At 41.3% G+C, this 136405-nt stretch overlaps 30 protein-coding genes across 30 annotated transcripts in view; 13 read left to right on the top strand and 17 right to left on the bottom strand.

Moving 5' to 3' along the window:
- The window catches only part of K444DRAFT_648976 (P-loop containing nucleoside triphosphate hydrolase protein), a gene marked incomplete at both ends in the record, with an annotated part of 2177 nt that extends 708 nt beyond the window's left edge, over nt 1-1469 (bottom strand). The window contains 4 exons of the mRNA XM_024885526.1: nt 1-71; nt 406-1245; nt 1294-1377; nt 1434-1469. The exon at nt 1-71 is cut by the window's left edge and continues 20 nt beyond it. Coding sequence (XP_024726242.1) covers nt 1-71; nt 406-1245; nt 1294-1377; nt 1434-1469 — 1031 coding nt within the window. The remainder of the gene's footprint in view (nt 72-405; nt 1246-1293; nt 1378-1433) is intronic.
- Nucleotides 1470-2007: 538 nt separating this feature from the next.
- Nucleotides 2008-4314, top strand: K444DRAFT_670978 (uncharacterized protein). The gene is made up of 2 exons (XM_024887696.1): nt 2008-3262; nt 3311-4314. Exons 1-2 carry the CDS (start codon nt 2426-2428, stop codon nt 4247-4249), a joined length of 1776 nt encoding a protein of 591 aa, XP_024726241.1. The 5' UTR covers nt 2008-2425; the 3' UTR covers nt 4250-4314.
- A 4307-nt stretch (nt 4315-8621) lies between these two features.
- K444DRAFT_648975 (RabGAP/TBC) lies at nt 8622-11426 on the bottom strand (the record flags this gene model as incomplete). The annotated part of the gene is made up of 4 exons (XM_024885525.1): nt 8622-9067; nt 9127-9708; nt 9788-11198; nt 11283-11426. 4 exons carry the CDS (start codon nt 11424-11426, stop codon nt 8622-8624), a joined length of 2583 nt encoding a protein of 860 aa, XP_024726240.1.
- A 254-nt stretch (nt 11427-11680) lies between these two features.
- On the bottom strand, nt 11681-16758 carry K444DRAFT_297818 (uncharacterized protein). The gene is made up of 8 exons (XM_024871697.1): nt 16531-16758; nt 16074-16472; nt 15593-15929; nt 14389-15471; nt 12939-14296; nt 12540-12846; nt 12373-12487; nt 11681-12167 (listed from the first exon to the last, which is right to left on the bottom strand). Exons 1-8 carry the CDS (start codon nt 16614-16616, stop codon nt 11935-11937), a joined length of 3918 nt encoding a protein of 1305 aa, XP_024726239.1. The 5' UTR covers nt 16617-16758; the 3' UTR covers nt 11681-11934.
- Nucleotides 16759-18205: 1447 nt separating this feature from the next.
- On the top strand, nt 18206-19257 carry K444DRAFT_657959 (Aldo/keto reductase; the record flags this gene model as incomplete). The annotated part of the gene is made up of 3 exons (XM_024886204.1): nt 18206-18237; nt 18272-18338; nt 18379-19257. 3 exons carry the CDS (start codon nt 18206-18208, stop codon nt 19141-19143), a joined length of 864 nt encoding a protein of 287 aa, XP_024726238.1. The 3' UTR covers nt 19144-19257.
- A 1684-nt stretch (nt 19258-20941) lies between these two features.
- K444DRAFT_297765 (HET-domain-containing protein) lies at nt 20942-23575 on the top strand. The gene is made up of 2 exons (XM_024871696.1): nt 20942-21436; nt 21511-23575. The coding sequence occupies exons 1-2, from the start codon at nt 20995-20997 to the stop codon at nt 23304-23306; spliced, it is 2238 nt and encodes a 745-aa protein (XP_024726237.1). The 5' UTR covers nt 20942-20994; the 3' UTR covers nt 23307-23575.
- Nucleotides 23576-30114: 6539 nt separating this feature from the next.
- Nucleotides 30115-32173, bottom strand: K444DRAFT_605433 (HET-domain-containing protein). The gene is made up of 2 exons (XM_024878854.1): nt 31601-32173; nt 30115-31545 (listed from the first exon to the last, which is right to left on the bottom strand). The coding sequence occupies exons 1-2, from the start codon at nt 32141-32143 to the stop codon at nt 30280-30282; spliced, it is 1809 nt and encodes a 602-aa protein (XP_024726236.1). The 5' UTR covers nt 32144-32173; the 3' UTR covers nt 30115-30279.
- Nucleotides 32174-33052: 879 nt separating this feature from the next.
- K444DRAFT_549550 (uncharacterized protein) lies at nt 33053-34841 on the top strand (the record flags this gene model as incomplete). The annotated part of the gene is made up of 7 exons (XM_024876467.1): nt 33053-33234; nt 33322-33448; nt 33505-33689; nt 33787-33941; nt 34008-34243; nt 34313-34492; nt 34554-34841. 7 exons carry the CDS (start codon nt 33053-33055, stop codon nt 34839-34841), a joined length of 1353 nt encoding a protein of 450 aa, XP_024726235.1.
- Nucleotides 34842-35178: 337 nt separating this feature from the next.
- K444DRAFT_670972 (uncharacterized protein) lies at nt 35179-35945 on the bottom strand (the record flags this gene model as incomplete). Its single annotated transcript, XM_024887695.1, has 2 exons — nt 35179-35776; nt 35896-35945. The coding sequence occupies 2 exons, from the start codon at nt 35943-35945 to the stop codon at nt 35179-35181; spliced, it is 648 nt and encodes a 215-aa protein (XP_024726234.1).
- A 20047-nt stretch (nt 35946-55992) lies between these two features.
- Nucleotides 55993-59778, bottom strand: K444DRAFT_577691 (uncharacterized protein). Its single transcript, XM_024877583.1, has 7 exons — nt 59282-59778; nt 58963-59155; nt 58481-58912; nt 57843-58424; nt 57679-57790; nt 57267-57530; nt 55993-57214 (listed from the first exon to the last, which is right to left on the bottom strand). Exons 1-7 carry the CDS (start codon nt 59561-59563, stop codon nt 56251-56253), a joined length of 2829 nt encoding a protein of 942 aa, XP_024726233.1. The 5' UTR covers nt 59564-59778; the 3' UTR covers nt 55993-56250.
- A 13664-nt stretch (nt 59779-73442) lies between these two features.
- Nucleotides 73443-76769, top strand: K444DRAFT_622885 (uncharacterized protein). Its single transcript, XM_024882191.1, has 10 exons — nt 73443-73610; nt 73686-74299; nt 74422-74523; nt 74582-74808; nt 74872-74905; nt 74962-75134; nt 75186-76047; nt 76102-76287; nt 76344-76494; nt 76543-76769. Exons 1-10 carry the CDS (start codon nt 73509-73511, stop codon nt 76633-76635), a joined length of 2544 nt encoding a protein of 847 aa, XP_024726232.1. The 5' UTR covers nt 73443-73508; the 3' UTR covers nt 76636-76769.
- A 168-nt stretch (nt 76770-76937) lies between these two features.
- On the bottom strand, nt 76938-78891 carry K444DRAFT_549406 (general substrate transporter; the record flags this gene model as incomplete). Its single annotated transcript, XM_024876455.1, has 8 exons — nt 76938-77138; nt 77188-77371; nt 77415-77702; nt 77758-77845; nt 77898-78323; nt 78374-78583; nt 78632-78675; nt 78725-78891. The coding sequence occupies 8 exons, from the start codon at nt 78889-78891 to the stop codon at nt 76938-76940; spliced, it is 1608 nt and encodes a 535-aa protein (XP_024726231.1).
- Nucleotides 78892-81449: 2558 nt separating this feature from the next.
- Nucleotides 81450-82547, bottom strand: K444DRAFT_713029 (NAD(P)-binding protein; the record flags this gene model as incomplete). Its single annotated transcript, XM_024888290.1, has 4 exons — nt 81450-82067; nt 82126-82165; nt 82221-82409; nt 82456-82547. The coding sequence occupies 4 exons, from the start codon at nt 82545-82547 to the stop codon at nt 81450-81452; spliced, it is 939 nt and encodes a 312-aa protein (XP_024726230.1).
- Nucleotides 82548-85468: 2921 nt separating this feature from the next.
- K444DRAFT_622883 (WSC-domain-containing protein) lies at nt 85469-86599 on the top strand. Its single transcript, XM_024882190.1, has 2 exons — nt 85469-85862; nt 85972-86599. Exons 1-2 carry the CDS (start codon nt 85566-85568, stop codon nt 86158-86160), a joined length of 486 nt encoding a protein of 161 aa, XP_024726229.1. The 5' UTR covers nt 85469-85565; the 3' UTR covers nt 86161-86599.
- On the bottom strand, nt 86243-87808 carry K444DRAFT_713027 (uncharacterized protein; the record flags this gene model as incomplete). Its single annotated transcript, XM_024888289.1, has 5 exons — nt 86243-86830; nt 86885-87331; nt 87424-87542; nt 87627-87674; nt 87726-87808. 5 exons carry the CDS (start codon nt 87806-87808, stop codon nt 86574-86576), a joined length of 954 nt encoding a protein of 317 aa, XP_024726228.1. The 3' UTR covers nt 86243-86573.
- Nucleotides 87809-88873: 1065 nt separating this feature from the next.
- On the bottom strand, nt 88874-89675 carry K444DRAFT_622882 (uncharacterized protein). Its single transcript, XM_024882189.1, has 2 exons — nt 89188-89675; nt 88874-89129 (listed from the first exon to the last, which is right to left on the bottom strand). Exon 1 carries the CDS (start codon nt 89448-89450, stop codon nt 89202-89204), a length of 249 nt encoding a protein of 82 aa, XP_024726227.1. The 5' UTR covers nt 89451-89675; the 3' UTR covers nt 88874-89129; nt 89188-89201.
- A 5017-nt stretch (nt 89676-94692) lies between these two features.
- Nucleotides 94693-95855, top strand: K444DRAFT_670969 (uncharacterized protein; the record flags this gene model as incomplete). Its single annotated transcript, XM_024887694.1, has 3 exons — nt 94693-94737; nt 94786-95192; nt 95251-95855. The coding sequence occupies 3 exons, from the start codon at nt 94693-94695 to the stop codon at nt 95693-95695; spliced, it is 897 nt and encodes a 298-aa protein (XP_024726226.1). The 3' UTR covers nt 95696-95855.
- Nucleotides 95856-96355: 500 nt separating this feature from the next.
- Nucleotides 96356-96820, top strand: K444DRAFT_713024 (uncharacterized protein; the record flags this gene model as incomplete). Its single annotated transcript, XM_024888288.1, has 1 exon — nt 96356-96820. The coding sequence occupies one exon, from the start codon at nt 96356-96358 to the stop codon at nt 96818-96820; it is 465 nt and encodes a 154-aa protein (XP_024726225.1).
- An 890-nt stretch (nt 96821-97710) lies between these two features.
- Nucleotides 97711-98175, top strand: K444DRAFT_638822 (uncharacterized protein; the record flags this gene model as incomplete). The annotated part of the gene is made up of 2 exons (XM_024884310.1): nt 97711-97721; nt 97752-98175. The coding sequence occupies 2 exons, from the start codon at nt 97711-97713 to the stop codon at nt 98173-98175; spliced, it is 435 nt and encodes a 144-aa protein (XP_024726224.1).
- A 1837-nt stretch (nt 98176-100012) lies between these two features.
- K444DRAFT_713022 (uncharacterized protein) lies at nt 100013-101581 on the top strand. The gene is made up of 2 exons (XM_024888287.1): nt 100013-100532; nt 100651-101581. Exons 1-2 carry the CDS (start codon nt 100186-100188, stop codon nt 101150-101152), a joined length of 849 nt encoding a protein of 282 aa, XP_024726223.1. The 5' UTR covers nt 100013-100185; the 3' UTR covers nt 101153-101581.
- A 115-nt stretch (nt 101582-101696) lies between these two features.
- On the bottom strand, nt 101697-103157 carry K444DRAFT_648969 (uncharacterized protein; the record flags this gene model as incomplete). The annotated part of the gene is made up of 8 exons (XM_024885524.1): nt 101697-101749; nt 101814-101872; nt 101930-101983; nt 102023-102093; nt 102197-102441; nt 102595-102712; nt 102799-102900; nt 103104-103157. The coding sequence occupies 8 exons, from the start codon at nt 103155-103157 to the stop codon at nt 101697-101699; spliced, it is 756 nt and encodes a 251-aa protein (XP_024726222.1).
- A 2460-nt stretch (nt 103158-105617) lies between these two features.
- Nucleotides 105618-106829, bottom strand: K444DRAFT_638817 (alpha/beta-hydrolase; the record flags this gene model as incomplete). Its single annotated transcript, XM_024884309.1, has 3 exons — nt 105618-105946; nt 106012-106357; nt 106410-106829. The coding sequence occupies 3 exons, from the start codon at nt 106827-106829 to the stop codon at nt 105618-105620; spliced, it is 1095 nt and encodes a 364-aa protein (XP_024726221.1).
- A 254-nt stretch (nt 106830-107083) lies between these two features.
- On the bottom strand, nt 107084-108044 carry K444DRAFT_297431 (uncharacterized protein). Its single transcript, XM_024871694.1, has one exon. The coding sequence runs from the start codon at nt 107898-107900 to the stop codon at nt 107337-107339; it is 564 nt and encodes a 187-aa protein (XP_024726220.1). The 5' UTR covers nt 107901-108044; the 3' UTR covers nt 107084-107336.
- A 708-nt stretch (nt 108045-108752) lies between these two features.
- K444DRAFT_622879 (uncharacterized protein) lies at nt 108753-110011 on the bottom strand. The gene has a single exon (XM_024882188.1). It carries the CDS (start codon nt 109823-109825, stop codon nt 108956-108958), a length of 870 nt encoding a protein of 289 aa, XP_024726219.1. The 5' UTR covers nt 109826-110011; the 3' UTR covers nt 108753-108955.
- Nucleotides 110012-110065: 54 nt separating this feature from the next.
- Nucleotides 110066-111379, bottom strand: K444DRAFT_577688 (Mak16 protein). Its single transcript, XM_024877582.1, has 2 exons — nt 111228-111379; nt 110066-111180 (listed from the first exon to the last, which is right to left on the bottom strand). The coding sequence occupies exons 1-2, from the start codon at nt 111287-111289 to the stop codon at nt 110268-110270; spliced, it is 975 nt and encodes a 324-aa protein (XP_024726218.1). The 5' UTR covers nt 111290-111379; the 3' UTR covers nt 110066-110267.
- A 3729-nt stretch (nt 111380-115108) lies between these two features.
- Nucleotides 115109-117806, top strand: K444DRAFT_605419 (HET-domain-containing protein). Its single transcript, XM_024878853.1, has 2 exons — nt 115109-116593; nt 116743-117806. Exons 1-2 carry the CDS (start codon nt 115233-115235, stop codon nt 117620-117622), a joined length of 2241 nt encoding a protein of 746 aa, XP_024726217.1. The 5' UTR covers nt 115109-115232; the 3' UTR covers nt 117623-117806.
- A 3334-nt stretch (nt 117807-121140) lies between these two features.
- On the top strand, nt 121141-122529 carry K444DRAFT_648966 (glycoside hydrolase family 76 protein; the record flags this gene model as incomplete). The annotated part of the gene is made up of 1 exon (XM_024885523.1): nt 121141-122529. The coding sequence occupies one exon, from the start codon at nt 121141-121143 to the stop codon at nt 122527-122529; it is 1389 nt and encodes a 462-aa protein (XP_024726216.1).
- A 332-nt stretch (nt 122530-122861) lies between these two features.
- On the top strand, nt 122862-123642 carry K444DRAFT_622875 (uncharacterized protein). Its single transcript, XM_024882187.1, has one exon. It carries the CDS (start codon nt 122889-122891, stop codon nt 123336-123338), a length of 450 nt encoding a protein of 149 aa, XP_024726215.1. The 5' UTR covers nt 122862-122888; the 3' UTR covers nt 123339-123642.
- Nucleotides 123643-125181: 1539 nt separating this feature from the next.
- On the bottom strand, nt 125182-128665 carry K444DRAFT_670964 (ankyrin). The gene is made up of 3 exons (XM_024887693.1): nt 128145-128665; nt 128023-128093; nt 125182-127955 (listed from the first exon to the last, which is right to left on the bottom strand). The coding sequence occupies exons 1-3, from the start codon at nt 128350-128352 to the stop codon at nt 125247-125249; spliced, it is 2988 nt and encodes a 995-aa protein (XP_024726214.1). The 5' UTR covers nt 128353-128665; the 3' UTR covers nt 125182-125246.
- A 2572-nt stretch (nt 128666-131237) lies between these two features.
- On the bottom strand, nt 131238-132158 carry K444DRAFT_549261 (putative carboxylesterase; the record flags this gene model as incomplete). The annotated part of the gene is made up of 1 exon (XM_024876440.1): nt 131238-132158. One exon carries the CDS (start codon nt 132156-132158, stop codon nt 131238-131240), a length of 921 nt encoding a protein of 306 aa, XP_024726213.1.
- Between the last annotated feature and the right edge of the window lie 4247 nt (nt 132159-136405).

Genomic DNA, 136405 nt, shown 5'->3' with positions numbered 1-136405 from the left:
TGTCCTGACGCAAGTTGGTAGATTGACGAGTTTGAAGAGTCCGACGGTTCAACGGATGCAAGAACTATGACCTAGAAAATAGTTAGTATTCCTTCTTTCCAAAAGTCCCAGAACTCTCGAGACAATCAAATACAAAGGGACTGAATGTGTCACGATTTGAGGAACAGTAACAAGCCAATGGCTGCCATAAAACGTTCCCCAGGTGTTAGACATCCGGGAGAAGAATTTGGATATCCCTCAATTTGGGAGACATTCAAATTGGATTAGCTTTTGATGTACTTCATCTCGCTCTACATTTTGGCTCGAGAGGACTTTAATTGTGCCAAAATCTAGGACATTCGGATGTCGAGAACAATGAATGTACCACGACTGGTGAAGACGGTTTGACAAGGGGAATAAACGTACCAAGTCCGAGTCTTTCGCCTTCGCCTTCGCACGCCGTATGCCCTCCTGCTCGACACCACCGATAGAGCTCGACGACCGTAACCCAGCCGTATCGGCAAAAACACACAAATAGCCCCCAATATCAACACTAACCTCCACAATATCCCTCGTCGTACCAGCCTCCTCACTAACAATCGAAGCCTCCCGATCAACAATAATATTCAACAACGAGCTCTTCCCCGCATTCGGAGGCCCAAGCAACGAAATCCGAATACCCCTCTTCAACAGCTCTCCATACCTGCTTCCCTTCTGATGCCGCCTGATCGCCTCAAGGATAGGTCCAATCTGGCTCGTAACATTCCTCACCAACTCCGCCGGCGACTCGTCAAAATGCTGATCCTCGGAGAAATCGATCAGCGCCTCCAGCTCCCCACGCGCCGCAAGGAGAAGCTGTCTCCATTCCTCATATATTCTCCCCAGCTTTCCAGAATTCCCTCGCATGGCTGCGCGTCGTTGTTGTTCGGTTTCTGCGGAGAGAGCATCGCCCAGTGCTTCGACTTGTCCCAAGTCCAATCTGTCATTCTGGAATGCTCGCCGTGTAAACTCGCCGGCGTCTGCATAGCGGATGGTGTGTTTTGATCGGCATTGGCCAATTGCTGCCAAAACAGCCTTCACAGTTGCGTGACCGCCGTGTATATGTAGTTCCAAGATGTCTTCTCCCGTCACAGTTTTTGGGGCTGGGAAGTGGAAGACGAGAGCTGAGTCGAGGATGTTGTTCGTGTCAGACGGATCCAAGAGGTCTCGTAGAGTCGCCTTTCGAGGTGTGGGAGGAGGCCGATTGGGGCATAATGCTTGGTATATCTGAATATGCTTTTAGCATTGTGTAGTTGGGACAGAGGTGCTGCTTACATCCCACCAGCCAGCTCCAGAAATCCGGATGATAGCAATTGCTGCTCGCCCAGGTGCTGTTGACAGCGCGTAGATAGTATCATACTCGTGATCAAAAGAGGTATGGCCAGTCGTCTGAAAGCTACTTTGCGAAAATGTACGTGTCCTAGGGGGAGGATTGAGCTTGGAGGCCGCATAATGAATCGGGTTCAAAGCGGTTCTGGATATGAGAGGGGCAACCAATGGAGGCCTGCGCGCGAAAGAGAGACGACCACCATATTTAGCTTTCGTGAGAGCATTCTGAATCATTTACACGAGGCGGTTGGCGCTGTTCGGCATGGAGTTCGAGGTGTAGAAGTAGGATGTGGGAATTTCAAAGTTTGGAGCACGTGAAGATGTGAAGCAGCGGTTCGGGTTTTGTCGGCTCACCGTAGGGTACCTCTCTGATCTCCCCCTTCTTCCCTCTTGATCCCCTCTTCTAAATTTTCTTCTTTAAGACGTCCTAGCAACGGCGAGTGCCATCATTGCAATGTTCTACAAGTTTGTTAGACATTCGCAATCTCGGAACACGTTCCCGGTCTTGCATTGTCCCAGGGAATGAATGTACCTTCCGATGATGCTCTCTTTTGCATCAAAACTCATCAGAGACTCTACCCATTTGCCTCCTTGGTGCTTGGCCAATCATTCTTCATTCTTCCTATCCTCAGATGCGTTTTCTTGTCGGTTTACTATCTCCAGCGATATGTACGGGTCTCAAGCTCTCCCTCTACCTTCGAGATACCATATCACAGTCCTAATAATATACTTAAATGTACCGGATTTTCCAGGCCTTCAAGGTTTCTGCCTCGTTATCGCATTGGCAGATTTCCTCCAACGCGGCTGGGCATTCTGATGTTCAAATCTGCCTCGAATAGTCACGTGTTATGCACCTCTCACACAGCCCCCAAACTGCGTGGGCTGGCCTTGGTCAGCCTTTTAAACCTTCGCAACTTCATCTCTTTTCTTTTCTCGCAATCGCCCCAAGATCGTGCCCAAGTAGTAAATAATACGTCCAACTAGTTGTCCTCGAGCTATTCTCGTCCAGTTTTGATTCCATAGAAAGACGGCATTGCAACTTTTTCTGATCTAGATCAGGCTATTATAAGCTTCCATTATGTCACCTAACAAGAGCAAACACCGCCGGCGCGGTCGCAGCAAACATCACAGCACCGACCGTCATGGCAGCAGCACCAGTCAACGTGAAGGCAAGCCGCAAGAGACATCCCAGTGGTTCTGGTTCTGCCATATATGTGGTGACGGCCCCATGTCCACCGAAATCGTTCCCGCCTGCCCACAGGCCAACTGTGCCCACTGGCGCTGCGAAGACTGCCCCAAGGAGTTGCATAAACCCCTTCCCGAAGGAAGGCGTCGGCCGTCGACACCGGCGGGGCCAGACATCCCATTGAACTCCGCAGCCCCCGATTCGAAAGACCAGCCTGTTGTCGTTGAATTGAACCAGGATACAAGGCCACCGCTAGAACGGAAGGCTAATGGGTCACAACAACGACCAGATGTGCTGCCTATTGACGGAGATGATCATATCGACAGTGGCAGCAACTTCACTGAGGCTCAAGGAAAGGATGCAGAGTCGCAACCACCCTTGGACAATGAGGAAGAGAAGCGAAAAGTACGGCCCGAAGCTGAACTGCCTCTTCATGAGCGGACTCGACAGCAAGACGACGAAATCCGTGATCCGCTGGATGTTCCGACTGTATCGGACAGGAAACGTTGGGCTGGTTTCGATATTGAAGAGGGTCATGGGAATGACGAGGACGAGGACGAGGACGGTGGCCAAGTCGATAATTCGAATGAACCCATCTTCTACGAACAATTTCCATCTTCAGATGTACTAAATGGGTGGCTTCTACCTAGCTTCAGCCAAAAGATTCGAGATTTGCTTCTACCAGAGCCAACGATACCCGCCGGTATGTCGCGGGTAAGGTGGAAATGTGTAAGTTTGGCAAAAGTTGAGGATAAATGGGATGCTAACTCTACATAGCCGTGCGGAGAAATTTTGTATGATGACTATCAAGAACTCAAACCTGGCGGAGCGAAACGGATGGAAGAATATCTGAGACGTTCCTCTTACGAAAAGTGTGCTGGAGGCGGCAGAAATTTAACGCAGAGAATTTCAAACGCAGGGAGCAGCTTGAAAGGCCTCATCACTTCCATCAGTCAGCGTGTCCAAACTTTGAAGAGCAGAGAACCGCGAGAACTTGTGAGCACTGAGCTTCGATACTACTCCGATGCGCGGACCACCCGAACTCCCGCTCACACATCAGGAGAAGTGTTCTACCTGCTCCTCTGCCATAATTCAGGGATTGGGGCAGAGATGGTCAAGCTCCGACAACCCGACATCTGCGAGATCAACAACGACCATAAGTTCTTCTCCTTTCTGCACGAAGAATACATCACAGTTCGAAAGCGCTGGTGGACCTGGATATCGCTCTGGACACTGCAAAGCATCAAGTTTATCAGGTTTGAGCTATATGAGAATGAGCTGGTAGATGTCAAGAAGCTGGATGAAGTCCCACCACCATCGAGAGACAATGAATACAGGCATGGACCCCCAAATCCACCCGAGGTCATCCCACCCCTTGGCTCCAATCTCCTTATGCATCTCTTCAAACACCCGGAACTAGCAGGAACAAGGAAACACTGCCTGAAAAAGATTCCACGAAAACTTCGAAGTCGACTCGCTGTCATCGATGAAGAGGGCGATGCGATCGGGTGGGGTCTCCAGTTCATCGAAGGCTGGAGCAAGAAGCGGTTGATGTATATGACTGCTCTGACGTTCGGGTTGAGCAGTTTCGTTGTCATGGTTTTGGTGTCGATTTTGGGCCATAATATCCAAAACGCGGCAGCGATTGCGAGTTTTATGTTGAGCTTTGTGACGATTGGGATTGCTACGGCGCAAGCTGCGTTGCATATGTCTTGAACGTATGATCCATGAGATGAATATAAAACGTAGATGAGGCCGGGGAAAATGCATATACATCCACCTAATCTGAAGGTTGCTATTGAGTACCTTTCTATCCGCCGCCTCTTAACTTCCACTCCTACTCCATCGTTTGTTTCAGGAGGCATTTTGCATTCCTTTAGAAGCTTTGCGACTAACTTCAGCCTCTTTTCACTGTGTCAGCACTTCCAACTGATGCTGATACACCAGGAAACGCACTTCGCCAACTGCCTCCCATTGCACCCTATCACCTAACCGCGAAAACTATTGAACTTGCCCGAACTTCCGGATTTTCCAAGATCTTAGTATTGCAAGGCCTTAAAGCTCTCTGATCTTTCTACGCATATAGCGGCAAGTACGACCTTTCCTGGCACACATCCTCTGCAAGGCTATACGAAGGTTTGGCAAGCGTGCTCAAAATAATATTGATCTTCTCCTGCCTCGTCTGCGGGCTAATGACTGTGGCTTCTGTGCTTCTTGACAAATAGTTCTAATGAGGGAGACTGAGGATTTTGACGGAGATGGCTAATCTTTCTGAGTTAACCTTTACGGTAAGAGCATTTGAGTTCTTGATTACCTGGATATCTGTTAATATAATAATAATACATCTGCCGTAGTCAAGACGCCCATATCGCGCAGACTCAGTATATTATCGGGAGATAGTGCTCTTGAGCTAGATACTGATACTGATTTTGGTACAGGTACCTAAGCCTTCTTTTTACTAGAAATCTTCTCTGCAAACCGCTTTCCTATAGACAAGAAAGTTTCGTAGTTTTAGATGGCTAAGACGATAGGAAATTCATTATTCCCGTCCGTAAAAACGAGTTCTTTACCCGACCTGGAGAATGCCAGACTCTTGACTTAATATTCCATGTCTTCTTCCCTATATACTAATATTATTTTGAAACCTGTAAAGCTTTTATTAAAATAATGATTGGCCACGTGAGCTGGGAAGCTGCCTACCATGTGTGAAACCCTACGATTGGATAGGGGACTCGCTAAGGAATACTAGTAATGGCAGGTTACGGTATAAGTAATAGATTTTGTGGAAGACAGGATAAGGAAGGTAGGAGAGGATAGAGACAGAGCACCGTTCTTCCTTCCGCAAGACCTAGAGCATATCTAGTGCCGCATAGTTACGAAAGTATATATATCGACCTCCGCAGCTGAAATCTGATCTTATAGTAAGGGGCCCAGTCATTGTCTGCATAAAAGTATTTTCTAACTGCGTGGTGGTGTTGCCTGGGAATATTTTCTGGCTATAGTGGATCGTTATTGGGAGCCTTAATGGGCCTATCTCGTAAGGATTCTTGAATATACGTTGGACTTGGATTAATACCTTGGGTTTATCGAGGAGTATATTAAAGTGACCTGTAGGATAACGGATATTGCGAAGATTCCAAATTTCATATATCGCCACCTATCCGGAATAAGCGCGCTTAATAATGTGCTTTGGCATGGAATATTCGGGTCCAGGTATATCCATTTTTTCCCCTTTCCCTGTAAAAATCATTCATTATTATATATCTCTTATCTATTGCCCTATAAACTTAAAGTTAATTCTGGGTCTTTGGCAAGGGTCGACGACTTACTTTAAAGGTCATATAATTAATACCCGAGCTCAACCCTACTTGATAACAACTGGGTTACAGTAAAAGGAGGGCTGCTGTCGACAAAGTGCTTAAGAGGGCCGACCGCTGCCGAGTTATAGATCTCAGTAGCCTTTATAGCTTGCCAGAAACTACACTTCGTAAATGCCGTTATATTATCCCAGATCTCAGTCGGTATCTTCGTGAGGACATTATGCCATGTAGTGTCTAGAGCTTCGAGATATTGCTTTCTTGGAAAGACGAACAAGGTCTGATTTCTTATACCTGGAAATCTCTTTGCTACCGTATCTGGACCAAAAGCGTAAGTTTTTGATGCGTTTTTTAGACGATTTGAGAACATAGATGCCTTCGATCCATGCCATTATCTTTAATTTGGAGTCGAGAAAGCTGTCCATGGTAGATAGTAGGCTATATAAGGGGTCTAACTCTGGGATACAATTATACTGAGACTCAATATTATATAATATTGCATAGTATACGTGCTCTAGCCAATAACTCGAGGTATAGAGGAGAAAGGGAAATTTCTTATCTCTTTCTTTGCCGAACTTGCTATTCCAAGAGTTCCAGAAAGCGGTCCTTGAGGAGTCTTAATAGTCAGGTATTTTAATCAAGCTATAGCTATCTCTAGCATAGACTGTGTAACTTTCTGCGTGAAATCCACTATACAAGGGTGGTTCGACTACAGAAACTCCTTAACAGATAGATATATGAAACGGTAATACTTTAACAAGACCTCGACTAAACTACCACAGGACTAAATGATTCCACTTTCGTACTTTGTCAATGCTCCAGGCTCGGCAAAGACGTCAGTAGCAGTTGAAAATACGTTATGTAGTTAGTCGATTGTAAGCGTTTCTCTCACATAAATAAGCCACAGGAAGATTCGTCTAGCGAGGTTCTTTTCTGGTTTGTATGCTCTTTACAGGAGATAAAATATCCGCTCATACATGACGTCGAGATCTTCTGGCAGCTGAATCTTCCAAATGGTATCGAGTAGTTCTGCGGGTATCAGAGCCGGACTTGAAAGATACTTGATAGTGAGCTGTGCCCACATGAACATGCCGTTGCAGACACGAATGAGATGCTCGATTATAGCGGCTCGGTCACTGCTTGATGGTATTTTGCCTTTGTCTGAAGGAAGGTTCCAGACGTGTCGTAAAGTAGAGCCGGATATTGCTTTTTGATAATGTTCTAGAGATGCAAATATTATCGTTTTCAAGCATAGAATCTTGCAGGACGGCAATATCTGGTCGATTGAATATCAGGATCTTTGTTGCTGTGTCTGCTGTGCTAGCATATATATAAAACAGAGTTGATCTCAAGTATGCACAAAATTACTACTTTCGGCGGACAAACCTGGGTTGGGAATGCTACGCGGGCTTACGCGAGCTGAACAGGGAATTTGGCAGGGGCACACTCCTCTTGAATCCGGCTTATCGGGACTTAATTTTCCGAATCTCCAGGGGAGGGATCGTTAGTGCATTGGAAACTCCTCACTCCCTGAGTCTTTCCACGGACCGTAAGGATAATTGAGACTGTTCAAAAGATTTGTCCTGCTGATTACCCAATACGGACTTCCCCACTCTGGAATTCCAACTTTCCATCCAATCAAATTCATCTCTAACCCCTAATCGTCAGCATCGCCGTCTTGGCTACCCCTATCCCAACCTCGCCTATTTCCCACCCCCAATAATAACAAGTATGGAGTAAGCTGACTCACAACCGAGCGAAGCAATCGTCAGCAATTCAAAGGCAAGTGCTTACTCCGTATTTCGTATATGACACCAATCAGCAAGTCCCGCTTCCTTTATCTCACCCCGCCCCCAATCCAATCTTTACTTTAAGTCAACCTTTCCCTCATTCCTTCCCATCCATCTTTTCCCTATAATTGGAAATTTCCAAAAACAATTAAATATTTGATTGTATATTTCAATGCTAACGCGTCCCCCACAACTCCTCACAACCTTCAAGTTCGTTTCGAAGATGCCAACCACAACTTCAACGCTGCCAACGCAGCCCTCAACACCCTCGCCGTCGGAAAAGTCTCCGACGGACACAACGCCGAGTCCAAAAATCGAAGGACGAAAAGTGCTCCCGCCGCCGCCGCCTCAGAGTCCGTTTAGACAGTTTGTGGATAGGAGGGTGACAGGTGTGATGCAGGTTCTGGGGCTGATTTGATCCAAGAGTTAGTGAGACGGAGGAAAATTGGATTGCGGGTGATGTACCGGTTCCGATGGATTGGACAGGGGAGTTGAGGAAAGGAGGAGGGTGCATGGAAGAGGGAGATGAGGGTTGGGACCATAGAGAGGGTTCACAAGCGCAGCAGAGATGATGGATCCAGGCTGTGAGACTCGACTTCAGCTGATAGAGAGGGTGTGTAAATTCCTGGACTCCACGGGACATCAGAGCTGACTATTTTCTTTGCAGGATTCGATCTCAATGATGTGTAATGCTCAAATCTCGGTATCATGCTCGCCCCTCCTCCCTCGAAGTACCTCACCTCTGGGGAAGCTCCACTACTCACTTCAGGAACGTCTCAACACAAGTATGGCTTTTGGCTGATATTCCGAAGCCCAAGGTTGTATTTATGCAAAGCCTCGAGGCCGATGACAGAACTGTGTCTGCTTTCTCAAAACCAAAGTGAAGATTCATTATCTATATATCAATATCTTCCCCTTCTGTGCCCTCAGACCAATGAACTAAACGCCGCTCACGCCACATTATTCCCTCCTCCTCCAACCCTATTTCTTATCCTTCCCTTTCCCCTCCCCCAAACTACTCAAGCCCTCGCCGGTCTTCCTCACCACCTTGCGCGGTAACACCTCGACTTTCCTACTCAACAACCCTCTCAGCTCCGAAGAAATAACTTTAGGTCTGACATCCTCCAGCTCCCCACTAACTCTCCTCCCTTTATCTTTGCCTGCGCTACCAGGTCTGCCGCCGCCGCTGTTCGTGCTGCCTGCCGTTACGGCATCGATGGCGCTGGTATTCGCGCTCGCACCTGCAGTAGATCCAGCGCTAGCTGCGCTCTCTGAGGAAGAAATCCTGTTCGGTCTTTGACGCAGCTTCGGAGCAGGAAAGTTGGACTTTTTATCGATAGCCTCGACGGTTCTCTGGAAGCGGCGGAACAGAGCTTCTGCTCGGATGAGCGTGGATTCTAGATCGATTGTCGTTGATAATTCGTTGACTATACTTCATCATTAGTTTATGTGGGAGGAAGAATGGTTAAGGGAGAGGGGGAAATACCATATTTCAACACCTCATCAAAATGCTTCAAATGCTCCATAATCACATCCCTATGTTTATCCAGGATAGCGAGTGCAACAAAGAGGTGGAAACCAGAAGTTAGGTAGTCCGTCCACAACACCTCCCATAAATGCAATACGTCCAACCATTGGAACTCGCGTTTATACCAGACGAGCAACATCCTAAAAAAGAAAAAGAAGTTCGTGGAATCCGCGGACTGGAGATGCATGTATAGTTTCGGGTCCATGAGTTGAACTAAATGATCTAACGTGAGGAGTTGTTTCCTCATGCCACTCTGATCACGCAGGAAATTGCGTTCCATACGATCCATGAAGTGCTGGAAGCCCCAGAAGGCAACGGCGTCGTCTTGCATGACAGCGTAGATAGGAGCCAGGAGGTCAGACATCCCTTGTACGTAGCCGAGGTCGCGGTTATATTCGTTGTAGGTGAGCAGCATGTCTTTCATCTGCTCGAGATGGACATTCGTGCCTACATCTGCGAAAGGAGATGAGGGGTCCGGGTGAGGTGTGTCTTCGCCTGCGAAGAGAGGAATTGTACGGTCTGTTCTGTGGACGTCTTTCTCTATAGCGAGGACCCCAAGGAATGGGATACGTTAGTCTATACTGCAGTCTTGAGGTCACGGGAATTCAGTGTCACAAACCTATTCGGCCTTTTTGCTCGCGCCACCATTCGCCTTCCTCTCCTTCGCCGCCGAGATCAACGAGGCGGTCCCACCATGCTCCCTTTAACTTCACGTACTCGTCTCGAAGTCTGGCGACCTCAGCTTTCCGTTCATCGGTTGACGACTCCCAGTCATAGACACCGAGGAGGAATAGCCAAGCCTCTTTCCTCACTCCATCTTCAGCATCAAGTCCACCATGGAAGATCCTTTCCTTGACCTCGTCGACAGTAACTTGTAGCCGGCCCGTCCTCTGATCAAAAAAGCCATTCCACTCCATTAGCGTAACGGTCTTTCTCAACTCCTTCAAACTCAAACTCCCCATCTCCGTATCCAGCAGCTCAAACTCCCCCACATCCGTCTCCTCCATCTCCAGCACATCCCTCGCCGTCCAAATCCTCTGATTGCGGTCCCGTTCACTCTGCTCCGCAATCCCCATCGCCCACCTCGCCAGATAAATCCTCGCGCTATCAAACTCTTCCTGCAGCGTCTGGACCTCCGGATTCCTGAGCAACCTCCTCACCTGCGGCGGAATCTTCGGATTATCAATGACCGAGTCCGCGGTCCTGCGTGTAAACGTCGTAACCTTGCTAAACTTCTCCATCAAATTCCACCCTGCCTCTTTGACGAACTTCGTCACAGGGTCCATGCCCGCATCTCGCGGCATCCTTGAGCCTGAACCAGATGCAGCACCAGCAGCACCAGCAGCACCACCGATCGTCATCCCACTACTACTCGGCCTCCTCACCACCGCAGCCGTAACGGGCTTCCCGCCAAATGCCTCCTTATCCTCCGTACTCGGCTCGACCAGATATATATTCGGCTCCGCACCACTCCTCTCAATAACCACGTATCGTCTCAACCATCTTAACACTTCATCCCCGCCCCAAAACATCTCGCCGTTCGCGCCGAACGGGTCGAAGTTCTCGCGGGCATGGCGCTTCTTTTGTAGGATTGTGGACTGGCATTCTGAGTCGTGGAAGAAGAGGGCGGGGAAGGAGTCTCCGGCGCGGGAATTGATGATCACGCTGCCAAACCACCAGCCCAGACTGGGCGGCCTCACAAGCAAGCTGTAGATGGCAGACACCGGGATCGCGAAGGCGTAGTGCCCAATGGAGCTAGAATGTGTAGTCGTGGTGGGAGGGGGAGGAACGAGGTATGATTGCTTTGGAGGTGAGTCGCCTTCCGAGAGGTCGACTTTGACATATGTATCGAGGGCATCTCCGAGAGAGTGTTCCGGAAGCCAGGCGAGGAGGAGGGAGGCGGCGGTCTTCGAGCGCGCGGATGTAGAGGAGGAGGATGTAGGGCGGGAATCAGGAGGAGGTTTCTGTTGCAGGAGGGCGATGTAGCCTGGTATATTGTCTTTCGCAGAGGGAGTTGGGTGGATGTAGACCTGGGAATATGGTCAGCTCATGCTTCTGTAGACTACCCCGCACCACCCTCTTCCTCCGCAATGCGTGGTAAGAGTTCAACTTGCCTTGCTCTTGGAATATAGCAGCTTAACTCCTCTGCCAGTAGTCGTATGCGTAATTGTATTGTATTCTCCCTCTTCGTCGTCGCTCAACGCATAGAAGCTTTTCGAAGGCGATACGGCCCTGGCGGGGCGCCTGGACGATGTCATCGTAATTGTTCGAAGGCTTCTCTCTGAGTTTGGAGATTGTGTAGTGTCTGCGCTCTAGGGGAAGAGCTCTCGTCGAAGGGCCTCAGATCATTTTGTGTCTTGGAGGTTGCTCAGGTGTGAGGGTGGTCGAACTGTGGCTGAGGACTGGATGACCATGACGCGTTGGGGCTGCGCGGCGGGGACGATGCGAATCTCGTGATCTTAGGCAACCCTATTTCTGAGAACAGCGACGTCCTCTCTTCCCTTGACAATTCCTCGAATTATGTTTGAAAACAATGCCTCTAAGTTCGTTGGTACATTTGAGCAGTCCATTTGCATGCATTTGATTCGTTGTTGTTCAAAATTGCCTTTTACGTTTGAATCACTCGGGACGACGTGATTGATTGAATGAGTCGCAAGATGCAACATCTTTTCTTGAGCTATTTATACAGTTTTAGAAGCAATGCAGAGCACAAAACAGTCAATCCCCAAATATTCCTCCTTTCTTAGAGCAATCTGAGCAAGGTCTTTAAGGCGGAACTACAACCTCCGGATCCATCTCTAAAATAGGTTTTAGACCCTTCATACGTACCGGTTTGATCAGGAACAAGTCAGCCCCAGCCGTGAAAGCATTTTTCTGGTATTCTTCCGAGGAGAAACAAGTCAAGACAGCTATTCGAACCCTTGGTAAGGAAGTTTCACGCTCGAATTGTCGGATTTCCTTCGTTGCAGTGATCCCGTCTTTTACTGGCATAGCCACATCTATCACATACGTTAGCTAAATGTCCCCAGTCCCGCTATAACGTTTGGAAGATGTTCAACGTTCCAATTTGATCGGACCAATCGAAATTCCATTGTTCCAAAGAGCTCTCGACCAATCTTGACGTCCGTGAGAACGCTCGTTTCCAAAGGTCGAACTTCAGTGAGCTGAGATTTGGGACATTGACAGAAGAAATTGGCTTCATACCCATGAATATGACCTTGATACTTTGATGTTCGGCTTGATATTTATGCAAAGCCTCGAGGCCGTTGATCGCCGTGGTGTATTCTTCTTTGGCCCGCTTCATATGGTTCATAAGGATCTGAGTCCATGTTATCAGCTGCAAAATTTCCCGCCCTAGGATGGGCACATACCTTCATATTGACAGAGTTATCCTCAACTAAGAGCACAATGGATCTCGGTTTGACAAGCAGTGGCGTTGGGCTTGATGGACGAGTCTCTTTCGGTACATTCAAATGGCTTTCGCCAACAGCATCGGTGACACTTTCGGCTTTTGGTGAAATGTCATATTGAATGTTCTGAGATGCTTCTGTAGATCGAGAGAATCCGAATGAATCCGCTCGCCCGGGAGTGTTGCAAGAACTATCGGGAGTTATCCCGGCGGCGTATCTGTATTCAAGACAAAGGCCCAGAATTCTGGCAAGCTTGTGAGGTCCAACCCTGAATGTAAGTCAGCATACTCAAGTGTAAATTCCACGCCCCATCGCGTTGGAATATATAAATCTTTGATTCGTGCTTGGCTGGTCACTTACGGTTGCGAAAGATGAAAGACACCACCATCATTTCCACCGCGAAATCCTGAATAACAGTCCTCAAAGACAATCAACGGTTCGGCTCGGGTTTGCTGCGGGACCACGTTGATCTGAGATTGCATCCCGATCAAGATATCACCCTTTGCTTTGTCAAGTGAAGGGGCCGTTACAACTTCCATGCCGAACCACTCGGCGAGCAACGTTGTCATGGAGGAGCGGATTGCAAGCATGCGTCTTGCGATTGCGCTAAGGATACCAGTAGGGGCTTCTTCAATCTCTGGATAGTAGTCAAAGCCAACGAGACAGATCTTAAGGCCTTCACACCACACTCTGATGTCTCGAATCTTTGCGGAACTTCCAATAGACTGTTCGTCCGGTTGATCGGACGATGAGATGCTCGAAGCCACAGACACCTTGACCCAGGTGCCGTATCCCACTTCACTTTCAATGTCGATACTTCCCTCCAGGTCATTGACTAGCTGCCGAACGATGCTGAGACCAAGTCCGGTACCAGCAGACATTGGATTTTCCTGAGCGAAAGGAGTATAGAGCTTATGTTGGACATAATCCTTTGACAATCCAATTCCAGAATCCTGGATCTCAAGTGTAACGACGAAAGAGTTCGGTCTCAATGGGATTGGGTTTGCAGAGAGAGAAACTCGAACAAAACCTGCTTCGGTATATTTTAGCGCGTTTCCGAATAAGTTCGTCAAGATCCGCTTCCAAGCACCGACTTGCGAATCGAAGAGCCAGGTTAGCTGCCGTTCGATGTCGACTATAACCATCACGTTAGGATTCATGCTGGGCGGTGTCAATCGAACGGCGTTCTGTTCATGTGCTTTTCGCGCCTGCTCGGAAGAAACTTTGTCTGCGTTGACAAGGCTGCGATAGTTATGGCCAGCAAAGATCCCTTCCACAACACTCTCGACAAGGTTGCTCAGGTCAAAGCTTGTGATCTTAATGCTTTGCAAGGAACGTTGTTCAAACCCCTCGGCCTCGCCTGTGGTCAGCCTTCGGAGTTTCTTGGAATTACTGAGCTTTGCGTAATCGAGAATGTGATCCATTGTATCCATAAGCACCTCCCCACAAGTGGAAACAGTACGAATCAGATCGTTTTGCTCCATGGTCATTGCAGTATCAGCAAGAGCTTCAACAGTAGCAAGAATGCCATGGAGAGGTGACCGGAGCTCATGGCTGACGGAGGATATGAAATCGGATTTGGCACGATCGGCTACAAGAGTTTCCATCTTCGACTTCTCAGCCATGATGCAGCTGCCGAAGGCAGCAAGGAAAGTGACGTCCTCTGACTGCAACATTCTCACAGGGTCCGTAGTCCACGCAAGACTGCCAGCAAACCACTAAGAAACCCAAGTCAGCATTCAAAGTTCCACTGATACAAGATATCAGAAGAAGGGGGAAAGGATTCACGGATGCCAGGAACCGCACTGACTTGATCTCTCTGCGGATCCCACAATGGAAAGAATATGATACCTCGTGCACCTGGGCAAATATGAAGCAGTTGATAGGCCCGCAGCTGCTCCTTTTCCTTTTCAAAGATTGATTTGCCATTTGAGTGTGTTCGAGAGCGACTTGTTGACGAGCCATGACCGATCGAGTCCATGACCTCGTGGTCCAACAGTGATCCATCGGAGTTGAACTGGAAGATATGCCCGTTGGGATATCTGCGGAGAAGGTCGCGTAAAGTGGATTGTGGAACTTCTAAATGTCTGCTGGATGGTGCTGTATCTCCACGTCCCGAGTTATTGTTTAATGAGTAGCCTAACAAGTTGCAGATTGATGCTTTGTCTTTGCCTCCTGTGGCTGGAGCCTCAACATGAGCCTTGAAGCCTTGCCGAATGAACGCTGGAAGGTCAGCAGATTCTGTAGTTACCCATGAGTTGTGATTGGTACCAATGGACAGCCCTCGATTGTGGGTCGTTGCAGAGTGTCTCAAATCACCGAATCTAGGTGTATTGGCAGGAGTCACCACCGACTTCCTCCGATTTTCCGTGATCGCAATGTCCTGTAGTGACGCATCCACAAAAATTATACCATGAAGTTCGCTCGACTCCCTTACCAAATGGCTTGCTCGGCAGAAAAGGCGTTGAATAGCTTCGTAGGCCATTTGTTCTTTGGATGAAGGTGATCCGTCGGATAATTGTACAGAATCGCGCTGTACACTTGGAGTAGATGGTTGTCCGGGAACTTCTAATTGAGAAGGAATGTCCTGCAGCTGAACTGTTCGAACTGGTAACGCAGCATCATTGGTGTGGCTCCTAGATGAGTGCGTTGCCGTTGCGGCAAGAGAATCAAATCGGTCCATTGCATCTTGTTCCACTTCATCAGGATCAGGACCATTGCGCGATGATGAACCGGCGGGGGACTCTGCCCTTGGAGAGAGCGTGTGCCGGTTTTCCGAACCAGTTAACAATGTTTGCGCAAATCCAGGACCCTGGTCTGATGCATCCCCCTTCGTGTCAGTCAAGCCTTTAAACTGGTCATTGAAAGTATCCTTCCACCATTCCCGGACAGACTGGGTCAAAAGAAAGTCAGCATTTGATTGAGAAATGTTTTTAGAGGAGTATTAAGACATTGTATCCAGGAAAGGTCCAGGGACTGCTTGGAAGAGGGGAGGGTTGTTCCCCAGGACCTACCTTCCCATCCACAAATTGACCCAGCCCCCGCACCATTTCCTGAGATCGCTGAAGTCGATTTTGTGCTTGCACAAGGTCAAGGTGGATAGCGACAGCAGTTGCCACTTCCGTGAGTTTATTCAGTGCTACCACATCCATACCAGATCTCGGTTTGTTGTCTCCTACGCAGACGCTACCAATTACAAAGCCGCCAGACTTGAGGGGAACCTCGGCATAGAAACGAGCAAATGGCCAGCCAGAAACATAGGGTCTATCTTTGAAACAATCGACCTCCGCGAGATCGTTGATGACGTAGCAGTACTGGTTTGCTGTGATCTGCTGGGTCGAGACGTTGAGCCTACACGCCATGGAGTCAGCCTAATCATAGCTTAGAATGTCCCGGGGAAGATTGAATAATAAAAACTGAATGTCTCGGGTGCAAATCTAACAATAGAAACGAAGTCGGGGAACAAATAATCTCCGAGACTCCGATTGTACTTACTTGTCGTCCTCCGCAGTGAAGGTATGAATCGTATCTGGACACAAACCCCATGCCACAGGCAGTTTCTGAGCACCCAGATACAAGTCATCACCTGGAAGGCATTGCTCGGGATTCAGAAGCGAGATGCTGCGTGTTGCTTCGGCTAGAACGTACTGCTGCTCATGATCAATCAGAGATATGAACCCACGCTCGCAGTCAAGTCGAAAGGCGGCGAGCTGCGCGAAAGCAGTGAGGGTAGGGTCGTGTCTGAGAGGCGATGTACTTGGCGGTAGCTCCAGGGACGCTGGTACGGCGGTGGGTGGGCATGTGCCACTCGACGTTGCAGTGGGTGTGGGGCTACTGGAGGCGCATTGTTTGTGCTGAGCAGTCGATGTTGATTGAGAATCTGGCATGTAGTATCTAGAACCATGATGAGCTTCAAACCGCCTCTGGCTGGTACTGGAGAGTGGCGAGTAACCTGGCGATGTTCTGGATAATTGCTGCAGCATGGATTTGTCTTGCATTGAGATGCGAAGACTCGGGGGTCACATTGTGTCCTGCCATCCCGCAGTCTCTAATAAGGCAGCGCGGGGCTTCGACCAGACCGCGCCGTGCGTGGCAGGTTGGTCTAAAGAGTGGCTGCAGGTGTCTCAGTAAGAGGTTCTTCGCATGCGAAGAGAGTGACGATTGTAGAGTTCCAAGAAGAGCCGCATTGGAGGAATGGAGGAGCTTAAGCCACTTGGGATTGGAGTTTGGGTGGCAAAAGTTCACCAAGAACGGCGGCAAGAACAAAAAAACTGAGAGCGGTGGTCTCCCAGATGCAAGGCCGAGAAATCGGGCAGAGAGGGATCAATTCGGAAGGCACGTCGCTTGTTGTGGCATTTGGTGCAAGGCGCCTTCCTCCTTTGAAGTTTTCTCGAACCCCACAACAAAAGAGGAACCTTGAATGCCGTCTGCGGTGCCTCTTCGAACCTGAGCAGTCCTGGAGGAAAGGAGAACGAACCTCATCCTCGAAATCACCCTCGATGCAGTCGCTCTCCCGCCCCAAAGACCAACATTTCCCTATCCGTCACCATATTCAACTGAAGTTAAGCAGACAACAAAGCCAACCATCTGATCGGAATGCATTTGTGCAACCCAACAGAGTAAAATGGTCCCGTAGGTAAGGTCCCTGTTTTCCCCGAGACTTCGAACGAAAATGAATCTGACTCATACAGGTGTAAGGCTTAATTGCATGTCGCTCAGCTCGCCCTTCCACTGTCAACGCTCTCGTGCTCCGCGAAGCAACCGGTCGAAGAATGGCAACGGGACAACGCACGGTAATGCCATTGAAGATCTCTAAATCACACCACTTGCCGATGGCGCAAGAGTCAGACCATCACAGGGCCCAGGACTGAAGGCTGGCAGAGCCCCAAGGAATCGAGAGATTGAAGAGAACAATCACCGTACCCCGACAGGAACTTTCTCTTGCCGCATCACGCCCAAGCACCTCTTCAGCCCATACCAGGCGCAACAACTGCAGTCCGAGCCGCCGACTTGTCCTCTCAAATTTGAAGAGCCTCCCGGTTCTGCGAGTACCTCGAGCCATCGCATGCATCTGGATAATGTCAAGGAGCTTCAGAATCGAACCGTTACAACGTGAGAAGAAGTTTGAGGACTGGCGAAGGATATTCGATAGGACTGCACGTGGGACCAGCGATGTTCTCAGAAGCTTCTGTACATTGTGCGGAAAGGTCGAGCTCCACATAATTAGGCAAAATATGGCCCATGGCATATGAGAGCGGAGCTCAAGACAACACAGGGGCAACTTGGGGGCAGAAGGTTTGGGTAGTCCTGGGGGACAATGTGCAAAGTCCGTACTCTTCTGCTATTGGCCCCGTCGAACCACACTTGATTCAGAATGCACCTTATTGGGCCACTAACAACAGGAGTTCAAGACTCTAAAACCCTTCTTGAAAGGCAAACTATCTAGTCGCACTGAATATTCGGGACGAAGGGCTTCCTATAAAACCTGGTGATTTCACGCTTCCGGCTCCTTTTCACGGCCCACGGATCAAGACTCCTTTGATTTCTAAGCTCGCGTAGACATAGAATTCCTCCAAACTTTGGGAAATTCCAAAAACAACGACAATGGCTACGCTCGCTGGAAACCAATGACACAAAATGGGCTGGGATTGGCGGACGTGTATTTAATCCTACTGCTCTCATTTAATTCCAAGGATGTTGACAAGTACAGGATTCACAAATCGGGTGGAGCCAACACAAAGTGATGTTTCCTTCAAGATCGTGAAGATTGCCCCCGAGGGTGGTGTGAATGTCCGGAAAGGGGCAAACTTTAACGGACGCAAATTCTCTTCATCTACTCAAGCGATACTTCACAAAGTACGCTGAAGATACTGACAAAGTCGTCTTCTGCACCAAGAGCGGTGTTTCGATCACCAACCGTTCGACCTTTCACATAGCCTGTCAAGCGGAAGGGTTGAGAAATTCTGTTGATAATGCGAACAAGATCCTGGGCGGGGAAAAGTGCATTGACGCCTTCGGGCCTGCTGAAGTGGACCCCAAAGTTCCTATCGAGACCACTAGCGAAGTACTTGCGCAACTCCTCAAGGGCAAAACTGACGCTATTCAATTGTCCGAAGTTAGTGCTGACACATTTCGGCGGTCGTCCAATGTCCACATGGTAGATATGGTGGAGGCTGACGTCTCGTTACGGGCAACGGATTTCTTTTCGAACGGCATCGCTGAGACTTGCGTTGGGCTCAGCATCGTGATTCTTGCTCACACGCTTTTGGGTTGGGGAACGCTGACTGGCAACTTTCAAAAGCTTGAAGACATGCTAGCAAGTAACCACCACAAGCATTTCCCCCGCTTCGAAGCCGAGTATTTCCAGAAGAATCTGCAACTTGTCGAGGAGTTGAAGAACCTCGCAGCAAAGAAAGGCTGCACTCCAGCCCAGCTGGCGCTTTCCTGTATCAAATCTCATAATGGCAAGCCCAGTATGCCATGCATTCTCCCCACCGCTGGTGCCAGATCCGAGGTGAGGGTTCGTGAGAATTGCGAGGCGGTGGAGCTTCGGCGGGCGAATTGAGGGCGATCAAATCGATTCTGGACAGTTTCCTAGTCGTGGGAGCCGGATATCCAGAGAGAACGAGTAAGCTTCGCAGAGTATTGAGCTCATATTCTTGCTGGTATGGGCACGTCTGCATCGACGCTGGGTGGTCGGGAAGACGGGGGTTTACGAAGTAGGGGTGGATCAAGTTACGACTGGGGCATAGGGAAAGCCGTAAGTACGGAAAGCCGTAGAAGATGTCACTCACCAATCGCCCACACCCCCTTCCAGCTCAACTTGGATCTTGGAGACCTTAACGCTACAAATTCGAAGAATTAACACGATATCCACAATATTTCGAGTATTCTCTATAATCTGGAAAGTTTTTAGAAATTTCCAAAGACTTTGAAAATCGAAAAAAAAAATTGGTGGGGGCGGGAAGGGGGTTTGGGCGGTTGGTGGGTGACGATGACCCCTTCCAAGGATCAAAAGACCAAGCGAACTTACGACTTACGACTTATGACTTATCACTCGGGACGGGCGTGTTCACCCCAACAAAAATCGCAAACGCTCATATACTACGCCCGCATGTTACGCCCCCTCTCCTTGTACCTCTATTACTACGTAAAATATTTACTCTCTTTAATTCTTCTCTCTCTCTCTATAAATATAGGTAAGAGGGGGGGTATAAGGGGGAAGGGGGGTAAGGGCAAGGCGAGGACCTTACTAAAAATCTGTGCCGCACCTTATTAAAAAGTTAAGCACTAAATTTTAGTACCTATAGCTTATAATTTAGCGAATATAGCCCTAAAATTCAGCGATAAGAAGCCTAAGCAGCTTATAATTATAGGGCTTCCTTTTCCTCGTGACTCGCATGCCTCGAAGCTCACTTTTCACTTTTCACTTTTAACTTTTAATTTGCTCGCTCACCCTCCCCACGCCTACTAGCCCCCCTCCCTCACCCCTCTCCCCTAGATATATAAATAAGAATTAAAGAGATAGTAATATTTTAAGTAATAATAGAGGCACGAGAGGGGGCATAGTATGTGAGCGTGTTGTGTGAGCGTTTGCGATTTTTGGTAGGGTGATCATGTCCGTACCGAGTGATAAGTTATAAGTTTGCTTGGTCTTTTGATCCTTACGGCTTTCCGTACTAATGGCCTCCGTACCGGCAGAAAACCAATGATCAGGCCTTACCCAGGTTTAGGCTAAAAGAGGTAGGCGGAGACTGGCGACGCAAAGGTTGCAATCACCTCCAAGTTGCCTGCGACATCTACAGCAATATCTTCCGCAACATCACGTTCAAGAAATTTGGTTATCCCATTTTCACTGGTCCTATCGTACATTGTACCAGCGATGCCTTCTCGGATCAGCGCAGTGGACGCTGTGGTGAATACCGCGCACTCCCTCGTAGATGAAATAGAGAATGCTTTTAAGGGGCTCGAGATGAGTAACAAGATACCTACTCTCAGGGAAGCAGAGTCGTCGCTCGTGAAAGCGTTGCTTGCATACAGGAACTCCGTCCTGCAAGAGGTGATAGCCCACGCTATTGAGCAAGGCCTAAACTACCCCCGAAAGAGTGGTCTAACATTCCATGCGCAACTCCGCACATGGCAGGAGGAAATTGACTGGAGGCAATGTAAGACGCAATTTTGTTAAAGAGGACTGTGACTGAAATTTGTGGGGGGGAAAAGTCCACGATTTTATGAGCCAAACGCCACAAATATAACTTTTTGCTGGATTAAAATCTTGATAACCCCCAATGGTATATACCCCAAAGGGAAGTCGCAAGATGACTGAAACGAAGTGGAAGGGAAAACTAACCCCGCCGTCGGACGCCGAGTTGCACTGAATTGCCGAGGTTTCCCCAAAGGGAAGTGTCACCACGTGATGACTGCGTTATCCGACGACGAAACGAAAAATCGGGATTTAGCAATGTACAGTAACAAAACATTGTGTAAACTCAACTCAACGCCCCCTCCCCAGGCCCTATTCCTTACATCTCAACAACACAATGTTTCCCACAGCCGTCTCTTGTCCAGTCATCGGAGGTCGCGTTGTTTGACAAAATTCTCATTCGCGATGGCTGCAGTCGAAGATCTCTCTGAAACCCGGTACAGATATGCGTCACTTCCCTCCGGAACTCACAGCCTTCGATTGCTCACATTGCTGTCTCACTCTGGGAGCCGTGACATAGTTTGCGAACTGACGACACACCTGTGGGATCCAGAGACTGGGATCATTGGTGATCCCGTTCCTCAAATTGATGGTTTTGTTGTCGATGAAGTACCAGGATCTGAGGCCGAGAAAAACTTGCTTGAAGGCTCGCGGCGTAAGATCCTCCATCCAAATCCGGTTTACAAGCCGGATAGCAAAGAATCATGAGTAACTTACATGTACTTTCAGACATTGCAGTAGTCGAGTTCCCTGACCTGGCCACCAACGAAGACGAGTCCGAGGAGAACGGCGGCAATGCCACTCCTGCCATTGCATATGAAGCTCTGTCCTACACCTGGGGCGACGACCACGATCCACAAGAAATTACGCTCGACGGTAGACTGCACGAAGTGTATAGAAATCTTTGGGACGCTCTCTACTTCCTGCAGGAGGATTCTCCCAGAACAATATGGATAGATGCTTTGTGCATCGATCAATCGAACATCGCCGAGAGGAATGCCCAAGTGGAGAAAATGCATCTCATATATAAACACGCAAGTAGTGTGGTTGTGTTTCTCGGTGTACCTGAGGAAGATAGTGATCTAGCCTTCAACTTCATGGTGCAGATTTACGACTATGTCAGACAGGGTCAAGAGATTGGTGAAGACGACCTTGGATTTATCCCTGACTTCGTAGAAACAGGTCCTCTCGTGGTTCGGAAGCATGTCCGCTCCTGGTTAGCAATTCACGAACTGATGAGAGGTCCATGGTGGCGGAGAGCTTGGACTCTTCAGGAATTATTAATGTCGAAGAAGGCAACTTTTGTATGCGGACCACATTCAACGTCCTGGCCTGTCCTAAAAATTGTTGTTCAGGTAGTCCGTGAAACTTCTAACGAAGTTGAGCAACTTATCAACTCCACATTCGAAGGACATTTGTTGAGACCGTACAAGTTCTCAGACCAAGCCCAATTCCACGCCTTCAGCATGCACGCAGCTTACCACTTCAAACGGTTTATGGATACAAATCGGATGCCGCCTAGCAGAGCAATCTTATTCTTTCTTGAGGCAAGTCAAAAGCGTCTTTGTAAATTTCCACACGACAAAATTTACTCCATACTTGGCATTCTGCCATCTGAAGTTTACTCCGCAATGCCAAAACCTGATTATGGCCAGTCAATACACCAGGCCTATCAGCAGATTGCTCAAGCTTATGTCGATTTTACGAGAAGCCTAGATATCATCTGCGAGTCTCAGCACTCTGATACGCAAGATGCTTTGCTGCCATCGTGGACCCCAGATTGGAGACGAGGCAGACGAATGAGAACCATATATAGTCTTCATTATGACCTTTCAGAATTTGAGTGGCACTCCGACAGGATCCAAAAATATCCTCCGACGTTTGATCCGAACTGTAGGACAGTCTATGTCCATGGGTTGCACCTTGGCATTGTTCAGCGCACTCAGCTTGAGCTCGCATTACCACAAATTAGCAAGCAATCAAAAGATGTGGACGACAACAGTGATCGCAGTTTTCGCTTGATTACATGGAATTTCGGCGATGATGGGAATGACTTTATTCGAGTGGGTCGACACTCTAGCCTTCGATCCTGCCTCGCCTCGCCCGGCCATGAAGAAGCTGCGAACGTTCTACTGGGAGTTCTCCATTCGAAGTTAAACGAAGACTTAACCAGACCAACTCAATCGGTGTTGCGTCCCACAAACGTTATCCAAAGAACTAACAGTCTCAACCATGAATTCAGAAGCACTCTCGATGATTTGAAGGTGATAACACAGTGTCGCACGGTCATTAAGACTGATTCGTTGCTACTTTGTCTAGCTCCGTTCTGGGTGGAAGCAGGTGATATTGTCTGCCAGTTCATCGGATGCACCTCACCGACGATTCTTCGGCCAAACGATGCTGGTGGTTACCGGTTCATTGGTGAATGCTACATCTATGGCACACCGGCAAAAGAAATGATAAAGCTACTAGAAGAACTGATAGAGAATGCTCCAGATCAGTTACAGAGATTCGATATACGGTGAACTTCACCATCGAGGCTTTATTTTGACAGATGTCTGGACCGGAATCTTACCAGATTGTATCATGCTAGTGCTTGGCTTTCCATCGGTGTTTAAGAGACCCACGATGGAAAGAACACAGAGAATGGCGGACTGTGAGAGGTGATAATGAATCTAGACAACAGCTCAACGCAACGAAAGCAACGCAGGAAAGCCCATCAAGCCATCGTCTGTCGAGTCGGGGTTCGAAACCCACCTATCTACAAACCCCAAAGGTCATCCGGAAGCTTTTGACTTGGACTGCTCCCCGGGCCTCAATTCCTCCGTCGAAGACTGAGCCAAACACATCCTTGTTGCTCGTTACGTGTTCGGTAGTTCTCCACCTCTTAACTGGGTCAAGCCTTTCTACCCGTCTGCGGGAGAAGACCTCTATTTCTGCCATACCTTCAGAGCTGTCAGCCTCGCCTATTTTCTCCAACGAGGCGGGCCCTTCCGCTGTCTAGCAAAAGGCACGCAAAGCCTACTGCTCTGCCTTGTCACTCACGAACAAAGCTCTGCATTCTCAGAACCCCGCTAAGAAAAACAACATCCTTCTCACGGTCCTGCTTCTCGATCTCTTCGAGAATCTAACTCGAGACGAGACTATGTCCCTCGCTGCCGCAACCAAGCACCTAGATGGCGCCTTAGCCTTGCTGAAGTTCCGAGGCGACAAGCAATTCGAAGACCCTGTCAGCCTGGCCATGTTCCTCCACCTCAGCTCCGTCCTCATCCCAAGCTATCTCGAGCGCGTGGTCCCAATTCCGAAAGCCTTCTTACGTTTCCGTCACCAAGCATAGTGTGTTGCCTGCACCGACGATCCAGACTGGAGCCTCTCAAATCTCATGATTCAGCTAGCCTCATTACGAGCCTCGTCCCCTGCTGCTGATGCCGAGAAAGTTTAAGTCCTGGCTACGGCACAATATCTGGATCTCGAACTCCTGTATATTGGGAAGGTCATGCCGCGACCTAAGCCTCTTGAGAAGATGCCGATGCAGGAGTTGCTGGGAGGGAGGGAGATTGATAGTGCGAGCCGGTATTTGGCTAGGGAGAGGAATCTGAGGCTTGTGAGGAGAATACTGGATGAGCAGCTTGGCAAGGCTACTGCGGTGTCCACTTGAAGTGGGATACAAGTCTTGGGTTAAAGTGTGAACTTCGGCGAAGATCAATTTCCAAACCAGATTGGGGCTGCCAGGAATGTTGAGAGCTGCTGCAACGTGAACCCGGTGACCGATCGAAGCTTGGACATGAATGTCCGGACCGCCCACGCCGCAGACCTCTGGCTGAAGTCAAATTGCCCGAAGACGAAGCAGAAGAAGCCCAGCTTCCTCTCAGTGCCTTGCAGATCCGCAACTCGACGTCTCAGAGACCGTGACGCAGCAACGAGAATACTTGCCGCTCCATATCCCAGGGACGAAAGATTTGTGGAAGTGAAGAAAGAGACTTAGAGAATGATTTATGGCACTCAGATGGTGGAATCAAAGCAGGTCGTCGCCTTGATAAACCAGGATTGATTCGTGCGGAGATGGATCAGGCCCCTATGGATATTTATATACATTCCATCTCTTTTCCTTCCGTGAGACCAGATAATTTCATCGGCTGGGATTCTTTCCCTAAATTCATGTGCTTTCCACACCCACTTCCTCCGCCACTGACTCGCTTCATCACACCTCACCTCATTGCAAATCTTTCGCAGCAAATGTTCAGCATGCTTTCTCAATGCCAGGCTTATCATTTGTTCCATCCTACTTTCAAGTCATACACACATGTCCTCCAATCACAATTCCAGTTCAGTCAAATCCCTCATTTACAATTATATAGAAGGGTATTGCATAGACACTCTTGGAATCTGAGCCAAGAAGAAAGCCTTGAGATGCGCTGCCTGTTACGAAAGGAAGCCCATAGCAGCCTTCTCATTGATAGTCGTGCGGCTGTCTGTAGAATTGGCGACTTTTCATCTCGTTTTTGGAAAACGCACTGCAATTTTAGCGTCCACGGGGAGACGGAGTGTGCCTCTTCGGATAACCGAGATCCCTAGTCAATGCACACCCCAAGCGAATGCACACCTTACAAAATATTACCCCTCCATCTTCAAAATTCGATAAAATGGTCAGCGAACAAGATATTGAGCAAGCGATTAATGCGCTAGATGCGTAATTGATCCCTAATTACAGTCAAGTGGCCAGGGATTTTGGTATTGAGCGTATAACCCTCATGCAAAGGCATAAAGGCATATGTGCCTCTAGACAAGTGTGACGGCGGGATCAATGCAATGGTCGAAGGCTCAAAGTTCAAAGAATCTCATGTATTGGAAAATACTAAGCTATAGAATAAAGTAGGGAGGATGCCTCGACCTTTAGTATTGTTCCGCCCAAGCAATTCTGGCTTAGCTTCGTTTTATACCTGTTTCCGATATCCTATCCTTGGCAGATCATACCCTTACGCCAGCCGTTATATTACCCCCCCCCCCCAAAGAGAAGTCTAAATGCCCTTATTTAGAGGATTATTCAGCCATAATATAGGAAAGAAAAAAGAGGAAATAACGGCCATTAACCCTATTCCGTCTAATCCCTATAGCTTACTTGTAATCAAAGCATAGTCTTGACTCCGCCAAAATAACCCAGTTCCTAGTATATTCCGGCCAGTTCTTAGTATCCGTTACTTGCATTATATCTTTACCCATATTAATAATATGGTCTGGAAGTACTATATAGGCCATGGCCAATATTAGAACTATTATTATTGGGCGGTCTTTGAATAGGGATAGCAGATCAAGTCTATTTATTAAGGTAGGTGTGACGGCTGGCGTAAGGGCATGATCTGCCAAGGACAGGATATCGGAAACAGGTATAAAACGAAGCTAAGCCAGAATTGCTTGGACGGAATAATACTAAAAGGTCGAGGCATTCTCCCTACTTTGTTCCATAGCTTAGTATTTTCCAATACATGAGATTCTTTGAACTTTGAGCCTTCGACCATTGCATTGATCCCGCCGTCACAGTAGGCTTTAATATAATAGCTTACTTGCCTTTCTTCTTAGTTAGGATAGTAATATTTGGCTTAATTATACCGCTTCTAAATTACTTAATTAACTTCTGGGCCTTCTCGAGCTTAATATATATATCCTCAAGTTAGTTCTCTATTTTAGTAACTTATATATTAAGGCCAGATATTTGAGCTATTTTATTATTAAATTCCCGGGCCTTAAGCTCTATAATTTTGGTTTTATAGAAACTTCTAAGGGGTTTTCCGATTTCCCAAATAGTATTATATACTAATTCATTAATATTTATAGAATATTACTTCTTTAATTTGGCTTTTAGAATTATTTATTAGCTTTTGGTTTTAGACTAGTACTTTATATAATAACTATTATTTAGTATTATATATTTCCTAATTATAATAAATATCTTAATACTAGTTTAGCTATTTTTACTATAATTAGAATCTCTTTTATTACTAGAATTCTTTCTATTCTTAGTCTTTTTATTATTAGAATTCTTATTATAGTTTAATATTTTATATTTTTTTTTAAATATACTAGCCTTATTTTTATTAATCTTCTTAGTATCTAATTTAGTAAAGTTAATTAAGTAGTTCTTATTAGTATTATTTATTTTATTTATTAGACTATTAGGCTTATTATTACTAGTAATTAAAGCTTTTATTTTATTATTCTTAGAATATTTTACTAAAATATTCTTTATAGTAATTTCAGATATATTCTCGAGAATAATATAGGCCATATTTTATATATTAATTTATTTTTAGGTAAGGAAATTACTATTTTCATTTATAAAAATAATTTAACTAATAATTATATTAATAATAATTATAGCTATTAAACTTAAAATACTATTACTACTATTTAAGTTATTTAGGATCTAGTAAATAGCTTTACTTAATCTAGCTATAAATAATATATTACTAGGATTTCTTATTTGTTTTATTTTTATTAATAGTTCTATTAAAGTAATAGTAATAATATAAATAATTAAAGTTATAAAAGTTAAAATAATTAAAAAGATTTCTTTTAATTTTTAATAATATTTTAAACTAATATAGGCAAGTATTTATTTTTGGCTTAGCTTTAAGAATTTACTTTTTTTTTATAATTTACCTAAATAATAAAATATAATCTAATATAATAAAAAAAGATATTTTATTTAGATTTCTAAAAAATAAAATAAATATTAATATAATAGAATAAAGAAAATATACTAGAATTTAGATAAAACCCGAGAAATATCTAGGTTTTTTTTTTCTTTCTCTAATTATAAAGGCCTTATTATTAAGGTTTATTATTATCTAAATAATTTTTATTAAAATTTTTTTTAATATACTAAATTCATTTATTTAGCTAGATAAGAGGTCCTATTTTACTAGAATTCTACTTATAAAATTATATAATTTAAATACTAAGTTCTTAAAGTTTAATATAAAATACTATTTATTATTTATATCTTATTTCTTTTATTTAATCTTATAATAAAGCTTACTATAAAGTACCTTAGAAGAAAAGATCTTTTTGACTTCCTATTCGAGTTTATTATTAACTTTAATAAAACTAGGCTTTTTATTAGTTTAGTTAAGTAATAGATTAATAGAATTTTTATAAAGCTTATTTATATAAAAGATTAGCCAAATCCTATATAATAGAAAAAAGTCTAATTAATATAAATAGCCGACTATTTTATTAATTTTAAATAGTCTAGTAAAGAAATAATCTAATTTATTAAATAAATAATTTGTTTTTTATATCTTTTTAATTATATAAATTATATTTCCTAGATTAAAGTCTAGTTCTTACTATTTCTTATTAGTTTATTTAGCTTAATACTCCTAAACTATTATTATATATTCTCGGATATAATTAATAGTAATATTAATTCTTTTAGTTTACTATTATACTTTTTCCTGATTAAGTTTCTTTCTTAGTAGTTTAAATTCTATTATTAGTAATTGTCGGTTTACTAGTAACGCATGGCACCGTTACGTAAGTCGTGGAATGCTATTTGCGTAAGGTTAGTGAAGTTGTTGTTTAGAAGTAGGGATCGCAGTATCGTGGTGTTAATATGCGATCCCTAAATCTGCTAAGCCTAAAGGGGTCTAGTCTACTGGTCGAGTCACCAATGGGACGCGAGGTCACATGACCATGTCCCGTATCCCATGTCCCATTGCCCATGTCCCATTGCCCATGTCCCGTGTCCCGTGTCCCGTGACTACGCACGTGACTCCCAAAGGAACAGCTATACCAACAGTAATATTTAGTTAAAGTTTAGTCTGGATTTATATCTATAATTAATTATTAAGGGAAATAAGCTAGTTAATTTATATAAACAAGTAGTACCTATAATATTAAGTATTAGAAATAAATCTATCTAATTATTCTAAAAGTAAACGACCAGACGGCAAGCCCGCATCGGGCAAGGCGCGTGCACGGGCCGGGCGCCGCTTTCGCGGGGTATCCCTTCGTCCGCCATCAACTGTCCACGCTAGCAGGGGGGCCTGGCTCAGGGCGAAAACGCGATAGATGACTAATAGGTTTCTAAGCAAAGGCACACGTTTTCCCCGAGCCAGGCCCCCCCTGCTAGCGTGGACAGTTGATGGCGGACGAAGGGATAAAAATCTCGCGACTCTATCATCGCTCGCTCCTTTCCCTTCTTCCTTCCTTCCTTTTCAATAACCCAACAACCTCCACCTTACAACGCTCGGTACTCACTCTTTATGCACATTCGGCCCTTCTGCCTAGGTTCCATCCCTTCCTACCAGGCTCCCCTGATCAGCCACGCCGCAGCTGAGAAGACGACGCTAGCAAGGTGCGGGGCAGCTTCAACCAGAATCCACGATCGCCTCTACAACTTTAATGCTGCTGAGCAGCTGTGACACTGCGGATCCCCAAGGCTGCCTCGTATTGGCTGAGTTACGAGCTTTCCGTATCCTAACCTTCTCGCAATCTGCCTCGTCGTCGCACCACCACCGTCCCTCACAACGGGCCGCTTCGGAGATTGAGATGCCGCAGACTCAGCCTGCACTCCTTACAGCACAATGATGCCTCACGACAACGCGGCCTGGGTTCTGCCTAGTTGCGCCGCAGGAGGATGACGTGTCGGTAGCTTCCTGGTAAGTTTCCTCATGCCGTAGCAGCAACGATAACGGATGCATATAAGGAGGGGAAGGCTTGGAACTGGATCTTCGGCAAGTTCCCTGGCAGGACTCGGCCTGCAGTGCGCACGCGCTGGAACGTGGTCCGGCCTGACGACGAAAATGGTGCAGTATTGTTTGCGGGGTGTAGGTTACATATCGGGTGCATTGAACGGTGCTCGTTTAGACGCAAAGCTTGCCTCTCCTTCTCTACTTTTCTCTCCACAATCCCAACCAAGGATTTTGGGAATCGCTATCCATGGTATTCAACGGTTCTCTGTAGAGGCTGTACATACTCATTAACTCCTTCCTTAACGGTACCAAGTACTAAGTAGTACTCTCCTGTCAATTGTATACTTTTGAGCGGGATGGCGGTAGGTACTGAATTGCATGGTAAACTTGTTGGTGGGTATGCCTTGTTTGTAGGGGTATTTGATTGAGGTCAAAGTTGGCTTTGAAAAAGAGATTCTGCATGCGTAACCTCTGATCGAGAGTAGGCACTGGCTCTCTATACTGCTTGGGTACAGGTTTTCTGAGTGCTGAATTCTTGTCAAAAATTGAGTATTGTTGCGGAAATTGAATGCGCAAAAGCAGCATTGATGGATTTCAAATTCATATTCATTGGTGGAACACTCCTGCTTGTGTAGAATATGCCAGAAGGCTCGGCAAATTTGTTAAGCCAAAGAAGAAAGTAGCTCTAGACGAGAGCAATCCACCAGACGACCGATTTGTACTATATAAGTCTTGCGTAACATGTTCATTAGCTCGATGTCTTCGTACATACAAGCGCCTGGAAACCATCATACCCTTGGTCCAGTTACACAACGACAATGTCCTGGGGCTCACTATTGCTGAGGTCCCACCAATATTCATTTACGTCCGGCAGGTTTCTGACCACCCCAAGCCTACGATATCGGTTCAGGTTCCCTGTTCTTTCTAGGAGGAGCCCGTACGAACTCGTAAGGATAGCAATTGTGACAGCTCCATTGTAGTTTTCTGTGGGAATATCCAAACATGCCCAAGCAACTGTTTGTCCTAGAAATCTCTCCGCGTTGTGAGTAACAGCTACAGTCCTTCCTTGGGTCCCCACTTCGGCCGTTGGGACACTATACTTCAATTGTGCTGACATGACTGGGGCAGAGATAGCCACATAGGAACTTTTCTCTGAGAAAACGATAGATTTCACCACAAGTTCATAGGTATGATCGAAAATAGGACGACACTCACGCGTGTCCTCAAATAGCGGTGGGTTTGTGTCCTCGTCGTTTCCAGCCACTTCATTCACAGCACCGGAGATGGATAACCACGACCACGTTGGAGGTTCTGGCCTTCCATTTATCGGTATGCGGGTCCAGTTGTGCCCGGTTGAGTTTTGTCTCTCCCAAAGCAGTCCACGGACAGGATCTTCGCTCCATAGCCCGTGGAAATATGTGAAGCCTGTCATTGCTTTCACCTGATTGACGAGGCCGACAATAGCAATCGGTCGGTCCGATTCAAAGGTCAGTGAACGCGAGGTATAGTTCGTCAGCAAGTTGTACCAAGCATCCATGACCTCCCGTTCTTTTCCACGATAGCTTGACCGATAAGAGGCTTCTAGAGCAGCCTCCTCACTGCCTGGCCACATGGTAGCTGTGAATAGCTCAAGATCGGCTTCTCCTTCAATGTCGATGATTCGTTTCTCATTGTCAGGCTTAGTTTCCTTTGAATGGGTGCCATTGGGACCGAACAAGATTGGGCCCCCTAAGGCAGCGATGAAGTGGCAACACTCCCACATAATCATTCCCGGTTCTAGAAAGTGGAACATCCGTGGTGAGAGCTGCCGCTCCTGGAGGCACCACCCACGAGAGCCAAGCAAGCCGCCTCTGAGCAGGTTCGTCCAAAGAGTACTAGATGTGGATTTCCAACTACCAGCATTGACGTAGTCCACAACCCATCCAGAGGCTAAAGTTTCACTAACGTAGCCGCAATGACTCCACAATGGCTCATTTTTCTTCTCAGGTATGTTGATCGCAATGGTGCAGTACGAGCATCGATAGACTTGGGCCATGTTAGATGACTCGGTCTTCCAGTCACTCTGGGAATCCTTTGGCAAATATTAGTGATAAGCAAATGTGTGGACTTGCCGGATATCCCCTTACCTGTATAATACAGAAAGAGTCGATCCAAAGATAACGTACGCCAAGCCAGCGGCAGACATCGATGGCAAACCGAAAGGTCTTTGACAACTTATTCACATCGATACCGTTCATTCGTGTTGACAGCGTGTTTTCTGTTGTTGTCAGCTCCAGGCTTTGGAAAATCTCCTTATCAATCCACCTGTGACTTAGGGCGACGTATCTCGGGTCTTCCACTGTACATATATTAGTATCAATAAGGCGTGCCCGTGGGGGAAGATCGTCGAGAGAGATATCAATCAGCCTTGAGGGAAGAAATTTTGAGGTTCCTCGACTATGGCAAGCTACATGGCATGCTTTATCATGTTTCAAACACCCACGGATCCACTCAAGTGGTTCGTCCGGAAGGGACTCTGAAGCGAGTCCGCATTGAGGAAGTTTTGGTTTGTAGACGACTGGATCCGACTTCTGGCTAATAAGCACGTCGGACATGGGGTTGTAAGAGACATATGGCCAGAGGATGGGCAAAAGAACGGCCGGATTGAGAGATTGAGGTTTTCTGTCCATAATGCCTGGGTTGCAGATAGGGGAGACGAGAAGAGGCTGAGAGATTTTTGCAGGATCGCGGCAAATACTCACTTAAGTCCGTTTGGCCCAGCCATTGTAGGCGTTTAGGCAGCAACACAGTCCTAAGGATTGTGCCTACTCGGTGAGGCCCCAGTCAGACACACTAGGTCATCAGAGCCTCGCCATTCGCTAACCGTCTGATATTTCCACGACTATACATTAGCCCAGCCAGTCGCTGTGTAGTTGCCGATCATTGGCTTCGGCTGTCCAATAAGTCAATGGTTAAGCTAAGTCCGTCCGGTCAAGAAGCGCTGTCTGGTATCGAATGATAATAGAAAGATTTCCTGTGTCCGCTCAGGACCCGTTTCCTGGTCTATCCAGCGTAATTATGATTGGAACACATTGACTGATGCGAGAATCTGGTAAACGACGCCCGGGTTGTGAGAACTTAGAAACAACCACTAGCGGCGTACAGTTGCGTCCGAACTTCAAATCATAACGAGCATTTACGCCGCTTGATGCATGTCATCAAATTCCCTAACTCAAACTTTAACTGTGATTTGGTAAGGCAAAACTCCAAGGAGGTTTCGTAGGCTTAAACGAATGAGATCGCGCCACATACCCAACAGAGCCTTGCGATGAACTACATTGACCCCGGACTAGGCCTGCAGCTTGGGCTGCTGATTTAAAAGGCAGGGCTGAAGCTATCTCCAAGTATGCCAGTAATTGAGAGCCTTGGGGACTTGGGAGTTTTTCATAAGTACTGCGGCATGGACAGCAGATCACACAGCTGTAATTCTTCAAGAAGACGCATCGTCCATTCTCGTTGAAGTCAAGACAGTCGTTCGGCATCCTTTTGGTAACGTCAATCCTCTGCAGCTCAATACTTCGGCCACCATATCCGACAACATGGAAGCGCTGGATACTCAAGTGGCAAGGCTTGAAAAGAGCTTCCAGGAGGAAGACTATAATCGCGACTGGAGTCGCGACATCCGCGCTGCTCCCGAGTGTGTTTGGATCTTGGCAGAGTGCCTTCTGATCACCTCCAAGTCTGATGGCTTGGCGATCGAACTTAAGGGACAAGGCTTAGAGTATAATCACCTCTTCTTTACTCCCCAAAATCTGTTTCTAGTTTGAAAACCAGGATATAGGTCTAATCATTAGTCTGACGAATGAAGGTACGACTACCTCTCTGCGAACGTTAGGCATTGTGAACAGGTGGGCAAAGATACCCTAAAAGACACGGACGAAGACATGAAGAGAGTGGCAGTGCTAGCGAGCGAGCTGGGCAGAGAGAATGGCGTGGTAGGATTATTTGATGCTAGTCAACAGCACCACGTTGAGCTAATTTGCGTTGAAAGATCGAGTTAATCCTTCGATTTTGCCAGCCAAATCAAAGCGCGGCTCATGACAGACTTCTCAAGCGACTTTTGACCAAAGGACAGAAAATGGTGAAAGAATCTGTAGACAAGATCACGTCGGTGAGAGAGAGGTTTAGAGCGTGGGTAAAGCTCACCGTCAATATATTGCGAGCATTGGAAGACAAGTCTAGTAGGTGCTAATACCACATCATTGCTATCTTGCACAGCAGGTTTCTCGGCATGAAGCTAACCTAGCCGAGGCGAAAATCTGCATCTTGAAAGAGAAAAGAAGAAACAGGCAGAAGCGAATAAAACGAAGATCGAACTGAACACTGAGGAGAATATTAAAGAGGGAAAATGCAGCCAGGAACACAAGGAACGGCTCCAAGATGCCAAAAACTTTAAAAAGTGGTATGACAGCCACTTTGGAAAAATGGGTGGGTTTTCCTGGTTTCAAAAGCTTCCCTTGGATAATTGACGGGAAGTAACAATTGTCAATGCAGTCAGCGCCGCTACTATGGCCGAAAGCTTGGCCACAGCGGTGGCCATGCCAGTCCTGGGTGTTCCTCTTGTCATTGGCACAGGATGTGCCTGGATTCACTACCTTATGTTGAAGGACGAGATCGAGAAAGGAGAGCAAGCTGAGAAAGCTCGACAAGCCGAGATTCGGAGGCTGGAGGAGGAGACAGCGGAGCTGAAAAATGCTCTAAAGGAACTGGCGAATGAGACAAGCTCAATAGTAAGTCATGATACTACCACAAACCATAGTAGAAAGCCTTCGCTGAAATATTTTGTGCCCTGATCGAAGTCGACGATCAAGGGAATCGTGTCCAAGTCTATCTACCGGTTGCATATGCTACAACAGCACATCGACAACTTCATGACGTTTCTCATTACTCTTCAGCGCATCATTAATCATACAGTAGAAAACAGCGACATAGTATTCGGAATGGCCGAGGATAAAGAGGGGCTTCCTGAGATCAAATCTGTAAGAGCTTGGCCTGAATTATGAATAGACTACTCAGTCTTGCTTACTATTCATCGTATAGGTCATGCTTGCTGGTGCTTTCGATATGAAGACCCGGTTCCAATACGCCGCGATGGTTTCTGCAATATACTCCGAGGTTTCCTCTACCTTCGTCCTTCCCGAAGTTGCTCGGCTCACCACCCTGGAACTTCATGTAGAGAGAACAGATGCACAGCTTGAGGAAAAGGTATTAGAGCTGGCTAAGAATAGAAAGAGTGTTGGACAGCGTGCTGCGAATCTTGTTGTTCAGGTCAGTGACTACCAGTTGACATTTGGTTCTGTGACGTTTCATGTGGTCAATCTTGTCTGATGTAGTGCTACTTCAGAAACAAGCTGCCTTGAAGGATAGCCTCCAAGACTTAGTTCACTCCTCAGCCATCTCTTTCCGCAATATCGAACCTGAGCTTCTCGGCGGTAATTGATGGCAATATCCTTTTCAATGGGGCGTTGAGTCTGTTATAATTGTTCGATGCTCTTTCTGGTAGACATGACCTTAGCAAGACAGTTCATCCACTAGCAGATTGCAAGTTTAACAATCCCTTTGGTCTACTATCATTACTCAAGTTGAGCATATAGTACCTATTTAGCGAACCAAGGACTTGAGTAACCCCCTCATTTATATTCATTTTCTCTTCAACACAATGATGCTACTTTTTCAACGCTACAAGACCCTTAGCAACAGCCTCCATCTCCACCGTATCCTCCTCTTTAAACCGCCCAGACATCTTCCTCACAAGGGTCAATCCCTCCTCCAACATCTTCTCTGTCTCTCCAAGCTTCCCCTGTTTCGTCAAAACAGGAATCAACCCTTGAACAGCACCAAGATACTGCGGGCTCTCCCCCTCAAGATTATTTCCCGCCCACAACTTCGCTCGTCGAAGTATAGTTTCAGCCTCCTCATGTTTCCCCTGCTGCTCATAGACTTTCCCCAGATTAGAAACTGCCCCGGCAGCTACTTTCGAATCTGGTCCCAGAATCTTGTCACTTTCCGCTAGCAATTTCTTGTATGTACTCTCTGCATTTTGCCATTGTTCAAGCTCGGCGTAGATTATGGCGAGGGTGTGGAGAGCTCTGAAGAGAAGGATGTTTGTTGACTCAAGAGTCGCATCTCTGTCTGCGACTGTTTTGACGAAGAGGTCTTTCACTGCAAGCAACTTTGAGTGATTGAGTGCGTCGACGTATTCTTGAGCTGTAATCGATGGCGAGGGCAAATTGTCGTCGGGGAATGCTTGAGCGATGGCGTATCTTAGGTTCGGCGTGATAGCAAGTGTTGTCCAAAAGGGGGTTTGGAGAGAAGAATTCTTGATTGCGAAATAGCGGAAGACAGGGATATTGGGCAATTTTGGCTTTAGATGCAAGGGGACCCATCGTTATCGGAGGAGGAAGGGCTTGGTGTTGGTTGGCGACGACGCATATCGACACTATTAACCAAAGGGGACGATGACGATGACAATAACTATGAATTCAGAAGTCAAAGGAGAATATGTTAGAAAGGACCTGCTGCCAAAAAACGGTTTCGGAGGAGAGGAGAGAAATAGAGCAGAAAGAGGTAGTTGAGCATAAGAGGTGTGGAGGAAAGAGCAGATGGACAAGGGAGAGAAAATGGACGAATAAATAGGATGACAGCCATCTTAAGTTACCAAGGGGATGGTGGGCATCCATTTTTTCTGCTCCCTGAAAAGTCTTATCAGAAGTAGGAATGAGAGTAGAAAAGCGGTTGTTAATTTTGGGTGTTCTTATAGTCGGCTAGGGTCATGCCGCCTTGGCCAGGTACGCGAGCGTTAGAGCAGCGCGAGAATTTGGCAAGTTGGCTGTAGAAAGCAGTGACTAAACCCTCCGAAAACAGTAGCCAGTTTGCCGTCCGGTTATTAAATAGAGTATATTACTAAAAATATTAGATTCGTTTATATTTAGGAAATATATTAGATTATTAGTTTAAATATAATATTTGGTAGGCTATAGTATTAGTTATCTAATTATTATAAGTAATAGTAAATATTTTTTTAATTTATAATTCTATTTCTTAAATATATAATTAATCTTATTAATAATAACTAATTTAATTAAATTACTAGAATCTTTAATATTTAATTAGAAAATAGTAGAAATAATCTAGTAGCTTGCCTATTTTAAAAGTATTAAAATCTAGTTATTTTTTTTATTTATCTAGTATTTGGCTTTTCTTATAAAAAGATCTTATAGAAAAATAAAAAGTATATTCTTTTACTTTTCGGATCTGGTTTTACTAGTTTTTTTTAGGATTCTAATTAGAATATTTTTAGAATAGTTATCTTTTTAATATTTTCTAAATAAGATCTAGCTAATAGAATTAATTCTATTAATAGTCTAATAGAATATTATATTTTACTAGCTATTTCTTTTCTAGAATTATATTATAAAAGCCAAGATTAGTAATAAGTAAATATTATTAAGTTTAGAAATATTAATTAATAGCTAGATCTATAATAGCTAGATATTAAATAGCTTTACTAAATATTAAAAGGCTATAGTTTTGCCTTTTTAGCTTATTTTATAATTAATAAGGAACTAGTTTCTACTAATTAGTTAAATAAGATCTATAGGCTTTTAGTAAAGTTCTTATTTTAGAAAGACTATTTTTATATTTAGAGCTAGACTTTTCCCGATTTATTAATATTATATTTCTTATTAAATAATAAATAAAAGTCGGTATTTTTATTATTTGCTTTTAAATTATTAGCTTTTTCTAAATAATTCTCTTTAATAAATATAACCTTACTAAAATTAGAATAAGAACTTTTTATATATCTAGGCTTTCTATAGCTATAATAATAAAAACTCTCTGGCTAGTCTAATCTCTTTTTAAATTCTTAATAAACTACTTTTTTTTAGCTATAAGAATACCGGCTATTAAGATTAATCTATTAAATATAAGATTACTATAGCTTTTTAAATTCCGGTAAGCTTTCTAATTCGGAATAATATTTAATAATAAATGATTTCTACTAGTTATTTCTTTTAGAATTATTTATTTTTAATTAAAAGAAGTCTATTTTCTTATTTTATATACTATTTAATAAGATCCCTAAATATATTAAACTTCTTATTATTTAAGCCTTTAAATAATTCGAGATTTATTTTATTTATTAAATTATTATATTAATTATCCGGTAACTTCTTTAGTTTTATTATTAAATAAATAAACTTTATCTAGAATATTAGAAATAATTTATTTTTTTATTTCAAATACTAGTATATTTTTTTTATTTTCTAATATTTTATCTCTTTATTTTTATTATAAGTTTACTAAAGAATTTTGAAAATCTATTTAATAATTAAGATCTATTTAACTAATCTAGGTTCTAGTTAATTATAAATAAAGTTACGAGTATTTCTAGTAATTAGTTATATTATATAAATAATTTTTAGTAATTTATTATTAAATTTAGAAAAGTTTTATATTAGTTTATTTCTTATATTAAATATCTAATTATTAATCTAGTAATTATCCTTACTTATAAATAGAATAGGATCCTTAATTCTAATAAGTTATTATTAATTTACTAGTAATATATAATACCGTTATATAAGTTATAAAATACTATTTATATATAGTTAGTAAAGTTATTATTCAGAAATAGGAATTATAGTATTATAGTATTAATATATAATCCCTAAATCTACTAAACCTAAAGGAGTCTAGTCTACTAGTTAAGTTACTAATAAGATATGAGGTTATATAATTATATCTCATTACCTATATTTCATTACCTATATCCTATTACCTATATCCTATTACCTATATCCTATTACCTATATCCTATTACCTATATCCTATTACCTATATCCTATTACCTATATCCCGTATCCCGTATCCCGTAACTATATATATAACTTTTAAAGAAATAGCTATACTAATACTAGAAACTTTCTAAAAACGCAAAAAATAATATTTCCCTCTAATTATATACAAATTCCCTAATCCGGCCTAGTACCAGATTTCCCAAATATTTTATATATTTATATTACTTCCGAGGTTTTAGTTATATACTAAAGGCTATGGCCTTTTATATATAATTTCCCCTCTTATAATATTCTCTTATTTCATATATCTATTTCCTGCTCTATTTATACTCGACCTATTTCTTTATATCTAATTATATAATATTCGTATTAATTAGGTACTTGAGGGTATTTATTAGCTTTGATTTCGTTATGAAATCGGCAGGATTTAATTCTCTCTTAATCTATTTAACTTCTATAATCTCTTATTATTTATATACCTAGTAGAGGTATATTATATTAATTATTAGATGCTTTTCTCGAGTGGTTTCTAATTTAATAAGGCATTTATATAATAACTTCGAATCCGTATAAACTACTAGTAATAGTTCTATTTCTAGTACTTTATTAATTATAGATTTGACTAAAGTGCCTATATTAAAGCTATAAGCCATACTATAGAGTTCCGAAGCTAGAATACTTCTAGTAATTCTCTTGTATTTAGTAGAGAACTAGTAAATAATATTAGTATATTTAGTTCTATTTACTAGAACTAAAATATATCTGATTTGGGAGAAGAAATCTCTATTATTTGTAAATAAAGTATTTATAAAAATAATTAAATATAAGAACTTCTTTACTAGCTTTATAAATCTTAGTTCTCTAGTAGTATTCTCAATTTATTATTAAATATACTTATTAAGTGCCTTTATATTAGTTTCCGAGGGTTTAATAGCTTAAATAGTAATTAATAGATTATATAAAGCTTCTAGTTAATAAACTAATATAATATATATTCTTCTAATATATTAGGTAATATATTAGTTCTTAATAGAAAGATCTTAATAAATAGTACTCCTATTACTTATAGTAATAGTATTCTTTATAGAAATAGTTCAGAGGTTTTTATACTAGTATTCTTATATAAGAATAATTCTAGTAATATCCGTATAAATAATACTTCTATTAAACTTGAGATTATAGTTAATAGTAAGGCATTTATACTCTTTAGCCAAGAACTTAGCTTCTTAGAGCTTTAGTTACTTTATCTTTATAAAATTATTAGTTCTAATAAATAGGGTATTATTAGTTTAAAGGCTAATAATTCCGAAGAGTTACTTATTATAGAAAAGGCAAGAGTTATAAGTTAATTATTTTATAGAAAGCTCATTAATATAGTAGGAATAGTAAGTCTTAAACTAGTAGTTCCTAGCTTCCGGTATATTATATAGTAGTTTTATAACCTTTAAAACCGAATTATTATTTAGATTTAGCTCTCTAGTAAGCTTATAAGGCGAGTTAATATAAAAATTATAGTTAAATAAAGTTATTAATTAGATATAAACTTATGAGATATTATATAAATATAGCTCTATAATATTTATTATTATAATAGTAATACTAAGGATAATTCTCTAGCTAATATATTAAATAATAGGCAATTATATTAATATTATATATTTCTTATTATTATTATAAGCCTAGATAACTAGTCTTAACTTCTTAAGCTCTCTCTTTATATTCTTATTCTTAATCTTATTAATAAACCGGGAATTAAAAATATATATCTTCTTTAGTATCTGAGATCTAGAAATAATTTTAAATATACTCTTTTCTAGAAAGCTAGTAACTTTAACTTAATAGAAGTTCTTATATAGGTTATTATCCTATAAGAATACTATAAAATCCGGGTTTTTATAAGGGTATCCTCTATTATACTTTAGTAAAATAGCAGGAATAGTAAGAGAAATTATACCTGTATTACCTTTAGCCTTATTATAAAGTTCGGAAACAGGTTTAGGTTCGGGACTATTAGTAATAACCTTAATATCTCCTATATAAAAGGGCTTTATAAAGATTAAATAAAAGGTAATATTACTATATAGTAGAGCTAGTATATAGTTCTCTCTATTAATAGCTACTAGCTTATATGGCTTATCTCAATTACTAGGTTAATTAGTATTTCCTTTATATTATATAAGAATATTCAAATTCAAGAGAAATTTATAAATATTAGTAATACTAGAACTATTTCGGATATTTAGGATATTTATAATCTGGTATCTAGCTCAAAGCTTCTGAATTTCTACTATTACCTTCTTAAGTACTACTAATTACTATAATATAATTAGTAATAGGGTATTATATTCGGTTATTCGGGATAAAATACTATAAATTAAAAGAATTAGAATAATACTATTAGGTCTAGCGGAATTATTAATGGCCTTAAAAACTATTTAGAATATAGTATCCTTATTAATTCCATTAATTTTAGTTATAATAATAAGGTAAGTATATTAAATTAGGCTATAATAGTATTCTATAATTCCGAAGGAACTATAAGCTTCTATAGGAACAATTTTAACCTTAGTTCCTATAGTATTTATAAGCTAAGTAAACTCTTTACTAATAAACTACTTTCCGGTATTTACTATAATCTAATTAGAAGGGCCTAAATAAATATTAATTTAATACTATTTTAGGGTATCCCAAATATATAATATACTAATATTTTAAAGCTATTAGCCGGCTTAATATCTAGTACCTTTATTAATAATATAAAGTATAGACTTACCGGAAATATAGAAAATATTAATAATAATAGAATAATTAAAGCTAATATTATTTCTTAGATTAAACTTAAATTATCCTAGTAATTATCCGAATTTCTGGTATTACTTATAATATTTTATAAAGTACTTAAGGGCTTCTATATTAATATTATAGCCTGCTTATTCTAGTATATTTCAAAGCTTACTAATAAATAAATAACTAAAACGGTAATATAGATATTATAATTCGACTTTTATAAGAAAGCAAGAATTATAAATAAAGAATTCGGAAATAAAGCTTTATAGAATAATATTTTAAAGCAGAAAAAAGTATCTAAAACATTATATTAGAAGTAATAAAATAATTAGTAAGATTATTAAAATAGACTCCTAGCTTATTTATATTAGCTAAACTAAGTAAAAATAAAGCCTTTATAAATATAATATAAAATTATACTTGCCTAATTAGTATTCTTACTATTATAAATCTAATAGAGAATATAGATTCAATACTAAACTAGATATTAACTAGACCTTTAGTAGTTTTATTAAGTTAGATACTACTATTAGTCTACTATAAAGCTTGGAATTAGTTAGAACTAGTAATTGAGAATCTAGAGACTCCGGTATTAATTATAACTTTATAAAAATAATAAGTATTATATCTTAATATATTATTAATTATAAATATCTAGGTATTTTCTATCTATTTAATAAGCTCTAAGATATAGTTTTCGCCTATTATCTAGTATATAAAAGAAAGAAATATAAGATTATCTATAAGAATATTAGTTATAGAAATAGTAGAAGTAAGGGCTATAAGAGTAGTTAGGAAGCTCTTAATAGAAATAAAGTAGGAATTAGAGTAATATTCTTCTCCTTTATTTATTTCTACTAATAAGGCTTTAAAAGTATTATTTACTAGTTTATTCTTATTATTCTTATTATTCTTTTCTCTTTCAAATTCGGTAATATATTATATATAAGTACTACTAAAGCATTTATTAAAGTTATAGGTATTTCGGGATTTAAATTAGTAAACGTTTTTATTCTTAAATCAAGCCTTCTTAGCCTCTTATTTCTCTAGTATATACTTCTATAAATAGTATTCGGGTCTCTTATATATAAAATACGACTTCGGAATATAATTATTATAGTTATAGGACTTAAAGTAATTATTATAGATTCCGAAATTATAGCTGGGTCCGTATTAATAATTTCTAGACAGGTAATAGTTTAGAGAGTTTTAAGAATAGTATTATTAATTAGTAAAAAGGATCTCGGTATTAATCTATTATTTCTTCTTATAAGTAATAATAGATAATTAAAGCTTATTAATAAATTAGCCGAGATTAGAAAGAGAATTCGAGACTATATATTAGTATACTAGTATACCTTAATAAGAGGTAATAATCTTATTATATAGGAATTCGGTATTTTATAAGGCAGGTACTAGTCTATATTATAATTTATATAGGTTATTAATTAGTAACTAGACGAGCTCAAATATTTTTTTTTTAGGATATTAAGCTATTATAGTTACTATTATAATAGTATTCTACTTGTCTAAGTTTTAATATTAGAAACCAGGGCCCTTAAAGAAGCTATAAATATTTATATAGGCCTCTTTATATATATATTAAAAGAGCTAGTTATTATAAAAGTAATCTTATACTAGTTCCTTTAATATAATAGGGAAAGCTCTTACTAATATTTCTTATAAAAGCTCTATATATTAGTAAATATTAAGAAAAATAGCGAGTTTTTAGTTAAAACTACTATTAGTTCTATTATACTTCTATATCTTAATATATATCTTTACTACTTTTCTAATTAGCTTTATAGTAAGAAAACTAGTTAAAGAGCTATTTAGAAATAGTAAAGGTAGTAAGAGATTATTAGCTTTAGCTTTCTGCGATCCGGTACTAGTAGAAGCAATTATAGATAATAAAGAAATAGTAGGTTATAAGAGAATATAAGTAATAATTAGTTTAATATATTAATTTCTTATAATACTATTATTTAGGAATATATATAATAAAATAATAGGGCTTGCTTTAAGATCTTATCTAGTAGTAATAATATTATTAGTAGTTTAGATATATTATTCTTCTCTCTAAATAATATTAACTAGGGACTATATAATAGTAAAGTAACTATAGTTATATTTAATATAAATACTACTATATTATAAAACAGCTCGTAATTAGTATAATATATATTAATCTAATTAATTAAATATCTCGAGATTAAAGTTACTAAAATCCTTTTTAAATAATTCCCAAAGATCTTTATTAATTAACTTTTCTATCTTATACTAGAATAATCTAGTATTAAGGTAATCCAGGATTTCCTTATAGTTAGAACTAGCCAGGTTAATGCCATTCTTCTATTTCTTTATTTACTCGTATTTATCTCAAGAATTTACTATTCCGAACCCTTAGGGCTAAGTTCTCTCCGGTATATATATGGTTTATAATAAGAGGAATTTGAGGGTAAGATAGTTTATAATAGGATTTAGTAATAAAGATATCCAGATACCTAGTTTAGATACTAGATATCTAATTCAAATATCTAATTAAGATACCAGGTATCCCAGATACCTAGAGGTATTATAAATATTAAAGTAAATATTTTGCCCTTAAATATTTCGTCTATAATAAGAAATTTAGGAAATGAAATATTATAATTCCGGGAGAGTCTAAAGCTCGAAAAACTCGATTTAATAATAAAATCAAAGTAGTAATTAAAGAGCTTTAAGAATATATATAAGGTATATATTCTAGAGAAAGAATTCTATAAATACGGGTATTATATAAGTAGAAAAGATAGTTTCTAAGAAAGTAGTTTTAGGGCCAAAAGAAGTTAGTTTTAAAGAATAGTAGAAGTTAAATAAATAGATAATTAAAAGGCTAACCGCTTATTAATTAGTAAGAACTAGAGTTTTTTTCCTTAGGCTACTAAATACTTTTTCGTAAAATTAATAAGTAATTTCTTTTTTTAATATAGTTAGATTAATATTACTAAGGGCTACCGGATATCTCTTTTAATATAACTATTTTATCTCTAATCTATAAGTACTAACTAATTAGTATTAGTTTACTAGTAATATATAATACTATTATATAAGTTATAAAATACTATTTATATATAATTAGTAAAGTTAGTATTCAGAAATAGAAATTATAGTATTATAGTATTAATATATAATCCCTAAATCTACTAAACCTAAAGGAGTCTAGTCTACTAGTTAAGTTACTAATAAGATACGAGGTTATATAACTATATCTCATTACCTATATTCTATTACTTATATCTTATTACTTATATTTCATTACTTATATCCCGTATCCCGTAACTATATATATAACTCCCAAAGAAATAGCTATACTAATAATTATAATTAATTACTATAGACTAAAAATAAGAAAAAGTTTTAATATTAGTTCCTAAATAGCTTTTCTAATAAGAACCTATAATATTTCTAAATATCTATTTATTTAGATTTCTATTTTATTATTTCTTTTTATACTAGTTTTTTTCTTATATTAAATTAACTAGTAATTACTTCTAGTTTATTAATTTTTTTTAGTAAATTAGTTAATATATAAATAGAATTTCTAATAGTATTTCGCTTATTTATTAGCTATAAAATAGTATTTATTAATAAGGTTATTTTATATAAGTAGTTTCTATTAGGCCTTATTTATTTTTGGGATATTTATATTAATTTTAAATTTTAAATTAATTAGTTATTTTTTAATATCTTTTTTTAGAATAATATTATAATAGCTTTCCCGGTAATATAAATTTATAATATTAAAATCCGGCTCCTCTATTTTATTATACTAGGGCCTCTTATCTAATATATTTATAGTAGTAATATTTAGTTCCGGGCTATCTATAATAGCTTAAGAAAAGATATTAGCTATAGAAATAAATACTAAGTAAGTTCTTTTTATTTAATATTAGTAAACTATAACTAATTATTATTTTATCTAGTTTTAAGTTAATAAACTAAAACCGACTATTATCTTTTTTTATTTTAAATTAATAAACTACTATTAATTCTTTCTATATTAGGAAAAGAAGCTAGTTCTTTTACTTTTATTAGTATTAAAAGAATATTATCTATTTTAATTAAGAATTAGGCTTAGAGATTAACCGAGTTATAGAAAATAATATCTTTCTTCTTTTATATTAATAAAAAACTAATTACTAGAAGAGGAATATTATTTACTCTAGTTAAGAGTTAGGCTTTAAGGTTAACTAGGTTATAAAAAATATTATATTTCTAGTTAAGCTTTCTAGTTCTTTATAATTTAAAAAGGTTATTAAATATTAAAAATAGTATTCTATTTTTACTTTTTAAAAACAAATATAGGTTCTTTACTAGTAGTATTATATTACTTCTATAGGCTAAGTCAAGTAAGCTTAGTATTATATAATAATAGAATTAATATAATAGTTAAAAGCTTAAAGTTTAAAGAATCTCATATATTAGAAAATACTAAACTATAAAATAAAATAAGAAAAATGCCTCGATTTTTAGTATTATTTTACTATGAGGTATTTATTAGTAAGTAATAAGACAATAGAATAAATTAGTATATTATGAAACCATAGTATTAAATTTAGTATAGAACTAATCTCTATTTCTCCTATAAGGTCCAGGGAAGCCCCCTCTAAATAGGAGGCCCTAATAGCATATATATAATTAGTGATTTATAAGCCTAATATATATAATATAAATAGTAGTTAGTTAGGATATTAAAGGGCTATTGAACTCCCTGATTAATACCCGCAATATCCGAGGTTTATTATATGCCCTTAAGTCACGTGCGACCCTGTATATATTATAACTATACCTCTTTCCTAGGATCTTGTTCCCAAGATCTATTAATTTATCCTAGTAAATATTTAATTAATTATTTATTTAATTAATATAAACTTCTAGTATCTTGAGAAATGGTTTTGCTAATATAATCTAGATAATGGACATAAAAATTATCTAATTAGATCGGGACTAAGTAAGCAAGAAGGAAGGGTAATTATACCCCAGATATAAGGGCTAGCCAGTAATCGCGATTTTATTTGGGATCTAAGTATTCTAATTAGCTTAATCTAAAGTACTAAGGCACTATCCCACGAAATTAATACTACCTATTAGATCTCGTATTAGAATAATCTAAATAGCTATATGGAAAGTATTTAATAAATATTTATATAAGAAACTTATACAAATATTTCTGAGATCCTAGAGATTATTTACGGGCTCCTAAAAGCATATATTAATTAGTTATACTAGTTTCCGATTAGGACTAGTGCGAAAACTAGTAGTTAATCTAGGTAGTTCTCTACTTCTATAAAAGAACCTCTTCGTATTACTATACGCTCTTTTCCTTTCTAATAATTATATATATAACTTTTTCTATTATTATTTTCTAGCCTTTTCTTTTACCCTTCTCTAAGTTTTCTTTAATTATTTTTAATTAATTCCATAATATCTTTTTCTAGCTTTATTATCTATTCCCGTAATAATAAGTACAAAGGTAATCTCGTAGTCTCCTTTCCTATTACTAGTAAATACTTGAAATATTTTAAGTATTTGCTTATTAATTTCTTTATCTTATATACTATAATACCTGGTAAGAAGAATTATGACTATTATAATAAGGGTTCTAAATCTTATATATTAGTAAGTTCTTTAGCTTTAATATCTATTAAAGCTAATACGATTTTAGATTTCTTATTACTTATTAGAGGCTTACCGGTTCTAGGAAAATACTATTATAATCTTTAAGAAATTTCTTAAAGTATATCCTAAATAGTATTATACTAACGAGAATAATACTATTAATTAGGTTTTCGAAGACTAGAAGAATACTAATAAGCTTCGGAATTCTTCTTCCTGTCTTAATAAGGCAGATAATAATACTACTTGGGTTAGTATCCTAAAGGTAAGTTTTTTCTAACGTACTTAGGTACTTACTAATTCCTTAAAGAAATACCGTAATATTTACTTTTAAGGTATTAACCTTATTACTAAGCTTATTACTGAGATTACTAAGTAGTCTACTACTAGTGCTTTAAGCACTAATAATATAATACTTATAGCTATTCGGGACCTGACTTTAGAAGTTCGGGCCTTCCATAAGGTATATATAATAGTTATAAGTTCCTTACTTGCTTCTCTTAATATCCTTAATACTAATATTATTATAGTATAACTATGTTTTATTAAGAGATAAGCGGATTCCGGAGAGTATTAGCTAATTCTTTATTAAGTCCTAAATAAGGCCGGTATTTGGTATTCTTGCTTTGGGAATTAGGAATTTATAGGAATTAGAGTTTATTTATTTAAGATACTTATAACTAGTTTACCTATAATAAATCTTTCTTAATCCTAAACCCTTTTTCTAATAATTTAAACGTGATTCTCATAAGCCTTAATAAAACCCTAGAAAACCTTTATAAATAAAAAATCCAGGGAAAAAGCGTTTTTATTACTATTCCGGGCCTTTTCTTAGCTATCTAGGTTCTCTTTTTCTTTTAAGTAGCCTTTTTCTTAGTAGTCCAGAATTCTTTTTAATTTTAAGAGATTATTAAAAAATGGTTTCGGATTCTAAGCTATGGTTTCGGTTATATAATTTTAGAAGTTTCTTAAAATTTTTAAGATTAGGGAAAGTAGGTAACTAGGTATTATAATCTTTAGACCAGGCTTTCTATTTAATTAAATACTATTACTTCTTGCTTCTATTATCTTATTAGTAATTAATAATGGCTTTTACTTCCTATTCTTATTCTTTATTATTATTTACTAATTCCGGAAGTTCTTTAGAGAAATATAAGTATAGCTCCTAATTCTTTTTTGCTATATACTTTTTAAGGAAAGAAATATAGAAAGTTAGATATAAATAATTATATATACTTAGTAGTTCTAACTTATATATTAAATTACTAATATATTTAAGGATCCTAAATAGACCTATGAATTTTGGCTTAAGCTTTCCTGCCTTAAGTTTAATATTTCTTATTAATAGTATTACCTAGGCTTCTTTAGAGTAGTATTTAGCTAACTAGTATTTATTATAGTAGGTTTCCCGGTTATTTTATATATAATACCATAAATCCTTAAGCTTTCTTTACTTTACTTTAAGGGTTTCTAGCCTCCTGTATATAGCTAGTACCTCTCCTATAATCTTATTCTCAGGATTTTATAGAAGTTAAGAGTAGTATTCGTAATATATATAGAAAGGTATATCTTATAAAACCTAATATTTTGAGTTATTATATATAAATTTCATAAAAGATAACTTCTTAAACTAGTTATTCTTTTAGGTATTATAATAATATCTCAGGTAGTATTTTAGGGCCTAGTTCTGCCTTTCTATCTAACTATTTATCTAAGGATAATAAGCTATACTTAAATACTATTTATATATTAAGTAAAAGCAGAAAGCGGACCAGAACTAGCTAGTAAATACTATTTCTCAATCGGAAATAATTCTATTAGGGGAGCTAAAGATTAAGAAAACATATTCTTATATAATCTTAGTAAGCTCTAGAGAATTAATAGTCTTATAGTATATAATATATCTCGCTATTTTAGAGTACCGGTTAATAATTATAAGAATTATATTAAAATCGGGACCTTTTACTAGGTTCTTATATAATAGCAGACTTATAATAAAATTCATAGAGATCTTATCCCAGAGTTTCTCAGGCTATAGTAAACTACTAAGTAGATTATATAGCAAATGCCTCTTTGCCTTAACTCTCTAGTAGATATTGTATTCTTAATAATAATTACGAATATCTTCTTTTATGTTCTCCTAATACTAGGACCTTCTAAGAAGCTCGAGAGTTTCCTTTACTCTATAGTATTTAGCTATTGGGTTATTATAATAAAGCTTTATAACTTCTTAATATAAAGCGGGATTATTAGGTATAATAATTCTTAAATAGTACCTGAGTAGGCCCGAATTATTTTTCTAGATTTCTTTTCCCTTAGTATCTTTCTTACTAAACCTCTATTTTATAATATTCTAATATCGAGAATTATTTCTTTAAGTTACCTAGATAATATCCAGAAAGAATTCAGATAGAGGGGCTAGTACTATAGCTCTTTTAGTAGCCGCATATATCCATATATAGGGAATTAGGTATTTATAACTATCTAATTCAAAAACTCGGGAAACCGAGAAGTCTTTAGTTCCATTAAGTAATATAGTCATAAATACTCTTATTACCTTAGCTATAGTAGTAAAGCCTTTAAGGCATCTTCTTATACCTTGTTTCTTAACTAATTTTATAGTTAAGAGATCTATAAGATAATCTATTTACTTATCTTATAGTAAATATTTCTTCTTAGCTACTATAAATATAGTAAGTATTAAATAATATCTATTCCAAAGAGGGGACTCTTTAGATATCTATAAGGACCTCTAAATTATAACTGCGAAAGCTTTCTTTAACTTGTTCTAAAAGGTCAGAAGCCAAGTTATATTAATAAGACCTTCTTTATAATTAGGTCTTCTGCTAGGTTTATCCGCTAGGTTTAAGGTACCTCTATAGTAAATAATATTAAAATCATATATTATAAGATATATTACCTAATATACTTAATAGCTCTCTAGATACTTTATTTCCATAAAGTATTAGAGATTATTATAATCTATAATAACCTTAATTATAAACCTGGACCTTTTAAGGTAATAGTACTAATATTTAAAGGCTTTAATAATTGCAAGTAGCTCCCTATTATAGGTACTATAATTATGTTTGGCTCCGGAAAGTTTCCGGGACCAGAATATTACTAGATACTAGTATTTTTTTAGGCTATTACTAAGATTAACTTATTATGAAATAGTACTAGTAATTACGAATTTTAATATATTAGTTTTAATATAAATCTTCTTGGAAAAGTCAAAATAGACTAGGATAGGTATTATAGTAAAAGCTTTTTTTAAAGTTTTAAAGCTTTTAGCCGCTTTATCTATTTATATAAAGGAACCGGATTTCCGGCCCTTTTCTATTTCTTTTAAGAGGTCTATTAAGCCTATAGTTACCTAAAAGTAATAGTAAATAAACCTGTAATAGAAATTGGCAAATCTAAGAAATACTTAGATATTATAGAATAATTCTGGTTCTGGCCATTTAATAATACTATAGACCTATTTAGGATCCGTACGAATACTTTCTATTCTAATAAGGAAGCCCAAAAATTCGATTTCCTTAATATTAAACTCGTATTTACTAAGTTTATAAAACAGGTTATTTTTATATAGCCTAATAAGTACCTAGTAAATATAATTATGGTATTTATCCTTATTTCGGGAGTAAATAAGGATATTATCTAAATAAATAATTACGAAATAATTTAGGAGCCCTATAAGTATAGTATTAATATATACTTAAAATATAGCTAGTGCGTTAGCTAGCCCAAAAGGCATTATAAGATATTTAAAATAGCTATAGCAGGTCCTAAAAGCCGTCTTTTACTTATGTTCTTTATAAATTCTTACCTAATAATATATATTCTTAAGATCTAGCTTTATAAAGATCTTGGCTTCTCGGAGCTAGTTAAGGGTCTTATTAATAAGAGAAAGCGGATACCAATTCTTAATCATAACTTAGTTAAGTTCACGATAATTAATATAAAGGTATAGTTCTTTATTTTTCTTGGGAATAAAAAGAATAGGCGCCCCTGCTAGGCTTTTACTAGGCCTTATCTAATATTTATAAAGCATATCCTGTAAATATAGATATAATGCTTCTAGTTAGGTCTCCGATAGATTATATAAAGGCCCGTACGGGACTATATTATCTATATTAATGAAGTATTTAATACTACTAAGATTAGGAAGTTCCAAAGCTTTATTAGGGTCAAAAACCTCTAAGAAGTCTTCGTGTTTATTATCCCGGAGATAAATAGGTATCTCTAAGGCCCTTTTCCGGAGGGTATTAATTTGCCGCATTAAAAACTCCTATTTAGTATTACTAGAACCATATAATAAAGCAGAGACCTAGTAACTATTACAAATATACGAAGCCTATTATCTAGGATAGTTATATTTGCCTTTAGTTAAGAATAAGACTTGAGGCACTAGCTCAGGGTACCGGTTAAGCTCCTTACTGAATTCTTTTAGTATTAGGATCTTAATATTATTAGGCTATACAGGTATATATACCTATTATTTCTTAATATAGTCTATATATTACGTAAGGGTTATTTTATAAAATTCCATACTAAAGACGAGGCTATAAGAGCTAATATTCTTATATCTATAGAACCGGAGCTTAAAAGAACGTATCTTGCTATAATTATCTATAATAAATACCTCAAGATTATAGGCTTAATAGACCTTAAATCTATTCCTATAAAAGGTTATAAACTTTTAGTTATACTTAGCTAAGGTAATAAAGCCCCGGCTTTAAGCCTAATTATTATTAAGGAAGTTATAGTCTGACCCGGTATTACTAAGTCCGCTATATATCTCTGAGGTACCTATTTCTGGCTATATTAATCTTGCTTAAATAGTTATATAAAATAATATACCTTTTTTATTATAGCCAAAATTATTAATATTTAAGATTTAGTCTTCCCTTTTCCCTATTTCTTAGAAAGATTTTCTCTAGAGCGCTCCTTTATAATAATAGTATTAACCTGCTTCTATAGACGCCTTAACTCTTCTATAATTTTGGCCTTATTAGGGTTCTGCCAAGCCTATTTAGTATACTTGGAATACTTTATACTTCCTAAGAAGTATTTTTTCTATTTACAAGTCTAATAAACCATACCTAAAGTAGAACTAGTACTTTATTAAGGCCTTAAAGGGGCCAAAGTACTACCTAAGGATTTCTCACGTGATTTTCGGAACTTATTCTTCCTTTTTTAATAGCCTTGCAAATCAGAATTCACTAAGTCAGAGTCCTTAGGGGCAGAATTACCCTTACTAGATTTCCCTGCCTTTACTTTCCTTAATTTAGGGTAAGTAGTATATTCTGCTTTCTGAGCTTTCTTAAGCTACTTAGAAATAGATACTACCTTATTTCCTGAGAGAATAGATATAAGTATCTAATAAGTCTTATAGTTAGATAAAGTAGTATTAAGAGTCCGGACCTGGTCTTTTTTAGGGCATGGGTCCTAGTTAACTTCGAGACTAATTATCCGAGTATATAACTCGGTAATTATCTCGCTATCCTTCTAATAAAGATCTCGGAGTTCCTTAAAGGCGTCTTATTAACGGGTTTGAGGTACTTAAAGTATATTAGCCAAGTAGGCCTTGAATTACTCCTAATAGACCTTATATAATAGTGGGCTTTACTTTATTATAGCCTCCCAAGTATTATGAGGTTCGTTCCTAAGGGCACTTATAGTAAAGTTGACTCTAGAAGAGTATCTATTATAAGTCTAAGGCTAGGTCCTAAAGACTGCCTCCTAGAAGAATACGAATATCCTCTATTTCTTAAGAGACTTTCCATAATATAAGTCAGGTATCCGGATCTTAAGAAGCTTCTCTTGGTCCAAATATATCTTTAGGATATTATATAGTAGCTCCTAATAAATAGTATCGAGATTACTCTCAAAGCTTATTATATTAGAAAAGGGAGTGGGTTTTAATCCTATTTCAGGAAGTTCCCTGGTAGGAATTATTAAGGAAGAGGGGGTAGACTCATAAATAGAGTTTCCACGAGATATAGTAAACCGCAAGATATCCCTGAGGGTACCCTTATATTACTCTAACTATAAGATATGCTAGTTAATTACATCTACTAATTCTTGCTTTCGTTAGAGCGCTTTGACTTTAGTACGCAAGCCCTGTTCCGTAGCTTGGGCGGTAGTAACTCGGGCATTAATCTCGGCGTCTTAATTATTGCCGGGATTATTTCCGTTATTATTACTAGCTCTCGGAGGCTCCTAAGGGGCCCCGTTAAAAGTATTAGATGAGCCTTTGCTATTACCCATATTGGGATTAATCTAGTTAACTTTCTCTATAGGAATAGCTTTGGCGAGGGATTATATATTTCACAGATTTCGAGACATAATTACTTATTAAACTACTTCCTTTAAGGGTAAAGAGATTAGCTTGTGAGGTATTTATTAGTAGGTAATAAGATAATAGAATGAATTAGTATATTATAAAACCATAGTATTAAATTCAGTATAGAACTAATCTCTATTCCTCTTATAAGATCCAGGGAAGCCCTCTCTAAATAGGAGGCCCCGATAGCATATATATAATTAGTAATTTATAAGCCTAATACATATAATATAAATAGTAGTTAGTTAGGATATTAAAGGGCTACCGAATTCCCTAATCAATACCCGCGATATCCGAGGTTTATTATATGCCCTTAAGTCACGTGCGACCCTGCACACATTATATTTACCCAAGTAATTCTAGCTTAGCTTTATTTTATATCTATTTCTAATATCTTATTCTTAGTAGATTATATTCTTATATTAGCTATTATAATAAGAAGTAACTTTTCTTTATTATAAACTTTTTACTAATATAAAAAAAGAGGCTTTAATTAGTTAAATTAATAAGCTTATAGTCTATAAACTTTCTCTTATTTTATAGATTATTAGAAATCTTATAAAGAAAATTATTAGCTATAATATAAATAAGAATTAGATAGCTAGTTTTATTTACTAGTATTTATTTTACCTAAAAAGCTTTTATTTATATAATATTAATAATTTATAAATAAAATCGAAATATAAGTTCTATATCTAGTTCTTTTTTAATTTAGTAATATTTAATTTTAGTATTTTGCCTATATCTTATTTATTTTATAAATAAAATAGCTAATATTTCTTTTCCTTATTTAGTTAATTAAAGTAATTAAAGATTATAATATTATAATAGAAAATATATATAATTAGGATAAAAAGAGTTTTTTAATTAGAATTATATATATATATAATAAAATATATAATAATAAGAAAATTTATAAGAGTTTATTAGTTTACTTACTTTTATTTATATAAATAATATAAAGATTTTACTAGCTCTTATTTATAAAAGAATTTCTAGAGATCTTTAGGATATTTAGTTAGATAATTTAAAAAAGAAGAAATATATTTAATTTATATCTAGTATAAATAAGTAATTATCTAATACCCTAGGCCTAGTATATCTTATCTAAGTTTTTAATTCTATTATTTATATAAAAGCAGGATATAAAAAGAGGCTTCTAATTATAAATAAGTATTCTAGCTATATTAATATAGAGTTTATTTAAATATATAATTAGTTTAAAATTCTATTTCTTATTTTATTCTCGTATTTAATATATTATTTTTAATTTTTAGATATAGGCTATTTTTTACTATTTTTTATTTACTATTCTACCGAGATTAATAAGGTTTTAAATACTAGTAAAAGTATTACTTATTTAATAAAAAGAATATTTTAGTCTATTTTTAAGCTTATTTAAGATAAAAGTATATCTAAATCAAATATTTTATTTATTTAAAGAAAGATAAATATATGGCCCTACTAATTATTAATTATCTTATTAGCTATTATTTTACTAAGATTATAAACTTCTTCTAAAGCTTCTTCTAATATAATTTTAATTTCTTATATTATAAAATATATATAGTAATTCTTAAAAATATATATAAAAAACCCGTTTAAGGTTACTTTTTATAAGCTTACTAAAGTAAACGAGACAAATACTATAAAGGCTTCTATTATAAAGTACTATATAGAGAGTTTAAAAGAAGCTTTATAGCTTGAAAAGAAAAAGAGATATTATAGGAAAAAGCTTAATTTAATAGGAGAGCTATTAGGAAAGGCCTAGTTCTTTGGAATAGCTAAAGTACTAGCTATAGTAGTATATAAGGATACAAGAGTTATATAGGCAGAATAAGATAAATTAGATAAGTAAAAGGTAAAGGAGAATGCAAAGATTACTAAGGCTATAGATAATACCTTGAAAAAGCAGGAGAAAGAGTTAGAGAGGCTTAGGAAGGCAGAGGAAAAAATAATTACTGATCAAGTAAAGAAGGAGAAGTATAAATTAGAGGTTTTAGAAAGGGCAGTAGCTAGAAAGGCAGCTACTGCAGCTAGAAATACTACTAAAAAAGCCAAACCCTCTCGTATAGTAATATTGAGGGTAGGGTCTTTGATTTTATCGAATTTAGGGGCTCAGGAAGCAGTAATAGTAGAGGAGGACGATTCTGAAGCTATAGAGGTGATACAGGCCTCCCGATCGGGAAGGGAGATTATTCTACTATAATGCTTTAGAAAATGAAAAATCCTGATTAGCCAACTTAATGCGCCTAGTTTAATTGCTTTATATTTTTAATTTTAGGCCGATTGATTATGTGGTTATTTAATAATTAATTAATTAAGCTCGAGGTCGGCTGAAAATTTGGGGTGTGCATTCGCTTGGGGTGTGCATTCGCTTGGGGTGTGCATTGACTAGGGATCTCGGTTACCGAATCGGATGCGCTGGCAGGTTTCCTGCATGGTGCTGTTCTGTGCACTGCAATTTTAGCCCACACGGAGGGGTTGAGAATGTTACAGTCGACTCACCGGTGCTTTGCACTGCAATTTTAGCCCACACGGAGGGATTGAGAATGCCAGTCTCACGAAATGGACGCTGCTTTGAGGATAAAGATCGCTGCCTTTGCACCCCCCTTCGTGTGGGCTAAAATTACAGTGCAATTACGCTCCCGTGCATATCATGATCGTATTCGCGAACCATAGAGAATAAGATACCAGGGTGAGCAAACGCCTCCGTTGAGGCACCAATTCTAGCGCTCACGGGGAGGAAGCTAGCGCATGCTAATTCCCGAGAAGTGTACTGTACCTTCTATCCAAAAGGGAGGTGCCAGCGGATGCCTTCTATGCGAAATGAAGTGGTGCACCAATTTGAGCCCAGAGAAAGAGTGAGATTCCAAGCCTTACAAAATTAGCGCTGCCTTTGTTACCCTCTTCGGGTGGGCTAAATTTCTGTTCTATTTGTTTGGCTCGTTTTCAAAGTGAAGAAAGTGCTTGTTTTGAATTTTTGAAGTCCCCTGGCCCGAATTACGAGTGAAGTGCTTGCTGAGAGCTGGACAGCATAGAAATTTTTATCCCAACCCTTGAAATGAAGCAGAACTCAGGTTAACTTTATCCTCTACTTCTGAGATATAAACAACCCTTTTCCAAGATGTTTCACTATCTACCGCCTGGTATGAAGTTTTTCATGCCTCTTCTTATCGTTATCCCTTGTGAAAGCCCTCCCACACTCCCCACACTTAAACGGCCTCTCGCCCGCATGACTCCTCAAATGACTCTTCAGATGAAAGCCTCTGGTAAACCTCTTATCACACAAATCACACTTCCACCGCGCTTTCGCAACCACCTTCGTCTGCGCAGTGAACGCTTCCGCCTGGTCCGTAGTCTCGGGATGGAACATCTTCTTATGCTTCTCGAGGTCTTTGTTGGAGGAGAATCCGAACTCGGCAATGGAGCAGTCCGGGAAGAGGCAGTCAAAGGGTCGGTCGTGGCGGTTGATGTGCTGTTCGCGGGACTTGGCGGCCTTGAAGCCTTCATGAAAGTAGAAGCAGTTCGGGCGAGGACACTTGAAGTGCTTCTCGCCGTAGTAAGCTGTGATTTTTTCGGAGTCGAAGTCGTGGGCAGCGGCGAGCGTTTCGATCACGTCCCGATTTCGCATGATGACTTCGCTGAGAGCTTTGATACCGATCTCTTTGCGTGCTTCCGTGCCCTTTCTATCGTGTTGATAGACATGGTTCCAGACTTGGAGCAGCTTTGCATGAAATGGGTAGGCTTGGAATGGAGAGCAGTCTTCCAAGGCGTCGTCGAGAATTGAAGGAAGTACGACTTCTTGCTTGTAACGGTTATAAAACTCTTCCAAGCCTGCCTCAAGCTCTTCTAACGCGGCTTGAGACTCTGGATCCGTGGAGAAATCGTGAATCGATGTATTGATGATGGCACGAACGTGCTGATGCCATTTTGCCGCTGCGTAGTCTTGGAAGGAAAGAAGGCCTTCTTCGGCGTGAAATTGTAGGTCTTCTGGATCGACATCTTCTTCGAAGCACCCAAATGTCAAATACCGCAAACAAAGTGCTGCCAGGTTACACTCGACGGCGGAGGGACGAATGTGTTTACTTGCTTTGATGTGCCTGTTGATGGTATCAGTATGGAAACAATTGTGGATGGGAGAGTTAAGTATACATCTTTGCAGTAGTATGCACGAGCTCCACACGGTCTCCGTCTAGTACTTGGATCAGTGAACCACAGTAATACTCAACGCTCCTTCGCAGCCCTCCATTGTCAAGATCGATCGTTTGATCCTCCGCATCGATAGAGATCGCAGCCTGTATCTCTCGCCACTTGAGAGGCCGTTTGGCACAAACCATCCAGCCAAGAAGCTTTCTGACTATTTCCCACGGTTTCTTCCCCACGTTTCGTTCCAGACGTTTCAGTATACTTTCGTACCTACGATGGAAGTTAGCCAACATTCTTTTTCAGTGAAGGCACCATAGAGTTCCATAAGCTGGCATGCGTAATTCAGAATTGAGAATTAAGAGAGCTTCGCAAGAGGAATCCTTGGACTTCTGTCCTGCATAATTCGGGTCACACTTACGCCTCTCCTATTTCTTCGGGGAATGGGTACACCTCGATTTCATTCAGAAGATCTCTTCGAGTCCCCTGCTCGTACAGGTTCTCCATCACTAATTTCACGAAGAGGAACATTCCTGCGAAGTTTTAGCAATTGTGAGGCGGTTTCAACCACCTCCGATCTCTTACCTCGCGACCTGATCATAGTCGAGTCTTCAATAAATTTGGCTTGTTCCGCAGTAAGACCATATAGTCCTCTGATCTTCTTTGACCAATCTTCGATGTACGACTTGATATCTTTCTTGTTATCTTCCTCGGTGAGTTTCAAGGTTTCGGCTTTCAGGAGCGCCTTCTCAATGTCCGGAAAGGCTTGGCTGATGAAAAGCACACGCAGCTTCCCCGGTTCCCGCTCATCGCACCGATCTACCATTGCGTTGAAGAAAGTCAGTACCAGCTTCCGTTGTCCTTGATTGCACTCATCTAAGCCGTCTATTATGATGAACTGCTTTGACATCATCTCAAAGAAGTATTTCAACAATTGCTCGGCGAGAGTCGTGGAAGTCAAGTTGAGCTCCCCACTCGAGAGGCATTTCTCATAGCAGTAAGGAATGAGTTCTCGACACTTATATAAAAGCTGGCTCAGCAGTCCCCGGTATATCGAGATACAATCGTTCTTTTCGGGGTCGGCTTCGTTGCAGTAGAAATAACTTGTAGTGTACGAAGGATCTTGCAAACAACTGTCTATAAGAACAGAAGCAAGGATAGTTTTCCCTTTGCTTAGTTAACAAGCGTCAATTACCGAGAAGATGTGAGAAGTGGTAGCATACCTGCTCCAGGAATTCCATTTACCCACAACACTGATGAAACTGGAGTGTCCATTTCCCTCCAATTCTGAACCTTTTCATTTTTCAGGATCCATTGCCCACTCCCAGCAGAGGCAGTCCGAGTTTCGCGGAAGATGTCATGATCTGATGCAGTGCTTGGCGCTGCTGAAAACCAATTTAAGACCGCCAACTGTTTTCGATCTCTTTCGTCCTCTTCTTTCTTCTTGAGTCGTTCCCTTTTTTCCTCTCTGTCCTGCTCGTATTTCTGGATGTGTGCAAGCATTGCCTGGCTATCGCTCTGTGATTGCTCATAATGCAGAACGTTGGCTTGCTCATTGATCAGTTGTTTGTGCTGTCGGAGGTTCTCAAGTATTCCTTTAAACCGTGCGCCGAAGTCTTTCCAGATGGAACGAAACAGATGTCTCCAGATATCAGCTGCATAATGTCAGGTGTTGAAGTAAATGATTATTAGAACAGACACGTACTCTTTCCTCTGAACAATTTCACCGCTTTCTTGTGAAACTCGAGTATATCGGTGTAGATGAGTGCAAGGACGCGGCTCATGTCAGGTTTCTGGCCGAACACAGATTTATACTGCATCAAGAGCGGCATGTGCTCCCCAATCTGGCGGTACGCATCAAGTATCGTCTCAAAACTGTCAGCCCATGTGCTTGCAGTCTGCGGGATGCCTTGTCAGCCTTGTTCTGCAAAATTCGAATTATTTTAAGCAAAAAGATAGGCTTCCATCACCGCCTTGTAATATTAGAAGGAAGTTCAGAGGGAAAATGTAACTCCTTTCATTACCTGTAGGATGAACTTCATTGGGCCCCAGACGAAAGCAACAAAGATATTGGCGTTCGCAAAGACACCTAGAACTTCCCCGAATTGATTCATTGCTTCAAGAAACGATTGCAGGCGAGACATATTCATCATCGTCCTCAGGTTCTCGTGATCTTTCTGAATCTGCAGCGCGGTTTCTCGCACATCATTGAGCGTCACGAACTGGAAGTCCTCTCGCTCTTTCGCATTGAGTTTTGATTTGAAGGTCGCGAGAATGCTCTCGAATTGATCCCCTAAAGCGCTCATCTTCGGCCATTAAATACTTCAGCTGGTCTGTGGAAGGCGCTCACAACATCCAAGATATGAGTGCTGACACGACTACACGATTGAGGACGGGATAAACCCAGAAATCTGTACAGAGAATAATTGACACCAAAATAGATAGAAGAGAAAAGGCACGTGGGAGTATTCGGTGCCTTCCTGAATTTTGCAGATTGATTGCCGACAAGGCTGGTGAGAAAGCCTTGCCGTTTCGCCACCCGGGCTGTGCAAAGTCTTGCACTGCAGTCGGGGTGGGGGGAAAGGAGGGTCAGCAAGCTGAAGGAGCACTACGTTCTTAGCGCGCCCGACGAGGAACCCCACCCCACGGGTCCCGCACTGCAATTTTAGCGCACGGCAGGGCAGTTCCAGTCTTTCAAATCCCACCCCTTAGAAGAGGCTCTTTAGAATTCAGCTATCGCTATCAATGCAGGGAAAGTAATCCACTAAAGGTCACAAAATCTTCGTGAAAAACTCCTACCCACTCAGATCCTCGTAGGTTCGTAGGTTCATACGTGCTTCTATCCACTTTCGGGCCAGACAAACCCTCTGAAGACGACCTTACAACGGAAAGTCACCTAAAGACAGTTGCAGTCTAAATCGAGAAGGAGGCGGTGAGAAAGTACTCGACGTGCGGGAAACAGTGAGGAAGGGAGTGGGTAGCCCCTTTCTCCCGACTCGCACGAGCCTCTTCGACACAATTGGTCGACAGGTTCATTGTTGCGCTGGCCCCTTCTCCTGAGTCGGGCGAGCCTCTTTTGCATAATTGGTCAACTGCAGCCCTTTGTTGCACATCTGTACATCTTGAGTTTGCACCGCGATTTTAGCTTGTGATTCTCACCTACGAACGTGATACGCTCGCTGACTTGCCAGCTCAATGCGTTGTCCACTGTTCTGAACTTTGCCCAGGCAAGTTGGAACCCGTGCACGACGATGTGGAAGGTAAATCTGGAACCTCAAATTGAGTTCCGCACAGTATTCTCGATTCTGCTACTCAGCGCACTCACCGCAAATTCTTCTAACTCCAGTTTCTGTTCGCTTGCTTAGAACCGTGATCTCAATTAGAATGGAAGTGAGAAAGTTTACAATGTGACATCAGCCAAGAAGAGTGCCTGGGGAATATGCCACTGTTTCCCGGATTCCTTTCTTTTTTCCCAAGGCGCAACACCTTGACATAGAAGGGTTCCCTGGTCAACTGGCCATCCTGGTCAACCGGCCACCCACAAATCAACCTCGTCACTAATTATTTTAGCATGCAAGTTTGTTAGATCAATCTTTAGTATATTAACAATCCATATAGCAATTTAAACTGTTTTTGTAAGTTTATTCGTCGCATTTTTTTATTATCAAAATTAGTGATTAAAATCAGGTTTAAAGCCTGAATTTACAGGCGACCTGCTATGCTAAAAATTTAGCGAGGAACACCAAAAAATCTCAAAAAGCTATATTTCGTAGTTTACATTATAATAGTGAACTTCTTTTTGCTATAATATACATTTTATTAGATCTATTAATCTAACTTATTTATATATCTTTAGTTTTAGCCAAAAATATTACGTAGTTAAATTATAAAATGATTATTTCAAGTGGCCGGTTGACCAGGGTGGCCCTCCTGCACTGCAATTTTAGCGTCGTAGAGGCGGTTCTCTTCCCCTCAGTTCCAAATTGATTAGGCGCACATTGAGAAGCAATTAACGCAAACAGCTCTCAAATGCAACCAGAAAGAAGAAAAAATCTGTCTTGAAACCTATCAGGATGTGCAAGAATCGCCCAATTTACTTCTCATCTCGTTCGCCTCATGTTTTGTCCCAGGCTGGCTGTCAGCCTGAGCTGTGCTGCCTGATATCTGCCTACACCGCAGCAGGGCAAAATAATGTAGCGAGACAGCCACAGACTAGGGGTTAAAGCCAATTAAAAGGTTGTATTGTTTGGCTTTCGGCTGTGCCAGCGCGGAACACCCATGCCTCGCTGCCCCTACCACTTGGAAAGCACTGCAATTTTAGCGTTATTGAGGAGGAGATAAGGCGTGGCTCTTCCACGACGGGAGGGTTGCACTGCTGCACTGGTGCCTCCGTAAGAGTGGAGACGGCAACCGCGGTCTCTGGAATATCACTGCAATTTTAGCTTGCGCGACGGGGCTGACTACTGTACCAAGCCCTGAGATAACCTCGCTTATGCGGGACTTTGCAATTGTTGGGCAACTTCTACAAATCATTAGACACTTGCAGCAAATTCTCCTACGCTCATATTTTTAGCAAAGAACTTTACTAAAGTCAAGAGTACCCACATTGGGTGCATGCCTTTGCGCAATATTGGTTTCCTCCAGCAAATGATCTTGACCAGGGCTTTCTGTCTTCCCTATCTGGATTTTCATGCTTGTCACCTGACTAGCAAATTTCACAGTGGGATTTGGTAGTGTAACTTTGGGTTTTCCGTCCCGGAGCAGCCACGCGAAAGTAAACCCTGCGTTGTTTAGCTGCTTGGTGCCCGAGGAATGGGGCAGTAGGAAATTTGCAAAAGTCGACGCACTGCTGAGCTCGGTTGGACCTAATCGTCATAGAGGGGAAGCGACCAGGGAAATGAAGTACCGTAAGTCAAAAGCCGCCGCAACATCACTCGTATTGGTGAAGACAGCTAACGCGAGTATATAGATTGTGACTGCTCTGCCGCAGGACTCCTAGTATAGTTGGATGGCAATTTAACCCCTTTCAACTCTCATTTCCCCTTCTCCGATTGTCCGACGCATCTCCAAGAGACCCGACAGATACTCGTTCCCATGGCAGATTCGAATAAACCTTCCCAGAAAAGCTTGGAGGATATAGAAGAAATTGATAAAAACTTTGCAGGAGTTAGGGAAATGGCTTCAAAAGGTTAGATTTGAACCCGCGAAGATGGAGAATTCGGAAAATTGTGCAGATAGTGCCACGCCTGCTGCTGCGAAACGACTCCTTGGCGCGCTAGGCCTCGAGGTACCTAGCCTCAATTGACTGGTTGTACAATCAAGCTAATTAGAAACAAGAGCAAGAAGAAATATAACGTTCTGAGAATCAACGGTCCAAACGCCATTCGCATGCGTAAAGTAGATATAGTTCCTATACAAGTCTGGGGGTTCGATCCCATGTTGGATGGGGAAGAATTGAAGCCAAAAACAATAACATATATCACGAAAGGGGTTGAGGTAAAGGTAGCAGGAAGATCGATTTTGGATCTGCTTATTCTTGCTGATATGTAGGAGGACATCCCAGAATCATTCATTAAAACATCAGCCAAGAAGCGTGCAGAATACTTTCAGGGAGCATACAGCCTCGCCAAGACTCTCAGGCTTGGCTGCAAGTCCGCAAATCAGCATAGTCACGCTTATTCTGCACTGCAAAATTAGTCCATCGAAAGGGATCTTCCTCCAAGTTCGAACCCATCCGGGCTGACAGCTTCCTGTAATCAAGGCTGCCATGCAGAGGCGTCAGACACCACGAAGGGGCCTGAAATGCCAAGAGCTGGGTGGAGTATAGCACGGACCGGGCCGCAGACGATCGAGTGTCGGAGGGCTGGGGTTTCTGGTGCGGTAACCGCGCTGTAATTAGCGTACATAAGGACCCCAAAGGTCTGAACTGGAGGTACCAAGAGTTCCGTCGCCTACTGAGGCCATTAGCGGGCTAGCGGACAAATCCGAGAAGCGAAAAGTGATTTTCTGATTTTCTGATTTTCGCATCTACCACACCTCACTAAAAAAAAAAAGTATAGCATATACGCCTTATTCTCGACTACTTCTAACCCCCTCTTAGCTTGCGTAGTCCGTAAGGCAAATCCCATGAATTACAAGGCATATCTCTATCTCTCTTACTCTCTATATTCTCTATACTGTCTATATTACTCGAATTATCTATATCTCCTTTATCTTCTTCTCCTCTAGTATCCTTATCCTCCTCTACTATAATTTTCTTTCCTATTACCTTCTAATCTTATATCTATCTTTATACTCGCTTTCTATATCTTATAAATAGTTAAGACTTTAGTATAAAGGATTTTATAAATATAGAGCGAGACTTTCTAGACTTAATAGGATTAGTATTAAATTAATAGAAAGTATAAACTTTACTATTATTATTATATCTATAATTTATATAAGTACTATTAAATTTGCCTTCTATAACTATATAGTATTTAAAAGAGCCCCTTAGTCTCTTTTTATTACTATAAGTAATATAAGCTTAAGAGAATTCGGTTCTATAAATATATACTAAGCTTATTTCTAGATTTGCCTTGCCTTTCTCTAATTTCTTTAGCTTTCTATTCTAGTATAGCTTTATTTCTCTAACTTTAGTCTTATTATTAATTTGCTTTACTACTTTAATAATATTATTAGGTAATATAAGGAGATTAAAGTATTATTATAAAGAAGGAAAAGGAAATTATATATAAGAAGAAGATTAAGAAATAAAGAGATTTATTAGTTAAATATATTAATAAGAGAGAATATTATAAACTAAGTCTAGATTATTAGAAAATATATTATAAATATTATTTTTCTGCTTATTTATAGCTTTATTACTTTTTCTATTACTTTTGCCTTTACTAGAGCTATTACCTAAAGCTATATTTAATATATTTTTAATAAAAGAAAACTTTAATAATAATATTATATATTAGAATTAAAGTTATTTTTAGAAGGAAGTTAAGATTAAGATTAAGGCTAAGATTAAAGCTAGTATAGCTATATTTTTATTATTTATTTTTAGGATATAAAAATATATATTTAATATAATTATTTAAATCCAAATAAATTTATAATAAATAATACCTGAAAATAGAAATATTAGTATTTAATAACCTTAGATTAAATATATTTAAATATTAAAAAAATTATAATTTTAGATATTATAGTTATAAAAATAAAGATATAAATATTCTTTTTTTTACTAATTTATAAAAGCTAAGATATACTAATAATAATTAAATTATATTTGATTTATATAATTAGCTAATTTATTTTACTAATTATAAATAATTCGAGATAATTTAAATCTTTTTAAATTTCTATATATAGCTTATTATATAAACTTTTATATTTCTATATTTAGTAATACTATAATTATAATTTTTAAATAAGAAGAATTTCTTTATTCTAATATATATAATTATATTTATTTCTTATTTTTTAAATATATAGTTATTAAATTAAAGAAACTTAAGAATTCTAAGTAATACTTTCTCCTAAGAAATATATATCTTTAATAAATAATAAAAGTAAATATGGAATTATATAATAATATAACTATCTTATACTAATAACTTTATTTTCTATAAAACTATAATTTTATTTTATCTTTATTCTAAAATCTCTATTCTTCTTTTATATTTTTTTAATTTTATTATTAATACTAAGAGCTTTTGCCCTTTACTAATATCTTCTCTATTAATACCTTTATTAATATCTTTATTAATATCTCTATTAATACTAAGAGCTAGTATCTAATTATCTTATAATTTTTCTTTCTTTTTCTTTATCTTTTCTTATCTTTTCTTCTTATTTCTTTTCCTTATCTCTTTTCTAAATTTCTTTTCTAAATCTTTCTTTCTTTAATACTTCTTTTATTAATACTAAGAGCTAGTATCTAACTATCTTATAACCTTTCTCTCTTTCTCTAAATTTCTCTAAATTCTTTCTCCGAATTCCTTTTCTAAATTCCTTTTTCTTTAATATTTCTATTAATAATACTAAAAGCTAGTACTTAATTACTATTTCCGGATTACTTTTATCTAAAACTCTTATACTATAAGTCTTTAATTTATTTATTTCTTAGAAAGCTAAATTTTAGATTTCTTTTTCTTTTCTTTAATATTTTCTTCTTTTCTTTTCTAATATCTCTTATACCTTTAGGCCCTTTAGAAATACTTTCTCTTAAACTTCTAAAAAAGAAGCTAATTTCTATTTAAATTTCTCTAAACTTTAATATCTTCTTTCTTTCTTTAATACTTATAAAAGCTTTTAGGCTATTATTAAGTACCTCTATTCTTTATCTTGAAATATATACTAACTTATTCTTATAGGAAATAGCTTTTCTTTTTCTAATTTTAACTTCTTTAATATATACTTCTTGCCTTTAGACTATTTAGATATCTTCCCGTTTACTTTTATAAAATATATACTAACTTACTTTTTAGTTTCTCTTGCCTTATTTCTTTTTTAATATTACTATATATATATCTAGTTAGTACTAGTTCTTATAACTTATAGTTAGGCTTTTTATTTATTAAATACCTAGATATTTTATTTTACTTTTACTTTATATATTTTATTTTATATATTTTATTTTTCTTTTATTATAGATTAGAACTCAAATAGTATTTATCTTAAGTATTTATATTCTCGGGTATATAAGATTTCTATAAATCTTTTAGAATTATAAACTAGCCTATTTTAGTTTAGGAAAGCTTTTTCGAAAGTATTTCAGGAATTATAATATTTACTATAATCTTTCCTAAAGATTAATATAATATAAATATTTCTGGTTTATTCTCTTTTTATAAAGTAAACTATTACCCTAAGTCTATATAAAAGTCCTAATTATTTCTCGAGTTAAAGTATAAGTATTTCTTATTTTTATTAAATTAGGTATAAAGAATAGCAGGTGCCTTTGGGCTAGACTATAGTACTAATTAAGTACTAAGACTTCTTATATTTATTTTATAAACTTATAGTTTAAGATATATTATATTTAATAGGGCTTCTATATCTAATTACTTTATATTATAATAAAATGTCTTAGTATTATAATTAGGGGAATTCTGCTTTATAATCTTATTTATTATTTATAGATTTTCTAGCTAATAAGTCTTAGCTAATAGCTAAGAAACTTATTAATTACTTTATCTAAAGCCTCTAGAAGCGGGAAGTTATCTTAATAAAGACTTAGTATTAAAAATAGGTTTAACTAATTAATCTAAATAAGAAGTTTATAATAGAAGTTTCTATATATAAATAATTTTATATAATAAACTCAAGTCTCTATTCCTAATTATATAAGTAAGCCATATAAGAAATTCTTTCTGGCCTATTAAAGTAGTTCCTATTTTTAGTTATATAAGTTATAATATATAATAAACTTAAACTTTTTTTGGGTTATTTTTAGAAAAATTAGTAAGCTTTTCTAGATAAACTTATTAAGGCCTTAGTTTTTAAAGGTATTAGTCTAGCCTTCTTACTTCCTTTTTAGGTAATAGTTTAGCTCTCAGGAATTATATATAAATATTAGAATAAATAAGGAAATATACTATATATATTTTCTAGATAAATTAGGATAGAACTTATAGGATTCCTGTAATATTTTTATTAAATCTATAATACTAGCTAGTAAAGACTTTAATAACCTTAATAAGACTTGAATTATAAGCCCGGCCCTTAGATTTCCCACTTAACTTAAAAATTAAGTAGTTTATAATAAGTTATTTATTATAGAATATATTATACTTTTTTCCTAAAAAGTACTAGGTACTAGTAATAGTTTAGAAGCCCTAAAGCCCTTAAGACTTTTTATAAGTTTCGGGCTTTAGGGCTTTTCTATAACTAACTAATTATATAGAGTTATATAACTATACGGGTCCGGTATTAATATAAAGTAATTAGTAACTTTATATATAGATATAATATGATTTTTAATATAGCTAGTTTAATATATTATATATTTATATATAAATACTTATAATTTTATTATTATAATATAATATATTCTTAATATATTCTTAATATAAAAATTCCTTTATAACCCTAGACTTTTAGGAGCCTCCTTTATACTAAAGGCAAAATATATAATACTATTTAGGTATTAAACTCAAAAGGCAAAGAATTATAAAGGCCCTAATAATTATAAAACTTTATAAATTTAGATAAAGTTAAATATTATAAAAGTATTAAATTTAGTAGCCTGACTTTTAAATTATATAAGAACTAATTAAAGAATATTACTTTAAAGTATTAATTATAAATTTCAAGTATATATATATTTATAAGAAAATAAAACCCAAAATAGTATTAAGCTAATTATAAGATATAGGAAAAAGTATATTAGATATTAGGCTTATTTTTTCTTAATTACCTTAATCTTAGTAAATATTTATATATAATTTATTAGATCTTATATAATGGGTTTACTTAGGAGAAATAAGATTAATTAGCCTGGGAAGTTTAATAATAATAGTTAGACTTTTATTTGGGGTAATAAATAAAATACTAGTAATAGCCCGGATATTTTAGGTTTTACTTATAAAGCTAAAGATATTATATTTATTAATTCTTTATATCTAATAAGAAAGAGGAATAGTATATTTATATCTCTAATATATTTATTATTATAAAGTAATACTTATATAATTTATAAGATTAATTATAGTTTCCTTTACTAAAGAAAAGAATAGTAAAATTAAAGGAAAATCTAATAGCCTATTATTATTATTATTATTATTATTATTAGAATTAGCTTTAGTAGTACTTTTAATAGTACTTTTCATATTATTTTATGGCTTTTAGAGATTAGTAAATAAAGAAGAATTCTAGTATATATAAGTTAATTAAATCTAAAAATAAAAAAGAATTTATAAAAGAAATAAAGAGTAAAAGCTAGAATTAAAGAAAAGAATTATATATATATCTTTATTTACTTACTAGTTTATTAGATCTCTTCTTATTCTCAAAGTTTTATATTTATACTAATAAATAATGCTTTCCTGGGCTCTCTAGGCCTTTTTAGTTTATTATTTAATTTCCTTAAGTTATTATACTTTCTAAGTATTTTCTAGCTTTTTATAAGTAATTTTAAGATAAAGATCTTTATATAAAGTCTTTTTCTAAGTATTTTCTAGCTTTTTATAAGTAATTTCAAAATAGATATCTTTATATAAAGTTTTATTCTAGTATAAAATAAGGAAAATTATTTAGATATTTTTAGGGCCCAGATATATATTATAGTAAGAAAGATTAAAGATAGTTTAAATAGAACCTAGTAAGACTATAAGTTTCTGGGCTCTTTTATTATTAGAACTAGTATAAAATACTAGTTTATTTATATTATTAATAAATTAATAATAGCAGGTAAATCCGCTAATATAAAGAGAAAAATAAGAAAGTAGCTATTAAGAAACTATATTAGAAAGAATAAAAAAGACTTAATTATTTATTTTAAATTAAAAGCTACTTATTAAAAAACATTTATTAGAATTTATATAAAGAATCTAGTAAAAGAAATAAGAGAAAACTTATTACTAACTTTTTTAGAAAGTTAGATAGTTCTTTATTTAGCTCTCTAATTCTTTATATTATTAAATACCTATTTATAGAAAACTAGTTATAAAATTATAGTCTATAATTTTATAAAACTAGATCCGGCTATATTTTGATTTATAAGACCTTAAAAAACTTTAGATAACTTATTACTAGTATAAGAAACTATAGCCTAGGTAGTAGCCTGAATAACTCTTGTATTTATAGCCCGTTAAGCTTATATAATAATATAAGTATTATTAGAAAAGTAGTTAGGTTAAATAATATAGCTTATAGTAAAAAGAAATATAAAAGGAAGTAGTTATAGAGCTATTAGAGTAAGAAGAGCCTAAAGTAAAATAGAACTAGTATCTAGTGGCTATATAATAATAATAACTAGAGAAATAGGTATAGTAAATATTTCTAGAAAAAAAGATATGAAATAAGGATACTAAAAAGAGCTAGAGATCTAAAGTATTTTAGATATAAAGAAAGAGGCAAATATAGACGGAATTCCAGAGTTATAAGGTTTAAGTTTACTAGTATTATTATTCTAGGTAAATAAAGCAGCGGCTTTTATATTATATTTATTATTAGTAGATTAATAGAACTTATAATATTAGATATTATTATACTAGTATTTGGCTATAAGGTATATAGTATTAGGGCAGGTTTTAAGAAATAGTAGTATTATTTTAAGAAATAAGAATTTAAGAATATAAAATATTTATATAGTAAATAAACTTAATAATTCTATTAGTATTACTTTTAAAAGTAAGAAAGGGGTTTCGAAAATAATATATTTAATAATAAATAATACTTATCTTAATATATCTAGTTACTTTATAACTAGCTTATTTAATTATCCTATATTATTAGAAATATTACTAATAAAAAGCTATTTCTGGGTAAAGTTCTGAACTATTAGGAATTATATAGGTATTTTTCTGGCCTATATATTATTTATATATTCTATATTTATTAGAATAACTTACTTAAGAATTCTATTTTATATAATAGTAATATTATATTTACTAGTTAGCTTCTCGGACTTTCCTAATATTAGTAGCTGCCCTAAGGCTATATATATCCGGACTATATATTAGAGCTAGTAATAAGCTTAAATATATAGTTAATTATTATTTCTATTAGTATTTCTTATATAAATATTAGCTATATTTATATTATAAGATATAAGCTTCTAATAGTATTACTTTAATATTTCTCTTAGTAAAAACTCATTAATATTTATATTAGTATATAAGTAAACTATTTATATAAAGCTATATAAGGTTATATTACTTACCCTAAACTAAATAATTATTAAGGATTATATTATAAAGCTCTATATCTATAGGGCGACCCTAGTACTATATCTTGCCTAGGGGCCTTATATATAGTCTAAATAGCTTACTAGCTATTATATTAGGCCTAGATTTATCTTTTCTAATCCTATAAATATTTTATAAGTTTATAAACTTATATATTTTATTTTGAATCTGCTATATATAAAGTACTAGTAAAGTAATCCGGTCTTATAAGTATTAGTAATTATAATTCCCGGTATGAGCTAGTTCCTAAAAGTAGTTCTATATATACTAATTAGAATTAGTTATATAATCTAGTACTATAATACTAGATCTAATAGCTTTAATAAAAAGCGGTATAATTATTAATACCTAATACTTTCTCCTAATAATAAAAAAAATAAGAAATAAATATAGGGAAATAGAATTACTTATATATTACTAGTATAGCTAGCTTTTCTAAAGCTCTTATTACTAGGATTTAATTTACTAATTCTCGGTACTTTTCCTAGAAATAAAATAGTTCTTTATATATATAATTAATAAATTAGCTATTTGCGAGAATATAAAGTATACTTTAGTAATAAGGTAAAGTTTAGAGCTTTAATTAGCCCTAAAGAAATAAGAATAGTAGCCTATTTAAGTATAAATCTAAAAATATTACTATATAACTAAATAGGTAATCTAATTAAAGATTCTAATATATATTTAGATAATATTATATAAATAAGTATTAATATAAGTATATATCTCGATTCTAAATAGTAATAGTTTATTATATCTATTAATTAATTAAATCTAGTCTAGCCTAGATATAATATATTTTCTTTTCTTAGACTATATTTATTATATTTATAATATAATTACCTCGGGATCCAGGAATTATAATATTATATATAAGCTCTTCTTATAAATAATAAAATATATTAGTAAATAAGGCCCTAATCTTTTAAGCTAGAATAAAATAATAAAGTATAGAAAGACTAACCGGGTTACTAGTAAACCTTATTAATAGAAGTATATATATAAATATTACTATTTATAACCTATAACTCGCCTATTATTTAGCTTACTTTATAGTATTATAAATAGTTACTTATTTACTACTTACTTATTTATTATAGTTATATAGTAAATAAGACTAAGCTTCTTATATATATAAATAACTCTAGTAATTAAAGCTATATAATTATAATTCTCAAAATCCTTAAGTATTTCCTTATCTATATTTCCTTATCTATATTTCCTAGATAATATAGAATTATAATTTATATATAAAAAAAAGGTATATTTACTATTTAAGTATATATTTAGATATTTTATTCTTATAATTACTATTAGATTATATATGAATTAACTAAGATTTTATATAAATCTTTTAATTTATTTATAATTTCTTCTTAATTAATATTTATATAAGCCTATTTAGTAATAGCTTTATTAAAAGTTATAGTATTATTTTAATAAAATTTACTAAGTTATTTTAATAGAAGTTAAGTTTAGAATATGCTTTATTATTATAATATATTTTTTAGTAATATTACTTCTATATAATTTTATTAATTAATTACTAAAAAAAAAAATTAGCTAGCTTCTTAGTTATTTTAATAGTTTAATTTTCTTATTTCTAATCTCGGGAATATTAAGAAAGTTATTAGATCCTATTAATAGTATTATCCTAGAAGGGCTTATAGCCTGTGGTTACCTGACTATAGTAATTTATAATAAATACTTAATTTTATATTATATTATCCGGCCTAATTTTGGTATGATTTTACGCAGTAGTATGGGCTCTCACTTTATTAATTAGATAAGCAAGCAGCCTTACTATTATTACGTTATCCAAGCCGAAAGTCACGTGTGGGTGCTATACCCCTAATTAGGAATTCTGCCTTGGGGAGGTGCGGGGCGCCAGTGCGAAAATCAGAAAATCAGAAAATCACTTTTCGCTTCTCGGATTTGTCCGCTAGCTAGCTGTGGGCCTCAGTATCGCCGCCAAAGGAAAAAGACCATTAACAATTGACGCTTGTAACGTCCTCCAGGCTTCGCCAGCAGCACGACTTCCCTGTTGCGTCGAGGGCTTCACAGCAGTTTTAGCGCTGTTAAGGAGCATCGAACACTGTGTGGTTGACGGTGCGAATTTTGCTACAGAACATGAGGAACTCTGCGTGAACGTCAAATCATCAGAGCCACACCGCCAACAGTACAACCATTGCGCCAGCATTTTCACAATAAAAAGCCCAAGGGAAGTTCATCACCACACGCCTTGGCATGGGCATCAATAAATCGATACTCTTCGTGGACGCTAAAATTGCAGTGCAGCCCTGCCACACGTTTTTTGGGGGGGGGGGAACCAATGTGAGCTAAGTGTGCTGCAGTTTTAGTGTAGACGAAGGCTTCAATCATGCTGTGGGTTCGCGAGCCCCAGCTTCCGAGAGCGATGATTGATCCTTGGTCCCCATCGATCTGAGACCTGTGGCTTGATTAGGCTTTCAGGGCAACGTGGCCCCTCCGCCAATATCTCCTGTGTGCACTGCAGTTTTAGTGCAGTTGGAGGTATACCCTAGCCGCAACCTGGCTTTCTTCTTCTGGAATTAGGCAGCACTGCAGTTCTCGACTGGAGCCTGGAGGAAATCTGGTCGCTTGTGGCTGCAGCTCAGCCTCGCTCAATGTGTTCACCGAGTACGCTAGGCACTGCAATTTTAGCGCAGAGGAAGCCCTAGTGAAACTTCGATTTTTCCTGCGCACGGCACGGAGGATGCCACTATTTAGCTGTAGTCGGGTAAACGATCGATTTTAAGGCTGAGCTGTAGGAGTGCCAAGGCAGCTTTCGTCTCCAAGTCACCTGCCGGGCTCGTAAATTGAGGGCTGTAGATTGATGAATTTGGCAACAACCATACAAGGAAAACGGCGTTTTCAGTGGACTACGTCATATGTCCCCTTTTCTAACCCCCGAGTGAACATCTACGATTAGAAGGTGTGGCATAGGGCTTTTGAAACTGTCTTCTGAATCCACAATTTGCTCCTTGGCCGTGCCTATTCTTCTCCCTTTCGGCATGTCCTCTCTTAAGAGATTGTTGAATGAAGATGCCAGTGAAGGGTCTGACGAGCAGCAATTTATTCGGAATGAAGCATACAGAGTATCCCCCACCCGAAGGTTAGTTTCAAACACTCGATTTTGAGAGTATTGATACTCAAGAGAAAAAGCAACGAACTTGCGCTGGCTGAGAAACCCTGGGATAGGATGTGGGGGGATATACTCAGTTCAGACTTCCCGAATGGGAGCGATGTCTTGCAAATGGACATCGACGGGGCCAGTGGCACATCGACCCACATTGTAGAAGAAGGCATAGAGTGGTGGGCTACACATTCTATGCCTTCGATCGACCCGTTGCTAGATTCGCAAGTTACTCCACCGGAAGGGGTATCAACAGATGGCCCTGTGAACGAATCTACTATAATCTGCTATGGAATGGTTGGTACATCTTCATACTGCCATCAGCCATGAGCACCACATTTCTTTGCGTATGATTGCTGATGTAGAAAACAGTTACACCGATCTGCGGCCAGAGTTGGGGGAAACATGTTAGACATGGAGGCAAAACTGAAGGGAAGCTTTGATTATCGAAACAACGACTCGTGCAAATTCGGTATTAGAAAGAAAGAGGAACAAACAGTTCTCCACTTCCTAGACGGTACAGAGTTTAGCGTGCTTAACAACCACGCTAGCAAAGCCCTAGAGACACTCCTTCAGCGGCCCACTCTCGAATTTGAAGCGATTGGCTCTATTCAAGCAATACTGGAAACAATTGAGAGAGTGACCAAAGCGAATGATGCTGTGGTCCGTGTTAGCATTCACATATATGGGCCAAGAGAATCAAAGGAGGATATTGGGAGTCACTTGACGAACCAGAAACTATATCTACAACGTCCAGACAAACTTCGAGTCGGTGCAACATATGAGAATCCTCACTTCCTTTCTTTTGCGGACATGCAAATATCGAGCTTTGAAAATCAATTGGATGTGGGAAACAACCGAGCACCAAAATTAGACGATCCGGATAAGTTCAGAGAGACGATCTCCAATGTCTATGCTTCGCTTACGAGGGGTGCGAACCTCAACAGAGAGGAAGGAGATCGTCGGCTTAAGACGACATTATTGCCGTAAGTTTGCTCCTTCCTTCCCTGGGTTTGGGGTCATTGCCTTGTCTATTGGATTATAGGCCTTCACTTAACAGGGCTCCCTGCTTCTGCGGTCAGAAAATTAGTGCTAACAAAACTATCAGACACCAAGAGGAAGCACTATACTTTATGTTGCAGCGCGAAAATGGACCAATTCCTCCAGATTTTCGGTTGTGGAAGGCAATGGAGGGAGAGCACGAGGGCTGGTAGGTCCCTTATCATCTAGCACGTCCAGTCAACGTGGTCCATTGTTAATCTTTATAGGTATCTCCATGCAGTTACAAAAGCCAAAAATAGAAATTTGGCCCCCGAAACTGGTGGAGGAATTCTTGCCGATGAGATGGGGATGGGGAAGTCGCTTTCCACACTGGCACTTATCACTAAGACACTCGACAAAGCCTACGACTGGGTAATAGAGAAGAAGGCAAACCCGGACCCACACACTCGACAGAAGCCTTGCCGAGCTACTCTAGTCGTTGTCCCTTCAGCGAGCAAGTCTCCCCGCAGAACCCGCGCTACCCCACCTTCAAACAAGCGCTAACCTCGCAGTTTAGTATTAATCAATGAATGGTTTCATGAACTTAGCCTGTAAGCCTCTGCTACAGAAATTATCAAAATACACTGATCTGACTTTCTTGTCCTAGACATCTCGATGGAAGCCTCACTACTCTGAGGTACCATGGACCGAAACGCAAGACACTTCAGCTCGAAGATGCTGATATTGTGCTCACAACATATCACACCATCGTATCTGATTTTGGAGACAAATCGAGTCCTTTGCATGCAATGGAATGGTACCGTGTGGTTTTGGACGAAGGTAATTCAGGAACATCGTACCGAAGCACAAGTATCGCTAACTCACCTCTAGCTCATATTATCCGACGACAAGTCACAACCTTCTTCAAAGCTGTAACTGATCTCAAAGCTAGATCTCGATGGTGCCTGACGGGTACACCAATTCAAAATAGGCTTGACGATATCGGCTCTCTTTTTGCATTCATTCGTGCATCCCCATTTCATAACATCGCTATGTTCCGGAGATTTGTCTCAACACCGTTTGATGAGAGTCTGGAGCGTCGGGAAGTAGCGACGAAGAACTTGACACTCCTGCTCGAATCTCTATGCCTAAGACGTGGGAGAGAACTTTTGCATCTGCCCGACCCAAAGAGCAGAATCAGGACCATCGAATTCTCTGCCGCTGAGAGAGAACAGTACGAGCAGACGAAGAAGATCATGAATCGGGCTCTCCGGCAAAAAGTCGGAGAGTCGTACAGCAAGAGCATATTTGGCATGTTCCAGGTGCAGCTCCAGCTTCGAATACTATGCAACCATGGGACGTATCAGCACCCGTTCTCATGGGCTAAAAGAAGCCTGCAGGACGAGAGGGAAGATGCGTTGAACTCAGTTGAATACGGTGAGATTAATTGCTCTGCTTGCAGGCAGTCCTTACCTGTGCTGGGCTCCAATAACCTCTACCGAACGTATCGAGGGAGTTGTGCACATGTTGTTTGCAGAGAATGCTTGGATGAAAACCAACAAGTTGGTGGCGTGACACTTGATCTGGACAAGAACTGCCCGCTTTGTACGATCAGCGGGGTACGCACTTCGGTTGTCCGACCCTATGCTGAGATACAAGAGCAAAATGATTCTTACCTGCGACGAGAAGGCTACTCCTCAAAGATGATGGCTTTGATCTCAGATGTTAAGGAAGACTTGGACCAGACCAAAAGGCACGTGAGATTCTGATGGGATTTGGCAATATACTGACGTTTTCCTCCAAACAGCATAATATTTTCTTGTTGGACTAATACTCTAAATCTGATCGAGAGATACCTCAGAGAGGAAAATATCTCATTTTATCGAATCGATGGCGAAAGTCCACTCAACCGTCGACAGCAGATCCTTGATGAATTTTCGAACTCTTCCGCAATTCCGGTCCTCATCATGACGACTGGCACAGGAGCATTTGGGTAAACAAACGTCATTCGGCATACTATTTGAAGAATATGACTAACATCAAACACAGCCTAAACCTCACGACGGCAAATCGAGTCTTCATCATCGAACCCCAATGGAACCCAAGTGTTGAGAACCAGGCAGTTGCCAGAGCTATTCGCATGAACCAGACAAAATCTGTTCTTGTGACACGGTACATAATTAAAGCAACTGTTGAACAGGTACACTACCTTACGTCCATATGTGTTGCGATTTCTGACCGTATGTAGGAAATGCTCGCGCAGCAGAGGAGAAAGTTGATGATTGCGGAGATTGGCAATAATAGCGAATCACAAGGAACGAACGGAGTAGCAGAAATCTAAATATCACGTCTCGGCGAGTTGGTATGGGGTCGATAACTGTTATCATCATTGGTTAACAGCACAGTCTTGCAAAGGTAATAGAATAGTTGGAAAGTATTCAATAACTAAGATCATTCAACGGCGATTAACTCCTGATCTCTCTTCATCGCCCTATTCGCCCCTCGTGATCAGTTGCCACAGATAAATGTCTGGATTGTTGCTTCTAGCGGTCCGGGTGGCTTGCAATCTGTAGGCGGTCTCCTAAGCCCGTGGAATCTCGTAGTTCCACGAAAACAGAATATAGCATATACTCTCGCACACACCTATAACTCCGGCTGGCCGAAGTTGGAGGTATTCCTTCCTTTGTTATTCAAATACTCAACCTGCTCCACCATATCCACTTTCTCAGTTGCCAAGGCGCGCACTTTCATCTCCTTGACAGCATCCTCGCCATCGAAAGTACGGGAAATTTCTTCCAGGGTTGCACCTTTCGTCTCAATAAAGAAGAAATACACAGTGACGAGCTGTAATATGGCTTAGTATTGGCAGAACAGAATTTACTAGGCAACTCACCTGAAGAAGAAGAGTTGCTTCAAACAAGAAGTAGTACCTCCAACTCGCATGCTGAATGCCAATTGGATTAACATATTGGTTAAAGAACAACATCACATTTGTTGCCAAAGACTGGACCATGAGACCATTCGCGCGCAACCTGTACGGTAGAATCTCGCATGGATAGGCGACATTGAGTGACACCCTACAACAGCTTGTCAGATCCAATTACAACTTCATCGGAAGACGTCACATGCCAGCAGAGATTGTAAAAGAAGTTATGGAAGAATATGATAACAATAACTCCTTTCCCAGGACCGGAAGCTCCTATACGGTTCTGAACAGCTGTCAAAGCAATCCATGTTGCGAAGGTACAACACATGCCAGAAGCAGAGGTAAGGAAAAGTGGCCGGCGGCCAACGCGATCAACGAGAAGAGCAAAACAAATGGCTTCGATCCAGTTTGTTGTGCCGATGATTCCGTTAAGCCTGTTTTGGAATTGGGGGTCTGTGATACCAACGTCGGTAAGAATTTTACTACCCATCTAGTCAGTCTCTGTGGAATTGGAATCACTGCAAGAGACTTGTTTACCTGAGATAGTATCCGGTAAGGCTAGTGCCAGACATTTGGGAAAAGAAACCACAGCAGAGACATATGAAGAGACGCCTTCGGTTTCCAGCTGTCACACTATAAGTTAGACAGAGCAGAGTAGCGAGGTTCAAGTAACTTACGAGTGTTGATTAAGTCCATGTACCGTCCTTTGGAATTGATTTTCTCTTCTTTCAAAGCTTCCTTTATCTCGGCGAACTCGAACATAATCACCTCATCGTGAATGTTTCCATTCGCGTGATATTTAGCCATCACACCCATGGCCTCGTCTTGTCGATCTTTTGAAATCAAAAACCTTGGACTTTCTGGAAGAAGCCAAAGGAAACTGAGCTGAAAGGCACTTGGTGCTACTTGTAAAAGACTTGGAAGTCTCCATGACCAATTGCTAGGGATTTGTAATGTGCCGTATGTTGTCCAGGCTGCAATGGTTGAGCCGAAGTAGTAGAACGTGTTGTAGGTTGCAGTGATCTTCCCGCGTTCTTTGGGGTGAGCTAGTTCGGTAATGAGGAGAGGACTGGCGATTCCATTGATCCCAGAGCCAAGACCGACTACAATATGAGTTATAGCCATGATCGAAAAGTGGCCCGAAAAGACTTACTGAAGAATCTCCCTGCAATGAACATCCCGGTATCCGTGGCCCCGGATTGAAGTCCTGCTCCAATGGCGACGACAAGGCTTCCAATAAAAATACTGTACTTTCTACCAATCCAATCTGCTAGGTTTGGAGCAATTGGTAAAGAGCAAACAGATCCAACAGATTGAATTGCGTTAAGAAGTCCTTGGCGAGATCCACTTGGGTTGTTGAAATCTTGAACAGTTAGATAACGAACACCCAGAACCTGACTTCAATACGTACAAGTTTTCCAATAAGTCAAAGCTTGGAGTCCGTTCATCATTGATCTGGTGGTGTTAATTTATGTTCAGAAAGGAAGTATATGTGAAGACACACCCATCGTAACCGTTGGTAGCTGAACTCAGAATGGCAATAAAAATGAGGAAGTATAATTTACGCAACCCAGGATCTTGAAACCACCATCTCTTCCCGTGTTGAAGCTCGGGCACATCGAGACCACCGAGTCTATTGGGACCAAGATCTGCGGCTGTATTTGGGGCCATATTTGTAGAGGCACGAGGCAGGAGATAGAGATGATGGTAGACTTTTCCTGATCAACATTGCTCGGCGGGTCTCCTTTTCTAGTCTTCCAAGCTTAGTCTTTCTAGACTTGCTTTTCCGAGTATCAAACTCTATTTAACCGGAGCCCACCTCACATTTAACTAGAGCATTGGGGGGTATCGAAACTAAAACCACAGTTCAAGCTTTGAGGCGTGCCGATCTACATCGAAGGTGTGCTGTCAAACAGGGGTCCCCGCAATGTCCCGCGTCTGGGGGATTTCCGCTGGGGACATAGTTCGGATCGATTCAGGCTAAAGGCGGTGGCTAACATATCTCTTGGGCATGCTATCCTCTGGGCGAAAGGAATTCTCCCCTTGCTTCCAAATGAGATGGTGGGGTTTGATCCGGTTGGCTAGGGCAATTTATGGATGGGTTGTGGGCGCAAGCCGAGCTAGCCGGGCGTCGAATAGTTTCGCCGTCATGACCTGTTTGCGGGGATATGAACTCAAATAATACTGCGCCACAGGTCATGCTCCCGGGTTTTCACAGACCATTAGCTATGACTTTTCTGATGAGTTTCCCCTCACCCGCAGTATCTGCGAATGGTTTGGGTTTGGCACCAACAACTACCACGTAGAGTGAAACTAGTCGCACAAGGCATAGTTCGAAAGAATCGAGTTCGGCCAGTGCAGTTTTTGAGACATCCAGCTTCAGTAAGGCGATGCGTTGGATATATAACCGGATCCCTGATCCCTGGTTGATGGAGATGTTGCTGTTCGCCTGGAGCTTTTGGCCGCGATCAGAGACTTGAAAAGCTGGAGATTCTAGACAACAGATCTGGTTCATTTATTTTCATTTTCGATAGCACTGCTTTGGAGTGTTTCTTCTTTCCATTAGTCATCAGGCTCGCGCTGGACAAGAAAAGCACCACTGAACTTTCACTATTATAAATCTTAGCCATTTCTCTAGACTAGATAAGCCTAGCATCTCGAAGATAGCGGAAGAGGGATACTTTAAATACTCAGTGACTCGCTAGAATATTTACACAGAAAGTATCTGAACTAATCTTGGCTTGCGACAATGATAATCCAGTGCCGCCTTTTTTACCTACTGTACCAGCATTCTCTCTTTTCTGTGTTTCAGGGGTTCTCGCTAAAGACAGGGGCTCGGCTAGGAACTAATCGGAGGTCGAGCGACCATCCGAGGCGAGGCAAAGACTCCCCCACGCCAAAAGACATACGGAGTATGAGGTTATCTGCCGATTGACCGAGCAACCGTGGTACGGTGCTGAATGAATGCAAATCCACTTCCTGATTGAGAACTTTAGTCATAGATGCTCTGTGACTCCCCTTCTCACACAGCGAGCAAACGCCCGTAATCATGTGCAAACTCTAGCAGTTCGGAACCTGCTGAACTTACTTGCACCCCCACCGCTGAAAGTATCTATACAAGATACGCGGTTGCTGGGCAGAGAAGAAAATACGCTACAGGCTACTGATACCCTTCCACCCACAAATATTCGACTCCCTCTGTCCGGTTACTACAACATTTCAATTTATACTCCATTTCAGCATAGGATTATTGCTTTCTAAGTTCCTCGTACACTTCAACTCAATCCTGGTCCCAACAATTGGATGAAGATGTCGACACCTGCCAATGCCCCCTTCAATGAGAAGGCCGATAAACCCGAAAAACCCATGCCGACCCCCAGCGAACTCGAAACACCACAAAAGGTCGAAGATATATCTGTTGAAAAGGTGCAGCGCGATGAAGACTCGTTACACGATGATTCTTTCGCTACGGTCCATTTCTGGGGCAACTTGGTAAGCACTCATTCTCTGTTGAAAAAGAAAAAAAGGATGGCTAACTTGTGCTAGCCGGCGCTGCTTGAGTTCTGAGCGTTCTTACGGGTTAGGAACAGGACAAGGCTATGCTTCCTCAGCTTCAAGCTCTCAATCGAGATTCATTTCTCTCGCTGTCCGGTACTGAACGTGGAAGGTGGTCAGTGCGATGTTCTAGTACGAGATTAAAACATATATGACCCGGAAATCCGAAGAAAAGAATCCTTGCCAGTTTTCAAACGGGGCTGTTGGTTCTATAATGCCAAGACCGTTGCAGGCGTTGGCGATGCCATTTTGGTGGGACCCGAGTCAAGATAGACGGCACTAGTTATCAAGCTTGATTATTAGCCTAAGCTTTTCCATTTTCGCTATGCAATTTCCCCTTGCAGGGCGCTCATTGGGCACTCCTTGTGATGTCTCAGTACAGCAGAAATCAAACCTGCCACAGAAAGATTTGATAGGGAAAAAGACTGGAGTGAGGAATATCAGAACTTTGTTCTAGGAGACCGCTTTAACGAAAGTGAGAAAGGTGCGAGAAATAATGAGGAGTAAATTAAAGGATGGCGGGGGTTTAAAAGAGCATCGTCATTGGGGAAAGTATCTTCAACGTCCATACTGTATCATCGAGCCGGTTGCATTATCACAGGAGCTGTCTCCGCCTTTAACATCAATAATTCAGTGACAACTTGTATAAAATTCAGCAGAATTAATAAGAGTATTCAGTATCCCAGCCCACTCAATCGCCTTTCGCTCCAATTCCACAATTGCTCAGCAAGCTCAGGATCCTCGCCGAACTTGCTTGCCTTTGTCTTCTTACCCACTGGCAAGAAATAGGCTCCATTGTCACCCATCCCAATCTCGTCAGTGGAAGCACAGAAAAGAATACCGGCGCATCCTTCCTCGGGTCCTGGCGCGCCCAGCTCCACAAGCGGCTGTATGAACCTATACCAAGAAGTACTCCCTCGCGGCCCAGCACTCAATCCTGTTTTCACCGTCCCGGGATGTAGAGACAAGGCGAGGATGTTCCGGTAGTGAGTAGCCAGCGATTTGGAGTGCAGCACTTGACAGAGCTTAGAGGTACCGTAGCGGGTCCACGTTGACGCTTCCTTCAAGTTTGGGAAGGTGGGATCTGAGGGAGAGAAGGTGGACACGAGTTTGGAGTGTCCGTCGGAGGAGATGTTCACGATTCTTGGAATGATAGGAGGAGTTGAAGATGGGGAGGACGTTTCAAGGATGGTGGGGAGGAGGAGTCGAGTTAGAAGGTGGTGGGAGAGGTAATTCGTCTGGAATTGGATCTCGAAACCTTGTTTTGTTTCGCTGTACGGTGGACACATGATCTTTTCTTTTCAGCGGGATTCATAGTCTCAACTCGATGGGAACCTTGAATGCGCTTACCCCTGCGTTGTTGATAAGGATGTGCAGTTTGCTCTCCTTTCTGCCTTCCCATCAGGTGGCCTGCTCGACTCTGGCGCTCATGTAAAGAGACTTACCTCAAAAACTCCTGAGCGCCACGTTTCACGCTATCGAGATCGGATAAATCCATCTCAATGACCGCAATATTCGCGTTTGCGACTTCCACCTTGATATTTTTGATGGCCAACTCCGCTTTTGGGACGGACCTTGAAGCAATATAGACCTTTGCATGTTTTCCGGCGAGCATTTTGGTAGTCGCAAGTCCTCTTGTGAAGTGTCATCGCTTTGAGCGAGCAAGGAGAGAATACTGACAATACATACAAGCCGGAATGTCCACCAGTTACGAGGACGACGTAGTCTGTCAAGTCGGGAAGTGTAGAGGGATCAAAAGTAGATTTTGGCATTTTGAGATTGAGAAGTAATATTCAGTAGCTAAAGAGGAGGAGGTGAACTGCGAGCATGGTGCATCGACCAAGAAGCGCGAAAAGGTATATACAAGGAGTCATATACAGGAGGCAGGCGCAAAGTCGGATCCGATAAAACTGGGGCTTTTTGGTCCGATCCGAAGTTTAAGGAGAGCTACTTGGTACTTCTTGAGTGAAGGGTGGTGGGGCATGCAAGAATTCGGTGGTAACGGAAATAGGCGGCCGATTCTCGACACAAGAACTTGAGCCGATAGGGTCTTACTCGTAAACAGGTGCGAAACTCTACACCGAAGAGGCAATGGCCGCTCGCAGCTCTTTGGCTTTAAGTGAAGTCCTTCGTGGTGTACAATCAGGTCTCAGCGGGCAAAGTCGAACTCACACCTCCTCGCGGTGCCTGCTGGGGACTCTGTATGGTTTATTCTCTACAAATAGCAAAGGTCTACTGTAAGCTTAGCTTGCACCACGACCAGAGTCGCAATCGTCGTCGCTGGGTGGAATTTTTCGGGGGCTTGGCGGAGGAGGAAAATTTTTCACAATCAACGAACGACTCGAACTTCCTTCCGAATATCCTCACAACTCTCAAACCGATACAGATTCTATATACGAGGATAGAGGGAACTGGGGAAGGCGTTTGGCGGATCCGCAAGAGGGGGAATACCGCGCCCAAGGACATCTACGTTGGAATGGTATACGGGGAGGGGGTTTGGGTAGGAGGAAGGGACGAGGATATTCCTCTCTTTCGTACCTGCCTAGGGAGATTCGGACTACCTGGGGTATACTGAATGTAATCTGGTGGCCACCCCAACTGGCCGTGGGAGGTTCACAGTCACAAGCCTTTGGCACGTTCGCTCATACTAGAAATGCTTTCTATAAGGTCTACAGGGGCACTGAAACACCGCGGGATAAAGGGACCCGGGGCTATTTAGTAGAGGACGTCTTTTTCCCCTCGTGGTTTTGACTACTCTATTAAATAGGACTCTGTTTTGTAATTCCTATAAGCTTAGCACGTCCCCATACCCCATGGGAGGTCACAGGAAAGCTAGTTTCTTCTAGTTTTCCGCTGGACGCAAATAATCATCAAATCAAATCAAATCAAATCAATCAGGTCAGTTAAGTCTTCGTCACGTGACTTGGGTTTCAAACAAGTTTACAAATCTATAACTTTTTATATAATAATACTATTAATATTTGGTTTAAAATACTAGCATTAAAAATAATAGAATATTAATTTTATTAAATAAAAGACTTATAGTATTATATTAATAATTCATTAATATTAATTATAATCTATTTATTATAAAACTTTTAAACTTTGAATTATTTATCTTTAAGTAAATCTCATTAGGGGAAATAATTTTTTATATTATTTAAATTTATAAGTTTAAAGTTATTAAAGTTTAAAAGTTATAATTTTCGTGTATTTTCGCTTATTTTCGCTTATTTTCTCGAAAATCTAAGAATTAAAAATCTAATAGCTTAATACTTTATTACTATTATTATATAAGATTAATAGATTAGTTTTTAAACTAGCTAAATATTAATATATATTAATCTTAAAGAAATAAAATTAATAAAATTAAGAGAAGTAAGGGTTTTAAAGAAGGCTTTTATTTTTTTAAATTTTTTTTAAAAGCTTTATAATTATATAATAATCTAAAAATAAATATACTTAAATATTTAATTAAATAGAAGTAAATTTGAATTGTCCTTTTTTAAATTTAAAAATATTTAAATTTAGTTAAGGATTAGTAAAGTTATAAAGAAGAGAGTTAGTTGTCTCAAAATATCGTGTGACGATGACTAATCTGACCTGATTGTACACGCTTTCTAGGGTCTTGGGCGGAGAACAAAAAAGAGGGGTACTAGAACGCGGAGATCTCAGAAATGGAAACCTTATTTATGTCCGCTGAACTTGCAGCAGAACAGATTGAGTCGTGCTGAGAAGAACACCCTTCCAATACAAAGAGAACATTTTGCGATCCAACCAGAGCAAAATACCTCGCGAAGCATTGCATTCATTACCTCGAAGCCATTGAATAGCACTTGGGAACTTCGACGAAGAGGAAAGAACCTTCAAGGATGCAACATAGCTTCGATTTCTTACCATCGCAGAATAGACTCTAGAAAACGGTGGAGTACAATCCGTCAATTTTGTTAACAAGTAACATCAGTACACGAACAAGTCAGACCAGAATCCAGAATTCCGAAAAACTGACACAGCTTGGCACTTAGTTTTGGCCACCAGTTCATAATTCTGCACATATGAATCCCTCAATCGACGTGGGCCAGTCGCATCTTATTCTGTGAATTCCACCATCCCGATTCGGTGCGGTGCTGAACATTTCCTCGGGCGTTTGCCCCTGATTTCCACACAGGCCTCTTCGTGGTACGTACCTGGTAATGTGGCTTAAAGGACTCCAATCATGGCCCGTCTGACAGGGCTGGCGGCGCAGAAACTAAACAATCTTAGTGCATGCGACCCCACGTGCCAGACGCCCCTATCTGAATTTTGGTAACCGTAATTTCCCTCCCGCTGGATGTCCCGTCCGTTTTGCGATATGTCGCGCCCTTGTTGGATGCTCTTGTCGCTTCAACAGGAGGGAATGTCGCTGCTGATCTTCTCCAAGGAAGGAAAGCCATGAGACCTTATATCAACGACGCTGTCAAAAGGTCTGTTTCTTCAAATCTAGCGAAGTCTCGTTCACAAAGTGTTGCGGAAAGTGGTGGTGCTAAGATGCTATCAGCCTCACTTACCACGGGGTCCGGGGTCCTTAGGCGATCCTGATTAGTGTGCCTTCATATTGGGCGACCTTTCGAGGGCGCAAAAATGCCAAATCGGCCTAAGGAAGCTTGTCAGTGCACACTTGAATCCATCGTGGCTTTCCTTTTCCCGCCTAAGAGTCTCGTCAACCCTTCTCTTTCTTTTGTCCAGCGGCCTGCAATTTTGTACCCGTTTCCTGTCATTTTTCGACTCGTCGACTTTACACTCCTTAAGGCATGGCTATTTTCAAGTTTCGGTCCCTTCTCTTTGCCGCCGCGCTCATTAACTTCTCCTACGCTTACTCATGGGGCTCCCTCGGCTGCTATACGATTACGGGCAATCGGGCGGTGCTGACTCAAGTCAATCAGCACGGTGAACTCATGACACCTGAGATCTGCCAGACAGCGTGCGGCGATCTGGGCTTCACGATGGCGGGAACAGAGAGGGGAGATGATTGCTGGTGCGGCAATATCTTCAAGACCGGCTCCCCTTCGCACGCTTGCACCATTCCTTGCAACGGGGATAGCACGCAGGTAAGCTTTAAAAGTTCAAAATGCTCGTATAATTCCCGTCGAGAAGATCCCCCACAATTTTCCGGGAACAACTGTGCTCCCGGCACTTGCTGACTGCGCTTCACCAAAGATGTGCGGCGGAAACAATCGAATCAACCTTTACGAAGTCCAATTCCCGTCACCGAGCAGTCAAAAGAATCCCGATGCATTGGACGAGGTATCTGCTGCGCAGATTATAGAGGCTCAGGAGTTAAAGCGTCGTAAGGAGAAGCGCTCAGTCGAGTTTCACTGCAGGCGGTTTGGGAATGTTTTGTGTTAGGAAGCATACTTGGCTTACACTTGTTGGGGCATCATTCTCACAATTCTCTTCTAGGCGTCTGGTCTTGTGGGGAAGAATGTTTGTTTGAGGGGGCTTAGGGTACAGAACTTTTTACACGCTCGGAGGAGGCCGCCATCCAATATCTCCTCAATCATTGCCCATAGCTATCTTGGGTGTTGTTGTTCGTTGAGGAGGAGAACGATCAGTCGCAATTGTTCGGATTGGAGAAAAAACCATGAGTTTGTGTTCGGGTTGGATTGAGGACAATGTGTTGGTTGTTGTAAAGTGATTGTGATGTCTTTTGAGGGATCGATGGTGGTGGTGCTAGGTGGAAAGGATGAAAGGGAATCTGGGATTCGAGATAGTTCTGGTTGAACCTGGTCGAACATCGTATCCTCTATCAGAACCTGCCTCTAATTCTCGGACTCTCGACCGTCATTACTGCCACTGACTTCAGGACTCTTCTCTCCTATCAACAGCTTCGCGCTCTCTTTCTCTTGTTTCTTGCGAGCTAATTCGGCTTGCAGGGTGGCCAAGTGGGACTGACAAGCCTCTGCAATGGCGAGCTTTTCTTCGAAAGAAGTTATATTATTCGCTTGTTTGCCATTAGCAGTCGTCCAAGCATCAGCAGCGATAACAGTGACTTTCTCCGTCTGGAGGAATTGGTGAACTAAGGTTGTTAGCATCTACATAACGTAAGGGGGAGGTCTGTATTGGAACTCACGACTCATGAAACTATATTGCCGCCACGTGTAAATGTCAATGTTGAGTTCCTCCAACTTGAGTGCGAGGATTGTGGCTTTGTTATTGAGACCAAAAGCTACCTCATTGGAAAAATGGATCTTCTTGATCAATCGTTTTTGAACAGCATTTCTACCGCTCATCCAATAGCGCCAGGTACGCTGGCACTGAAACGACCATGTGTTGGTGCTCCAGAGGATAGGATTGACCTCTACATAGACTTGTCGACAGACAGCCAACACACCCACATTGAGTCTATTTGGGGGAAGGTTTTGTTCAGTAGAGTGGTCAACGAGTTCCAGTTCACAGGCACGGTGTCGGTTCCCGCAGAGTCGCATATCCTCTCCATTCTTGAAAGAAGTAGCGGCTTTATTATACTCTGCGCTTTTTGAGAGCTCATATGCTTCTCTTTCGGTGACTGGGGATTGGCCTAGATAATGGGAGACTCAGCAATTACTTGATATAGATTGTCTCAGAAACCCTAGGGTATTGAAATAGGAAAGGGGTCCCTCCAACACTTACAGATAGTGTTGAAAAATCGCGGTTGTAAGCTCCGATAGCCATAATTCCGACGCACTCCCTGCGCGCCAATGTGTATCAGCCGGTTCCCAAGCACATATCCCCAGATCTTCTGTTGTAGCCTAGAACATTGGATAGTCAGCATTCTCGCATTCTAGAATGACCCGACGATTATGGAACAATAGATAGGCGCCGATTGTGCTTACTCTGGTGGGAGGCGGAGAAGTGGAGATGAAGTCGCATTCCTCCTGACACTGAAACCAAGTTAGCATCCAGTCCGTCAATGTCCCCGCGAACGAGCGTACATTGCTTTCGTATTCTTATCCTTTGCTGCCGTAAAGGCCTGAGCCAACTTCCTCTTCTTCCTGGCTGGGGCTGCTAGATCCATCGCGACCGATCTTTGAGATGGTACGGAGTCGCCTTCAGCCTCTCAATATGACTGTCGAAGCTCAATGAAAGGAACCCGCGAGTAAAGGAGGACCCAAACGTGCGTGAGCGTTGTTGTGGCGGTCGACTGAATGTAGGAGGGTAGGACTTGGGGGTCGTGTCGAAGTTGGATGGTCCAAAGGGGTGGTGGAGATTGAATTTTGTAGTCCGAAGTCGGATCAGATGGAACTTCGAATTTAAGCTCAAAGGTGAATTTCTACCTCATGTCAACGAGTAAATTTAGGAAATTTACTGCGATTTACTGCGAGATCTCCTCCACGTGATTGGCTCTCATCTCAAAGAGGGCAAGACAGCTTTGGGCTTCTGAGACTTTAGAATTACCGAAAGTGAAATCTAGAGAAAATGGGCTGTGATCAGAGGATGGGGGACACGCAACGGGACTTCAACATGCTAGGATGTGGCTTAGAATGTACCGATTTCGCTGGGTCTTCACAGAAATGTTGCATAGTCTCGGTTTTGCTCTTCGCCGTTCCCGGGAACTACAAGGAGGATGAAGCAACTTCGTTCATGGAGGCAGAGACCACAGCAAGAGTTTGCTTCATAGACTTTGTCTCCATAGATTGATGTGGACCCATATCCAAGACTGACGAACACACGATTGTTCTGCTTTTCGGTATCAAGCGAGAATGTTGAAAAACATTTGGGAAGTTCAGTAGAGAATGTAGGCTTTGAAGGGTTGAAAAGCCATGTGGACTATCCTATGGCCAACGAGCTTTATGGATAATCTCGCTCCGGGGTTGGTGGAGAAAATAGCTGCAAGCGCGTGGAGGCAGCTGGTTGGCACGACTGTGTCCGGCATTCTGGCTTTAACGAGACAATGAGATATTTCAGTGAGGGAGCACGGGACTGTGAGATGGATGAGACGCCGGCTTGAGAACTTGGCTTGAAAGGTTTTCGGCACATGGCCGAAACTCGAGAGGAAACAGCACGTTCTTAGCCCATTCATCAGCAACATATGAAAGGGTAACGTTTAAAAAGCAGGAGATAATCTTGCTTAAGATGGGTGCAACATGACACAGTGCGATGTTAACGGTTTGTGATGTCACTCAAGTATTTTGTCAAAAGATTGAGGAGGAGTGCAGAAGTTCGATTTGATACGCCTGCAAAGAACACCGGCGAGACCCCGTGCGGTTGACAACAACTCCAAACCTCAACGATGTTCATACCCAAGATATTCGAATCCCCAGGTGCATCCGCCAAATTCCTCCACGATCAACACATCCCGATGTCAAGAACTGGCAGAATCAGCACCTTGGTATCTTCTGCAAGGGAAAAGTTAGCAAATATCCTCGAAGTCCGCTCCAACACAGTGAATCTCACCGACACGGCAATGTTTACTGCTTCCGACCAGCCCCATCGACCTTTCTCAAGCCGTCCAAAATAGCCTTAGCTTCCCGAAGATCATCGTCGTCGTGCATCTTTAAGTTATACGACTGCATGAAACGGTTCATGTTGCTGAAACCCGCATCCTTGATCATCTGGTTCTGGGACTTCTCACCAGACGAAGAATTAGAGGAAGCTTTGGTGGAAGAATCGGAGGTGGAGGTTGATTGTTTGTTGGTGTTGGAGGTGTTGGAAGGCATTCTCGGTGTGGAGTCAGGTGAGGACGGTGATTGTGTGAAAGCGGGTTGAGATTGATGGTGATGGGATAAAGAGGGCTTCTGCTGAACAGTGATAATTGCAATGGAGTTGATTATATTGATTTGGGTTGGAAAAATGTACAGAAGTGAACTTTTATGGCCTTTCCCCAGCCACCCTAATTTTAGCGTGACCAGCCACCTTGATATTCCACAGCTGCTTCGTTGCAGGTGTGATAGACGAGGGAGCTTTTTTAAATGACTGGGAACTTGGGATCGCGAGAAAGATTGCAAGAATAATCTGGGCTTTGTTGTTCCTCAAAGAATGCAGGCAGGTAGCAGATATTGGAGAGAGGAAGGTGTAATCAGATAGCGGGGGAATTGCTTATTTACTTGACTTGATCCGCAACTGCGCATGACTTGGTAGTTCAAGTCCCCAATAAAATTCAATATGTCAAATTAAAAAAAACTTCAAATTTAGAAAGCTGCTGGGTTGGAATTTCTAATCATATTTGTAAAGGGTCTTTGGATATGGACCTGTACCTTTTCCCAGTCCAACCGCTCCTTGAAAGCGTCCAAGACCGCCTTTGCCTCCTTTTCATCGTTATCTTCAAAATCCCAAACCCAAGGGGAAAACAAGAAGTGATTCATGCTCGCGAAGCCGTCCTTGACCTGCCAGCCGTAGCCTGAGGCCCCCTAGCCGCAGAATTGAGAGTGTTGCTGGCTGCGCTGGAGGTAGGTTGATTTCTGGTTGCTGCTGTTGGAAGGCATATGAATTCAGAGGTGGGGAAGAAAGAGGTTGATTGAATGGCGGTGGTGTATATGAGGTCTTGAGAGCTCTGAAATGCAGCGCTTGGTAGTGAGGGTAATTTGGTAGTCGGGATTACGGGATTAGTGAGGTATTGCTGTTGATCCATTGAAGCGATCAAGTGGCGTGCACGCCGGAAAGGCACCATAAAATTTCCACCAATATTTCAGTCGTTTCAATTCATTTCAAAGCTGTTCTTGAATGCTTTTTTCTCTCGGCGACTTTGCTGATCGAAGGAGAGATCTTAGAATCATTTCCTGGGGAGCTGGCTGGAATGATGCGAGAGTGCGCCTAGACGTGAATTCGAGCCGCAATAACTAGGCTTAGTGAGTCAAAGAATCAACCAAACGAATGTTGAAACTGTAGTTTGAGCTTCTTCTATTCCTTGGATTGTACTTGATCCCCAGCAGTGGTTCCGACAATCGAGCTCACACCCTAAACGGCACTCTCTCTAGCCTAAAACTAATAGTTCAAGAGAAGCTTGAAGAAGACCGCTCGTCTAGCAGACCTCAATGCCAACGTTTTGATCTCATCGAGCGGTGGTCCATGTTCTCTGGCACTTGGATATCTCCACCGTGGCCCAGCGCCTCTACCCTCCACGAAAGTAACAATGCCTTGGCCTCTCAGTACTGTTCGTCATTCTGAAAGTCCAAATTTCTGGAAAGCATAAAGTGTTCCATGTCGTTGTAAGCAAAAAGCTGTGCAATGCTGTCCGCCATTTTATTGAATCTCTTGAATGGTTCGGTGACGGTAACGATAGATTTTGGTTTTCATTGAAAGGCTGTTTTGTTATCCGAGTAAATATTGGAATTGTAAACAAATCAGGAGGTCGGGGAGTTCTACGCCATCCGCCCCGCTGAACCTTCTTCCTTGTGACGTGGAAGAATGGTCGCATGATCATGGTGTGAGTGAACATCAATGTTCCACTCAAGGCTTTGTAACACTGCTCGGCATCCCTCCTACCCAAGTCTGTATTAGGGAAAGTGATGTAGTAGCCGCGGTCATTCATTCTGACGCCTTCGAAGTAGAACTTGCGCATGCGCCTCTTCATGTGTTGAGGCGTGAAGAGATTGAGAGGAACAAACTGGCGGGACTCGAATAGGTATGGGGCGAGTAACTGCTCGTTGGAGGGTGCTCCATTTGGTGGGGGTCTGTTCTCGGGGCTCGTTCGAGCGTTTGTACTTTGAGACGAGAAGATTGTGTCGATGTTGTTCCAGGAGGAGGCGATCCGATGGAAGGAGAACAAGGCGAAGGTAACAAAGAAGCGAGCTCGATTGCAAGCAGTTCGAGATCTCCCACGGCTAACCGGGGAGCTTTTCATCTGCTAATGAGCGTTTAATATGCATGCTGCTGTATTGTTGATGATAATGAAAGAATTGAAGAGCTGAAACTTCATCAATGTAGAAGACTGATTTTGCGATTGGAACGGCAGCTACGAGGATACTGGTACCTCTCTTTCTACAGATACGTAAACCAATTCGCAACTGCAGAAGTAAAAAAAGTTTCACTTAGACCATGGCAGATGCCCCGGTAACTATTTGATATGCTCGCGAGGTTTGCGCTTCACTCTCAGGGTTGCCACGCTCGGCGAAAGAGGAAGTAACACCCTCTCCCTCGATCAGAACCTGGCGCTATGCCAAAGAGCACTAGCTCAACATCACCAACTGCATCTCGAATCGGGGGGTTAGACCCTTGAATTTGGGGAGAAGACCTCAGATGTTATCAGACCTTCCTATGTCTACATAACTGAAAGTAGTTTCCTAGAACCAAGGTACGTGATGGCTCTAGGCAATGGCTCTTCAATACCATGTGCTGTAGCCTGAAGCTCGCAGCGCATACGGCATTTAATGTTGTAAGTTTCTTTAAAATCCCCAGAGCCCGCGTAATAAACTCTTTTTGATTCGCATCGAAGCAGCATGAAGGTGTCCATGCGAGCTGCATTCGAGCATCGTCAGTCCCCCTAAATTTGTATTGAATCACTTCCCTCTTCGGTGCTAGGCACATCAAATCAATGAAAGCGGCTGCTTATCAATCTACCCGCTCTATCGCAAAACGCGTGCCCACAAAATCCACAAATGCTAAAAGAAGATGGTCATGGAAGTCTAGTGCTTAATCACGTGATTAAATCGAAGTTTCCAAGGCCCCTTCAAGCTATTCTTGATCCTTTACTCAAGGGTGCAAGGGATCCCAAAAGCGAAATATTAATATTACAATACTGAGATGCTAATGTCCTGTCTGCACTAGCCAGCATATCTCGACTTGAAGAACTATAGACAAAGCCATGTGTAAAATTCAAAGCTAGGTAGCTCACCGCGTCTCTTCAATCAATGGAGACATCGGGGCGTTTACCAGCCGCTTAAGAATGCATCCAAAGGATCAGCAGAGATTGAAATGTAGCGGGCGATGTGGAAAGGCCTGACGCCATCGCTACAACCTTCCGGACTGACCCCACGGTGGGGAGCACCAATGCAGCCCCGCTCGAGATCGATGAAAGGACTTTACAATAATAAATGTACAGCATATCAAGATGCGGAAACAGGTGGATATACTTCGTTGGTTGTTGGGTCTGTTGTTGTTTTGTGTCGGCGTTGAGAGGTAGAGGTTAAAGTTGAAGAGACGTCGAGAAATGCCCCACAATCTCTCGTCTAATCGGGTACAGTCGCTTCGCCAGCCAATCACCATGCCCAATTGCCTCTATTCATCTCTGCAGAGGTCCCAGCAACAAGGAGTCACCTGGTACATAATATCGCCCCTTGGTATGCGGTTTGACTCGGGGATGCAAACTTCCGATACGGAAGTGTAACAGTCGAATAGGCGTGGGGCGCCTACTGGTGCTATGATAGGACTGCTCACAAATAGGGTAATTGGAGAGACCTCTTCTGCACAGCGTTACTTTCACTGGCCAGCAACCCAAGAGCCAAGAGTTCCGAGAAGCTCTTTTGGGACCTTCGTCATACCATAAATCAAGGCCAGTGTTTCGTGGTTTGACTTATCTCCTTCTGGTGAGATGATTTGGCGCAAACTGATGATCGCCTAGAGCCGCTGCTGGTGGGGCATAAACTTCAGCACTTAGATAATATACAGTACAGCAGTCTAGTCACCTTCTCAACTCATCAGGGTCAACAAAAGTCAAAGTCACTGTCAAAAATAAACACGAACAAGTCAAGTCCAGATGTAAACAACACAAAACGACAGTAATCTTTCGCGTTAGGGCAAAGATTGCCCCAAACTAGACCTGATCATAATGCAGAACAAGTCCTCATCCGAATCACAGTTTGCATCACCATGACCCCTTTTGTACCTTCAATCGTCGTAATTGCCAACGGCTCGAGGGCGGCAGTCTCCAGCTATGATATCCTCAGTCGAACCTTCTCGGAACATCGACTTGAGGACCATTCAAATACTGTCTGCTCATCCCGAATTCTAACACGGTGGCTCCTTCAAACAAACAGACAGACTACCACCTAGACTGCTCAGTTTTACGATGCACATCCCCGGCGCCAAACTAGGACAAGCCCTTCTTCTGCCAACAGCTGCATTACAGCGGCACCCTTCTGATCGCTGGAGCAGTGTCCCTCTGACTCACAATGCTTATAAGCTTCCTAGCAATCAAGTTTGTAAATGTATGACGTGGTTCGAAAAGAATCGGATGCCTGCGAATTTTGTTCTTCCTTTGCCAGGAACCTTCTATCCCGTTTTTGTGATCCTGGGATTTCTGCTGTTTGACGCGGGTAATATTCTTGATGCTGAGATGCGGGTCAATCAGCAGAGGGATATTGGCGATTTGTACTCGAAAGTTAGGGGTTTATTGACTGTCACAGATCATTGGATGGTCGGGAAGGATGTTTGGATTGGGTTTTCGGCACGAATAATGGTATTGATTGGACGGTGATGTTGAGTGGAGCGGCGGTAATGAGGTGGCATAAATGTGGTGGGAATAAAGTTGTAGAAAGTTCGAGAAATGAAGTGTAATAGAATTTTCTCGTTGTTTTGACTTGAGGTGGAGGAGAGCGGGACTGGGAGCAAATGTCTTAGCCTATTTCTCTTGGAGCTTCACTCTGGGGAAAGGATATTCCATGTTGAGGGGAACAAATGCAGCTTAGCTTGTTGGTTGACTTGATATTTGGGTTGCCGTCCTTGTCAATTCTTGAAGAGGGCTATCCACACTGGATCTCTTTTGGATGCCTGGGGAAGAGAGTTGTTGACAGTCTGCTCCGGTTTCAAGGATTCAGAAGAGCGACCAGGTGTGAGAAGAAAGAATTCCCTGTAGGCAATGGGAGAATGGACAAAAAAATCGTTTGGAGAATTCTTTTCTGCAAGGAAAGACATCCAGAGTCGAACCCCGTGACGGCTTGACTATATCCTCTTCAGGTAAGGCGGCTCGCTTCGAGAATTGAACCAAAACACCAGCCGATTCCGATCTTTTTGTCCTTTCTCACCATGTCAAATCCCATCTCATGTCCATCACCAACCATGGGTTGCTTGGTGGGTTAAAACATTCCAATTCAAGTACTGCAGGCTAACTATTTTTAGATCTTGGAGCCACAGAGACAAAGCCCGCCTGAGATGGGCACCCAAGCGAATGGCAATGGTGAAAGAAAGGGGGGACGCGTCGGCAACCGTTCAGGACGAGTCTTCACCTGCTTCCCCAAGTTGCCTCCAGAATTGAGAAACAGGATCTGGAAGGAACATTGCGGTGACTACGAGCCTAGAATCATTGATCTCTGGCTCAAGGAAAGCTCCACCAAGGATAACTTGATTTATTGTACTCATTCTCGAGCACCCGCTCTCCTCCATACGTCCAGAGAAGCCCGCAGTGTTGGACTCCAACACTATGATCTCTTTCAGGATGATGATGATGAAGCACCCGCAGGGCCACGGATCTACGTCCGTTGGGATAGTGATATCATCTTTCCTGTTCCCTTTGATTATGAAGAACCGTAAGTGGTCTGGTGGCGAGATATTACTCCATCAATTTCTCACTCCTCTTTTACCTAGACATGGCAACAACGATCCTGATGACAACATGGATTTGGAAATGGCTTTGATGGTCGACTTGGGTGATTGCGAAAATTGCCAAAAGATCAAACGAGTTGCTATACCAGAAAGCCATACAAACTGGACCGTATTCTTCTCGGACGCCAACAACATCTCCGAAATCCTCGTTTACGTTCCAATTGATGGCAGTACCTACAAGAGACTTGACAGAGTCGAAGAATCCTATGCTGATGGTATTCGTTTCAACATTGAACTCACCGAATTTCGTAGTCAGGGGAGAATGACCGCAGACAATGAGGAGCAGGAGATGATCAAGACGCTGGATTATGCGGTAGAGGATGTCCAGAAGAACATGGAACTGGATCCTGACGTATCGTGGGATGATCATTCCGTCCAACCCATCATTCGGAAGATGTCCCTGAAACTGCTGGAATTGAGGCAGTGATTGTCTAGGGAGAAAAGAAGCACAAAATGCCAGTGAGGGGAGATTGATGATGGCTGGGCAGAAAGTCGACAGGCAACGTCACTGACAATACCATGGGATTCAGAACCACGAAGGGTCGAGGGTGTCCTTTTCGGCAAGCTCATAGATAATTGAGAACGCCACAAAAGCGAACCTTTGGAGTCTTTTGGTGAATTTTACACATAACATGAATTTGAAGTACTTCCCGCCGTTCGGCTCGACCGGAAGCCGCTCCTTCTTTCGATAATCCATCCTTCTCTCACCTCCATCCCTCTACCTAGACCAGCCACTTCGAATGCATCTGTGTCAACCTCATCTGCCTTCAGCGTAATCTCTTCATTCAGTAGGGGTAGGTAGGCAAATCTCAATGAGTATGTTGCCAGCTTTCAGACTGATATCGAAGCAACCCTCAAGCTCTCTATTGAACCGACTTGATTCCTCTTGCCAACTTCAAATGCATCAAGAGGTAGCAGCCCTATCGACTTTTTCAAAGCCCTGATTCCATCGCAAAAGCTTCGGGCACCCAGCTGCTTCTTTCAAACGAACATCACCTCCTCAATCTGTAGTGATGATCTTCTCTTTCATATTCATCTTCGATCCCAAACAGCAACGGCATAGGCTCCACAGTCCCAACAGCATCCGATGACCGGATACGATAAAGTTATTAGTGACGAACCAGTCTCTGTATCTGAACAGACCCCCGACAACTTCCTCCGCTTCCCGTCTTTTCCCCAACAGCCTCCCGAACTTCGTCGTGAGGTTTGGAAGAATGCTTCTTCGGTTCCACGACTTGTTGATCTTTGGTCTAACCAAATCGGTGGCAGACATGGCACCAATTTCTTCGCCTATTTTGATGCCCGTCAGCCAGTTGCGTATGAGACTCATTCTCGCAAACCTCCAGCTGTGCGCTATCTATCGAAGGAAGCAGGACTTGTTAGCTTGGAAAGCTATAGCCTTGCATTTGGTTGGGAAATTAAAGAATTCGTCCGCCGAGTTTCATTCAACATCTCGATTCCCGCGGAGATCTATGTGCATCGCAACTGCGACGTTATCTGCCCTATGCCAACATTTGCTTCCGATGAGTATGGATGGTCCTCCAATATATAACATTGCCTTGAAGATGCCGCTTTGGGTGAACAGATGCGACGAACCGCTCTGCAGGTAGGCCAGACGAATTGGTTAGTTGGAATCGATCTTTTTGACCTGGATGAGGTTTTATTCAGTGACCGGCCTGTCGAACGAGCTAGACTTTACGAAGAGTATTCTATATAACCCAAACTTGGAGATATTGGTGATCAAGTGAATATAGGTTACGTGGGCTCCAAGGCAGTGAAGCAGCTACTAAAAGCAAAAGAAGAAAGCCGAAGGAATCTTTGCATGCAGCTCAGTCTATGACGACAAAGGCATATGAGTGCCCAGCGTTAAAAAAATTAATAAAAAAAATGGATTCCACAACTATCAAATTGATGCGGATGAAAGTTCACGAGGTTTGAGGCATGGGGACATACAAGGGGCACTGGAAACTCGATCAGAGGTGGAAAAGATCAACTGGCAGCAAAGTGCAGACCAAAGATGAAGGCATGGGATTTGCTGAAACTTCCAATTATCAATTATGAACCAGGTAAAAAGAATCCAGGAACTGATACTGGGCATGGGGTCATTTGCAAGGTAGTTGAGTCCAGCTCGCAAATAGAGGAAGAATGAACTGAGCAGAACGGAGCCCACCCTCGCTTTCCACCCGTTTGACCTTCTCCTGTGACTTGATTGTCAAGTCCAGTGTCAACCGTCTATCCATCGGTGCTGTAGTAAATGGTGATAGCGAGCGTCTCTTAAAAGCGAGGAAGACGGGATTTCTTGACCTTGCCACTGCCATTTTCGTGAAGCCCTAGAACTTTCTCCAATCAACTCCAGATCTCCCAGACAACCTTGATGAAGACTTAACCCTTCGGATTTTGGTGCCTCTTCCTGTTTCCTTCCTGGTAAGCGATCCATCCACAATGGTTAACGTGTACGAGCAGCAAATATTGATCTGAAACAGGCAATTTACCACGAGGCCAAACTCATCTTCGCCTTCATCCGCGAATGCTGTCGAAGCAAGGGCAACCGAAGCTGGCGGTTCAAGTTCCTCTATCTCCGACTCTTCTTTCCTTAACACCCCTCCTAAAGCTGCCACCGCTGCCGCAAACAACGACTTTGAAGTCAATACTGAGTCCGAAGTCGAGTCTCAAGTCAACACCGAGTCCGAGGTCAAAGGCGCGCGAGTCTTCGCGTGCTTGCCGAAATTGGCACCCGAAATCAGACGCATAGTATGGAAGGAAACATCTTCTGTTAGGCGAGTTGTTGATATTTGTGCAACGCAAAGTCCGATCATCGGAGCGTCAGAATTGGTGTATGACCTCTGTATTATGCAGTTATGGACGATTTTGAAAAGAAACCTCCATAGATGCACCACATCGCGTTAGATGCTGAGAGAGCGTGGTGGATCGACTACTTCTAACACGGTGGTTTGGGTCTTAGTAATATTTTCCTTTACTCGGACATAGATACTATACAACTACCTCAGGAATTTGCAAAGGGTGAACCCTTCACCTTTTGCTCACGGATTTAGAGACTGTGCTCCAGAGTGATTCTAAGGAGACTGCTAACATACCTCGGTCCTTAGTCATAGCAAAGGTAGATACCCAAAATTCCATTAAAGCGCATCGTTGACAACAGGAGAAAGAAGAAAATACAGCTATTGATTTGAAGTGCACCGGGCTAAGTGTCGAGCCGGTTCGGGTGATTGCTCGCCAGGGTTGAGATACGTTTGGGGGCATTGGCATTGGAGGATCAACCTGGCAAATCGGCACAACCAAATGGCTTAGAGACACCGTGGTAATTACATAATCAAGAAATAAGCATAGATTTGGCGTTGCTAGACAGGGCTGTGGGAGAGAAGGGATTGTTATCAAGCTTCTCGAGATCTCAGCGGATGACCCTAATTTTTTTTTGCAAAGGGCTACATTCGCAGATATGTATTGCAGCATATTCCTCCAGGACTTTAACGGATAAGTTACAGGTAGGATTGTCTTGCAACTCCTTGATTGTTGCCATCGTGGAGATCAATAAAAGAAAATAATAACATACGCTTCTCGTGCAACCTCAAGTCAAGAATTCCAAGTCGATTCTTTCCTCCGTCGCCGCAGTACAAATATACTTTCGCATCCTCAGACCCTTAAGAAACTGAACACACTTGCGATGTTATTCAAATATTTTTTTAAAAAAAATTCAAAGAAGTGAACCTTAAGAAGAGCCGTTGACATAGATATAAGAATTGCGAGAACTCGCCTCTTCACGCCCAAATCGGCAATATTTCCCACAGCCTCCTTTCCGCCTCCTGCACCTCAATTAATAGAACATGGCAGTGTTGTTCTGGATGTTCATAACCTTGATACTTCGTTGTTGATGAGGGAACTTGCAGGTGCCCTTGGTTGCAAGGAGGTCATTCTTCACGGTGGCTTTGATGTCATTGCACCCCGCTTCAGCAGTGATCAGCGGTTTGTTTTGGACGGCATTCTTATTGAAGAAAAAGATCTGACTATTGCAAACGCGGAAGCCGAATTCAAGGACGAGTTCTCTAAAAATCTGCGAACAGTGGAAAGCATGGAAGAGAATTAGCCAATCTCCAAAGAGCTGGGACCCTGTGCTCAAGCTCAAGCTTTTTGTGGTACGGGAGACTTGAAGGAGGGATCTGGAACGGCGACCAGACATCGAGACATTGAACGAGAGAGAGGGTTTGATGAAGAGTGCACGCCAGCTGGGAGGAAAACTCAGGGAGGTTACACACTTGGTGCAGCTAGGCAAGGGAGGAGAGCCTTCCAGTCTCAATTTCTGACTAGGCGAAGCATGCATTGCGACAGGCAACTGGCCTTTCGCATATTTCACAAAAGAAGCAGAACAATCCTGATACAGGACACTTAGCAGTAGACAGAACAATTCCTCAAAACCGATACGATCAAATATCTAAATTGCTTTCAGGTAGCATAGCAGCATCGCTCTCCTTTTATTTCCCCCGAAGTTGTATCACAATATTTCGTACCTGCCTTGATTCCGACATCATCTGCTCCGATTCTGCTATTGAAGCATTGGCTCTTGATTCTTGAATGCACCCTTGATTCACTGCATATTTGTCAACCTAAAGATAGTTGAGAGGCCTAAATATTCTGATTCCATTACGAATGGTTGAAGGTGAATCCAACAGTTGTGCCTTGCTCGCTTGTCGACTACGTGAAAACACCTTGCCTGACAATTTCCCTTTTTTCTCAACACAACCACCAAAACACCAGTACGAATCAACAGCGATCAGGTTCGTGTGTTCTCCTTCCAAAGTGCCCAAGCTATCCTGACATAGGAAAGCTGACGCTCAATAATCGCGATCAGGTCCAGGCCGCCTTTCGACGGTCTCCTTCGAAGTAGCACCATAGCTGCGAGCAATGGAGACCAACTCCACATTCTCAAGCTCGTCAAACTCCAAGTATTCTTCTCTAGATAGCTCTCTTGAGTCTTCCGCCACAATTAGAGCAATGGCGACCGAATCAACCCACACCGTTGTGGACAATGAGTCTATAACTGAAGAGCAAAGCGGTCCTGTCTTTACGCTATTTCCGAAACTCCCTCCGGAACTACGCAATAAGATCTGGAAGAACGCTTGCTTCGTCACGCGGCTCATTGATCTATGGAAATTCCCTATTGGTGAGAAGGAATTTAGGGATGCTTGCATCGAGGAATTTAACAAGACGATATGGGTTTACAAAAGCCATTCTCAAACACCGCTGATCATGTATGTGTTGGAGGCGGTATCCCGCCCGTTTTCGGCTCTCTCGTATTTGCCTGTCTAAGGCTTTTCTGTTGCTTTTACGAAACGATCTTTATCGAATGATGACTGACTCCTTTGCTAGGCATACCCCTCAGGAAGCCCGCGCGGTTGGACTTGGGTATTACAAGCTCTCATTTGGAAAGAATTTTAGCGCCAAAATTGGACAAAGTGAAGTTATTATGTCAACTCCAGCTCGCATTTACCTCCATTGGGAGTACGATGTCATTTGCCCCATGCCAATTTGTCTCCGTGAAGAAGGCTGCACTATATACCGTGGCAGTGGCCCCCTCGTTCGAGAATTGAAGGATATTAGCCCCTTGATGCGACGTCTTGCTTTGGGAAAGTACGATTCGGCCTGTATCTTCGATCTGCTAGGAAGCACGGCGCTGGAAGAAGTCATGATCTATAATGAACCTTTCACAACCCTCCGACCATTCGAAGCCCACAAGTCAATATCCTTGGAGTTTGTCAGTATTGAGAACGAGGTTGATGAAAAGTTGGAGCTAGGAGATCAGGAACGACTTCGTCCTGCGAAAAGATTGATCCAAAGAGATATTCAACGTCGTCAAGAAGGGAGTATTTAGGGTTTTGATAAACTTCCAGAAGGATGGGTCCCGCCGACTGTTCGACTCATGCGGATGGTTGTCAAGAAGGGCTATGAAGAAGCAGACGAGGAAGCAATCGAGACTTAGCATTCTTTTATGCGAGGTGGCAAGGCAGCGGACATGAGACCAAGATAACGAAGGACTCGGGGAAGCATAGAAGTGAGCTACCAGAAGCTACTTGGCAGAAGAGCAAATGAATTTTGGACCCGAAACTTCAATCCCGATGACTTCTGGGAATATGAATCTATGCAAACACTTCTATGAGGTGGCGTACCATGAGCCCATAGGAGCAAGTGCTCAAAATTTTCCGGCCAAGAGACTTGACCTTGGCCTTCCTTGATTCTACTCAAGTTGAATTCTAACTTCCCTGATTGGCCTCAATGCTAAAAATCATACACTCCAGCTCCTGACATGATCCTTTTGGACAGCTGCCTTTGGTTCACTTTCCGGTAGCTGCACTGGCAACGCATTCCTTCAAGTTGATGGCCCCAAAATCATATTCTTGTTCGCACCATTCGACAACCTACTCTTCAATATCTCCCGGATATTGTCTCCCATCCACCCCGTCATTCCAATCTGGCTGATATGGCAACTGATTGATGTTGAAATAAATTTACCCATCAAAATCGAAAATTCGCACTATCACACCAGATGATTCGAGGATCGCAGATGTATGGTTGTGCTTGGACAGTCGTTGCACTGCATTTTCTGTTTGTCAAATCTGCAAAACTTGAAGCGGGGAAAGAAGAAGTTTACTTGTAGGTGTATATGGCATTCCGAGAGAGCATCCACATGTATACATTCCATAGGCTATCGGACGAAAAGCCATTCGCATTCCCTCCCCGTTACCCGAGATTCCTCACGTTGTCAAATGCTCGCTTGGCGGATAGTGTATCACAGAACGGATTTGCACGAAAGTACTGTTTCGATGGAAAAAAGGTAGTTTGAGGTCAGCGGGGAGTAGTACATAATCTAGGCATCTTGTCAGCTCCGTGAGTCTCGCCGAAAACGAGCAGTACTCACATCACCGTAAAGGCTCAGTTCTGCACCATCCAAACCTTCCTGCTGAAACTTCAGTGGGCTCCCCTTCTGTCTCAGGTAGAAGGGTTTTCGACTGTAGCTCGGTACACCAGCGTATGTTCTCAACGTGCTCGGGTGTTGGCTCAGCTGCCTCCAGCTCTCCCCAGTGCCAAGACCGATCATGATGAAGCCGCCTGTTCTCCCTTCATTGCTCCAATCCACAATATATGCAATTCCTCCACCGGAAGCTGTGGCATTTGCTCGCATATCAAAACCCAGGTCGTTCACGTATGAACCGGGGTAATGAACGGTGGGCGGAAGCGTGCAAGTTCAGATGATCGAGTCGTTCGAAAAATTATTCGCGACTAGCTTCGGGCCTTCTGGAGCAGCATATGGCATACTTGGAGCTTGCGGCTCGTTGATAGTGGGCCGTCGGGTGTCAAGAATCCACAAGTTATCGTCTGGAGTAATGTAGAGAGCTTGGACGGATATGAAGGTGCTGCGGTCGTTGCTTGCGAACTGGATGCCGGTTGTGACATTGAAAAATCTCCTCAAGGTGTGTTCAGCTCCAGATATGGGTATGAATATTCTGCTGCCTGGTTCACAATTTCTCCCAGACTGTAGGCGTATCTTTCTTGAGTGTAGCACGCGAAGACTCGTCCTTGTTTCGAGACGGCGAGGCCGATCGGCCATTGATCGTAGTAATACTAGAACTCTTCGACCGGAGGGCTGTATGTGCCGGTGTCGATTCGAACATTTCAAGGCCCGGCGTGCAGAAAGTTCTGTTGAGCGTGGGGTTGAAGGTCGTCAAGTTCTGGGCAGTTGTCAGGCCGGAGAAGCCGGCTACAGCGAGGAATGAAGCAGCTTCATTTTGGTGAAACAAGGGGTACACAATATCCGCCTAAGACACAGAAAAGAAATAAAGAATGAATATGCACTTATCAGGTTCGTGGCCATCGTACATCAAGTCGTTGATGATCTCATGAAGTTACTTCAGCCAGGGTCTGGAGCAGTTCGAGTTTCTAGAACGAGGCGCTTTTCGAGCGATTTGCCCTTTGGCGTACGCGACCAGATTGCCAATCATCGAATAGCACAGGACGGTAAGTCTTTCAGTTGCAAAGATAGTGGAAGAAGGACAACTTTTGAAGTGATGACGCTGACAGGAGGATTCGGAAACTAAATTAGGTCGTGGAGACCCATGTCCGGTACATTTTTAGCGATCCCAGGCCCCCGAACGGGATATTTGGCAATCTTATCAATAGGAGGCCCAAGAACTTCACCACCAATTCATTCAGGCATTCCTTCTTAGACACTTTATTATTATTTTCATGGCCTCGGTCTAATTATACAACAGTTGGCGACTCTCAGCCATTCCTAAAGAGACGTATGACCACCTTCTCATTCATGTTCACCATCTCGTCCTTGATCATCACCAATTTAGTCTTCGACCTTCTCCACCATTGATACCCTTGTCTTCTTCGCCTTACTCATCATCATCGCCATCTTCTTCGCTCGCAGATGCACTGGGCTGACTCCATTCTTCCGCACCATACTCGAGACACTCTTCTTCTCTCGGATTATGTAAGGCGTAGGATAGAACCAAATCTTCTAAATCGTGGGGCCTCCGATGTAGATACAAGTGCCGAGGAGGCAAGGCCATAAGCTGATTGCTTTTGGGGATGTAGCAAGCGTTCTTCCAGATCTTGTCACGAGCTCAATCGGTAATTTTGGAAACAGTGCGATAATTTGTGGCTTCGTTTTCGTCATCTGTTCTGTCAGAGCCCGTGGATTCATCATAGCCGGTGCCACTGCCATCCTTAGAATCGCTCTCGTGGTTAGATTTGACATAGGTGTTGATTCTATGGCCTGATGTGGCGTTGGCTTTGGAAGACGAACCGAAGTTAGAAAACAGCTCACTGTGTTGGCCACGGGGAGAAGAATTCTGATTTTCAATGAGTTTCTCTTCATCTGGACTGCCGTTTCGGATCATGCTCGTCTTTGACTCACGAAGCGGTGGTAGATAAAGAGGGAGACTATCACCGTCTGGACTGTTCTGGATTACCTTCATCTTCGCAATTAGTCTGTGTGAGTATGTCGTTGTGATGAGATGTTGTCCTCCAAAGCTAAAGCACTATACGAAGTAAGATTGTTAGCTTGCAGGTTGGTCACCAAAGTTGATGCCAACAAACAAAGCTTGTGAGATTTTGGGAGGACGTTCACTTGACTTAAGTTCGTGTCTCGACTCTGTAATGCGTAGGGGTCAAAGAAGATGTTGAGGTAGAAGTAGGTTGGACACGTGTAAGTGGGAGAAGGCTGGTGCTGTTGTGGGCAGGAGGAGCTGTTTATATCTACATCTCATCCACGATTGAAACTTGAAATTAGAATCACATGTTAAATAATTTACTTAAGTGTAAAAAGCTAATTGGCGAAAACTATTCACCAAAGCCCGCCAAAAAGACACGACAAATTCAAGAAGAAGACGGGGAAATTCCACACAATATCTTCCTCCTTCATGAGATTACCCTCTCCTTTGAACTAAAGTCGATCTGTCTCAGAAGACTCACCGTCGGCGTCACTGCTGTCTTCAGAAGCACCCCAGAGCCTGTAAAGAGATTCGCCGTTGTCTGGATCATCCAAAGTAATGACCTCCATCTTTGGACTTGGAATTGTGGGAGAGGGTTATTGGGTCGAGATGATGTCATCGAAGAGGCGAAGAAGGTACAGGAGTACCATATTAGGTTCAGAATTCACGAAGAGCATTAAGCGATGTATTACCAAATTCCCGTACTTGCACGGAGAATTCGTTGCTGTCAAGATCCTGATGGAGGCGAGAAGGTAAGATGATGTCCTACACAAGCAAAGATAGTTCCAGGATAGCTTTGACGGCGAAGTCGACGAATGGAGCGGTGCTTACCACTCGAAATATCTGCGAAGAACTCGGACACTTGATCAAATTATCACCAAGCAACGGGGTGATGATCTCCAACAGCTTGCAAGTTGTTGATGTAAAGAAAAGGTTGCGATAGAGGTACTGAGCTTAATCATGCCACTTGGGTTATCATAAGAGGATCCGAAATAATTTAAATCACAACTGAACACTCCATGTTATATAGGCGGAACTTTGCAGAAGATACTGCACCCGAATCTTACTCGTACCCAGCTGCCGTGACTCATAAGTATTCCTCAATCTTTCTTACCTCATATCACAGGCCCAAATGCAAACACAAAACCACTCTCATGAACAGCCGTAACAGAACAAGTAAGCATAAAACAGACAGCCACACCACCTCTAACGCAAAAAACAGTCTGACCACCCACGCAAAAAGCACAAATAAGCCGCCCACCTCTACTCTACCCAAGCTTGCAAAATCTCAAAAAGCCGCCTTTCCCCACTCTAACCCTTCAAACGCACTAAACTTGCACATCACTTCTCAAGCAAAAACCCCAATTTCCCAATGTCCCCTCTTCCTCCCCATCTCGCACTCCTCTGCGGCCTAGATTCCACCCCCGCGAACCCCGCAACCCACTCGACAGCAGGCGCAATAACCTTCTCGTGCACCTCACCTCCAATGTCCTCCCAGATATCGAAAGCATGACCTGCTTCGAACAGGATCATAGTCTGCCGATGCGAGCCGCTGGTTCCGAGCGCAGAGTGGAATTTGACGGCATGGGAGAGCTCGAAGACGTCGTCGTTTGCGCCCATTATTTGGTAGGTTGGCGGGTATTTATGCATTTTGCTGAGCTCGAGGGGACCTATCATGTGTGTTAGGGGGGGCTGGGATCGGGAAGAGAGGGGGAAGGGAAAGTGGGAATCGCACTGATTTCGTCGATTTCTTCCTTAGTTATTGACCCTCGCTCGGGGAGTCTCAGCTTTCCGTCATCGCCTCTGGTCAGCCCTCGAAGCAGGTACTCGCGGATGAGGGCTTTGCGGAAAATTGTGAGAACCATAACAGTTCTGGGACGTTTGTAATCTTCCGGCTTTTGAACAACCGGAAACTCGGTTGGTTGGTGGTCGAAGTACGTTCCAGCAGTAAGAAGTTCAGATGTGCAAGGAGGTAGAAAGAGCTTCGAGAGACGGTCACTATGAAGAGACGGGAGTCCGTTCATGTTGGTCGGGCCGTACAGGGACAAGATGGCCGTTGGTTGTATGGTCCAAAGCTTTGGCTTATAGTTGATGTCAGCTGCTGTCATGTTGCCAATGTACTTTAGAACTCACAGTCAAAAGGGCAAGGTGGGCTCCAGCTGAAGCTCCAACGACAATGATCTTATCGCCTTGGACGCCGGAGAAGTAGTCTCTGACCTCTCGCGCTAAGCTCTTCCTCAGCCAACCCTCCACATCACGGACATCATCCATCTGACCTTCAAGCTTTGTTTCTGGAAGGAGGCGATAATCCATAGAGGTCACTATGAACCCCAGTGACAGGAAATGATAAAAGAGCGGTCGGGAGTAGTCCGTCCTGTTCCCTCCACTCCATCCGCCCCCGTGGATGAACAGCATGACCGGAGGAATGGCGACATCGTGCTCAGTCGGTACATAGATGTCAATAGGAATGGCGATCCTATCTATAGTCTTGTAAATGCATGTCTTGGTGATCGAGAGTGCGGGAGGATGAGGTGGTATGCTGAAGGCTTTCATCTCTGGAAGCTATGCTATAGCTTAGGGCGAAGACAGTATTCCTTCCGGAAACATCGAGGAGCGCAAAGAGGCGCCAGACTTGACACACGCAAAGCGGGGGGAGGGGTGATACATGATATCCTCCGAAGGTAGGGGGAAAACACGGTCCTGGAACAACGACCGCGTGCCATTGGGTATCTGCATAAGTGGGGGCAACAAGAGCAAGCTGTGTGGACAACGTTCATAGGCGGGTCTCCACGTGCTCAGGAGGGGCCGGTACAATCATCCTGTCACAACTGGTCGGGCTTGCAGTAGTCTGCGGGCTCCAACACCACATTTGGGCCTGATGCAACTTCCTGCACTTGTTGTGCTTGCTTAATCTTTCCGACTTTTACGTACAAACAGCGATGGGAGATAACTTCAAACATTGCCTTTCAAAAACTCGCGATTGGCTCTTGAATTGCCTTGTGTAACGCGGCATAACTTGTTCTATGTAGGGCCCCGACACCGAAATTCCTCCACGACATCTCATATGGCGCCACCACCTCGGTGACCGCACAACTTTGTTTCTTTTTCCGCCAAGATTCTTTTATTCGTCAACGTTTCCGAGGCGTCAGCCCCCAGATTAGAAGGCTTGATATTTTGGCGAGGTGGCCATATACTCTTCGCAAGGTGTGGAGAGCGCTTCACCGCTGTCGCGTTGAGCTGAAGAAACGGTGTTTGAAACTTTCTTTTGCGGCCGCTGAGCAACGGCCACGAGCCAGGATGTCCCTGCTCGAAATGCCATCGCCCAAAACCCAAACTTGACAGATGCAAACCTGCAAGGGGGGACATGCCAAAATCAAGGGAAGACAAGCACAGCATCGAGAAAAAACACCTGTTGCAGCATCGATACCCGACGAATGTGTCCCGAGGAAAGTGACGTGGCAGGGTAGCCTGAGAATGGTGTGCTAGAGAGACTGTCAAGAGAAATTGCCGCTGTCCTGATCCCGACCACCAGTCGCCTTGGACGCAAGTAAACAGACGAACCAAAGCATTTGACCGCTCTTCAACTCGCCGATAGGATACCACTTGCGATGGAAAATGCCTCATATCCCCAAGACCTTCGGACGACTTCCTAGGAACTTCAGCGTCATCGCCTTTCGATTCGATCTCAGATCTGCGCGTGCGCAACTCGACCAAGAGTACCAACTAGTATCCATGCCCGCTTCGCTGCCTCTTGTATATCGCATACCAATGAACCGGAATAAAACTTGCACAATTCGTCTCGCTATGAATAGCCACGGCCCGCACTTCAGGTCCTTCGGAACTATTTTCAGGTTACGATATCCACTTGGAAACTGGACTAACCACACTTGAGAGGGGAGGCAAAACCGTAAATGCGCGGTGCTCTGATGCTTCCAACAACTTCAAGCAACTACAAGCTCCGAGGCATTAGCGTGACCGAAGCTCGTATTCCGACCCGAGCAGCCGTGGAACAGCCACTGAGGCTCATACGTGTCTCTTCATCGAACATTGTGGGTGTTGTCGTGATCTCTGAGTCGGTTTCACTACCCCCAGCTTTGTAAGGGAAGAGAGTAACTCTCGAGCTGATGTGTGTCGTTGATGAAGTGAAGTCAAGCTGAAAGTCAAATTGCCTTCTGCAGGGACGCCGATTTTCGGAAGCGATGCGCTAGGCCGAACACGGACATTCAACTTTCGTTTGACCTGCCCAGCAGGTCTAGATTAATTATTGATGGTACAGAAGACCTCAACATTCTATATTTTCTGACTGCACTCAGAGCAGCTTCCCATCTTATCTGCGTAGCTGTGGTGTGAAACTACGGTGTCGAGAGAAAATGTAGGACTGACGTTCGCGGTAAAGATACCGTTTGCATCTGGGCGGTGTCCAGTATCCTAGATCTAATGCGGATGTTCAACAAGTTTGCAGTTTAAATGGCGATATGAGCATGAACTTGTACTATGGTCCAATTGACTGTTATAAGCTTTCTAGACGAGCAATGATAGACCCATTGTATGCATGCTCTAACTAAGGACACCTAGAACTCAATGCATGCTCTCCACAACTCCATCCTATGCCATGTCCTGCCTAACATGTCCACGGCAATCCAAGTCCAAGACAAGATCAATCTCCAACGACTCTAACCTCATCTCCTCTTGCCAGCAGCAGGACCACTGGGCAAGCCAGTTGGTCTGGGTCGTCCTCCCCCTCCACCATATCCTCCGCTGAACTCAGACTCATTGGTAGCCCAAGGAGCGGTAGCAGCAACAAACGGCTTGTCACTCCCGCCTCCTCCGCCATATCCATTTCCAGTCGGCATAAACCTATCCTCATAGTTGCTGCTACTTCCACCTCCCGATGAACCGTAACTATTACCCCTCTGTACCGGTGGAGGTTCTGACGCAGAGTTAGCTGGCGATCCCGCCCTCCCCCTATTATAAGCCCCCTTCAACCTATCCTTCGCAGATATGCCCGCCGAGCTCCCAGGCGGAGTCTGAACATCGCCTCTGCCATACCCCCCAGCACTCTGCTGATAACTCCCCGCCCTCGCACTTGGCAACGGCCTAGGTTGCACCTGCGCTTCCTGCGCTGGCGCCTGTCTCTGAAAGGGGTTCTGTCTCGGTCCTCCAGCCGTAGCACCTAATCGCGATCCCCGTCCTTGCCTCAAGCTCGCCTGATCCTGCTGCTGCTGCTGCTGCGCTGGCTGAGAGTCCCATAGACTACTCAACGCCCCGCCTCCAGCTCCTCCTGGTTGATTTTGTAGCCCTCCGTAGCGTGCGCCGACGTTTGGTTGTGCGTAGACGGGTGCTACGACGACTGGAGGGGGTGCCTTTGGGTCGGGAGGCAGCCACGCGGGGAAGGGACGCCCTTTTTCGGTGTAATAGGCTCGCAGTACGCGGCAGATGTGTGTGTCATCTTCGGTGTCACCGTCGTTCTCGGAGGGGAGGAGGTTCTGTCGGATGGAGGCGACGCGGGAGGTGGTGGTTGTGAGGAGGGAGGAGAAGTAGGAGGTCATTGTGGGGTCGTGCTGCCTGCGCAGCGACGATTCGTGCTGTGCTGCTGCAGAGAGTGAGTGGTGGTTTATTTGATCGAGGTGGTGAGGTAGGATAGAGCGACAGTAATCAAGTAGATTACAGGCGTTGTAATTGCGAAGTGTGAGGTAGACGGTATTTCATGCGTTTGTTGAAGTGGTTGAAACATGTTTCGCGACCAAGGTTGGTAAAGGTCCGACCCCGCCACCAAGGCATTGAGGGGCCTGGCCGGAATATTCATAAGTTCGTACATACAGTCACGCCAACAGGATATCCAATGCAAATGATAGTGCTACAGTACTTCTTCGACTGTTCAATTTATCATCAATATCTGGGCAAATCTACAGCGCCTGGTGCCAGTCGTCTACAAAATACCCCACCGTGACCACGTTTCGTTTCCCAAACACCATGCATGAAATACCCAGCTCAAGCCAATGCAAGCTCCCGTTGTGGAGCCTCCACTTCCTCCTCGTACTCGATCTCCATCCTTGGGAATTTCTTTTTCGGCTTGGCTTTCGACACTGGGCCCTTCTTCCTCTTTGCGCCAGCCTTCTCGTCCTTTTCGCTGCTATCCTCCTCGCTGTCTTCCTCGTCCTCATCACCAGTCTCGGCATCTTCCTCGCTGCCCAGCCAATCCTCAAGATCGCCAAGATCCTCCTCATCCTCACCCAAATCACTGACATACTCCACATCACCAACACCCTCTTCGTCCTCAAACTCTTCTTCATTTTCCTCCTCCAACTCTTCCTCCTCAATCCCTTCGTCCAAATCCTCATCCCTAGTGCCCTCACCTCCTCTCTCGAGACCCTTAAGCACCTTCTTCCAAATCGCCTCACTAACATTAAGCGGCTGATCACCATACGCACCACTCCTCAGTCGCTCAATGAGTTCCCTTTCAATAGCTCTCTCCACCTTTGCCGCGGCCTCCGCCTTCCTCTCCCTGGTCTCCTCCCTCCTCCTCACCTTTGGCGCCAACTTCGGTACCAGCTTCTCCCCCAACCGCTCATCCTCCTTCGCCAACCGCCGCATCCTAATCCCAACCTGCGTCAACCTTGTAAGTCTCTGCTTGCACTTATGAACCAAGAATTTCGGCCAGTAGATCAATCGCTCGTCAACTTGTTCTAGCGCCTGTGCGTAGTTTTGTGATAGCTTGATGCGTTCCCAGAGCTTGGAAGGCATGTGTGCGCGCTCGATGGTCTTCATGTAGAGATACAAGGTGCCAGAGCCGGGGTGTGCGCGGACGGTTGCGTAGCGGGAGTTGGCGAGAGGACATGATTGCCGATTGCAGAGACCGGTGACATTGTATTCGTTGCGGCAGAAGTTCTTCTCTTTTGTAGTCCTGTAGAGGTTAGAATTTTGCTCCCGAGGCTGGAGGAAGGGACGAACTTGAGCTTGAACGAGCAGAATTGCTGGTTGATGACCTGCCAGACGATCTCATCTGAAGACATGGTGATCGCACTTTGATCTCTTCAATAATTGACGAGGGGAAGAGTGTTATCGGCGGTTTCGATCCCAATGGTCAAATGTGTTGTTTCTACGCACTCGAATTTCAGAACTTTCCAACTTTTTGCTTACTTGAGTCGATCCGGCAGAATTTTGGCGGTGAGATGGCACGTGATGCGAGATTCCACTCCATATCTACGTGGCTCGTCTTCAACACCTATCTCTCCCCTCACAATCGTAACTCAGGTGAAGAGCCATTGCCATTCAGATTCTTGGTCATGACACCGAGCCTTTATGATGATTGCGCATCTTGACTCAGCGCCTTCAGACAAGGACTTGAGAGAGATTGAAGGACACAGAGTGGCACCCCAGATCCCTCTCAGCCTGGACAAAGGCTTCCAAGTTGACGAGGCAGCTTAACCGCTTAGGGAGGGGCCTTTGTATTATCCTTTCTAAGTTCGCTGCTGCAGTCTCCGGGTTTCACAGGCTACCACAGTCTGCTTGTCGAGGAATGTGAAAGATGATGCCAGTGCATCTTGACGGGGCTTCTACCTTGCTTCTTTGAACTGTTTTTGCGATTGGCTTTTCTTTCAATTTATTGTATTGAAGGAATTGGAACACGATTTACGTCTCTTTAACGCCTAAACAAAACTCCAGAATTTAGGGGCTGCTGTAGGGCTCTCCCGAGCATCCATTTTTGGCTAGCCCCAGTGCGGAGCCCCGCCTCGAGACAACAATCTTTGCGAGATCTGCCAGAAAATCGATTTTGAAGAGGTTCTGAGCCACGGTCACTTGACACACGTAGGGAGCGTTGAAAATATATTCATATACGGCATATTGCTAGTGCGCACTGCCCTTTCTGCACGTTTCTTCGCGATTGCTGCTCTACGGACAAGGGCATCGGTTTCAATAATGCCAATAGTCTCAGCAAATGTTGGCTGAAAAGGGGACGCGTAGCTCTAGCATTCGGTGCCAAAAGGATAACCGCCTGGAAATATGGAACGGCAGTCCACCTTCAAAGAGGACCTCCCGAGTGATCCTTCCCATCCACGATAACACTGGTATATCAGGCAGGCATACAAAAGCAGATCAAATCGATGTCTCTGTCATTCGCAAAAGGCTGGATGTTTACGGTGAACTTCATGTTGAAACTCAGTGGTATAGCTTAATTCAGGACTAGCTAATGGTGGGAGAAGCATTGTTTATATAAGCTAAGGAACAAAGAAACGTCTAAACTTCAACTCTTCACATGGCCGGTCAGAGAATTGCGTATCGCTCTATCGATGGTTTGTTCTTGGCATGCGTGTCATAGACTATATCTCAATGGGGATTGCCCCGTCCATACTGGGGGCAATAGACTATGCAACTCTCAGTTACGTCTGGAGCGATCAGCATTCCGGAATTCTAGACAGGTGGTAAAGTTGTCCTTCACAAGAGCAGCGGCCTTACTGGAAACAATATCTTGTGCTTGGCCATGTGTTTCTGGTATCCAATGGATAATCATGCCGGCATTATGTGACCTAAACATGGGGAAGAAATGTTTGACAGGCGGCATGACTGCGGGGACGCAGGTGAGATTTATGGCGGAGCTGAGCTCAGCTTATAGACCAGATGCAGACGTAAACAATCTGCCCTGCCAGAATCATTAACCTAGCTGGGCAATGCGAGAAATAGGTTAGTTACTAACAAGCCGGATCTTCTGATATATTTAGGCGGCGAAGGTATGACAAGCTAAGGGCGCTGGCTACTAAGGTGCTGGCGAGACACCTAAATCAGCTGCAGTCAAAATAATGGGAGCAATACGCAAGACACCAATTGAGCAAAGCAAGCAAACTCCCTATATCCGTGCTCTCGAGACCTCGAGGTCTGCTTCATGGTTAGTATATCTGAGCTTTCAAACATGGAAATACTGTACTGCGGAGGATGATCCAGGGCAGCGCCAGCATGCAAAGATTTATTGCCATGTTGAAGAACACATCAGCGAAATGAGAATGCCGGCCGATTAAAACAGGAACCTTGAGCAATCTTATCCAAATAATAATCGATTGGGCGGCACTGGAAGAGTAGTGTTATGGTGAAGGCAGTCTCTTCCCTTGCGATCCATGCAACGAAACATTACAGAGGTGTGATCCACTGATGAAATATTGGAAGGATTCTAATAAGGGACAAGACTATTGTCAGTTTCACTGCGCCTAAATCTGAAGGACAGAGGACCTGGGAATTGAATCCGCTCTGTTGAATACCATTTTAGCCATTCCGAGAAACCCGGAGAACTTGTGACTTGCTTTCTGCATGCTGACTACATTCGCTGGAACAATATATCCCAGATATGGAAGCCAAGACCATATTTAATCGCTTTCTTGTTAGGTTGGATCACATTGTTGCTATATTGAGTGGCTTACCATAGACGGTAGCAATCACCAAGCTGTACACAATACCTGTATGTTATCAGAGCTGGAAACATATGTAGAAAGAATAAACAACATACAAAGCAGACACAAACTGCAATGCCCCCTTGCCAAGACCGCTGAATCTTAATCGAGTGTAGACGCACAGAGAAATCACTGCAACCTCGAGAGGAAAGAAAGCGCCAATAAATCCGTAAATCGCAGTTACACAAGAATCAAGAGCCTTTTCGTTATTTTCAGCTTTTAGCGATGAACAGCCAAAGAGGTCTCCTCAGCTATCATGTTTCTCCCAGCAGAGCGTATCGAGGAACTACTCCAATTCTGCTTTTGAAGTAGCTCGATGCTGGCCTGGTCCGGAGCGCGGGGCTGTCTGGTTATAAGTACGAAGGCGGCAGGCATTGAAAATCGTCCATTTGCAGAGTGCGCGCGAGAATACCAAAATTGCCTTGTGCGGAAAGTCGCACTAATCCACAACGCAACGCCTAAAACTTTCTATAAGAGTTTTATATAATAGAAAAATAGTACGTTAATCTTTTCCCGGAATTTTATAACGATTAAATTTGGGGAGAAATTGCGAGACATTTATAACCGCGTAGCCCCTAGACTTCCCAAATTCTCGCTTAGCGAGTTAGACGGATTTTAATGCCCGCCGCCTTCGTAATCTAAATTCTCCCGCTTGCGCTTGGACAATGGCGCCCCAATCCCCTCCTTGGTTCGTCGAAGACAAAACTCGGCCACATGGCCTGTCTGAGACACCCCAACGCCCTTGCACCTGACCTTGCTGATTGGCCTTGCTTAATATAACAAGGACTCCTAACTGTAAAAGCAAGCAATCAGAGAATGCAATGTAATTTTACTTCCTCTATGTGGCGTGTCAAGCTCTTATGTTCTGAATTCAGGATCGTCTTCCTCTCTTGGAAGTTAAAACGACTTACGCGGGATTTCTTGTCAGGCTCATATCCTTAAGTTTCGAAATATCTTACGGTGGAGATTACATCTGACGCCCGCTGGCCTTAAGGAGGCGTCTGGCGACAGCCCAGACAATCGGTTGGCGTTGTTCAGCACATCCCATTGGGTTTGTTTTACCCTTAATCGAGAGGCCTGGATGACTAAACAACACTGGCCTGAAAAGCGGCACTAATTTTCAATTTCCCAAGTCAAGCTGGACAATGCAAATACTTCCTTACTAAGTATACACATGCGATGTTGTATAGTAAAAGTCTACTCCATTCGGATATTCTTGGATATTCTAGAATATGAGTTCTTCTCCCTCTAGAGTCTAAATGAAAGTCCAAGTTTGACCTGGGACATTGAAATGAGTGCCGCTTTTTCTGCCCACCAGGAGGCGGGATGTGTTCAGGTTACGGCGATCACCGCCTGTTCCCAATATCGTTCAAGCTTCAGTGAACACATCCAGTGCTTCACAACACAGCGATGAATATTCTAAATACTGCCACTTCTCAATGTCTATTCATCGCCGTGAGAAAAGTACCGCGCCGCTCCACCACAAGATTTCACCTCTATCGTGGCTGTCTCCAGCATGGCTGAGATAAATGCCCCCAGCGAGCAACGGCTCAACCTCTGCAACGGCTGCAAAGAGGTGGACGCAGCACTTGACCTGTACTACGAGCACCACAGAAATGGAGCCATCGATGACTGGCAAAAACTGAAATACACCCTCGGCACCCTGGACGAACTCTCACACACCTGCGCTTGCTGCCTGGACATCGCGGCCTCCCTCCCAGCATTCAACGACCCATACAGCCCCGTTAACAAGTTTCGACTGGTGATCGACGATACAGACATCATGCTCAAGTACAAGGTACCCCGGAACATGAGGGGGGGCTTGGAGACAGATTATCTCTTCCTTCTACCGACTGAGCCAAAATCGGAAACGCTCGAGCATGCGACACCTTTCGACCCGGCCTACTTCGATCTCAAGCTGGTTCAACGATGGGTTGAAAGGTGTGAGACTTTGCATGGGGAGGCGTGTTGCCCAGCCAAGAAAGTCCCGCTCCCAGGCCTGGACTCGATCCTGCTCATCGACGTCGTCGACTGGTGTGTTGTCTCCGCGCCTCCGGAGGCCAGGTATGTTGCTCTCAGCTATTGTTGGGGTCAAACCGCAGCCGCCCGAGCCCTCAAGCACAACATATCAGTCCTCAAGACTCCGGGTGCTATATCTCCTAGCACGACCTCGTTCAAGATCCCCCGGACGATTGCAGACGCGATGACTTTTACGATTGAAATCGGGGAGAGATATCTCTGGGTCGACTCGCTCTGCATCATCCAAGATGACTACAACACAAAGCAGCTGCACCTCGACAGCATGGCCTTTATCTACGCCAATAGCTATTTCACTCTAGTCGCCGCCGAAGGACCGAATGCTGACCACGGCCTACGCGGCGTTGGAGCGAGCAAGCGCGATCTGCCCATCCACAAAATCCGTCTCCCGTCTGGATCTCTCGTATTGAATAAGCCAAGAGCTGGCTTTAGGCTAGACTCAATCTGGAATTCCCGAGGCTGGACCCTGCAAGAATCTCTCTTCTCGAGACGGTTAATTCTCTTTGATGGGTTCGTCTCGTGGGTATGCTGCGAGGGAGAATGGTCCGAGGACACCGACCGGGAGCTCGATTTGCAGGGAAGCAGTAGCTTCCTTCTCACAGACCGTGTCGGCCTGTATGGCCGACTCCCCCTCTGGCCCGATCTGCAAGTTTGGGGTAGTTTGGTCTCGCAGTTCAACAAGCGCGACTTGACGTTCGATAAGGACGTCATCGATGCCTTTGCTGGAATAGAAACCGCTGGAAGACCTTCCTTTCCTGGCGGATTCCTGCTCGGCATGCCGCAGTTCTTCTTTGACATTGCAATGTTGTGGCAGCCGGAGAGAAGGCTGATCAGACGGATGTAAGTTTCAATTTCTCGGAGTATCGGTCCCTCGGAAGCGGTGTCCCAGGAGCTCTTGGGACGCTCTACTCGCGCTGCCCGAAAGCTGCAAGAACATTCTACTCCGAAAATACCCGGAAGAAGTATGCTAACTCCGATTTCTTGGAAAGCAACGGCAGGTCCAACCATCTCCCCAGTTGGTCGTGGGTAGGCTGGAAAGGAGAGATCGAAACTCAGTTATGGGGTGCTAGTAGTGCCTTGCCATACAACGAACGCTACCCTTTACCGGAGATCACAATCGAGCCTCTAGTTCAGTGGAAGGCTCTGAAATCACCAGACTACCCAGAGCACCACGCTATTCCAAACTCGTATGCAGTCCACCGCTCAAAAGCTGCGCCTTATGCTGGATGGACAGAACATCAGAATAATCGCGCCACTCATTACACGCACGACAAAGTTCCCGACCAATACTTCAGATACCCAGTGCCCCTTCTCGAGGACTCGCATACACCTTCTCCAGCCAAGGATCTGTGCTTCCTCTCATTAACAGCCATGCGATCCTGCTTCAAGATCGGCGGCATACTAGAAGACAGATTCGCAGAGCAGGAACGCTTTGGCCGAGACCCTTTTGCCTTCAACGTGAGCATTTTGGATGCCGCAAACAGAGCAGTTGGTGCCCTGAGACTCAACCTTGAATACGTGAATGAAGCCCCAATCGGAGAGGAATGCGAGCTCATCACAATATCGGCAGGTACGGCAAGGATCGGAGAAGGGCAACATAGCTATCTATGGAAGAGGGACGAGTGGGCGTTGAAGCAGTGGCATGACTCCGTATCTCGGGGGGAAGGCACGCCCGTATTAGTAGAAGGAAGTGAGGAAGAGGAAAGCGGTGGGGACGAGTGGGAAGACGTCGAAGAGGACGAAACATACAATTTCTTCAACGTCCTCTGGATTGAGCGCTCCGGAGGCACTTGCTATCGCAAGGCTCTGGGAAGAATGATCCAAGGGGCCTGGGTGTGCAGTGAACTTACCGATATTGTGCTTGGGTGACTACTATATAGAGTGGTTATAGGGCAGTTGACAGCGAGGGGGCCAAGTTAGATCCTCTTTCGAGAACTGGGAGGTTAGCCAATCCTGACCTATCCTGCTCTATCCTGCACTTGAGATTTGTATACTCTAGAGCTCATTCATTATCCGGTTTGATAAAGACACAGCCATGCGCGCACGACGTGCTGCTCACATCACTCATCCAAGAACTCTTGACGTTTTATTAATAAACCTTAATAAGGAAGCCAAAGAGCATAGACAACATATATAAAGTCTCGAATTATATTTTGGCTGGAGAGAATCAATTATTTAACGGCTCTCTGCTTGATGCCTCCACATGATTTGGACCAGATTCGAGCACATCAGTCCCCCGAAGCTCTCCTCACATCCAAAGCGCAGCAGTTCTCGCCTGCTCTTTCCACCCTCGAATCCTTTTCCTGCCACAAGAGGCCCTTCGCAAAAAATCCAAGAACTCCATGGAAGCGCGAATCCGCTGGGGCTTCATTCTAATCCTTTTTTTTATTGTGCCTCAGGCGTGCAAGAATAGGTTTCTTTTGGCGAGTCGTTCAGGGGTAGTTCTAGCACCTTACAGGCCCTCGGCAGAGGAAGGGTAGCGAGGGCTCCGTATTCCTCACAAGGCAGAAGTAAGTTCGTACCAGTGCCTGAGCTAAGACAACGATCACATCGGCCGGAAATAACGCGAAAGCTCGACTTCTTTTATCCCGTCAGCATTGGATGGTGTTTATTGAATTTCTGCAAGAGGTAAGGATTCCGTGCTGTCATTTAATCGTGGCTGAGGTGAGGGGTCAGGGTTGATCCATGATATTAATAGGATATTTTGAATATAGCAGAACCTTGCTATTGCAAGCCCTAATATAGCAATATCCTTAGTAATACAGTACGGCTATAAGATCCTGCACTTTTTTAGCCTTAGGCTTACGATATTACTGGCATTACGATTATTATAAGGTTTTTCGGTTCTAACCCTTAATTTTTGGTAATATATTATTTTATTTTAGCCTAAAAATGAATTAATTTATTAATACTTTAAGGCCCTTTAGTATCTCTCAGGCTATTAATCTCGCCGAATTATAGCCCCTTAATTTTATCTCTGGTTCTCTAGCCTCTAAATAGCCCAAAAAAGACAAAGAAATATAATAAAAGCTAATTACCAAGTATTATAAAAATATAAGTAAATCTGTTCTAAAGCTATATATAATAATTTTATTAAGTAATTTCAAAAAGAGTTTTATTATAAAATTAACTAATTTACTATTTCTTTTAGTTTTAATACTTAATTTAATTATTTTAATACTAATATATAAAAAGATATAAGCCTTATAAGTTAATATTTAAGCTAATTTAATTAGCCTAATCTTGAATTAGTATTCTTTAAATAATAATAGAAAATATAATAATAAAAAGCAATAATTATAAATAATACTTTTAAATAAAAGATATATAAAATCTAATATTTTCTTTTTAAATATTATAAGTAACTAGAGTCTAAATAATCTAATAATTAATTAACTAACTTTAAAAATTACTTTTATATTAAGAAATATATTTACTATAATAAAGGTAATATAATAAATATTAAGCAAATATAAGAGAATTAAAATCTAGTAATTATATTTTTTGGAAAATATCTTAAATATAAATAAGATTAGTTAATATTAAAAGATATTACTAAATTATATATTAGTAATTAAAACTAGTAATAAAAGCAAAAAGAATAAAAAGCAAATTAATTTTATTCTTATAATTAATATTATAAATAGTAATAAGCAAAAGCCTTAATTAATTAAAAACAAAAGTAAAAACTCTTAATACTTTAAATATATTAATTATTAACTTTTAAATATATAATATTAATATAATAATTTCAAGTAAATAACTAGTATTATTTATATAAAATATCTTTATTAGTTTAATTATAAGTATTTTATTTAAGGCTAATATATTTTTCTTTTCATAAATAATTTCTTAAAATATAATATTAATCTTATTAATAGAAAATAAGCTTTCTTTTATATATAAGTAAAATAGTTATTTTAATAAAATAATTTTTTTATATATAATTAATTAAGTAATATATACTCGAAATAATTATATTAAAGCTTTTATAATTACTAATTACTAATATAAATTAAGTCTTATTATAAAATCTCTTTTTATTAAAGATTTTAATATTTATAATAAACTAAATAAGAAATAAGTAAAAAATAAGGAAATAATTAGAGTTCTTTAATTAGCTATTTAAAGTATTACCTAATTTAATAACTCTCTTTTTATTAGTTAATTTATTATACTAATTAATAAGGCAATTATAAAAGAAAAAAGTATAACTTTAAAAATAATTATAAATAAATATATTTAGAGAGATTTAGGGAACATTTAGTTTTATATAAAAAAGAAAGAGTAAGAAAAAGAGATTAGGAAAGTAAAGCTAGTTAAAGTAATAGCTGTATTTAATTTAGTAAATCTTTATAAGAAGTAATAAAAGAATAAATAAAAGAAGGTTATATGTAAGCTTAATGCTTTAAAAGCTATATTTTTTTTTAAAGAAAAGTGAGAAAAGCAAAGCAGGCTTATTTAAAGCTTTTAGGAAGTATTTTATAAGTAGTGAGATATTAGGATAAAGAGGTTCTTTATATATCTTTAGGTCTTCCTTATTTATTATATGTGCACGTGATCCTTACTTTAATGATACCTCGGCATATTGTTAGAAAAAGGTGCTAAAATTAATATCGTTATATCGAGTTTTTACTATAGAACTCTAACCTTGATAGGGAGAGCACAATGGAACATTGATACCTGCAAAGAAAGGTGAACAGAATGAGACTCCAGCATGCAGATACCTTGCTAAAGAAAGGGGAAGTACGCCGATCACTGACGATCTGGTACGTTGATTGGATGATCTGCGAGTTCTAGGTAAAATTGCAAGTCGTGTTCTTCAATTCTATTTGTTGGTGGCTGGATCAACGTACTATTAGAAGAGTCCTAGTAGTGCATTAGTGGACCGTAATTTGGGTGAGGATCTTGATCACTTAGAGCTTATCTCCTGACCAAACACCTTCCTTGGTATTCAACTGATGTGCTTCTTGCAAAAATACTACGTTGCCACCACTACCATTGAAAGAGAATAAACAATTCGGGCTATTTCGAGAAACTCCCGAAGTTCGTCTTGACAAGACGCTTGTACTTCGTATTTGGCTGATGCACTTCCAGGAATACAAGTAGAGACTGGAGAAACGTCCCAAGAATTATTTGAGGCTCTTTACTCACAAGTCCTGCTTGCTTTTAAAAGTCCGGTCAAATTTTCGGTTTTCGAAATTCCAGAAATAAATCTTTTTAAGATGCGGTTCTCCACAAGTTCACGACTTCCCTATATTCTCCTAGCGCCACGAGCACTTGCAATACCGGCTATGGCCGATCTGGAAGCTCCCAGTGGTAGAAGAAATGACCATTCCATGCTTAATCCCCGACAACTTGGAAACTCCCAACAATCATTTCCAGCTATGGTCAACGCTCTGGAAATAATGCAGTCAGAATTCTGGGGAGGGAGCAACTGGCCTTTAGGGATTGATTGGACTGAAGCTGTGTTCAATCAAATTGAATGGGCGGCTCTCGATTCCATTGCAAGATACGGAGGAGCAAACACCACTGCCATCGTCAACCAATACTACTCACAACTTCTGAATTTCTATAATGGAGAGAATACGGCCGCCGTGATGAATGAAAAGTACGACGACATGCAATGGGTTGTTCTCGGATGGCTAGAAGCAATCAAATTCTTGAACGTATACGAAAACACTACTCCGAATCAGAAGTACATTGCCGAATTTGCTCATCGCGCCCGGCAGTTTTGGGATGTAGCTTCTCAAGGTTGGAACACCACTCTCTGTGGTGGCGGGATGGTTTGGACTTATTCATTATTTCCCTACAAGAATGCTATCACCAATGAGCTCTACGTATCATCCAGTATTGGCATGTACCTCTACTCGCCTCCGGATAACAGCAGCTCCCCAGCCGTCCCGGCACACGATCCAAAATACCTCAACGCCGCAATAGATGCCTACAAATGGCTCTCGACGATTGGCTTTACCAATTCCCAGGGACTGTATGTGGATGGTTTCCACATCGCTGGATATCAGAACGCATCGGACCCTGGAACCGGGAACTGTGACCAACGCGATGAGTCTGTCTACACATACAACCAGGGTGTTGTCCTCTCTGGCCTCCGAGGACTTTGGGATGCCACGGGTCAAGAATTCTACCTTGATGACGGCCATACCCTCGTACGCAACGTAATTGCTGCCACTGGTTGGGTTTCCGGCACTCAGCGAAATCCGGCCTGGTCAGGGCTCGGCATCAATGGGACCTTGCAGGAACTTTGTGATGCGACCAACAGCTGCAGTCAAGATGGTCAGACCTTCAAAGGCATCTTCTTCTCCCATTTCACAGCTTTCTGCAAGCCCCTTGTAGTTGGCCAGAAAGAGGGTGTCATCTTCAAGGGAACGCAAGCCCTGGCTGATGCCCACCAAGCAAAGTGCATTAGCTATAAAGATTGGGTCCAGCATAACGCTGAAGCTGCGTACGGAACCCGTAATGCAGCAGGTGTGTATGGAGGAAACTGGGACATTCCTGCTGCAGATGCATCTTGCGCTTCTTCGCCCAAGCAACCCGCTGGCTCTTCGGATTACAGGAATAAAGGTATTCCGGGAAATTGGTCGTTTCCTGATCTCGCTCCAGCTGCTGTTTCTGATATTGGGCTTATTGGAACTGAAGCCACCTGTCCTCCGAATACGACAGATCCAAACAGTTTGGGTAGAGGCAGAACCCCGGAGACTCAGAGCGGGGGGTTGGCTTTGATGATGGCTTTGGTACAGGCGGAGTCAAGTGGATGATTTGATAAGGAATTTACTATAGTGATCTTTTGGGTTAATGGTATGGCCTAGGAGCTACGGAATACAGAGTGAGAGCAGACTCAAGCAACGAAAGAGTTACAAAATGAATGAAAGAGGTAGAAGAAAGGGGGGTGGTGCACGTGATCAGAGTGGATTCTTTGATTTGCAGTACTTGAAGAGAAACACATGACATCCATCCGATATGCTTTTCGCCGTCGTTCCATCTGTAAAATAACCAATTTATTACCTGAGGGGGTGGTAAATCGAATCATAGTCACGTGACGTTAGTCAGCCCAGACATCCACTTCAAAAATCTCACACCTCCTTTCTCCATCATCATCCACCACAATCCAAAGATCATGTCGCCACCATCGCCCGTCCCAAAATACATCTACAAAATCCTCCCCTCTTCACCGCCTCCTCCCTCACCACTACCTCACAACCTCCCACTCTCAGCCCTCGACGCACGAGACAATTTCATCCACCTCAGTACCTCGCACCAAATTCTCGGCACACTCAACAACTTCTTCACGAACGAGGATCACGTATTCATATTAAGAGTTGAATATACTACCGTAGGGAAGTGGATCAAATGGGAGGACTCGAAGGGGAAGAATCCAGAGGAGAAAGGAGGTTGTTGGGATGTGAAGGGCGAGAAGGGGGTGTTTCCGCATATTTATGCGAATGAAGAGGATGGTGGACTCCGATTGGGGAGGGAGGAGGTGGAAAGTGTGGGAAAGTGGGCGAGGAAGGGGAGTACATGGAGTGGAGAGGGGTGGCCGTTTGGGGAGGATGTTCCTGAAGAGTAGTGATCTTCGTTCTGTGGAGGGCATGTCCAACTGCTGGTATCGTTCAGGTGTTGATATAGTAGAGCATGCTTTCCAAGCTGTCCAATAAACCAACCAGTCAGCAATCAGCTAAGTTATTTTGACAGCTGATAAGCTTATCACATCCAGGGGAAATAGAACATTTTGCGGGGCATTGATTTACGCTCGTGGAGTAAGCTTCATGGACACAGCAACGAGTACACTTTACGCGTATGCATAAGCCAATACGGCTGATAATCACTGGGATTTTGAAGAACTACCCACTTTCAGAGTTTTAGGGCCTAATGGTTAAGGCTTTTATTAGCTAATTACCCCTCTATCCCCTAAAACACCTATTATCCCTTCGTCCGGTGAGACATGGTCTGTACTAGCAAAGGGGCCTGGCTCAGGGCCAGTGTGTCAAAGGATTATTCAAGTTATTCAAGTTATTCATGAATAATTCATGAATAACTTGAATAAAATAAGAGTAACGAATATCTTAAATAATTTGAGTAAAATAGAATAATTATTTATGAATAACATGAATAATCATGAATAATCATGTGGAAGTTACATGGAAGTCAATTAATTATAGTAAATTAATATATATTTAAATTTAAAAAAAGAACTAAGGTATTTATTAAGCAGCCTTATATAAACTAAGCTAATATTTATATAAGGCTACTTAAATACAGATTTTCTATAATAAATAAACTAATTATCGCTAAGGTTCGATTCGCTTACCAAGCGCCACTACTACCTGATTGGGTAGCGAGGTGGCGCTTGGTGCGGCCCCCCCGAAGCCGTACCCGATTAGGCTAGCTCAGCCACGTGCATAGATCACGTGCGTTATTTAAGTTATTCATGATTATTCATGAATAACTTGAATAATATATGAATAAAATAAGAGTAACGGCCGTTATTCTATTCTACTCTATTCATTTGACACACTGCTCAGGGCAAAAAGGCGACAGATGACTAATATGTTTATAAGCAAAGACACGTTTTTGCAGTCTGTGCCAGGCCCCTTTGCTAGTACGGACCATGTCTCAACGGACGAAGGGATAGCATCTCTAAGGGACCTCAAAATCGCGATATTAGTATAAGTAACTGATCGGTCGGTTATAAGTTAGTATGTCTTCAGCTGACTGATTTATATAAGAATTAAGGTCCGACTGAATGGCTCAATATTCTAGCTTATATGGCTGGCTTATTGGATAGGTTGCTTGGTCACGATAGTGGTACGGCTCCAAACTTGATGAGCGATGGGAATGCCGATCCACCTACTGGCTTTCGGTGAGGAATGCCAGTATTTGGGACGCCTTGAAGATTCTGTTGACGAGATTCCATTATATTATTCCAAATCCAGAATGAGTCCTCAACTGCAAGTGCAGAAGCTCTGAACAAATGTGTCCCTGAAGTGTCTTTGGATTCATGTGCTACAATCGCAGGGGAACGGAAATCTTCTCCAACCGATACACTGGACCACTACTGAAATACCATTTTATCACAAGAAAATGATAATTCTGCCTCCAGTGGTATCAGGTGTGCGATGGCATGACGTCTCATGGCATCGTTCAAATAGGGCTTGGGCTGACAACAGGGCTGAGACACGGCGCTTTCTTGAGCTCAGATAAGAAGACCAGTACGACTTGTCTCAAAGCCGGCCCACAAAGCCAAGGGGAATCGGAACGAGGAATGAGGAGACAGGACAACAAGGCCGCATGGAAGGGCCCGCACTTTACTGAATTGGGACTCAGGAGCAGTACCGCTTGGATTTATGGTGGTTGAGAGTTTTGAAAGTTAAGAGGAAGAGGAAGAGGAAGAGGAAGAGGAAGAGAAGTGAGGCTTGATCAAATATATTATAATTAACAACTAATATTTCTGGTAAAAAGCCTCTTCTAATCACATTTAAACAGCGCTCTTATTCCCTCCCGCAACCTCTATACTATAGCCGTTTTGAACTCTATGGGGTGGCGTGCTCAGACAAGCCTCCTCCCAAAGTTTCAAGCTGCAACCCGCCTCGCATTCCGCGTTATTCTCCCACTCGTAACCCTTCAACAACGCAATAATATCATGCGCATTCCTCTCCACCGCATATGCTAAACACGTTTGCAAGTCCTTTCTCGTCCCCCACCCATATTTCTTAGCCCTCGGACCAAAGGATCTATTGGCCCTGCACACGGTACCAGACCACCGCGGATTCGCAAACATGGCGTCCTTGTCAAAATCTAGGATCCCGTTCCGAGTTTCGAGAATCCTACTCAGCCCCCAGAAATTCTGGTGGTCGATGGCGGCGAGGACGAGCTCTCGCTGCAACTTTGTTTTCGTGGAGAGGAGGATGTCGATGATTTCGAGATAGGTGTTTCTTCGGTGCCCAACAGGTTTGGTTGACATGACGTGTTTCCAAGTTGCAGCCGTGGCACAGGCGCCGATATTCACTAACTCTCTGGCTACTTCTGGATTGTGCGAATCGATAGCCGCCTCCAAGCATTTGCTGATATTGCTGCGTGCCACGTCTAACGTGTACAGGTACTTGATTGCCTCAAAGTTCCCTCCATGACAAGCCCAATAGAGTGCAGTCCTTCCCTGGTCATCTGATCGCCATGGCGTTGCCCCTTTGTAAACAAGCGTACGACATATTTCTATGCTGATTGAGGGTTCCTGCGCTGCATAACTCAGTGGAGAAAGCGGCGTGGACCAGCCAACGGTACACATCACGCACTCGGGATCTGCGCCCATGTCTAAGAGCAGCCGCACCCCGGATACACAACCCGCCACGATTGCAGGAACAAGGGGTGTATATTTCTCCACGACTCCTGTAATCCGTGATCCGTGCTTCATGAGAAGATGGACCAGTTCCAGTGCTTGCTTCGGTTCTCGTTGCCAGTAATTGACGCTGATACAGGCAATAGGATCAACGTGGACATAGGGGCTGCCGTATCTTTGCTGCCGCGTGACCTTGTAGTTGTCCCCGAGTTGAAGAAGGAGAGATTCGACGGCTGCGAAGCCTGCATGTTGGGCAAAGCAACCAAGAATTGACAGTGCGACCTTTTCGGAAGCCGATTCGAGTAACATGGCAGGCTGGTCCGCATCGAAACTTGGCTGCTCCATCATCAGGCGTAGGAGATGTAACCTATCCCGATTTCCTTCGTCATTCATCCGGCTGAGAGCCCCAAGACAAGACTCCTGTGTTTTTCCCCCATCCCCTTTCACTGCCCACATGAAGTTGAAGTCTGCATATGGCACAAGCTTCATAGCGATTTCTGTGCAGTTTCCTCTGATGATCGCCTGGTGTAGTGCATTCGCGGCAGATTTTTTGTTCATACCTTTCAACAACAGGTATTCCACAACGTGGTCGTTATTCGAAGTAACACCTCGCGTAGCAGCGTAATGGCACACCTCCTTCTTCCGCGACGAGTAGTTTACATCTGCACCCAATTTCAAGATAGAAGCAACAAGCGGCAAATTTCCTGCTTCGGCCGCATCCCCAAGTATTTTCGCCAGACCACCGAGTGAGAATCCATTAGCGGCCAAGTCCGGGTCCGAGTGGGAATTTTCTGACTTCTCTGACTTCCTTGAGCCTGACAAAATGCTACGACTAAATTTTTTGATGTTGAGTGCCGTCTTCTTTGGCTGGGGCTTCTGAGCTTGCTGAGGCTCCCGGGCCGCGATGAGAGCAAGTGCCTGAGCATCGCTGTCTTGGGTAGCGATTGGTGCATCGATATCATGGAAACCAGGATTCAGGCGAGGGTTCCGTATTGGCGTTGTCACTTCTCTCGTCGTCTCCACTGGCTCGAGTCCAGACTCGATTTCAGGCACGACTTCAGGGAGTGTAGGGAGAACGACCTCAGGAAGTGTAGGGAGCACGACCTCGGGCAGTGTAGGGACCACGACCTCGGGCATTGTAGGGAGAGAAAACCGGACTGCCTCCTTGTAGTCCATTCCATCTACCGGCTCCTGCAATGAATTCTGTTGGCGTACGGAGGTTGTTGGAGTTGTCGAGCTTCCATGGAGGTCGTCTGTTAATATTTTATCGGACGACAGATCTAGGTTCCGTCGGAAATCGCATACACCACAAGTAAGGCTATCAAACAAATTTCGATGTGTGCATTTAGAGCAAACCCAAGAAGAAGAGACCCCTAGCTGTGGCTGTTTGCCACTTCCAGTATCGTCAAGCCCAACGTTAAACGATGGGAGTCGGTTCTGAAACGTCGGCGAGTGATATTCTGTAAATCCGTCTGCGTATGTCTCCTCGTGGTCTGGAGCGCTAACTTGAACGTGGTCTGATCCGATGGAATCACTGATACTCCACGACTTGATTAGTTGACCTCTGGAAAGCGGCTTCCTGGTTATGATCAACTTTGTCTGCTGGGAATTGTCAGGCGACCGCGTGCCCTCATGCTGTTCATCAAGTCCAATCGTATACGAGTATGTAGTTGAGGGGCTCCCTCGCAGAGCATCTGGTTCCTGGTAGGCTGCAAACCTCTGCTGGAACAAATCATCGCCCATACCAAGCTTTGTCTGAAGGTTAGCAAGGAGTATGAAGAACTCATCTCGGTTGAGAAAGCCTTGCCGTGACCTAGCTGGCAAAGAAGGCTGATACGTCGCGCCAAGAGCCTGTGATTGATTTAACATCTGTTCAAATACGCCACCCAATCCTTTCTCAGCAGGAAGAACAGCTCACATCATCCCAGAGGCTCTCCAGATCTGTGTCATGGAGTCCAGACAGCTTCACTATTTTGATGGCGGCATCGTCTGTGTTCAGTTAGCGAACGTAGACTTACGACGTGGGGGAAGTTGGCATACCGAGGATATAGTACGATTCCGAACACGCTCTTTCGAAGATGGTTTGGTAAACACGGTAGGGTCCAGAGCTTATCTTCTTTGCCTCCCCGTGGAGGTTGTAGCTAAAGCTAGGGCCGCCAGAAGAGGCGCGGAATGGATTGCGAGCAGAGGAGGTGGCCGAGGAGGTGGTTGAGGAGGTGGGGGACCTAACGAATTGCTCTCCTGCCATGTTCCCATCCACTCCTCAATTGACGATAGCGTCACTGATGTCGACTTGAGTATCGGTGACATGCAGCACGGGGTGGTATCAAGATAATCCAGTCAGCTCACGAACACGAAGCAATGCCCATCTGGGCTTCCGCTGGTCTCTCGCAAGCCGCAACGTTTTTCTTTCCCTTCACACACAAATTCAGTCGGCCAGCAGCAGGAGCAGAGCAGCTCTGTGTGATCCTCCAGGAATGAGGCGTGAGGGTATCGGCGTTGGGTTGAATGATGTTCAGTAAGCTTGATTCTTGATTCTTGACGTTGAGCGACGCGGCTAGGATCCCAGGTTGGCGGCGGCCTGGTCGGCCGCTGACACATGTCTGTAACGGGCCTGCCGACACAACACCGAAACAAATTCTAAAGAGTTGTAAACTTTTGAACGCTTCTAATCAAACCTTCTTTACCTTCCAAATTCTTTAGTTCTAATTATTCCTTGTTCTCTAAAGTTATACAGTAATCGCGATAACTTGAGTTAAGCCTGAAGCAGCCTTGACCGGGTACCGACGCGTTGCACCAAAAAGGATTTGGAATCTTAGGGCTGAGCGCTAAGCTTCTTCCATGGTTCTTTTTTCAACCACCAACCACCATTCACAATTAACGCCACTTCGCTAAAAATACGAATACGGAGACTTTTACCTTTACGGTTATTTCCCCGACTTTTGCCTGAGCCGAAAGGCATCAACGCCAGGGGTGCTGACTAGGTCACTGCATCCACAACCGAGAGAGTAAAGGGGAGGGTCTGGATTTTAGGTATTAGAAGAAAGGGGGATTGTATTGCGGAGAACAGGATTTGTAGGAACTTTAGTGTGTTTTCTTCTAATCAGAGATGTCGACTATGTTTCTTGTGAATTAATGGATTCGGGGTTTGTGGGAAGAGAGGTGTCCTAGACGAAATACATCGAGACAGTAAGAGAGACGGAATTTTTCAGTTCATTACGAATATGAAGATAGAATCGCTCTTACATTCAACTCATATACTGCTAGTCCCGTCCCTCTGTGAACGTTGCCTATTGTAATTCAAACATCCGAGAACTCCACATTAGGAATGATCACAATATCATTTGCAATAACTGCCGAGCCATCCAGTAATGCTTCAATTTTGGTTTCACCGCACATGCCACAAATATTCCACGTGGTGCAAATAACTAGCGGATTTAGAGGAAGGATGTGTGCTGCGATTGTATCGTGGTTCCATGACCAGCTATCCGCTGGACCTTCGGTGTATATCCGAATCCGGCTCAACCTTGCCAGTAGCAATATCCTGATTATTCAGACTCCTCCGCGGAATCTAGTAAGACTTCAACGGCTGGTTACTATGTACATAATGTCCAGCCTCGAAAGCTCGACTGAACGCCAAATTCTCTACTTGCCGAGCCACCCCCCGGTATAGTTTGGGTTCGTAACTATCTCTAAATCTCTGCTTGCTGAAAACTTGTCTTGTCCTGGGAAACCAAACTTCAGAGAGACATTCTCTCCTCCCACCCAGTTGTAACGATATTCTGAGTCATCGTAGACGAGAACGACCTTCTTGCCGCGAGAAGAACGTATTCAATAAGATAGATAAAGGGAAATTACCTAAGACTAAGTTTTATAAAAGACTGGTGAGAACTAGAATCCATGGCGCATGACGGGCATGAAGGCGAATGTTGTGCGGAAAGAAAAGTACCAGGAGTTTGGGTTTGAGTTATTTGCAGTAACATAAGTCGAATTCACACAGACTATGAAACTTATTGCACGGAAATGAGTGGTTTTCTCGCCTAGGTTACATGTGAGTGTGAGTGGAGACTAGCGCACACTGCACCCACAATTACATAGTCAGTTGGAAAATATATAAGCATAGCCAATCTCAACCCCCCGGTCCGAAGGCCCCAAAAGTGGGGTTGGGCGTGGGCAGCTTATAAGAGCCGTAGAGTGGCACGTGTACTAACTGATTTTTGATTTAATTCCTCTTTTAGGGATAGCTATTAGAGAGCCAAATTATCTTTAAAGAAGCTATAATATTTACTAAGCTCTACTCAACTCAACTTAATTAAGTTTAGAAAACTAATTTAAGGTTCGCTCGCCCCTCTATAGTTCCCTTCTAAGGTATTTAAAGCACATAGATTTGTAAGGAAATATACTCTCCTTATGTCATAAACTTCTATCCTCTTTGCGTAATTACTTCTTTACTTCATTCCTTTATTAAGGTTTATTTCTTAACTCATATATAAGAGTATATTTACAAATTTTATTCTCATATATATTATATTAAGACTCTTACTAAATAAGGCCCTTATAGGGTGTGAGGAGTTAGTTAGAGTTTCAAAGATGATTGTATCGAAATCTATAGGGAGTTCTACTTCTAGTAGTCACGCTAACGTCAACCACCTCCCATCTGCCAATAGTGTTTCTAGCAAAAGGGATATATTTGTCATTTATATCGATCAGAAAGTCGAGGAGAGTTTTGTAGGTGAAATAACTCTCTGAATCGCTATAGCTCTCAAATTCAGTCATTAGTGTGTAATCAAAGGATATTTCAGTATTCGACTTAGTAATATAAGAGCTGAGACTCGAAGACGTAAAACTCACCATGGATGTCTTGAAAAATGGCAGGATGGACAGTAGATTGAGGGCTCCAATTATGGAACGACAAAAAGAGCTATAGGGTTTACAGCATTAATAGACCCAGCCACTGATCTACTGCCATGACTTCAAAGGCTCCAACATTGTGACATAGCTTTCTGAAAGATAAGAACCCTCGAATAAGCATGTCTGGGCATATAAACGTTGAATCGGCAGGCTCCATGGAGGCTGATACGAATTGAAAATAACCAAATCCAACTTTAGCCCACTTTTAGTAAAACGGTCAATTTATCCGCTCTCACTCTCCAAACTCTTCAGAAAATCCGCAACCTGTGCATAAGCTTCCCGACCAGCCTCCATCTGGTTTTTGCGCTTATTATTCTTGTCAAAGCCGTGATCACAATTCTCCATCCGCCTTACCACTATACTTCTGCCGCCTGCATGGCCTTCTATCTTGATTCTTTCAGCCAGCGCCTCCATATCCGTGGCAGAAATGTCATGGTCCGCAGTAAATATTAGCATTTTCTGCGGAAAGTTGGTCGTATCGGCAAAAACTGGCGAAATTCGGGGGTCTCGGGCATCTTTTCCACGTATGTAAGCCTCACGGAAGACTTTCGTCCAGAACGACGATCGTTCTCTGCCGGGCACAGGGGCCTTTCTCTCCCCCGGATCTCCGGCCATGCTGGGGGACGGATAGAATCCGATGAGTGACTGAAAGGTACCGTGGGGAAACAGGGTCGAGGTGACAAGTGAAAGGGTGCCGCCAGACGAAAATCCGCACAAGGAGACGTACGACGTCTGGTAATCGTCTGGGTGGCCAAGAACATATTTCACGGCGTCCTCGGCGTCGTTGACCGCCGCGGGGAAAGGGTTCTCTGGTGCCACACGGTACTGGACGTCGAGGACTACGTGGCCGGTGTGCGTGGCAACGAACCGGCAGAAACCGTCGTCAGCACCATGATATTGGAGAGCAAACCCACTGCCATAGAAATTGATCAGCACGGGATGCGGGTCCCCTCTAGTGCCTCCCGCCTCCCCGCCTGGGTTGTAGACATGAATCTTGATGGTCCGCCCCTTGTCGCGAGATGATATTCTCAAAACTGAGTCTGGCTTGGGTGCTGGCAACGGGGCCAAGAGTTTCGCAAGGAGGCGAAGAGACGAGATAAGGAATTTGAGTCGCAGATAGCGCAAGAAGTCGAACAGACCCATCGTCGAGGTAATGATCGCGTTTCGGCTGCCAACGCGCATGTAATGGGCAATCCGAGTAGGCCGGACGCGTTGCCCAATTCACCGTTCGTGATGACTACGATCTGAGCTCAGTCAAGTCAACCTGTCCGCGAAATTGAAAGAGGAGAACGTTGTCAAGTATTTAGGCTGCAGTCCGCGCCTGGACTAAAGTTCGTCCGGTATTGGCAAACCAAGCCGTATTTGATTGGCCAATTGTTTCAACGCTTACCGTAGTACAAACAATCTGTTCAGCTAAAACATGGCTGTCTGCTCCTCATATTTCGCATCCGACTCGTAGGGATGGCAAAATCGTAATTATTTATATTATATAATATTCAAGTTATCAAATACGTATTGCATAACGTGTTGCATAAAATTATATATGCTCTAAATATAAGTCAGGTTAAGTGAGTATAATTTATAGCACAAACTCTAGTAGCCTTACTTCGGGATCTCCTATTAGCTCGAACGTCCTATATAGCTTAGTGAGGAAATAATATTACGTTATTACATATTTAGTCCTAAATTACACAATTTTGCCATGCCTAAATCTGAGGCACACATCACTCACAGCCCCCCCCAGTGACGGCGCTGGCTAGCATTATGCGGGGTAGGCTATCACCTGACTGGTTCCCCTATCAAGCCGGCGTTTCGGTCGTTTTATCTTGTACTTCTTCTCTTTTTTACTCTCTCTCTCCCCCCTTCTCTTTAGCTTTGTATTCTACAAGACAGGGAATGGAGATCTTTGCGCTCGTTCCAACAGCTCTAGCTCCGCCGTCACAACCCCCGCCCCTCTGAGCAAGATCCAACTGATTCATTAGCGTGCTCAGGACTCAAGGCTCACCTCAAAGGCGGAAATAGACTTTAGTGTGCAAAATTGTCGTCTGTAATTATAGTAGCATTAATCCCCAAATCATGAGACATAGGCCATTTAACTTGGGGCTTCAGAGCCTATAACTCAAGCAAGTTCAGCCCATTATTACAAGGGGGAATCGTAAAACGACAGCCCTCCAGCCCCCCCCCCCCCAAAACCCATCCCTCCCACCGATTAACTTCCATGCCCCTTTTCATTATCGTATCCTCGCGTCCTATAATCCTTCGTATCTCGAGATGGAACCAGTTAATAACCACGCGTTGAAGTAAGCACCCCCAGTGTGTCAAATGATTTGATTTGATTTGATTAGAGCGTCTTAATCAAATCAAATCGAGTCATATAACCGAGATCCCTAGTCAATGCACACCTCACAAAATATTACCCCTCCATCTTCAAAATTCGATAAAATGGTCAGCGAATAAGATATTAAGAAAGCGATTAATGCGCTAGATGCGTAATTGATCCCTAATTACAGTCAAGTGGCCAGGGATTTTGGTATTGAGAGTATAACCCTCATGCGAAGGCATAAAGGCATATGTGCCTCTAGACAAGAAGTACCTCCCTCTACTACAAACTCCTTACCAATATGCAAGAAGGGGCTTTAATTAGTCAAATTAATAAGCTTATAGTCCATAGACTCCCTCCTACCTTGCAGATTATCAGAAACCTTATAGAGGAGATTATTGGCCGTAATATAAGCAAGAATTAGATAGCTGGTTTTATCTACCGGTACTCATCTCGCCTAAAGAGCCTTTATTTACGTAATATTAATAATTTGCGAATAAAATCGAAATATGGGCCCTATATCTAGTTCTTCTTTGATTTAGTGACGTTTAATTTTAGTATTTTGCCTATATCTTGCTTACTTTATAAATAAAATAGCTAATGTCTCTCCTTTCTACTTAGTTAATTAAAGTAATCGAAAATTATAATATTATAGCAGAAAATATATATAATTAGGATAAGAAGGGTTTTTTGATTAGAATTATATGTATAATAAAGTATATAATAACGAAAGAAGTATATAATAGTAGGAAAATTACTAAAGTAAAGCAGGATAGCTTATAAGAGTTTATTAGCTTACTTGCTTTTATTTATATAAATAGTATAAAGATTCTACCGGCTCTTATTTATAAAAGAACTTCTGGGGATCTTTAGAATACTTGGTTAGATGATTTAAAAGAGAGAGAATATACTTGGTTTATATCTAGTATAAATAAGTAATTATCTAATACCCTGAGCCTAGTATATTTTATCTAAGTTTTTAATCCTGCTACTCGTATAAAAGCAGGATATGGAAAAAGGCTTTTAATTATAGATAGGTACTCTAGCTATATTAATATAGAGTTTATTTAAATATATAATTAGCTTAAAATTCTGCTTCTTATTTTATTCCCGTATTTAATATACTATTTTTAATCTTTAGATATAGGCTGTTTTTTACTACTTTCTACTTACTATTCTACCGAGATTAATAGGGTTTTAAATACTAGTAAGGGTATTACTTGCTTAATAAAAAGGATATTTTAGTCTATTTTTAAGCCTGCTTAGAACAAAAGTATATCTAAATCAAATATTTTATTTGCTTAAAAGAAGACAGGTATATAGCCCTACTAATTATTAATTATCTTATTAGCTATTGCTTTACTAAGACTATAAACTTCTCCTAAAGCTTTTCCAAATATAATTTCAATTTCTTATACTATAAAACACATATAGTAATTCTCAAAAATATATATAAAAAACCTATCTAAGATTGCTTTTCGCAAGCTTATTAAAGCAAATGAAACAAATACTATAAAGGCTTCTATTATAGATTACTATATAAAGAGTTTAAAAGAAGCTTTATAGCTTGAAAAGAAGAAGAGACATTATAGGAAAAAGCTTAATTTAATAGGAGAGCTATTAAGAAAAGCCTAGTTCTTTGGAATAACTAAAATACTAGCTATAATAGCATGTGAGAATATAAGGGTTATAAAGGCAGAATAAGATAAATTAGATAAATAAAAGGTAAAGAAGGATATAAAGATTACTAAGGCTATAAATAATGCCTTAAAAAAGCAGGAGAAAAAGTTAAAGAGGCTAAGGAAGGTAAAGGAAAAAGCAATTACTAATTAAGTAAAAAAGAAAAAGAATAAATTAGAGGTATTATAGTTATTATAATATATAGTACTAGTAGGGGTTAGACTAGAGCTAATAAGGCATCTGGTATCTGAGTATAGCATCTATAGCTACCTAATAATTACACGTGACCCCGAGCTTAAACTAGTATATGAGCCCGTATATAGCTTGCGATTATTTAGATCCGAAGCTTCTTTGAGATCCTCTTCTCTCTTTAGCTTTAAATTATTAAAATAGAAATAGTCTAACTATACTTTCTAGGCCCTAGATCTTATACTTATAATATAATTCAAAACTTACCTATTTCTTAATTCTATAGAGAATTTAAATAATACTTACTTAATTAGCTTTTAATAAGTATAAATATAATATATTATAGCTATTCCTATACTAGTTAACTAATATTAGAATAAAAGAAAGCCCTAGAATAACTAGGCAAGAAAGCCCTGGACTAGCCAGGTAAGTAAATAGGCTAGTAACCTTACTACTAAATAAAGATCTATAAGAAAGCAAGTTCCGGAATAACTAGGCAAGTTAGAAGAAGCTATAGTATGAGATACTACTAGTATATTACTAGAAAATAGACTAGAGACTCTTATTAAGTCTCCTAAGAAATCTAAATATCCCGTTAATACTTATAATAGAAAAGATATTTTCTTTTAGAGAACTAAGAAAGAAAAGAAACTTACTTTATTAAAGGCAGACTTCTAAGAGTTATTCCGGAACCTAAAAGCTTTATATAAGAAGATTATTAAGCTAATTCTAAAAATATATAATATTTTTATTTATAATAAGAATTATTATAATTAGCTAAGAGAAATTAAATAAGCCCTATAAAAAAATAAAGCTATTATTAAGAAGCTTATTATATAGCCTATAAAAATTACTAGTTTCCCTATTTTAAAAGATAAATATTTAATTAAACTTCTTAATTTTTCTATTTTTAAAAATATAATTAAGAATAATATTATCTTTAATAGTTAGTTAGTTTAGATTAAGAATAAGCTCTATAATAACTCTAATATTTATTAAATAAAGAATCTTAAAATTATTTATATTTCTGGCTATATAAATAGTTATATTTTTATACTAATTTTCTCTTACCTAAACTAGAATAATTAATATATATACGAGATTATTAGAGAATTATATACTTATCTAGAGAAGCTATATAATAACTCAAATAAGAAGTATAATACTTAATAAGCCTTTAAGAAGCTATTTATAAAAAAGG

This window comes from Hyaloscypha bicolor (genome assembly GCF_002865645.1).
Source record: "Hyaloscypha bicolor E unplaced genomic scaffold K444scaffold_191, whole genome shotgun sequence".
NCBI classification, from domain to species: Eukaryota; Fungi; Ascomycota; class Leotiomycetes; order Helotiales; family Hyaloscyphaceae; genus Hyaloscypha; species Hyaloscypha bicolor.
Note: the sequence above shows the minus strand (reverse complement) of the source record. Positions and strands in the feature narration are given on the sequence as shown.

Excerpts from the sequence above, each read along its gene's own strand:
- K444DRAFT_670978 (XM_024887696.1), top strand. The coding sequence starts at position 2,426 with ATGTCACCTAACAAGAGCAAACACCGCCGGCGCGGTCGCAGCAAACAT. Across the intron at positions 3,263-3,310 it reads CGCGGGTAAGGTGGAAATGT|CCGTGCGGAGAAATTTTGTA; the intron begins GTAAGTTTGGCA and ends AACTCTACATAG.
- K444DRAFT_297818 (XM_024871697.1), bottom strand. The coding sequence starts at position 16,616 with ATGGCAGGACACAATGTGACCCCCGAGTCTTCGCATCTCAATGCAAGA. Across the intron at positions 16,473-16,530 it reads ATTATCCAGAACATCGCCAG|ATACTACATGCCAGATTCTC; the intron begins GTTACTCGCCAC and ends TCATGGTTCTAG. Across the intron at positions 15,472-15,592 it reads GTCAATTTGTGGATGGGAAG|TCTGTCCGGGAATGGTGGAA; the intron begins GTAGGTCCTGGG and ends CTTTTGACCCAG.
- K444DRAFT_297765 (XM_024871696.1), top strand. The coding sequence starts at position 20,995 with ATGACTGCGTTATCCGACGACGAAACGAAAAATCGGGATTTAGCAATG. Across the intron at positions 21,437-21,510 it reads CTTGCTTGAAGGCTCGCGGC|ACATTGCAGTAGTCGAGTTC; the intron begins GTAAGATCCTCC and ends ATGTACTTTCAG.
- K444DRAFT_605433 (XM_024878854.1), bottom strand. The coding sequence starts at position 32,143 with ATGGACAGAAAACCTCAATCTCTCAATCCGGCCGTTCTTTTGCCCATC. Across the intron at positions 31,546-31,600 it reads ACTCTTTCTGTATTATACAG|GATTCCCAGAGTGACTGGAA; the intron begins GTAAGGGGATAT and ends TATTTGCCAAAG.
- K444DRAFT_577691 (XM_024877583.1), bottom strand. The coding sequence starts at position 59,563 with ATGAGCGCTTTAGGGGATCAATTCGAGAGCATTCTCGCGACCTTCAAA. Across the intron at positions 58,913-58,962 it reads GAAATTGTTCAGAGGAAAGA|CTGATATCTGGAGACATCTG; the intron begins GTACGTGTCTGT and ends GACATTATGCAG. Across the intron at positions 57,215-57,266 it reads GTGCATACTACTGCAAAGAT|GCACATCAAAGCAAGTAAAC; the intron begins GTATACTTAACT and ends TACCATCAACAG.
- K444DRAFT_622885 (XM_024882191.1), top strand. The coding sequence starts at position 73,509 with ATGCCTTCGATCGACCCGTTGCTAGATTCGCAAGTTACTCCACCGGAA. Across the intron at positions 74,809-74,871 it reads AGTCGTTGTCCCTTCAGCGA|TATTAATCAATGAATGGTTT; the intron begins GCAAGTCTCCCC and ends CTCGCAGTTTAG. Across the intron at positions 76,288-76,343 it reads ACTGGCACAGGAGCATTTGG|CCTAAACCTCACGACGGCAA; the intron begins GTAAACAAACGT and ends CATCAAACACAG.
- K444DRAFT_622883 (XM_024882190.1), top strand. The coding sequence starts at position 85,566 with ATGGCTATTTTCAAGTTTCGGTCCCTTCTCTTTGCCGCCGCGCTCATT. Across the intron at positions 85,863-85,971 it reads GCAACGGGGATAGCACGCAG|ATGTGCGGCGGAAACAATCG; the intron begins GTAAGCTTTAAA and ends GCTTCACCAAAG.
- K444DRAFT_622882 (XM_024882189.1), bottom strand. The coding sequence starts at position 89,450 with ATGCCTTCCAACACCTCCAACACCAACAAACAATCAACCTCCACCTCC.
- K444DRAFT_713022 (XM_024888287.1), top strand. The coding sequence starts at position 100,186 with ATGGAGACCAACTCCACATTCTCAAGCTCGTCAAACTCCAAGTATTCT. Across the intron at positions 100,533-100,650 it reads TCTCAAACACCGCTGATCAT|GCATACCCCTCAGGAAGCCC; the intron begins GTATGTGTTGGA and ends CTCCTTTGCTAG.
- K444DRAFT_297431 (XM_024871694.1), bottom strand. The coding sequence starts at position 107,900 with ATGAGGCATTTTCCATCGCAAGTGGTATCCTATCGGCGAGTTGAAGAG.
- K444DRAFT_622879 (XM_024882188.1), bottom strand. The coding sequence starts at position 109,825 with ATGACCTCCTACTTCTCCTCCCTCCTCACAACCACCACCTCCCGCGTC.
- K444DRAFT_577688 (XM_024877582.1), bottom strand. The coding sequence starts at position 111,289 with ATGTCTTCAGATGAGATCGTCTGGCAGGTCATCAACCAGCAATTCTGC. Across the intron at positions 111,181-111,227 it reads TTCTGCTCGTTCAAGCTCAA|GACTACAAAAGAGAAGAACT; the intron begins GTTCGTCCCTTC and ends TAACCTCTACAG.
- K444DRAFT_605419 (XM_024878853.1), top strand. The coding sequence starts at position 115,233 with ATGGCTGAGATAAATGCCCCCAGCGAGCAACGGCTCAACCTCTGCAAC. Across the intron at positions 116,594-116,742 it reads AGAAGGCTGATCAGACGGAT|CAACGGCAGGTCCAACCATC; the intron begins GTAAGTTTCAAT and ends TTTCTTGGAAAG.
- K444DRAFT_622875 (XM_024882187.1), top strand. The coding sequence starts at position 122,889 with ATGTCGCCACCATCGCCCGTCCCAAAATACATCTACAAAATCCTCCCC.
- K444DRAFT_670964 (XM_024887693.1), bottom strand. The coding sequence starts at position 128,352 with ATGGCAGGAGAGCAATTCGTTAGGTCCCCCACCTCCTCAACCACCTCC. Across the intron at positions 128,094-128,144 it reads GGAATCGTACTATATCCTCG|ACGATGCCGCCATCAAAATA; the intron begins GTATGCCAACTT and ends AACTGAACACAG. Across the intron at positions 127,956-128,022 it reads TGGAGAGCCTCTGGGATGAT|GCTCTTGGCGCGACGTATCA; the intron begins GTGAGCTGTTCT and ends AATCAATCACAG.